The sequence below is a fragment of the Candoia aspera genome, chromosome 2 (assembly GCF_035149785.1).
Source record: "Candoia aspera isolate rCanAsp1 chromosome 2, rCanAsp1.hap2, whole genome shotgun sequence".
NCBI classification, from domain to species: Eukaryota; Metazoa; Chordata; class Lepidosauria; order Squamata; family Boidae; genus Candoia; species Candoia aspera.
In genome coordinates, this window is record NC_086154.1 from 74,652,302 (window position 1) to 74,796,480 (window position 144,179).

General features: G+C 39.0%; 3 protein-coding genes across 4 annotated transcripts; 2 read left to right on the top strand and 1 right to left on the bottom strand.

Annotated features, from left to right (window-relative positions):
* The first annotated feature begins 17,436 nt into the window (after positions 1 to 17,436).
* GFPT2 (glutamine-fructose-6-phosphate transaminase 2) lies at positions 17,437 to 43,494 on the top strand. Its single transcript, XM_063292253.1, has 19 exons — positions 17,437 to 17,565; positions 23,331 to 23,438; positions 25,970 to 26,068; positions 27,011 to 27,136; positions 28,203 to 28,261; positions 28,890 to 29,024; positions 29,664 to 29,725; positions 30,326 to 30,405; positions 30,756 to 30,873; positions 31,582 to 31,745; positions 32,853 to 32,948; positions 33,057 to 33,154; positions 34,950 to 35,070; positions 36,488 to 36,645; positions 36,998 to 37,112; positions 37,926 to 38,053; positions 38,484 to 38,651; positions 42,234 to 42,395; positions 43,009 to 43,494. The coding sequence occupies exons 1-19, from the start codon at positions 17,559 to 17,561 to the stop codon at positions 43,051 to 43,053; spliced, it is 2,049 nt and encodes a 682-aa protein (XP_063148323.1). The 5' UTR covers positions 17,437 to 17,558; the 3' UTR covers positions 43,054 to 43,494.
* A 7,678-nt stretch (positions 43,495 to 51,172) lies between these two features.
* Positions 51,173 to 108,129, top strand: MAPK9 (mitogen-activated protein kinase 9). 2 transcript variants are annotated; one of them, XM_063292254.1, is made up of 12 exons: positions 51,173 to 51,249; positions 72,134 to 72,304; positions 73,615 to 73,744; positions 76,337 to 76,395; positions 78,292 to 78,430; positions 82,367 to 82,532; positions 85,787 to 85,858; positions 93,650 to 93,832; positions 104,283 to 104,407; positions 104,962 to 105,025; positions 105,701 to 105,772; positions 107,658 to 108,129. In XM_063292254.1, the coding sequence occupies exons 2-12, from the start codon at positions 72,183 to 72,185 to the stop codon at positions 107,798 to 107,800; spliced, it is 1,275 nt and encodes a 424-aa protein (XP_063148324.1). In that variant the 5' UTR covers positions 51,173 to 51,249; positions 72,134 to 72,182; the 3' UTR covers positions 107,801 to 108,129. The 2 variants fall into 2 exon arrangements, with proteins under 2 accessions (XP_063148324.1, XP_063148325.1); XM_063292255.1 differs by having other exon boundaries at positions 107,653 to 107,787.
* A 12,729-nt stretch (positions 108,130 to 120,858) lies between these two features.
* LOC134492283 (rho GTPase-activating protein 24-like) lies at positions 120,859 to 122,391 on the bottom strand. The gene is made up of 2 exons (XM_063296460.1): positions 121,989 to 122,391; positions 120,859 to 121,227 (listed from the first exon to the last, which is right to left on the bottom strand). Exons 1-2 carry the CDS (start codon positions 122,120 to 122,122, stop codon positions 120,990 to 120,992), a joined length of 372 nt encoding a protein of 123 aa, XP_063152530.1. The 5' UTR covers positions 122,123 to 122,391; the 3' UTR covers positions 120,859 to 120,989.
* Positions 122,392 to 144,179: the final 21,788 nt, after the last annotated feature.

The following is a 144,179-nucleotide window of genomic DNA, read 5'->3' on the forward strand; positions in this document are numbered from 1 at the left end:
TTTTTCCATGGCATACTTAGTATATTCAGTAACATATTATTTGCAGAAATTAAAAAAGGCATGTTCTTCTGGATATAAATCTAGATAGATGTATATAATGGAATATTTATATTAAAATGTTGGACCTGCATGAGGGTCAAAATATATGGAAATCTCCTAGGTTTATATAACTAGCATAACTAGTGATATTAACTGGGAAATGGAATCCATGAAATCTGCAGATTTTTCACTTTTCGTCCTTGAAAATGTTTCTGTTTATGAAAATATTTTATTTTTGCTTGCCAAGAAATACTTGTTTTGCATGTTCAAAAATGCTTATAATGATACAATAAATGTACACTATACTGTCTGTAGCATGAAGGTATTCAGATAAAATATTATACGGCTGATGAAGTATATAGAGCATGCTAATATGTGCCCATGAAGGTTGAAAAACAATGCTATCTCATCAAATGGCAGGTTATTTATTATTATATTTATTAATTCGATTTAGATCCAGCTTTTCTTCCAAGAGTTCTAGGCAATTTACTGGTAATGACAAAGCTTCCAATTGCATAATTTATATAGGGATGGTTTCAGGCTAGGTCCACTGAAATAAATTAAATTTAAGTTAGTAATTTCTAACTTGCACTATTGATTTAAGGGCACTTCTTCATGCACTACTATGTTTGAATCCAAACACTAATACTACTTCTAAGGAGAGTTGTTTTAAATATAATTGATCGTACTGATCGAAAGTTATACATTTCACATCCTTTTACTATTTACTATTCTATCCTATTTTTATTAGCATTAATGCTAACTCATAAATTGTTTAATGTCTTTAATTGGTTTAATTGATATACATTCAGGGAAAAAATGCAGTCACCACAATTAACTTGTACATGTGAAGAAGAAATATTTCTTACACATTCCCATTTATTTAGATCACTTCTGATGCTGCATTAGTCACTTTATTTTATACATTATAAACTGAATAAACATACAGTAATCACAGTTGTGTCCATCTTATTTTACTCATGCAGCTGGACTCCATTTGCAACATAGCCTTTAGAGAATACAGCTGTATGAGCAGTTCAGGAGTCTGGAGTTCATTAGTAGATTTTTTTTTTTAATCCTTAAGCTTAGCTACAAGAAATTAGAGCAAATGGTGCTGGAATCTGCACGTGTGGAGGAAGTTCACAGTTTTCACTTACTGAAAATGAATAGGCAGAAAAATAGTTTATCGGGTAAGTTTTTCTTCTATGAATGTTAATACTGTATTTTCAGAGAAGAAGACTTAGAAATCTCCTGATATAATAATTCAAGGTAAGAATTCAAGCCCGTGTGGGGCCAGGCATAACAACATCAGCATTACAGGGTTTCAGAACATTCTGATATGAGGAAGAATCATTCAGATATTACTATAGTATTACTGTGTTCCAGTGGGATTGTTCCGGAAACACAGCTTCCTCGACAAATTTTCAAGTGTGTTGCTTGATATTTGAACTGAGTTTTCAACGGAAATGTCCAATAAACGCATCACTACTTGTTTTGAAGTAACCTGTATTACCAGGCTACCATACCAGAATCATGTAATATAGGGGCCATTTATGCCATTGAGTTCAACCCTTCCTCCATGCGGTAATATGGCCACCCAGCTCACCGAGCAACTCTGGGTGACTTACAGTTCATAGCAATGTTTCTCAACCTCAGCAACTTTAAGATGCGTGGACTTCAACTCCCAGAATTCCCCAGCCAGCTGGCTGGGGGATTTGGGGAGTTGAAGTCCACGCATCTTAAAAGTTGCTGAGGTTGAGAAACACTGGTTTATAGAAACATGAAAACAAGGAATTAAAAATAGAATAAAAATAAAAAATGATATAATAAACATTCTGGACAGAAAAATGAATAAATAGGATAATGAATAATAGAAATCACAATAAGGAAAAGAATTAACCAAGGCCAACCCACAGATATCTCAATCAAGGTCCTTCATTCTAGTGGGGCCCATCCCATGCTCTGACCCAAGCCCCTGGGGAAGAACCAGATTTTATAAGTCTTCACAAAAGGACAGAAGGGTCAAGACCTTACAAAACTCTGGGGAATAATGTTCCACAGGGCAGACACTAAGACCGAGAAGGCAGACAGAGAATCTTTGGATTAAGTAAGAGACTTTGGTCTGTGGATGTTTTTCATTCATCAGGATAATTTGCTGTTAAGGATTACAAATCTTTTTCAAAGTAAACTGGAGTGGGGCAGCAGGCTGCAAACATAAGGGAGAGAACATACAAAGAAGTATTTGGTGTTATGGCTGTTATGCTGCCAGTGGAAAAAGACGCAGTTGTCAGAATTCGTATCTTAAAAACAAGCAGACTGGCAACCAGGCCTTCTGTTATTTTTTTTAAAAATAAGAAAATGGCCCCAAATGGCTTTTCTGTTATTTGTTTTTCTTGGATTTAGGGAAGGGTTTTATTTTGGAAGGGATCTTGCTTTTATTTTCTTTAGCACTATGCTCAAGAAAATTTGGCATTCAGAACTGACCACTCTAAAGAAACTGATTTAATGAGATGTGGGAGAAGCAATTCTGGCATGTAAAATTATAGCTGGGCTTGATGTTGATAGGAATTCTATTGGAGAGAACATGGATTGGGAAATGGCTCCCTGAAGTATCCCTCAGTTGCATAATACCAGTCTGTCAGTGAGGGTTGCACAATGTCCTCAGAACAAGGGCTCAACTGATATCAGAGAGAATCCTTAATAATTTACATGTTCATTTAATGCTGAGATAAAGCAGTGCTTTTGTGTGTCAGCATGAATTCCTTTGTTTTACTGCCACCTTGTTCACTTGGAAGTTATTTTTGGAGGAGGTACAGCATTTTTCATCAAAAGAATATTTGATATTTTGTTAATGAATAAATACACTGAATAATTTTCAGAGGAATGCAAGGATTAGGAAAAAAAGGAAAAAATAGTATGTTATGCCCTTCCCCTTCATGTTTTACACCACTGGAAAAAGTACAAGCCAAATCTATCAGCATTACATCAGATGCCTAGATGCGTGTCAAATGCACACCTACGACTTGAAACTGGCATGGTTAGGGTTGAGTCTAGAGTGTGTCTAGCCTCTCTAATCCATTGGCTAAAGTTTAAACTATACCCTAAAGGCCTTGCACCTCTTATTTTTCAAGACAATTTTCAATCTTCATGGATCAAGGCTATTAATTCAAATCTTTTAAAGCTAGGATACTCTCCAGCTACTCTTCTCAAGGTGGACTTTAATCGTGCAAAGCTAGAGTTAAAGGATAAAGGATATAGAGAGGCAAGCAGACATAGGGAAGGTTCCACTTTTCCTGTCTCCTGTGCATAAAAAATATATTGTTTGTGCCACTAGCTATCTTGAGCAACTCAATATTCCCACCCATCAGAGAGCCTTTTCCTTAACTCGCTGCCACGCTCTCCCTTCTGCAGTATTGGAGGGCAAATATTAAAAAATTCCATTGGCTGCAAGACTTTGTCTATGTGACTCAGGGGAGGTCGAAACTATAGACCATATCCTTCTGCACTGTGCCTTCTGCAAAGACATTCGTATTAAATTCATTACACCGCTGATTACTAAACATCCTGGACGTACAGACCCTGAGTATATGCAAATGCTGCTTATAGATGAAACTTCTACAGTTACAGCGCAGGTAACAAGGTTCTGCACTGCAGCAATGAAGATTCGACACCCCAAGAGAGGACAATCTTTGTAATGTCTTGTATACTGTCCTAACTTAGAGCGAAGTACCACGCTGAGACAGTGAGCAGGTCTCTCGTGTTTATTGAAGGCTCTAGTAGTAAGAAATCCTGCCAAACTGAAAGAGCGTGGGAAACCCACACAGATAAACCCAAAACTCAAGGCTCTGAGTTTCTCTGAAGGACAGTTCAAAGCCTCTAAACTATGCATGCGTTTTCCCCCCTGGATAGGGGCCCCCTCCTGCTCACCATCAGTACTGATGACATATACAATAGTAAACTCTGTATAATCTTATCTACATATACAACATAGTCGCAATGTAGTTTTTTATGTTTTATATCTCTTATCTAATATACTCTTAAAATTTTACTCTTAAATAGTTAAAATAGGCTACACCCTAGACTTTATATATAGAGTTAGATAGATAATTAGTGTATTTTAACTGATTTTAATATATATTTTTATTGTATGTTGTTAATACTTTAAGTGTGACTATGTTTATCTTACAGAATAACACCATTGTATTGGTCTATGACCATAATAAAGATTGATGATGATGATGAGTATGTTATGTTATTTGTAAAACACAATTCATATGCTTATTAACTATTTGTATATGTGTTTCAGAATTCTGTGGACAAAGAAAAAAAAAGATTGGTAAGCTCAATTGGTGAGTATTATGGGTTCATGTATGTATAAAGACCTTATATACAAAACAGTAAAATCAACAGACATAAGTCTGTGCCATCGTTAGCTTTTGAGTTGGCAGAGTTTGTTTGACCAAGCCTTGGATTCATAAATTGGTTAAGACAAGATTAACAGTGGTTTCTCTATTTATACTGAGATAACTTCTACAAAGAAGAATATCAAGAAGGCTGTGGAGAGTGATCTGATGAGGACCTTCAGATTTTATAGGAATCCAAGTTGCATTCCAGGTTTATTTATTTATTTCGTATGGCATAGCAGAATACAGCATTATTGCATAAAAGGTCACAGAGCGATATATAAAATGTGTATAAAATATAAAACATTGGCACAGTAGATTATTTTAAAAACATGCAATACGAATAATGAGTAAAATTATAAATAGAATTAAGTTATGTATGAGCAGTTACTAGAGTGGCTAAGCTTATGGCCAAATATCTAGATCGTTTAGCCATTGGACAGCAGTGCCCTTAAGATGATGTAGTTCTTGCAGGGAGCCAGGGAACCTTCTGAGGGGGCATTCCATTGATGTAACATTTGCGGGACATTCCTGCAGTCACAGTTAGGATTGCTAATTGTTAGAGGTGCAACATAGGACTAGCCTCCTCGTGGTGCACCCTGGGCAACGTGACTTGTCACAGCCAAATAGTCTACACATCTGGCTGCTGGACCTTACAAGCAAGAAAAAGCAGCATGAACATCAAAACATTCCTGGTGTTCTACCTGTTAATCTCATCTGATCCAAAAAAATCTTTTTGATCTCCTTATTCCTGCCCCTTGAAGGCTGCCTTTATTCAATGTAAAGCAAGGAAGGCAAATTGACAGTTGGCAATGGAGGTTTCTATAAAGCAGCCAGGTTGCAACCTATCCTTCAGTGATACTTTCTGTTATCCTTCCCAGAATGTATGTATGTTTGTTTGTTTGTTTATTAAATTTATATCATCACCCATCTCACCCCATGTTAGTGGATGGAATGTATCCAGGTGGGAGAGTAACTTCCTAATATATTGCTCAGTGATTCCTGTGTGTGTTTTTCATATGTTTGATTTGGACATTACATATTAGTTGATGAAGCTGAGAAGTAAATGAGCCTATACTTACCTATTCTATCTGTTCCCTTCCATCTTCTTAGTGTCCTAATGAAACCTCAGATTTCCTGGATTAATTAACCATACTCTCTCAATACAGTGGAGCTTGAAATCTAGAATCCTAGGTTAAGAACAAACTAGAATCTGAAATTGCTTTAATCCAGGTTTTAGGTAACCATAGTCTTAGAATTGTTAGTTACTTTAGTATTATGCCTGTTGCATATTTTATTAATTGACCTTATATATTTAATTTTTAAACATGTATTATTGCCTGTAAGGTGTTTTAAGGGCCACTGAATAGCAGAAAAACTTGATGTGAAATTATTATTATTATTATTATTATTATTATTATTATTATTATTATTATTATATCAACCACAACTTCTGATCTACAAGATTTTTAGCAACATGTTGATTAGATACACATTTTAAATCTGAGTTTTCAAAAGTTATATACCTCTCAATTCAATAATATCCAGTAACTCTAGAAATCTTAAATTCAGTGCTAACCTATTGTTCTTTAAGGCTTAGTGTAAAAACTAGACAAAGTTTGGCTTAAACATTCCAAATTTAACTATACACAGTTTCATACAGAGCTGCAGGTTACATTTCTCTTTAAGCAAAAGCTTTTATTGAAAATGTTCTGATAAAAATGTAAATCAAACAACATTGGTCGCTGTAATGAATAGAATAATTTTGGGGTGGAGGAAAAGCAAGATATCAAACAAGCAAATAAATAAGCATTTAACCAGGCTGTCATTATTTTAATACAGAAATGAAAAGACTGTCACTGAAACAAAGATTCTAATTCATGCATAATGTAGTAAAATTGCATGGATTAACTGCACGAAGATAATTTAAATTCAAGTACAAAAATCAGTTCAAAATATAATGAGCATAATCCAGTCAAAGTCAACCATGTTTATGTTCCATGCGTTCAATGGGAGAAATACATAGCTGTTTAACTTCCTTCTTTAAGATGAACAGGGCCTAAAATGTGCTCAATTCAAGCCGCTGTATCTTGGAGCTGCTTTTTTATCACATATGTTGTGCTCTGCTTCTGCTTTGTGTTAATTTCTGTAGTGTGAGAACATATATAATAATAATAGCATTTCCATTCTGAATATAAGTGAGTACAGGTAGACCTCGCTTAATGACTGCCCTGTTTAGCAACCATTTGAAGTTACGACAGTGCTGAAAAAGTAACTTTACAGGCAGTCCTTGCATTTACGACTGTCACAGCATCCCTGCAGTCACATGATCACCATTTGGGCACTTCACAACTGGCAGTCATTAACAATTATCTCAGTGTCCCTTCAGTCACGTGATTGCCATTTGCATGCTTCACAACTGGCTTCTGACAGAGTTAATGGAGAGGCTGGCAATTGCAAGTTATGGTCACATAATATCTCGCTTAATGACCCGCAGTGACTTGCTTAACAACAGAATGGGAAGCGATGATGTAAATCTGTCAGAGTCACATGATATTTTGCTTAGTGGCTCTGGTGCTTAGCGACTGAGTTGCTGGTCCCAATTGTGGTCACTAAGTGAGGACTACTTGTAGTTGTGAAAGCAAATGATGTGATCTGTATACATAGATGCTTTTACACGTGAAGAGCAGACCTTATAGATAATGGTTGATGAACAGCAGTCTGTGGGGATGGAATGATCAGAGCATATCCTCAAACGTGAGCTTTTTTTAGGACATTTAAAAAAAACAATTTTAGAAAAAAAAAAGATTATAAAAGCATTTTGTTTTTCACAATTCTCAAAGCGGGCAGTTAATAGACAAACAACAAGCTTGGCTTCTGATGGGAATGGCGAACTGCATGGCTGTGCCCGCTGGTTCAACGGGTAATGCTGACAACGTGGTAACTTTTTACGGGCTGAGGAAGGTTTTCCTGAAGCCCAGAAACATTCTCCGGATCAAGGAGAATACCTGGAATCACCCCATCTGTCCTCCAGATGGCTGCTTGCAGCCAGAAGATCGCAAACAGTGTTTCGCACTCAATTGGTAAGAGCAGCCGGGAGGCTGGGATGTCATCATTTCCAAGCCTGTAGCCTTAAAGAGACACTAAGACTGGCCACCCCATTTCTAAATCACCAATTTGTATTTTTTTTTAAGTATATGTACCCCAAGAGAGGCTTTCTACAGCAAGGAGAAGTTGGTTCTCTTGGTGCTTAGCATTACTTTTGGTATTACTTTTTTTTTTTTAAGTCTTCTAAGTTTTAGATTTCATTTTCCTTGCAAAGGAAATTCCAAAGAGCGACAGTAAACAATTGTCTTCCTGTTATTATGTTCATATTAAATTTGAAGATATTAGCATTTTCCTACATGTTGAATCAGCTGATTTGAACCTTCAGCTTTCTGTTTTCACTTTCCCTTGAGAACAGTCTGCTATTTCACTCTTACTTTATGTAAACACACTTTGGAACTCTTCCATATCTTTGACTTTCGCTGGTTAAGCTCCTAGGGGGCGCCATAATCTACTGTGTGAGACATGGAGGATTTCAAACAGATTTTTTCTGACCTTCATCAGGATTTTAAACAGATTTCTTCTGACTTCTATCAAACTTTTATGCAAGATATCCAGGACATTGTGGAAAATATTAGATCTAAAATGTGCCATCAGGTTGGGGATGTGGTGGATGAAATTGAGGACTTTAAGAGCGATAGAAAGGTTTTTTTTAAGACTGAGATTGGGATTTTTATCGAGATGCTCGATGAAGATTGGATAATGGAGTTGGAGAAATCTAAGGGAGAGAGTGATCTGCAAGTCATAAGTAAAATTGATCCCCTGGTGGAATCCCATGAAAAGAACCTGGAATCTTTGAGGGGGCAGTTGGGCTGTTTGATTCTTCCAAGAGGAAAGCTCTGTGCACATTGTGGGGATATGTAACTGCTCTGATTTATTTTGAAGTGGGATACGGGTTGAGGAATGTTCAGCTGGTTTGCTTTAAGGATTTGATTGATGCTATTTGCCTTTAAAGATTTGGATTTACTGTTTTGAATTGGCTTTGTTTTTTGGGTTTATTAAGATTAAAATTATTAAAACTGTTATATTAGGGTTAAAGAATGTTTATTTGGTTTGCTTTAAGGATTTGATTGATGTTATTTCCTTTTAAAGATATGGAATTACTGTTATTAATTGTCTTTGTTTTTGGGGGTTTATTAAGGTTGGGATTATTAAAATTCTTGTACTATTAAGTGTAACAGCAGACAATTTAAGTGCTTTTTAATTTGATTCTTATTATAGTAGATAGAAATGTACAGAATAGTGGTAGGAAGGGAATAATTAAATATGTTTTATCTTTTGGAGGGGAGAAAGATGTTTAGGAGGTTTATATTAAAAAAAAATTATTTTAATATAAGGGGGAGGAGTAACTGTACTTAGTGATCTTTATTATGTGATAAAGTGGAATGACCTATAGAAATAATGTGGTGTTTTTATTTAATACAGAGTAAGAGATTGATTATGGAAATTTTGTATATCCTTATTGTTAAAAGTCAGAAGCCACATCTTTTGTAAATTTTTAAAAAAATTCTCTTGTGTTTCTGCAATTTTTTAGTTTTTTTTCCTTTCTTTGTAGTTTTTGTTTTGTTTTGTTTTGTAGTTTTTATTCTTTACTTGGAACTGAATAAAATTTACTGTTAAAAAAAAGACGAACAACAAGCTTGACATTTTGGAAGGGCAGCCGTCGGAGCAACTGCTTGCTCATGTTCCCATTACCTCCACCCTCTTCTGTCATCTGCCCTTCCCATTCCCTAGTGTATATTGACCCAATTAAATGGCAGAAACTTGTGAGGGAAAGTGCTAAGGAATATCTGTGCATCATCTTTAGCCTCCAAAGCAGATGCTGATGTTCTGGCTACAGTGTTTGAAGGGAGAGGGAAAAGGTTTAATTATCACACTTGTTTACTCCTAGAGAGATTAGCTAATATATGAACCTTCCCCCCCTCTCCCCCCAAGCAAACATTTAGGCGATCATTCCATCAGTAATGTGATGGAAGTTCTGGCCAAATTGGTCTGGGCTGGAAAGAACCTATTCTTGACTCATCCCATATTTCATAAAAGAAACAGCATGTAATCCATGATAGAAGGGTATCTAGTATAGTATTCAGTGTTGTCAGTGATAAAAGGTTATTGCTGGCAATTTGTACTATTACCTAACCTTTCCTAATAAATGTTGTTTTCTGCAAATTGTGTCTTTAGCTGTTGACACCCATTACTGTTTGTTTTGCCTCTTTTGCTCAATGGAAATTATTGGTCCCATTAACATATCCTGCGCAGTACTTACAAGAGTGTAATTATATATAAGAAAATGTGTGAATCCTTTAAAGTGAGGTCACTGGAAAAGAACTTAGCACATACATGACTGACTGGCACCTTTGAGCACTGCACTTTGGCAGATCATTCTTAAATCCTGTTTTATCTTAATTCGTTTTCAACATGTGATAATCAGGTAGACCAACTGGGTATCTCCCCATGCCTATCTGCTGCCATAGTCTTCCCCAATTAATAATCCTGCAGTTGTGTTAGACACTAAGTCCCACAATTCCTAGCCAGCACAAACATCAATTGTGTTGCTTAGGGATGATGGAAGCTGAGGTTTAGCAGATCATGGCACTTTTTCTTTTTGCCTTTGTGAATTATCATAAAATCATATTGGCTTAACTGTTTTTAGGATGACCAACAGTGTTGGCATCAATTTCATGATTGTTGTACAAAGTCACTTGGCTGCAGCCCTAAAAGATCCTGTGCATCTAACAGCTTGAATTTTAGGCAAGTCATCAGAATGTTATTCTGAGGTCAGTAAGAACCATGTGTCCATGTGTTTCCTTAGTGTATTCCAGTCAGATTACAGGTAGTTCTCAGATAATGATCACTTGTACAGCGACCAAAGTTACGATAGTGCTGAATGAGTGGTACTTACAACCAGTCCTCAAAGTTCTGGCCATCCCAGCACACCTGTGGTCATGTGAGTGTCATCTGGGCACTTGGCAGCCGGCTTGCAATTACAACGGCTGCAATGTCCCATGGTCATGTGATTGCCATTTTCAACCTTCTCTGCCGGCTTCCCCCAAGCAAATTCAATGGGGAAGCTGGCAGGGAAGGTCACAAGTCAATCCGGTAAGTCTCCTGCTCCCAGTAGCAGCCACCCCAAGCCTTGTGGTGCTTGTGCTTCACCAGCCCCTCACACACCCTTGCATACCTTCCCCAGCCCCGCAGCAATCGCCCCAAGCCTCAGTGCATTTGGGCTCCACTGCACCAGACCCTTGTGTTCCCTCATGTGCTTTTTCCCGCTCTGCAGTGGCTACTTACCTGTCTGCCAGCCTGCTTGCAAGCCACCTTGGACTTCCCCACTGACTTTGGTTGTTGGAAGTCAGCAGGAAGTTGCAAGGACTGCTGAGATTGCTGTTGCTAAGCGATGCAGTCATGTGATATTGAGCTTTACGACTGCATCACTTAGCGATGGAAATTCCGGTCCCAATTACCATTGTTAACCACAGACTACCTGTATAGTAGTTTTCCATTGCAACCGCTAGCATGCAATTTTATTTAGTTTACCTAAGTAGTACTGTATATATATCTCAAATTGCTAGAGTATTGTATACATATATATTTCCAAGTTACTGTTAAAGTGCTCTACATATTACTATTAGCAATATTCCAATATGAAAAAAAAATTGCCTCATGGCCTATAAATTCAACATTTTTAACTCTGCTTTTGAAAAAAAAAGGTTTTTTTTAAGGAATAAATGTAAAGGTGAAATCATAGAGTAAAAAACATCTTTTTCAATGAATAGTTAAGACGGCAGGCCATTACTACCACTAATAAAGCAGGAGTTGAATGTGATTCACAGGACTTCCCCATGAAAGGAAGAAAAAAATTGTCTGTGACCAGCTGACAAAAGGGAGAGTGTTATGTTGTTATGTTACGTTACGTTACGTTATATTGTTGTTATTCCTGAATGAATTGAATATGGGAACAATAATACATGTCCTGCTTACTTTCTAAGATCACTGGTGCAAAATCTAGCAACTACACATTCAGCTGTTGCATGATATCATGAACTCATCTGATTGTCAATTGTTCTTTTGAGATAGCTGAAGACTTGGCCGAGACACTATCTGACCTGTTATAAAGTTGCTTATACCTTAAGATCTTCAGGAGAGGCACTCTTGCTTTCAGAGGCCTGCTTATTTTGGTAGGCAAAAAAGGACCTTTCTTATATTGTTCCCAAGAAAAAGCATTAATACATTTATTTCCAGGTTAGCTTTTAGAATTTTTTAATAGTAAGGTTTTTATGTGAATGTTTTATGTGTATAATTACTATATTATCATACTTATGATTTAAATGTGTTTTAATTTTATCCTTTATTTATTTGAATGCTGTTTTTCAGGCAAAGATAAATGATAAACCAAAATTAGTATGATTCTTAAGCTCTCTTCAAAACCTTTTATCTATTGTTACTTGCTACACCAACAGTAGGACAGTTTTTTTAGAGCAAGGGCACTAAAATTCCTGTTTATTAAAAAAGATTTATTGTATTGCTTCTGCAAAATACAGAGACATTTTGTTTTTTGCTAATGAAATCACCATTCTAGTCCTTTCTTTTAGAACACTTTGAAAACTAAATGATTAATATTTATTTTAACATGGAAGTTGTTGTGTATGTTCTATTACCTATTTATCAAAAGCAATCTTACTTAAGTACATAATTAAGCAAATAAACTATTTGCATGGCAATTCCTTAATCCAATATAACTTTTACACAAAGTTTTAAAGTTTTAAATAAGGAAAGGTAATGTTTAAATCATTACATACTTTAAAAAGAGATCATGCTTAGTTGGGTCAGTTTTTATTTTACCTAACCAATAAAACTACCAAATGTTGTCATTAAGCCTTTAACAATATGTAATTAATGTTTTGTAGTGGAAAGTTCTTAAAAGTAAGAACATTACTTACATCTACATTATACATTTTAAGTAATTTTGATTTTATCAACATGAATGCAAAGAAAGAAGAACTCTTAAAAAGGCGGGGACTTAGGGAAAGTTCTCTTCAAGTTATGAAACAGAAGGACAAGGAAATACTTCCCATTGCATCCTATATTATAGGTTAAAACCTATTATGCTAAATCTGCTTCAGATTATTACCTGATTAGCACCACCATCCCTAGGAATAATAGAATGGTTAAGAAAGAACAGATAAGAAATCTGAATCCAATCAGTTCTATACAGATCAAACTCCTCTCTTTAAAAGTGCCAACCATAAGTTTTTTGGAAGTTTACAGAGGGTGTGATGTGATAGTCATGACCTGCTATTTTCTTCCCTCATTCAGGCTTTGTCTCTGATCATGAGAATGCCATTCCTCTTGTACTAGCTCATAGCAATTGATAGTCCTTTTAAAAAATCATTCAAGCACCAAATACACTTTACTTTCATCATATACTACTTTTAACACATTCAGTGATCAATTTTCAATTCATATTTGTGTAAAGCATTCCAGAACTGAAGCCAATTCATTTTATCATACATTTTCTCAAATTTATTTGCTTGTTTATTTATATTTCAAACTTCTATCACTGCCCACCTCTCCTGAAAAGGAGGCATTTTACTCTCACATTCATACAGTTCATTGACTCTTAAAAAGCAAAGCGCTGGTGAGTGCATCCCCTGCCAGGCATAAAACTACTTTGAGAACCAGTTTTCACAAGGTCACAGGCAAAAAGTTTGATACCAGTTAAGTCCATTCTCCAAACAAGGGACAGGTAGAAACTGTCCCTCCCACCCAAAAGAGTGATTTCAAGCCTTTTGTGCCATGCACATGGGAAAAAAAAAATAAGCACAAGTTGAATCTTGATTTCATTATAAATAGGGCTTATTTTTTATACATAGTTGCTAGATTTTTTTCATAATAGCTTCATTAGCTTTGTTATCATAAACCTCCCTGTAAGAGAATTCCACCCTTGAATACCTGCTTGTGCCTGCTTTTAATTCTAGTGTTACTGAGAAAAGCCTGGTAGCTTCCAACATTTGGTCACAGTCACCTTTTTTACACTTTCAATCAGAATTCAACCTAATAGCTTTCCGGGCATATAACCCACCTTCACTTTTTATGCTTGTCTCATTGTATAGAGGAAAAGTAATGTTTATTCAGCTGTCAGGTCCAGATGCAGTCTTCACATACATTTTAAATAAATTGCACAGCCACCCATAAGCATATCACAGGCTATATTTTAACAGTTCTCCAGTAACATCATCTATAGTGCATGCTCACAATTTTTCAACATTATAACATAATTTATTACTTTTCATCTATTTTTTCTTGGATACCAGCATTTATAGCATTCATTTCAAATCTACTTTTCAACATATCACTATCATTCCCATATCAATCTCCAAAATGCTCATTTCAGCATTCCCCTACTTCACTTTCGTGCCAAATAATTTTATGACTTTTATTTTTCATTTCTATTTGCTCTTCTGGAAGCTCCTTGGTTAACCCTCTTCACCTACTTCCACAAAAACTTTTTATTTCCATCATAAGAATTCATTTTCTCTCCCTCTTTTAATCTTAACTGTTCCTTGGTCTCTTTGACTACATTCTTTGCAACTGTCTTTTTCCTTTCTATGCCTATGATACAGTATCTCAGTCTTTCTTTCTGCAGCAATCATTCTTTTGAAAGCATTAGATCTGGCAGAAAAGGCATGCTGCAAGTACCATCTGCCAGGGATTTACATCTGGTAGGTCCCAGGAGGCGAGCCTTCTTTGCCATGGCACCTGCCCTATGGAACATTCCCCCCCTCTCCCTGAAGTCAGGTTAAGCTGCATCTCAGTTAATATTCCTGAAGTCCCTCAAGACCTGAGCTGGCTACCCAAGAATCCAGCTTCTGCTGGGATCAAACTCAGGTCATGGGGAGAGTTTCGGTTGCAATACTGCTGCCTACCACTCTGCGCCACAGAAGGCTCAATCATGAGGCTATCAAGTGGGTATCCAACAAAAGAGGTATGTTGTGGGTCCCGTTGGCCAGGGAGTTTTGTCAGGCAAGACCTAGGAAGTGTCAGCCTTACCAGGTGGACCAGATAGGAAACAAGGCCAGATAAGCTAATTCTACTTTATTGTAAAGCTACATTAACAGAATCTTGCAAGTCTGAAAGTACAAGTCTCCTGTCACCTTTACAGCCTGAGAACTTAGGGAGGGTCCTACTTGAGCCTCATTTTCTACCCATTATGCAGCTGTGGGCTATGCTTCCTCTTATCTGCCCATTTCCTAGGCAGCATCTCTTCACCCAGTCTCCCAAGGTCATTCCCATATAACATTACAGGAAGAAATCCTTTTCTGCCATGGCCTTGGCCCTGTGGAATATCATTCCTCCCTCTTCAAGTCTTTTGGGCACCATTTCGTTTTCCAGATTTGCTGGCATAGTTTGGTTAGAAACTTTACTAATTCAGTTTGTGTTGCTTGCCATGTTTCTGTAGACATCAATTTTTGTAGCTTTCCAACATGGTAATGATTGGAGTGCTGATTTCTAACTTCATTTTCTAGTACTAGAGATTCTCCTGAAAATTTGTTCTCCAGCTTTATTTCTGTTTCCTAGGCCATACGGTCCAACTACATTTTCCTCCGTACTATTTTTAACTTAGGCATCTCAGTCTTCATTCACAAGCAGTACATCTTGTTTGCATGTTTTGCTGGTTCTAGATTGACCATAAAGCTCACCAACCTCCTCTTTTTCTGCATCAGTGGCTGGAGCATAAACCTGGATAACTGTCACATTTAAAGATTGTCCGCAAAGTGTATTTATCTCATTTAGTCATTGACTGCATTGTACCCAACCACTGGCTTTGCTATATCCTTCCTGACTATGAAAGAGATGGTGTTCCTTCTTTGTTGTTTCATATCCTGAACAGTAAACAATATGATTTTCTGACTGAAAGTGTCCAATCCAGCCCCTTTCAATTTGCTGATGCCTAAGATGATTCTCTATCATCCATTAACTTATTAATTCAAATTATATGCCTGCCATCTTACACGAGTGACTATGCAGTGAATAGATAAAAACATCAATACAATGATAGTTAACAATGCAAACAAAAATATAATTAAATAAATAATTTATTTAGAGGAGTCCAAGTGGAAGGCCATCCCTTTGAGCTAGCAAATTGGCTTTTGAGAATTAGGAAAGCAATATTGCTGATATGTAACATTAATATTAAAAGTGAAAATTCTCATGTGTTTGCAAATTATGCTGATGCAAGAATTTGGTAATTTAGAAATACTATAAATAAAATATGCCTGTAGAAATGCTGCTTTTGGTCTGTAGGAAATTTGATCCAGGCCAGATGCAGGTACTCACAGAACGGCCTTGATTAAAATCAGCATGAAGATAGGTTTTCTGATCCTACAATGGAGATCCTTTGAACGTGAAAGCCAGCTGGGTGACTTCGGGCTAGTCACCACTCTCTCTTAGCCCAACTCACCTCACAGGGTCGTTGTTGTGAGGAAAATAGAAGGAGGAAGGAGTGTTAGGTTCGCTGCCTTATTTATAAAAATAATAAAGGGATAGGAAATAAAACAAAATAAATAAATAAATAAATAAATTGCTCTAAAAAGAAAAGTTTCCAAATGCAATGGATAAATTATTTCCTCCATAATTAGAAATTCTGTAGGTCTTTCTCTCAGGTATAGTTTGTGTAGACTGAATGTTCCAGCAGTCAGGAAAATGGGAGCAGCAGACCTGGCCACCAAGTTGTCTGGGCAGTACATATCCAAGAAGAGCTCCAGGGGGCAGCAAAAAGGATCACAGGAATCCTTGTGACACCTGAAAAGCCAACCAGTTTCTCAAGCATTAAATAGAGACCCAAGATTTCTGATCACATATCTGGACAGTACTCCATGCATTTGATCATGTAGCTGTAGTCCACAAAAGTTACACAACCGTAACTGTCGTCTTTTCTAAATCTTAAATCTTCTAAGTCTTTTCTAAAGCTTTAGTCTTTTCTCGATGCCAGAAGCTCATGGATTTTCCCATCAGCCTATGAAAAAGGAGGGCCATAGCTTTGCATACAGAGGTTCCAGGTGCCATTTCTGGCATTGGCAAGTTGGGTTGGGAAACAATGCTGCTTGAAACCCTGGTAGAAGTTTATTATTTATTATTTTTTTTAATCCATTAATATACGTGTGGGCTGGATCAATGGTCTGACTTGATTTTTAAAAAGTTTCTCCATTCCAGTGTTTCTCATCCTTGGCAGCTTTAAGATGTGTGGACTTCAACTACTAGAATTCCCCAGCCAGCATGCTGGCTGGGGAATTCTGGGAGTTGAAGTCCACACATCTTAAAGTTGCCAAAGTTGAGAAACACTGCTCTATTCTTTCTCACTTGCCCTTTAGGGTTGTTTTGATAAAGCAATAGCACGGGAACCCTTGAAGAAAGACGGTTTTCCTTTCCAGCGTAGTACCATCCTGCTGCATTGGACTTCAGTAAAATCCCCCGCCTGGCATGGCCAAAAGTATTGTGGGAGTTGAAGTATCTGTATGAAGCTGATCGATTCATCGGGGTGGAGATGAAGGAGGCACGGTATCAGCTGTTACGCTTCAGCCGCTAATTAGACAGGAGGAACCTACGGCCCTTTAGATATTGCAAAACTCCACCTCCCGTTGGCCACGCTGGCTGAGGCTGCTGGGAGTTGTTCGGCAACATCTGGAGGCTTCCCGGACCCCCCATCCCAGGACGCAGGCGGTTCCTCCCGGGGGCGAAAAAGACGCCTCCCTTTCTTCGACCCTCCAGCGCCCCCTCATCTCGGTTCTACCTCGTGAGTCAGGGTGACGGCTAGAGCCAGGAAGGAGCTGAGAACAGCCTTCCCCTCCATCTCCCCGCGCTCGTGCTTTCAGCCAATGAACCACCCAGGGGGGCTGGTCCAAGTCACGTTATAAAGAGGCAGGCGGAGGAGAAAGAGGAGGTGACAGGGGGCTGTGCGGGGTTCCCGTCTTCCCAGCGACAGAAAGGGGCTGCGCGCGCGGTCGGGCATCAACCATGTGCGGTGAGTGAGCGGGCGGGCGGGCGGAGCTGGCTCATTGCCAGCTTCTTCGCGCACTTAGAGCGGCAGAAGGGCTGCACATCTGGGCCAAGGCAGGGGGTGCAGTTGTTCGGAACGATTGGAGGCGGGGGGGGGGAGAAGAATGTCTGCCATGTAAAAGCTCAGCCGTTCCAACTGAGTAGTAAGATCAACCTGTACCCACACTGCCGTCTTTTGCCCGGTGGTCGGAAAGGAAATGGAAGCTGAACGCCTCCCCCCCCCCCCGACATCCCCTCCCCATAAAAAGGCACAGAAGGAGAGGTGCTTATAAATGCTTCCATCTCTACAGTATTCCTTTCCCATTCCCCTCCTCTTTTTCCTTCCCTTCCCTTCCTTTTCTTTTCTTTATTTCTTTCCACTGCTGTGCCCCTCCTTCCTGTGGATGGTTATTGGAATAGGACGACCCAGCCATGTGCTTGCTTAGCTTTCCTCCTCCAGCATCTTCTAGTTTTTGATGGACTCCAGTAGTTTTAGCCAAACTCAAGTCCTGCCCCATAGTTCCTTGGGTTGATGCATCTTCTCAAGGGTAGATACATTGTGAGAGCAGGAGAGCAGTTGAGGCAAGAACATGCTGTGAAATGTGTCTGCAAGGTAATGCATGCTGTAGAAAATCTAACTTCTGTTTATTGCCAGGCCCAATCTTTAATGGGAGTGAAGGCTGACAAATGAAACTGCTCCTCCAGGGTTATTTACAGTCTGTTAAACTTTCATTCAGGGTTCATTTTATTTTCCTTCTCAAAGTTCCATATTCGGTGAATACTTATTTTTTAAAAAATGCTTTTACTGAGTCATCAGCAGAGTGTTCATTTAAAATTATTTTTGCCTACAACAAGAAAGTAAAACTATAGTGAGATTTTAGCTTCAGGAATTATTTTAGCAGAGCGAAATCCTGCTTGTTGGGACAGTTCAAGTGTTTCACTTTCCTTCCTGGACTGCAGTGTATTGATGGCAAATAGGTCCTTGGACTAAGATGACTTTTGCACATCATTGCTCAAACTGCATTTCATCTGACACAACCGTATTAGTCCTTTTCAAATGGGAAAAGGGTGTTTGAACTATACATGCACAGGGCGGTAGTTCCAGTAAGTGCAGATAAAGCCTTCTATACATGCATTTCTGTTCATTTCTTAAGCTGAGATGGGGGGGTGGAATTTCCCAATTCCTTGCAATGTCTGTTCATTAAATGCATTTTTAAGCACCTGAAGAGGACAACTCCTATGACTGTAGCATAATATAGGGAACAAAGAGAATGGTGCCCATAAATATAATAAAATAATGAAATTTAGTAAAATGGGTTGTTTGACAGTGGGTAGGTATGGATTATATAACTGAGCCCATAAATAAGGTTTTGGATTGAGAAAATCAAATGAAACTTTTAGATTTGTATATTGGAACAGGAAATCAGCTTCCTTCCAGACAGTTAAGCCATGTATTTTCTTTGCAAGATGAGTAAGAAATGGCTTTGAACTCTAAAAGATTATTTTGTTCCAGACTAACTGACCCATCTAAATTGCTCAAAATGAGTTTATTGTGCTTAAGCTGATCAGGAATGTCTTGTGTTATCCTTGGTTACCAATTCAAGATCTATAAACAAACATACTAGAAGTCATGTTATCTAAAGTGAGACATCTGTGCTTTGACTCAGAAATAGAGATGTTCCATTGCTCAACAAATTGCTAACCAAGACATTTTACAGCTGAGTCAGAATAGTATGTCAAGAGTATGGTGTGATTTCAAAGCAGTTTCCCATTATTGATGTTGAAGAAAAGTTTGATGAGGTAAAATAATATATAAATCAGAACTCTGTTACAAAAATGTTGCTGGAAATGGGGAAGGGAAGATTCCTACTTTTGGATGAAAATCTCTTTAAAATATCTTCACCCAAACAGAGGCTATGTAAGAAATGTAAATTATGTGTGATGTTTCACCTTTTTATATGTTGTTATACATAGCAATCTAGTCGCATATAATTAGTATCATAAATACGAAGCCAGACTGACCTTATTTGTGTCAATCCTTTACTCCAAATGTGGAAATATCAGTGAGTTTAGTAACTTTACCAGTGAGGTCAGAGGAAAGCTGAGGTTTCTAAGTCAGTACATTGTTTTAAAGGGAGGGATTCCTAGAACTTTTGTGCTTGGTTAGACAAAAGGGCCATAAAGTCTAGTGTTGGTGCAGTCTTCTTCAACCAGGGGACCTTAGATGTTTTGGGGCTACCACTTCCAGAATTCCACAATCAACAGAGTCCCCAGATGTGGGGTTGTACTATATTCTATTATCCCCAGGTACCACAACCAATGGGCATAGCTGATTGGAATCCAACAGTATCTAGGGTTACAAAGTTGGCCACTATTAAATTATTTATTAAATGTATGTCCTGAACTTCCTCCAAGAGTTCAAGGTACTGTACATAGCCCTTCATCTTCAGTGAACAAGCCTAATGCTCCATTTCCAACCTTGTAGATCTTTGAAGTTTATGAGCATGGCATGCTATCCAGTATAAGGTTCCTTTCTGGCTATTTATGGTTGCGATAGATTTTTTTTAAGATGTCTCTCAACTGTTTTAAAGGGTAATTTTCAGCCAAGTGCCTAAAGGTGATCAATAGGTGCATTTCACATTTGGAGATTGAGGAATTTGCCTAATTAACTGCAAGGGAATACAGGATCACTGTTTTCAGAATGGAGAAGGGACCTCAATTCATTTACAACTGGAATTTTTCGTAAAAGGAACAAGGAAGCAAAATAGTTACGAGGAAGCATAAATATAGGCAAAGATGAGTCTGCTCAGCATATTGTCTTCATCATAGAGGATAGATTTCTTGGTGGGGAGGTGACCTTTAACATACAATGCATAATTTTTCCCTAACATGGCAACCCCTGGATTTGTTTGGATTAAAACTCCCAGGATTCCTAGCCAGCATAGACAATGGCTGAGGAATTCTGAGAGCTACAGCCCAAACATCTCTGAAAGGCAACTTGTTTGAAGAAGCTTCAGTGCATACTTAAGCAACAAAGGGAAGGGAAGGAGTGCTGAGCTCTCTTGTTGTTCCTGAAATATAAAAGGATCCTATCTTGATTCTGGTAAAATAAGCATCAACATTTTTGTGGAATTTCCCCACTCAGGGATCTTTATCAACTAGTTGCATTCCTGAAATAGGAAGCAAGAACTCCGAAGTCTTGTTAGGATATTAAAGGAGGAATCTCAAAACAAAGGTTAGCTTGTAGAACTTCTAGCTAACTCTCTGCTTGAACTTTTTTTTTTTTAAATGTCACAGCAGAGGTGTTTTCCCTCATTCATTTTTGGTGACTAAGAGCCTTTCCTGTGTGAAATTATTTCTGTGCAATCATTTTAAGACAACTCTCTCCATTTTGCTTTTATCAAACCCAGTGATTAGGTCTTCTGTAAGTAGAAGTACTTAATGCCCTTTCTTATCTCTTGGATAATGAAAACAACAACAGGCTGAAGAGAAAAGATTACAAGGTCAAAGGGGAAGTTAACAAAAAAGGTTATCCTCTGGATAATGATTGTACTACACATTATTGATGTTTGTGTATTTGCCATAGCTAGTTTCTGCCACAATAAAATGATGCCTATTTACACCGCCACAAAGCTTTTAATAATTTTTCTGTAGTCTGAACATTAATGAAAAACTGTACACTTTTTAGAAGTGTCTAAATTTAAGTGCTTTTTAATGGTAATGTTATCACTTATAAAAAGTAATAGCATTTAAAAGATGCGTAAAACTAGACAAGAAATTTAAAACATGTATCAATCTCCAAATGGAATCTCAAGATTTAATAAAAACTTTTAGGGAAGAAATAGGGTATTGTCAATCATGGTTAATGTTTGTGACTTGCATTACGATAGGGAAACGTCTTATTTCTTTTGCTGTACTGACCTTTGTTCATTGTGAATTTAGATTTTGGGCTGTTGAGGTTTGATTTTTATCTCTCGTAACTTCAGGATGATTTATTGTACAATGAAAGCTATTTCTAAACCAGCCTGAGCAGCACTTAAACAAGAGAGGCCCATCTGTTTATGGAAGGAAGAAAATGAGGAGGGGGATGCTATTAGTCACACCTACTATCGAACCATGGAGTTAAGAACATATAAGTCCAGTGGTCTGAACTTGTGTTGGATTGTGGCCTTTATATTTTGAAAGTGAACAATCAATACATTTAATGGAAGGCACAAGGCGATGTATATGTTGAAACTAAACTTTCTTTCCTACAGCCTAAATAACTGTAATATATTCCTTTGCAGTCTAGACTGCTGCTATCATTTTCAATGAAAAGTCTCCAGCAGCCTCTGAGTCTCCTTGTATGCTTAAATAGGAGCATTGCTAGAGTTCAGTATAAACAAGGAATCTTTACCAAGCTCAGCACACTGGCTTCATTGTGGATAGATCCCTCAAAAAGGCCTTTTCTGTAGAGACCAAAGCATAAAAACACTGGCTCAGCTCAGGACCCTGACAACAGATCATATATATATATATAAATAAATGTGTGTGTGTGTGTCTGTCGTTGTGTCTGTGTGTGTGTGTGTCTTTTGAGGTTATAAAATATTGATTTACAAAAATTGAGGACTTGTGAAAATATTTGAAGTATTTTAAATATTGCTCTGGAAAAATAGAAAAGAAGTTGAGCTGAGTCCATGGGAAAATTGTTAACGGCCCTAACCCCGGGGGATTTTCATGCTGGGCTGGGGCAACTTTTCTGTTGTGATTCATGCCAGCGAGCAGGATCTGGTAAGCCTTACTAGAAATCTCCCCACAGATCCGTGAAATACTAGCTCTAGTTAGGAGTTATCCAGATCAGTTCTTGGTTAAATTCTGACTAAGACTTGTGATCTACTTTTTGGAAGGTGGAGAATAGCTGCTTAACTGTGGTTCCAAAAATATACAACTTTATGGTGCTAGATAATACATATTTTGTCATGCCATATGTAGCTCAAGGCCTGATTAATAAAAGTTTCATGCATCCTTATTTTAAATGAGACATCGGCCAAATCAGAAATATGCATTCAATCAAAGTGGATTGGTCAAATATAATCAAATAATTGTCAAAATGTAAAGTGTTAATTTTATCAGGCAATAATAATTTAATTATTCTTTTTGCTAATTAAAGTAGATACAACAATAAAATAGCTGCTAGAAATAAACTGTAAAGCTATCTTCTTTGCAACAAATGCCACCATGGTGAAATAACTGACAAGGTTTTATTTCAATTGGCAAACTTGGTTTCATGGAATATTTGGCAATTTGTGTGAATGTTCCTTTGTGTCAGTTTTTGACTCCTAGCAACAGCCTGGACTAGTCGCCGCAGTTTTCCTGACAAGGTTTTTTGGAAGTGGTTTGCCATTGCCTGCTTCCCAGGGCTGAGAGAGAGTGACAGGCACAAGGTCACCCAGCTGGCTTTGTGCCTAAGGTGGGACTAGAACTCATGGTCTAGCCCAGTGCCTTAACCACTACACCAAACTGGCTCTCCTTAGGATTGATAATTAACAAGTGTACTAATCCTAGACCTATCTCGGTTTTATTGTATCTTGACCTGAGGAAGAAACCCACAGTACTGATTAGAATTGGTATGTTAATCTTTTGAGTAATTAATTTGGGTTGTATTATTTTAAAGTGGGATAATTAAGCAAGAAGGAAATCATATTAACTTACAAGTGGCAAAAATATTGGCATATTGATATTTCATTTTTTTCACTATCCTCTCTCCAACAGGTATCTTTGCTTATTTGAACTACAGAGTACCTCGGACAAGGAAAGAAATATTTGAAACACTGATAAAAGGACTACAAAGACTAGAATACAGAGGATATGACTCTGCTGGTGTGTAAGATATCTTGCAGTGGACACTGACAATTGTTGTCTTACGTTGTTTCTATAGTTTTTCCAAAAGCATTTTAGCAGCAGTCTCTGAATAGAATTAGACATTGATTGGGTTCCCATATCATAATTAACCCAGCCACTGTGGCTTAGATACTGTAGCTTGTGGTTTAATGTTATGTGTGAACTCATTGTGGCTTATTTAACAAACAGTGTTAAAAACAAGTCATGTGTTAGTCCAATGTGTGAAGCCTGTAACTGTAAGGAAGGTGGAAGAGTTCTGTCTTTTCTATAAGAAGAATTCCATCCTCGTTTAATATTGTTTTAATAGTTGAGCAAGTGAAAGCTTGCAAGTTTGTGTCACACTGAGCCAGATTTCTGAAGAATTCTTAACAGTGAATGGCAGAGCACTTTCACTTTTCTCTTCCTGTAGCAGCTTATTACTCAAGAATCAGACTTGTAATATGCAAATCAGTGTCAGATTCATTTTGTTGAGATGTATCCTGTTCTTGCACAATTTTTAAAAAATATACTGCTGAACCAAGGACATGAGTTACAGACAAACTTACAAGATGATCTGATATAGAGTTTTATTTTTTTGTAACAACTTTAACCTATAGGGTCACTTATAACAGGTCAGGTCAAACTTATATACAGGTCAGGAAGCCACAGTATGGACAGAACATGGTGAAACAGACTGGCTCCAGGTTGGCAAAGGAGTGCGACAAGGCTGCATACTCTCCCCATATTTATTCAACCTCTTTTTTTATTTGTAAGCCACCCAGAGTCACTTTTATAGTGAGATGGGCGGTGAATAAATTTAAGAAATCAATCAATAAATGGAATATAAAGGAATATTGGAAGAAGTTAGATTGGAAGAAGTTGAGCATGGTTTTAAAATTGGAGGAAGAAACATCAATAACCTGTGCTATGTTGATGACACTACCCTGATAACTGAAAATGCAAAGGATCTGCAAGCCCTAGTACTAAAAGTCAAGGAGCGCAGTGAAAAAATGGACTAAAATTAAATATAAAGAAGAACAAACTAATGACAACAGGTAGAATAACCAGCTGTAGAATTGACAATGAAGATATCACAGTGGTGGATAGCTTCTGCCTTTTAGGATCAACTGTCAACAGTAAAGGAACAAGTAGTCAAGAAATGCTCCACAGACTAGCACCTGGTAGGGTAGCCATGAAGGCCTTGGAAAAGACATTTAAATGCCATGATGTGTCTATAACTACAAAGATCAGAATCATGTAAGCCATGGTATTTCCTGTGACATTCTATGAAAGCGAAAGTTGGACTTTAAAGAAGCAAGATAGGAAGGGTATTGACACCTTTGAACTTTGTTGTTGGAGAACACCATGGACAGCCAAGAAAACAAACTGATGGATTATCAAACAAATCAACCCACTTGAGGCACAAATGACCAGGCTCAATTTATCCTATTCCAGACACATCATGTGAAGACCCAGCTGTCTGAAAAGGCTCTAATGCTAGGAAAGGTGAAAGGAAAGGAAAGAAGAGGACGACCAGCAGCGAGATGGACAGACTCAGTTACAGTGGCGATGAGTTGGGAGACTTGAAAGAACAGTTTAGGGATAGATCGTCATGGAGAAAATCTATTTATGTGGTCGCTAAGAATCGAAAACAACTTGATGGCATGTAATCAGTAGGAGGTATTTTTAATCTGTCCTATTTGCATAGTTTATTTATTCAGATATATTGTCAGGTCCAGCCCAAGAACAACAAAGAATCAATCCAGCCAAACTTCGGTTCTTTATTTGCTCACACTTACCAGACTAAAGGGACGCGGTGGCGCTGCGGGTTAAACCGCTGAGCTGTCGATCGGAAGGTCGGCAGTTCGAAACCGCGCGGCGGGGTGAGCTCCCGTTGCTCGTCCCAGCTCCTGCTCACCTAGCAGTTCGAAAACATGCAAATGTGAGTAGATCAATAGGTACCGCTTCGGCGGGAAGGTAACGGCGTTCCGAGTCGTCATGCTGGCCACATGACCCGGAAGTGTCTATGACAACGCCGGCTCCAAGGCTTAGAAACGGAGATGAGCACCGCCCCCTAGAGTCGGACTCAACTGGACTTTACGTCAAGGGAAACCTTTACCTTTACCAGACTAAAGCAACTCTACCTAGTCTAAGGGGAAATAACCTGGCAAAGCTCTAGGGCGGGGCTATTCTGAACCTCTTAGCTTTCCCACATTCGCTTCTTGGACTGTGTCTCCTCTTATCTTGTCCTCCTCTTGGAATGTGCTCCCTCCTTCCTGAGAACCAGCAGCATTACTGAAATCTACCAGATGTATAGAGGAAAAACAGGCTATGGAAATTTTAAAGCATTTCATTAGCAAAACATTTAATACTTTTATAGCTATCACTTAATAAAAGACCTTTCAGGACAAATCTTTTCATTAAAATATAAATCAAAATATCTTCTGAAAAAATCCTAACATTCTGTTTAAACAAATGTGTATGCTAAATAATCTGGAATACTATACAATAAGATATATACTGTATTGCAGGTATTGCAATTGATGGGAATGATAATAAAGATAAAGAACGGTACATCAAATTAGTGAAAAAAAAAGGAAAAGTAAAGGCTCTTAATGAGGAATTGCAAAGTAAGTATAACAAAACATCTGCATTTTGGTACATTTATGGCAATCTTTACCATAAGCATGTATACTTAGAAATAGCTTTTCAGTGGGACTAAGAACCTTGCTGTATTTATTGATCAATCAATAGCCAATTGATGTGGTTACAGTGACACTTCCTTAAACAAGAATTTGATCTATCCTATTTTATTCTCAAACACTTTCTGAACATTTTACTACCTTCCCTTTATAAATCTCATCCATAGGTATATAATGATAGTTATGATACAACATGAGACTGAATAATAATCAGTATGAATTATATGTATATGCAGTAGTATGTCCCACAAGCCAAGCCTTTCCCTAATATTTCAATATCATGCTGAGTCTAAACCTCTGAGAGGAGTAAGAATATCATAGCAAAGACAGATGGGAATATATCTTTTGCTCTGAAGTTAAATCTACCAATTATTACAGGAAGCTGAGAATTATATAAACCCTATATTTATTTGAGATCTAATTAACTGTAACAGAAGTCACACCTAACGTCATAGGAAAAACAAATGCAAGTTATGATGCGTTTCATTAGCAAAACATTAACTCTTTTATAGCTATAATTTAATAAAAGCTCTTTCAAACAAATTCTTTCATTAAAATATAAATAAATCAAATTGTTATTGCTGATTTGCCATGCTGAGTCTAGACATTTTCATCTGGATTTTGAATTTGCTCTGTATTGGAAGTGCTGTATTTTGTATTGTGAGAATAATCGTTTCTCTGTGTGTGTGTTTCTGTATGTGTTTCTATATGATTTCTTCATGGAATCGGTTTGCACTAGTATTTGAGATGTCATTAGAACACACCCTTATAATGTAAAAGAACATCAGCCACAAAACATTGTTGAACAGTTTGAAATTTAGAATTGCCTATCATTTATAATACAAATTATTATATATTCATCCTGTACAGAGCAAGAAGGCTTGGATTTAAAGACAGATTTTGAGACACATTTTGGCATCGCTCACACTCGCTGGGCTACTCATGGAGTACCCAATGCTGTCAACAGTCACCCCCAACGATCAGATAAAAGTAATGGTAGGTAACTTCTGGAGAAAAAAAAAACAGAAATCCTTAGATATAACTTTTGAAACCAGTGAGCCACCATCAACTATTTGTATATGTTAAATGAGATACGTGATTGCATCATATTTTTCTTCTAAGCCCCAGCAGAAAGCAATTTTGCAGCTGTAATATTCCTGACACATGAAAGTAAAGGACCTGAATCTGCTGGCATTAGGATACCCTTTCTTAACAGATCAAGATATTCTCAATGCCCTCTGATTTTTACAACCAAAACTTTACCGGTTTTGGTTATTCTATGTGACAGCCATTGTGTCCTGACTCAGGCCACACACCCATAATTGCACAGAGAGGTGGTTGCAAACTTTACTGAGAAGTTTTTGAAGTAAATAAACAAGCGGCAAAGGAAATGTGAGTGCAAACACGCACACACCCACACTTGAGAAGTCAGGTCCCCAAAAGTCCTGCAAGCTTGCCTTGAGAGAGTTCCACATCCTTGGTCAAGAGAAGTCCAAGGGTCCAAACATCGTAGAAGGGTTGTCAGTCGGTCCAGGTCCAGAGTCAAAGTCACGAGGTTTCAAGTGGGGAGTCAAGGCACAAGGAGTCTGGGCAAACGAATGTTGTTGCCAGCGGAGAGGCCTGAGCTCACTGCTCTTCTTAAACAGAAGCAGCCCAGGTGTGGCTCATCTGGAAGGGCAGCTCCTTTCTTGCGAGGAGCCTTGCAGGGTGCCTTTGCTCTGCTCTCCTCTCTGCGTGGCGAGCCCTTGCACTGGGAGGGGGTGGCAGCTCAGACTCCTCATCTTCCAAGACCAGCTGTGCCTCCTGGTTATCAGGTGGCGCAGCCTCCTCTGCCTGCAGCTGCTCAGGCAGTGGTTCACGGCGACTCCGGAACTGGCTGCTCATTGTCGGTCTCCTCGTCAGAGTCCGAGCTGGCTGTGAAAGAACAGAAAACTAGAATTGTATGAAGCTCTTTATTAGTGCTGTTTTAAAAAATGTACAGCTTCAACCCGCTTCTTGAACAAAGGGCTCATGGTTTGCTCTTACCTACCTACTTATTTATTTCCTTATATATTCCTTTCAGAATTTGTTGCTATCCATAATGGAATCATTACAAATTACAAAGACCTGCGGAAGTTTTTGGTAAGCTAATAGTAATCTAATGCATACAGCAAAATTGTCATTCCAAACCGTGTGGCATGATTTACTTTTATGTGTACAGGCAAAGCTTTAGTTCTTTAGACAGATCTGCTCCTGCCTGCCATTAGATTTAATTCCAGATAATGAGTTCCAGATCCAATCCCCCCACCCCCCATAAAGGCAGTGTTTTTTCTACAGCTTTTCCCTTTCCCTTTTCTATGTGATTCCCATGTCAGAGAGCGTGGGGTAGTGCAGATATAAGTTAGAGTAGCATTTCTCAACCTTAGCCATTTTAAGACTGTGTACTTCAACTCCCAGAATTCCCCAGCCAACATCTTAAAATGGCTAAGGTTGAGAAACACTGAGCTAGAGAATAACACAATGTAGTTTCTGGCAGGAATTAGTCCTGTGACTCTGTTGTTATGAGGCAACTTTAGTTCATGCTGTTTCAGTAGCATGTTTAAATAAAGTTCTAATAAATAAAATCTAGTTTGAGAATATGACTGTGCTAGGGAATGGGAATTATAGCAGAAGTGATCGAGGCATTAGATGTCACTTGACGCTGTTGTATACAAATGAAAACAGCCTGTGGTAAGAAACTCAGATCTAACATTTCATTTAAACCATCTAGGAGAGCAAAGGTTATGAATTTGAATCTGAAACAGATACCGAAACTATTCCAAAGTTGATCAAATATGTGTATGATAACAAAGAAACTGAAGACATGAGTTTTTCTGTCTTGGTTGAGAGAGTCATTCAGCAGCTGGTGAGTGGGAGATTCTCTTTGTTTCCTAGCATCAGTCATGTTTACATTATATTGAATTATGCTTCCTGTACAGAGTTTACCAAATGAAGTTGTTGGGTGCATTTTAAAAAGAGATGATCCTTTTCAAAATGCCTTGGTATATTTTCTTTTTCATAAAATCATCTTGTTACTTGTCCAGAGTATACAATAGGTGACAAATGAGACTCAAACCCTGATGAAATCCAGATGCATTCCTAGCATCTGTAGTTGTTTTCCTTTAGAACTATCAATCTGATATCAAGGGTCAGGCTGCAGCCTGCTAATAATCACCTAACAGACCTGAATATTTGGATTCTGCAGCTGGACATGGACTAAAAATGCACATCTTCCCATTGGTAATCAGGAAGCTAATTTATTCATCATTAGAAATATATCTTATGAAGTTCAGTGGGGTTCATCCCTCTATATGCATGCACAACATTGCTGGCAGTGGATGAAATGTATTCTCTTACTTTTTCATTTTGATTTACTCCTTTATTGGGGATCATTAAAGATATGAAAGGAGCTTTTGACTGATATGTTATCTGACTCATACTTTAGATGGTGTTGATACACATCCCATCCATTCCTTTCTTAATGTTTTTTTTTCCTCTTGCACAGGAGGGAGCTTTTGCACTGGTTTTCAAAAGTATCCATTATCCCGGGGAAGCTGTTGCTACCAGGTTGGTAAATATAGCTACACTGACCTGTCCCACCCAGTCAGGCACAGAGGGCATGTTACGGACCCTGTCCATGAGGGATTGCCAATTGGCAGGGTCCAGGAAGAGGGCCTTCTCTGCTGTGGCACCCACCCTCTGGAACAAGCCACCCCTTGGGGTAAGACAGGCCCCCACTCTCCTGGCTTTTCGAAAGGGTGTAAGAACATGGTTATGCCACCTGGCCCAGGATGGGAGGGGCAGCAGCTATTCATGGGGGTGGTTGGCCCCATGAGGGTGCCAGGATAGGATCTTATTTCCCATTTTGAATTTTGTATTTTCTATTCGATATTTTGATTTGTATTTATATGCTTTTATATTTATTTTTATTCTTTGTAAGCTGCCCAGAATCGTTGTGTATGAGATGGGCGGCAGAGAAATTTAATAAATAAATGCATACATACATACGTAAGTAAGTTGGGCTGTGATGTTTGATAAATAGATAGTTGGCCTATCAGCACAAAACTTACAAATAAGACTTAGAACTTTCTTTGAAGCAAAAATATCTCTGAATTTATTTCTTAAAATGAATATAACTACTTTCATGGTTGTTTTATCATCTGTCAGGAGAGGGAGTCCTCTACTCATTGGAGTTCGTAGCGAATCTAAGCTCTCCACTGAACAAATTCCCATTTTATATCGAACATGTAAGTTACCATCCCTGTATTTTGGGGGGTGCAGGGGAGACAGAACTGATATTAGCCAGAATTATTTCTTCTAAGTCCATTAAGTACAAATCCAGGGTACTACAAATATTAACTATATTTATTAAAGAAACCTTTACTTGAAAATTCTGACAAAACTGTATATTTATATATTGGAGTTAAAATGGTGTGCATGTATGTTCTCACCTTATTTTCTTAGTAATTGTTAATGAGGTAGCAATTCTTTCAAAATACGAGAAGTTCAATAATTTGATTTCAACTCTGATGTGGATTCGGTTTGGATACTCATTGATAGTTTAAGGATGTGACATGCTTGTGCTTTTCATTGATAGGTAATATAGAAAATGTAAAGAATATGTGCAAAACACAAATGAAAAGACTGGACAGTTCAACCTGCCTTCATGCTGTAGGCGATAAAGCAGTTGAATTTTTCTTTGCTTCGGATGCAAGGTAACAGACATAAGTTTGTGTAGTTTTAGCAAAAACAGCTCTTAACAAAGCACGTGAGCGCAAGTGAAACAGTGAAATAGCCACAGATTCTGTGGGGCTCAACAGCTGCTTCAGAATTTTTCCCCAGCTGCTTTGTTGACAGTCTCAAAGGATGTGTTGTCCGTGTTTGCAAATGCAGAAAGCTGGAGAAAGCCTACAGAGCAGCGGTTCTGGGAGATAAGGGCTATTTAATTATTTGAGGAGGGGTGCTTTGCTCAAGCCAGTTGAGTTTGCCAAGCACCCCTTTATAATGCTTTGTACAGCCCTAGGTACTGATTCTTGGTTAGTCAGTAGTGCAAAATAGTTCTGGAAAAACTGGTGAACTGCTGCTGGCTCCAGTCCAAGGAGAAATAGCCTTTGGTTCTAACTCTAAATGGTAATTCATAAAAGTGTGTTCAGTATAGTCATATGTAGTACAGTCTGTGTCTGGGATGGGGGAATGATGGTATCAAAGGATATAAACTGTTCCTAGTAGCTCTGTGCAGATTCCAGATTCTTTAGAGTGCACAGATGTTCTGTGACCTGACATACATGTACTGCAGTCAGGAACTGGATGATGCATAATTCATGCTTCTGGCTATTCGTAGCCCTTATATACTCCCACAGAACAAAGCTTTGTTGCACTTAAAAGTCCACACCTTATCTGTATTTGTTTTGGGTTTTTTGCAGTGCCATAATTGAGCACACCAACAGAGTTATTTTTCTAGAAGATGATGACATTGCAGCAGTGGCTGATGGGAAGCTTTCCATTCATCGGCTAAAACGTTCTGCTACTGATGACCCATCTCGAGCCATTCAGACTTTGCAAATGGAGCTGCAACAGATCATGAAAGGTAAACCCAGCTGAACAACTTACCTGGCATCAACTGAATCTTTTTCCATGGGAATTCAGATGCAGACTTAGCCACAGGAAAGATGGTATTGATTGAGAAGAAGTATTGAAAGTGCTAGCTCTGACCTATAAAGTCCTATATAACATCTAGCATTTACAACATAATTCTGCCCAGCCTGTCTGAACCTCTGGAACAGGTCTGCTGAGGGTTTCATCCACATGAGAAGGAGGGTGTGAGAAGTAAGAAGGCTGGACTTTTCAGAGATAGCCCCAACTGTAGAATTCACTGCTTCTGGAAATACACTTTTCTCATTTTGGAAGGCCTTGAATACCATTAATTTTTCACGGACCTTCATCCATAGTGAGTTTTTCTAGGAGACCATCTAGTTATTGTTTTGTTTTAATATGGGTTGTGTAGCTATTAAGGTTTGTGTGTACCATCTGGAGTCTGTTGGGATTGAATTGTATATAAATATAAATAAACATTGAAACCATTTATACCCTACCTGTGCATTGGAAATCTACAAGATCACAAATATAATCTATGTATTTGAATTCAAATAATTGATCATAATTTGCCAATAAAACATGTAATAAATGCTGATATAGATAATGAAGGTATTTGGCAGACATGTTTAAGGAGCAGGTTCTATTTATCTGCAAAGCTGTATTACATCAAACATTTTTTTATACTTACAAGTACAATCCCATGTCTAAATATAAACAATATCATTTTGAAATTCCATAAAATGAGGTAAACAATAATGGTAGTATGTTTTTAAAAAGGCTTTCACTTATCCTGACCTGATCTAAAGATCCCATTATTAATGAAAAACTCTTTAACTGGCTCTGAAAACTAAATGTTGGTAAAAATCTAATCCCTGGAAGTGCCGCCTTTATTTGGTGATAGTATAGCCAAAAAAGCCCCAAGAAGGTCTCTTGTCATGGTCAGGCCAGATGGGAATAGGCATTCCTTTGAATAACCAAATGTAAGCAATTTAGATTGTGGCTGAAAATGCCATTCTGTCCCTGGTTATTTTGTTGTAAATACCATCCTTGATTAAATAGTAACATTAACAGGCCATTTTTATTTATATGATGACAACAGGGAACTTCAGTGCCTTCATGCAGAAGGAAATATTTGAACAACCAGAATCTGTTTTCAATACTATGAGAGGAAGAGTGAACTTTGAGACCAACAAAGGTAAATTTGAGGAAAATTCTAATCTCCCTTAATGTTACCATTAATGTCTAATAGGAACTTCCACAGAACTAAAATTTTCTTATTGCTTCTGTTTTGTGGAAATAATAGTTCTTTTAGGTGGCTTGAAGGATCACTTGAAAGAAATCAGAAGATGCAGACGATTAATAATTATTGGATGTGGAACCAGTTATCATGCTGCTGTGGCTGTAAGTTTAAAATACTTTAAAATATGAAAAATGTCTGAGAAAATTCTTCATAGTATGGCTATAGGAGTTTTCTATACTTTAAAGAGCAAGCTTTTGGAGAGGTATTGGGCATAGAACTATGAACCTCTTTGATTATATGCCATCAAGTTGGTGTTGATTCTTAGCAACCATACAGGTAGATTTTCTCCAGAATGATTTGTCCCCAACTTGGTCCTTCAAGTCTTCCAATGGTACATCCATCACCACTGTAATTGAATCCATCCATCTTGCTATTGGTTGTCCTCTTTCTTTTTCATTCCATCTTTCCCAGCATTATAAACTTCTCAAGAGAGCTATGTCTTTGCATAATGCATCCCAAGTATGATAATTTGAGCTTGGCCATTTGTGCCTTGAGTGAGAACTCTGGGATGATTTGTTTGATTATCCTTTTGTTTGTTTTCTTGGCTGTCCATGGAATTCTCAGGAGTCTTCTCCAACATCAAAGTTCAAAAGTGTCAATATTCTCTCTATCTTGCTTCTTCAAAGTGCAAATATTGCTTCCATAAACTGTCACAAGCCTGCATGATTCTGATCTTTGTAGGTATAGACACATCTTTTCCAAGACCTTCAAGGCTACTCTGCCAAATGCTAGTCTGTGGCATATTTCTTGATTGATGGTTCCTTTACCGTTAATAAGTTGATTCTAAAAGGCAGAAACTATCCATCACTTCAGTACAGATAGTCCTCAACTTAGGACAGCAATTGGGAAAGCACGACTGCATTGCTTAGTGATGGCAATCCCTGCAGTCCTGGTTGCTGTTGTTAACTAAATCCCATGGTCGTTAGGTGAGGCAACTTCCTGCTGGCTTCCCACAACCAAAGTCAATGGGGAGGCTGGCAAGAAGTTGCAAGTCCCAGGCCAGCAGGCAGGGAAGTGGCTGCTGCCAGGTGGGGGAGGAAATGAGGGGGTGCACAGGGGTACGCAAGAGGTGCAGCAAGGGTTAGGGAGGGTGCACAAGAGGCACGCTTCGGGGAGGGTGCGCGGGGTGCACGAGTGGCCGGGGAGGGTGCACAGGTGCGGGAGACTTACCCCAGTGACTTGCGAACTTCTCTGCCAGCTTCCCCATTGACTTTCTGGGGAACCCGGCAGGGAGGTTTGCAAATGACAGGGTGCTGCAACTGCTTGTAAGTGAGAACCGGTTGCCAAGTGCCCAGATCATGATTGCTTGACTGTAGGGGTGCTGGGACAGCCAGAACTCTGAGGACCAGTCATAACAACCATTCGATCAGCACCCTCGTAATTTCGAACAGTCACTGACCAAATGGTTGTAGGTCAAGGATTACCTGTATCTTTATTGTCAATTCTAAGGCTGGTTGCTGTATTAGTTGTCATTGGTTTGGTCTTCTTTATGTTTAACCAGAATTGGATTTTGTCACTGGTCCTTGACTTTCATTACCAGAACAGTTGATTTGAATTTTCAGCTGATTTGAATTTTCAGGGTAGTGTCATCAGCCTAGTACACATTATTGATCTGACTTCCTCCAAGTTTAAAATCACATTCATCTTCTTCTAGTCCAGCTTCCCTCAATACATATTCAGCACATAGGTTGAATAAATAAGGGGAGTGCATAGCCTTATCTCATTTTGCCAAGCTAGAATCCGTCTGTTTTGCCTTGACCCTCTTAGTGCAATTTAAAGCAGTAGTTTGCATTATTCCTACAAAACAGTTGAATTTTGCTTTACTTGGCTAATAAGCTGATCTCACCTAATGTCAAAAGAGTTAAAGCTGGCTGCGTTGTCTTTATGTTGATACAGACACGTCAAGTATTGGAAGAACTGACTGAGCTCCCTGTCATGGTGGAACTGGCTAGTGATTTTCTGGATCGGAATACCCCTGTATTTCGAGATGATGTGTGCTTTTTCATCAGCCAATCAGGTAAATTGCCTTATATTTGGGGAATACTGAGAATTCAGACAAACATGCCATTTTGGTTATATATCATTACCTTAGTTTATATTGAGATTCCTGAATGTAAGCTTTAATTGTCTTTTCATTGGTATTCCAACTGGGAGAAGAAGATCTTGTTACTATAATCCATGTGTTGATATTTATTATTGGTGTAATGGGCTTTCCACTGAGTGTCTCAGAAACTGCATCTGGCAGTTTTCAAAAGTAAGCTTTTCAGAAATGAGGTTGCCTATGCCTGTGTTTAAAAGAAAGTATTACTCCTATTTCTGGGGCCAAGATTCTGATTTTGCACTTCAAAACACAAGTCTTGGTTCTGGCTCGAGGAATGCTCTATTTCTGTTTTAATTGTGTCATTATATCGTAAGATCCGAGTTTGCCATTGGTTAGGAAGTTAAAGGGATCACTGATGCTGGTGGGGAGAGCTGAAGAAGAGAAGTTCTGCACTTTATGACCCCAGCTGGGCACGGTGCCTGCCTTTCTGCCTTCCAGGCTGGAGTAAATGCCTGTTTCTTCTAACGTGTTCTGTATTATTTTACACTGAATTTTCCGTTCGAAGGTGTTTTCCATATTTTTGTAATTGATGGTTAATTTAGTAATCAGTGTAATGTCATTGTTATTAATTTAATGGATATTCTTTCTCAGTTTGAGAATTTCAGAAGGATAGTTCAAACCAGTATGGAAAGAAGCATATAAGGAAGCCAGAATATAAAATCCAAACCAAAAAATTTGGTTATGTGCATTTAAAGTACCACTAACAAACACTGGTGCACATCAAATGACTAGTAGCACATTTCAGTAATTTATCAAGGCTTCATGAAGGCAAAGATCTAAGTAAAACTTCTACAACAAAGAAAGATCTCTTCCTTTCTCTTTAATAGTAAGGATCTCAGGAAGCATTAGAAAAAAGGACTAATCTTGAGGGACATCCTAAAGACAACCCCTTTTTTTTTTATGATATGCTTTGGCAAACTGGAGTCCATCTCATCAGATGACAAAAGTATAGATACACAGATACTCAAATAGCAATAACACAAAAAAGGTGTACATTTGAAATCATTTCAGCTTTTGTAACTTTTACAATTAACGTAAGACCCTATCACAAAACACAAAGTGGCTGATATTGCGGGGGGTGGTCATGGTGGTGGAGAGATACCATTCTTTACCTCCTACCAAAGTAAACAGATGGATGGCAGTCATTTTTAGAGAATTTGAGGATAATTCTTACTTCCTATTTAAAACAGCCAAAACAAGCAAAACAAAATTTTGGCAGGTTCACAAAGTAGGGAAGTTATTCATCATCATAATGAATAGGGCAGGTCAAACAATTCTGAATTCTATTGTCATTCTAATCTAAGTATAATGTCATTGTCTTAATGTGTTAAAGGAGAAACTGCTGATACATTGATGGCTTTACGGTATTGTAAGAATCGTCGAGCTTTGACAGTTGGCATTACAAACACAGTGGGAAGTTCAATATCCAGGGATACGGATTGTGGTGTTCATATCAATGCAGGACCTGAAATTGGTGTTGCAAGCACAAAGGTAACTCTCATTTTCTGTAATTGACCTTTTTCTCTTTTGGAGAAAATACCATACCATAGCTCTGGTATTGCCTGGAGCAGCAGTAAAGTACCTTCCTTGCTGAGAAAGCATTGTGTTGCAGCAAACTGCCATACTGTTTGTGCCAACCTGTAGCGACTATCCAGGATTTCAAAGCAGCCCTTCTCAGCACTACATATGGATATCAGTGGCTGAGCCAGGATCTGACACACACAGGCATGGGCTGTGCTATGGAGCTGTAGTCCTTGTTGTTTCACCAAAGCAGATGTTAATTTAGATAGTCTTAGGATCACACACTACACAACCAAATTAATGACTTTTTTTTAATTTTCAGGCTTATACCAGCCAGTTCATCTCTCTTGTGATGTTTGGTCTGATGATGTCTGAAGACAGGATATCCTTGCAAAAAAGAAGACAGGAGATCATAAATAGTCTAAAGTCATTACCTGGTACTGTTCAAATGAATGGGGAATCAAAGTTTGTTGTGAAAAGAATAAATTTAAATACTGTCTTGAACTTGTAAATCAATTTTCACTTTTGTAATTTTGAAAAGTATTCCACTATAGGATTCTTGTTGTTTGCTTGCACTTTAGTTTCTCTGTTGGGAAAAAGATAAGATAATGGCAAAAAAGTTTGCTTTTTCAATCAAAATGTTTTTTTGTTTTCATTAATGTAACTTAGTATCTTCTAGATGTGCTGCATTTCAATTCCTGTAATTCCCAATCATCATAGTTGATCATGCTGGTTATGGACTATGGGATTTGAAGTCTAATATACTTCAAAATGGCATCAGGTTGGGGAAGGCTGGAAAAAATACTCAAAATTGTTTAATTTACTTTCCTTAAATTATCAGAATTTTGAGGTATTCAAATTTTATAGTATTAGCAGAATTTTGTACAGAATTCAAAACTTTCAAAAACTAACACAAATAATTTTAAAAACTTGCTTGGTAATAACATTAAGTAAGAGCTAATCTTATTTAACATTCCAGTTGAAACCCAAACTATCTAAGGAAACTTTGAGTCCATAGAGAAGGTTAAAAGTAGTTCAGGGGTCTAGCATAAAGAATAGCTGAAGCTTGTATCCCTGTAAAATTTCATGAAATGATGCTAGGAGCTAGCAAAGGCTCAAGTAGTATGCTTTATAAAGCAAAGGAATCAATTTATGTAGCCTGGCTAAATCTGCAGTTTTAGTGTTTTTGAAATACAGATTTGATAGTATTGCAAGAATGAAATTAATTCTCAGTTTTAATTTGTTGGCAGAGATGATTAAAGAAGTACTGTCTTTGGATGAGAAAATACATGATCTGGCACTTGAACTATATAAACAACGATCACTTTTGGTTATGGGTCGAGGATACAACTACGCTACTTGCTTGGAAGGAGCACTGGTATGAATTTTACCTTGATTTTTCCAAAAGTATGATTTAAGTGTTATAGGTATAGGTAAAACGTATTTGTAACTGCTGCTTTGGAGAAAGTAAAAAGATGGATATTTCCAAGTTCCCTTCAGATCAGGAATTATTTGTTCACCAATACATCTACACCTCCAAATTATACAAAACTAGTAATTTAATGGATGGTTATTAATTGGGATTGTTCATCTTAGACTCAACACACATTTGATGTTAGTTTGCATTTAAGGATGGGAATTGTATATGCACCTAGGCAACTCCAAAGATCATATCAATGATCACTAATTAAACTTTGGGCATACAAAGTTTCTTGACTTCAGTGTCATTTATCTGTGCTTAGTCGTTATGAACAACATAATCAATGCATTTTTATCTTATACTTTGACTTCTTCCATTTGCTCTGCAGAAAATCAAAGAGATTACATACATGCATTCTGAAGGTATCCTGGCTGGGGAACTGAAGCACGGGCCATTGGCTCTTATAGATAAACAAATGCCTGTTATTATGATAATTATGAAGGATCCCTGCTTTACCAAGTGCCAGAATGCTCTGCAACAAGTCACTGCCCGACAGGTAAACTCTGTAATTTGCATTTCATCTTTATGATTAATCTGTACATTTCTTGCAAGAAGAACATACAAGAAAGTAGAGTATTTATTAATGAAATATATGTCATGCTTTTCTACTATACTTGTTCATGCAAGACGGCTAGCTGTATAATATTGATAAAATTATAATTAAATCATTAGAATTCATTTAATAAAAACTCCACTAACAGTATTAATTGGAAAGTACTTACCATATTTCAGCAGCAAGTAAGATGCAGGATCAAAAGCCTGTCTAAGTAGAAATTCTTTTGCTTGCCTTTCACAGATTTTAAAAGAATCATTCTAGCTTTATTAAAATTCCTAAGAAGTCTACTGAGACTTATAAAGCTTGCTACATGAGAAGTCATGCTAAGCAAAGACCAAAATAATATTAAACTGACTGAACATGCATGAACAAGATGGTCTGGGGAATATCCATAGAATGAATTCTGAAACAAAGCCCATCATTTAAGCTCAAAAGGTTATTTGAAGAATGAAAATTTGTAAACCTTAATGTTTCAATCAAATAGTACTGGAATGTAAATCCTGGTAATTCTCAGAAAGGACTTTAAATTTTAAATACATTTTTATTACTCAAGGCCTGAAATATACATATAGTTGGCAATAGGGGACAATAAACACTGCATAAATATAAATATTATAAACATCTGAGATAATAGTGTACAAAAATTCCTCATATAGTAAAACCCTGGTTTAGCAGTCTTTGGATTTAAAAGCCAAAATTTGCTGGATCTGCATTTTGTCTAAATTTCAGGCTATGACAAACTTGACTCCAAAAGCAGACAAAGTACATTTTTGTTGAATTAATCCAGACAATGCCCATAGAGGGTTTATGAATTCAAAGTTTGCTACTTCAGGTATAGAATTAATCCTACCAAGCCTTCTTATGCATGTTAATTTCATAAAAATTATTTGAGCCACTAAAACTGTGAACCCTAATGTGCAAAATATTAATAATGTAATAATATAGTAAGAACGGTATAAATATGTCACACTGTTGTGATCTGGAAGATTACCAACTGAAACAGATTCTTCTGAGTCGGGTAAACGGCTTAGAGCTGCTTAGATGAGAGAGCGGGAGAAAGAAATACATTTTTGTAAAAACTTCTAATTGGTAAGGAGCTGTTATATTCACCTGCTTATCATGTATTTTGATGGTATGTTTTTGTCATGAGTAAGGATGGCGAGCAGGGGGCTCCCACCCAGACTGTCAAGCGCATGCGTAGCACTGAGGAATTGGTCAGCCATTCAAAGAGACACAGATCGGGACCGCCTTAACCTTTGGGGTTTATATGTCTGGGTTTTCCCACGCTTCTTCAGTTTGTTAGGATTCCTGTTATGTACTAGCAATAAACATTAGAGACCAGTTCCTTGTCTCAGCATGGTTCCTGGCTGTTAGGACAGTTTTACTGAGAATTTATATTTTTACAACAGAAATATAAAGTATCTAATGAGTCCCTTCACCACCCCTTCTAGTACAAAAACAAGATGAACCCCTGTGAAAACAATTCTTTTTTTTGTTTGTTTGCAATTGTTTCAATCATCTATATCTAATTAGCTAGAAATTGAGAATTTCAGTGCTGTTGGCTAGACCAAAAAGTTAAAAAAAAATTCTCAAAAGGCAATTGCAAACTGTTTCTATATTGTTGCCAAGAAACTATGTGGATGTTTTCGTGAACTTACCAGGAATAGAATTTTACTCCAAGGAGATTTTACCTCTTAAAAGCTTCCTAAAAGCCAAATTTTAAGTTAATAGCTGACAAAGAAACAAGAGAACTGAAGTAGAGCTAGTCTGATCTCTTTTCACAGGGAGTTACAGAGTTTGGGACTAACCAAAGAGCTCCTCCTTGTTTCCTTGACTTGTATGCCTCTGCTAGTGGACATAATGAAACTGCTCTTCCAAGGATTTCAAAGCTGGGACAGTTAATGGCAAAACGCAGACTTCAGATAGCCTGATCTCAGGTTATATAGAGCTTTATAGGTCATAATTAGCATTTGGAATTCCATAAAACATACTAATAAGCAATGAAGCTATTTTAACACACTCCCCACAACCATCCCTGGTTTCATTATTTTGGAACAGTTGAAGTTTCCAAATATTTTTCAAAGGCAGTCCCAATTAAGGCATTTTGCAGTAGTCTCACTAGGGTGTAACTAATATATACTATCTAACTCAAGCTGAGTTCACACATTGTATTTAGACAGCTTGGTTTCTCTTTGATCAGTGGCTTAGCATTATGCATGAATACAACCAACTGCAGCATAGTTAACAAGCCATGATTAAAATAAACCATGTGTGGGCCTACCCAATATATCTGCCTTTTGATTACCAAGGGTAGTTTTTAATTATCCAAATTAAACTTCAATCCATTCTAGTAGCAGAGTGGCTACAATGAAACAATATACTATATCTGAAAGTATATGCATATGAACACCTATACGCTGAAATTCCACATTTGAGGACTGCACTGAAAACATGAAGTCCTTTTTATTCATAGTAGTTGTGTGACAGTGAGAATGAAGAATCTGAATCATTGTCTTATTTTATCAGTTGCCAGTTGCTGAGAGTCTATAGCTGACCAACCTGGATTCTCTACAACTTCATCCATTCCAACAACATTGAGAATTATAATTGAAAAAAACTTGTCTAGACTCTTCAATATATGTCGCAGAAATTAATATAATTATATTATAATTATATTATAATTATAATAGTAATAATAGTAATGTAGTCCTTGGCTTACGTCCATTCGTTCAAAGTTACAGCAGCACTGAAAAAATGGATGTACGATCAGTCTTCAAAGTTCTGGCCATTGCAGCACCCCCGCAGTCATGTGATCACGATCCAGGTGCTTGGGTGCCTGGCTCGCAATTATGACATTGCAAGGAGCTGCGGTCAGATGATCGTCATTTGGGACCGCTCCTGCCAGCTTCCCATAAGCAAAGTCAATGGGGAAGCCAGTAGGAAAAGTCTCAAGTCACTCCAGTAAATTGCTTCTGCCTGCAGCACATATCCCTACCCTCAACTCACGCTGGGCCTTCCAAGCCCTCCCCAGCCTCCCCCATCCCCTTGCAGCACCCCTGTCCTCCTTATCTGGGATTACTGCTGCTTCCCACTTTACAGCCCACACATCTTGAGGTTACAATGGCAACTGGGACAGCCAGGATTGCTGTCACTAAGCAATGCAGCCATGCGAAGTCAACACTTTACAACCACATCGCTTAGCGATGGCAATCCCGGTCCCAATTGCCATCATAACCTGAGGACTACCTGTAGTAATATATAGGATTACTACAGCTATATCATTTACTTGTAATGATGCTGAAGCATTTTGACTGGTAAGATGTTGCATTTTAGATTTAAGCCATAAGTGAAAAGAACCCATCTGCATTCTTTTAGTTTAAATCCAGTGGCATTCACAATCTAGTTCTATTAATATTCTTGCTACATGTTGGAAAAATATCTGCAAAATACAGTAAATACATGTATAATCAATGATTGATTAATCAATTAATATTAATTCATACTATTTGACTTGTTTCTTAGGGCCGCCCTATTATTTTATGTTCTAGAGAAGATACTGAGAGCTCCAAATTTGCTTACAAAACAATTGAGTTGCCACAGACAGTAGATTGTCTACAGGGAGTTTTGAGCGTGATCCCTCTACAGCTGCTTTCGTTCCACCTGGCTGTTCTCAGAGGATATGATGTAAGTTACTTCCATATTTAGTCATTCAAATTAAAACATTTCTGCAAGTACACTTGGATACTTCCTGATTTCTTCAGATTGGTAACAAGAATGAGTGATAGGATTTAAACAAATTGTTACAAATAATTGTGTTCTATTGTGATTGAGAAATGATTAGTGTTTATTTATCTTTTAAACTGAACCAGAAACTACTAAAGATGGAACTAACTTTTGCTTGGTGTGTATTTCCTATTATCTAAAATATAGGAATAAGTGCCAAGCAGTGATTTAGTGACAGGCACAAGATACAATTGCACTTGCAGAATCACCACTGTGTGCAGGTTGAATAGACCTCAACTGTCATTTTGTTAGCATGTAAAGGGATACCAAACAGAATGAATAGATGAAAAAGGAAGCAGGCCTGGGATGATGGTACAAATGAAACAGAGAAGTGGGGTCAGGCAGAAGTCAAGGAAAGCCAGCTGCATAAGGGTGTTGGTGGTTTGGGATACATTTACATACAGCAATTTGGGAAGGCATACAGCCATCAGGATATTTTATTTTCCTTTATTTTCCTTCTCAAGTGGGATAATTTCTATCATGGTATGATGAAATCCTTTTTTTCTTTTTCCAGGTGGATTTCCCAAGAAATTTGGCTAAATCTGTGACTGTAGAATAAGTATTGTTTCATAAAACATAGCCTGATAATGTCATAATGCTAAGTTTAGGCTTTGTTTAGCCTAACTTTGGCTGGTTTCAGTGGATAAACTCACCACAGGTAACAAATCATGGCTTTTTCTTGGCAGTTTGAAGCCATGATTTGAAACTGATTTTCAAATCCTGATTTATTTTAATCAACTTGTTATGTCTAAACTTGGATTCCTGGTTTGTTTTTGAAATTTGTCTCAGTGCAATTTAAGAGCAGTTTAAAAGGGTACCATTCATCAGAATAAACTTTTCTTTTCTTTTCCCTTAATTTTCCTGTTAGCAGTCTTCTTTCCAAAGTGAGTTCTCTGCACATACGGCAGAGACCAAGCAACTCATTTTCCAAAAGCATAACATCCCTTTCTCAGAAGGAAAACTAAGGAAGTTCAGAAAAATATCAATAGGGAAAGCACACCTTACATAAAAATCCCAAACTCCATCTAAAACCTAACATAGAATTTTTTTAAAACCTTGCAAATCTAGAAGAAAAGCATGTACAATCCTTCTTCCCAGAAAATGTAAAGCATACACAACAACCCCACTGTCCACAAGAACATAGGCAAAATGCACATATTATTAAAGAGACCGATAAACATGCAGACACATTCAGAAATACATGCACAACCTCCCCCATGACAGTGTGTGTGTGTACACACCCACCACTAATAAAACTACAGCCAGCCCCATCTCTTATGTGATAGGATGCTTAGGGAACGGTAGAGAAAGAAATGAAAAATTCACAGAACAAGCCATGGTTACTTTTTGTCTGTGAGACCAACTCTGGTTTGTTTAAACTGTGGTTAAAACAAATTTTAACATGTGCACACAGTGTTATGAATCATCTAGAGTGTCTTTTTTTAGGTTTTAAACTAGCATTCTGATTATTTGGACTCTTCACTGCAAAGCATAACTTTTTTTTACTTTGGGTTTTTAACGTGGGAATAGTGAACCAATAACCAGTATATTCCTAACTAGGAAATATTTGGAAAGATGTCCTTACATTAAAAAAAAACTGCTTAATGTGCCTTTAAATATTTGTCACATGCCTTACTAAGTGCTCTTGCTTATAGCATTACTGAAATAATCAAATTGCCAAAGAATGGAAGAAAACTGTTGTGTTTACATATGCTTAATGAATAGTGTTTTTTTTATAACTGTGCAATATATGTATATAGCTTTTTTTCTGAGTTACTGTGAATAAATCAACACTACAAGCAGCCTGATGTTCTACATGTTTACTCAAACTAAGTCCTTATGAAATTGGAAGGATTTACTCTTGGGTACGTATACATAGAATGGCAGCCTTACTTTTAAATACAAAGTATTTATATATACACAAATGTATAGCATTTAAGTTATTTTAGCATATGGGTTAGCTCTACTAGTGGGTAATGCCTAGGAGTTAATCCTAGGCTCATTAATCTTGTATTAATTGGTTACATTTACACATCTCACTAAGGCAGAATAAATGATGGATTCACTCTCACCTGACCTTTCCTGCCACCAGGAGCAGCTCAAACAACCACAGAATCCCATTCTCTGGTTTGGTTAACGTAACTCTAAACCGGGAATTCTCACTTGTTCTGCCTGCTTACAAGCCAGAGTTGGAAGCTATGGGAGAGTCAAGCAGAAGTGATTAATGAGCGTGAAGGAATCTGGTTTAAGCATAATCTGTGAATGCAGTCAGTTTGCATACAATAATGTATACGGATTATTTTACTTTGGGCAGTTGTACTTTTAACTGAAATTCTATTGCATTTATCTGTCTTTTATATTTCTGTACTGTTGTTAATGAAAACTCAAACATCATTTAAACTTGATTCTATTTTTGTTGAACTGCGTCTTTAGATAAAATACATTATACATGCCTCAGACTATCTTCATTTTCTTGAAGTGTTATTTAACCCTATAAGGCTACTGCATATTTTGTGACTATGTTTCTACTTAATTATCATACAACCAAAATCCTATGCAATTAAAGAAATCATTGATTACAAAAATGTCTTGATTTTTCCCCTGATTCTTTACTAGAACTGTTATGTTCTACAATATGTCTACAATATTCTATAATGCTTTGGTGGAATTAAGTACTGTAACTCCTGATAGGACTATGCAGAATGGATCATGTTTGATTTTTGAAGTCTGGAGTCAGCGGCAAGTTGTAGGCAGGGTTTTTAATTTGGGGAAATCGTTAAAGAGAATGCAAACCCCAAGCCCCATTGGGATTCTAGTTAGGATGTGCAAGAAGTGTCCTGTTTCTCAGGGTCTTTGAAGGATATAGGCCTTCAAGTACTCATATATGCTCTCGTAGAATGGATGCATGTGGTGGTGGGGCTTGCTATAGTCTGGTCAGGCACAAAACTCCCATTTATCAGAAGTTGAATTGATTATTTTGATTCCTTCTGTTAGCCTCAGCTTGCTAGGATGCTTTATTACCCTACCTTCTGTTTTCTATCTGGTCTTGTAAACACAGTTCTAAACAGTAACATGTAAAAATGCGTAGGAGCCTGTTTGAGGCTGAAGCACTTTTCTAAATATAGATGATGCCAGAGACTGGTATTTTTGTTTCTTTCAAATTAGCTTCCCACTTTAGGACAATGAACTTAACAGGGGTTAAACATGAGTCTGGTAGCACCTTTTCCTTTTTTTTTTTTAAATAAGAATTTTATTACGTTTCAAGTAAAGATAAAAACTACAGAAAAACAAAAAACTAGAAAAAAAAAACTAAAGAAGTGTAGAAACACAAGAGAAAATTTTTCAAAATTACCAAAAGAGGTGACTTCTGACTTTTAACAGCAAGGATATACAAAAAATTCCCATAATCAATCCCTTACTCTATATTAAACCAAAATCACATTATTTCTATAAATCATTCCATTGGCACGTTATAAAAATCGCTAAATACAGTTGCTCCCTCCCCTTTTAATATATAAAAAAAGGGGACTTCCAGTGGGGACATGGCGGACTGAACAGCTGTGCCCATGGGTTCATTGGGCAGAACTGACAATGCAGCAGTTTTTTCCTGCTCAGGCAGGTTTCTCCTGAAGCCCAGGAGTGTTTTTCTGGAAAAAGGAAAACACCTGGAATCACCCCGTCTGTCCTCTGGACAGCTGCTTGCAGCCAGAAGATTGCAAACAGCGTTCGCGTTTGACTTGTAATGGCTAGCCAGGAGGCTGGGACGTCACCATTTCCAAGCCGCGCTGTAGCCTTAAAGGGACACTAAGACCGGCCACCCCATTTCTAAATCACCCAATTTATATTTCTTTTAAGTACACATACCCTAAGAGAGGCTTTCTACAGCAAGGAGAAGCGGGTTCTCTTGGCACTTATCGTTATTTTTGGTATCCATTTTTTTAAAAAATTCTTTTTAAGCTTTGGAATTTGTTTTCCATCCAAATATTGAGGATTGAGAGTAAATAATTGTCTCACTGTTACTATTTTTGTACTAAATTTGAAGATACTAGCATTTTCCTACACGTTGAATTGGCTGTTTTGAACTTTCAGTTTTCTGCTCCTACTTTCCTTGGGGAACTGTCTGCATATCTCACTTTTGCTTTCGGAATTCTTTCATATCTTCGACTTTCGCTGGTTAAGCTCCTAGAGGCTGCCATAATCTACTGCTTGAGACATGGAGGGTTTTAAACAGACTTTCTCTGACTTCCAACAAAATTTTAAACAGATCTTTTCTGATTCCTACCAAGTTTTTATGCAAGGCATTCAGGACATTGTGGAAAATATGGGGTCTGAAATATGTCATCTGGTTGGGGATGTCATAGATGAAACTGAGGAATTTAACAGTGCCAGAAATGTCTCTTCTAAGAGTGAGATCGGGACTTCTGTTGAAATGTTAGATGAAGATCAGATAGTTGAGTTGGAGAAATTAAAGGGAGAGAGCGAGTTGCAAGCCATAAATGAAATTGATCTTCTGATGGAACGCCATGAAAAAGAAGGGGTTATTATGTATGGGAGGTCTCCTGAAGAGAAGTTGGAGTTTTTGAGGGGGGGCGGTTGGGCTGTTCGATTTTTTAAAGAAAAAGCTCTGTGCGCATTGTGGGGATATGTAAATGCTCTGGTTTATTTTGAAGTGGGATGAGGGTTTAAGAATACTTATCTGGATTGCTTTTAGGGTTTGACTGATTTATCTTTAACAATTTGGATTAAGATTATTAAGGTATAATAAAAAATAATAACTGTCTGGTTTTGGGTTTAGTGTGATTAAGATTATTAAAATTGTTGTATTATCAAGTACAATGGCAGACAATTTGTATGTTTTTTTAGTTTGATCTTTATTATAGTAGACTGGAATGTATAGAATAGTAGAAAGGATATAATTAAATAAATGTCATCTTTGGGGGAGAGTTGATTAGGAGGGGTGTGTGTGTGTGTGTTTATATTTATTTATCTTCTGGTAGCACCTTTTCCAACTAACAAATTTTATTAAAAAGCATAAACTTTGGTGAGTTGTAACTCCATCAAATGCATGGAGTGGTTGAACTGATATAAAATTTATCACTAATTAGATTTATATTCCACCTTTATTTTGTGCGGTTCAAAGCAGCGTACAACTCCGATTTTCCCAAAAATAACCCTTTGAGGTAGGTTGGGCTGAGAGAGAATAACTGGCTCAAAGTCACCCAGCCAGGTTCCATGCCTAAGGGAGGATTAGAACTCACTGCCTCCCAGTTTCTAGTCCGGCACCTTCATCGCTACACCAAACTGGCTCTCTTGTTTTAAAAAAGTATGAGCTGGGAACATGGGGGTAGAGAAAGGGTGATGAAACAGATGCAGGTTGCACACTAGAGAGATTACAACTACCTCATCAATTAGCTTGTATAATCTGTTAAAAGCCCATTGTGTCTGTTAAGACCTGAGAGAGCCTGAAGCCTTTTGATCTGAGTCACTAGCCTCTTGCTCTATAATGCTGGCTGGTTTTATTCTTAAATACCCACCTTGAAATCTGTGTCCTGAGATGTCAGGTCTTAACTAAATGATGAGGTACTTGTAATCTGTCTCACTTGTAATTTGCATAATCACCCTTTTCCCCCATTCCCTTATGCCTGATAACCTTTTAAAACCCTACATCAGTCAACCACTGCATTAATCTGATGAAGTGAGCTAAAACTCATAGAAACTTAATAAAAAGTGTTAGTCAGAAAAGATGCTACCAGGTGCCCCTAATTTTTGGCTACCATAGACTAACATAGCTCTCTGCAGTATCTAATGGGGACTAAGGGAAGTATCCCTGAATATACTGGCACCCATTGGTATCAGGTTGCAAATCCCTACTATCTTCATCATTTAAAAGAAAAGAAAAAAAAAGCATAAGAATTTGATAGATTTCCATATTTAGCTCTGGGTCAAGGATGACCCACATGCTTGCTTTTGAAAAGATGGCTCTTCATAGCCAGTAGGAATTCATCTTAAAAATAAAATTAAAAAAAAAACACCTTGGCAGGCACCAAGAACTTCAAGTCTTTTATCCACAAAAAGAAGGTAAGTTGCTTTTTAAAAAATTAACTCATATGTGGAGGTAAAGCAATTGGGGTGGGGGGGGTGGACACTGAAAATCCAGGTGTTAAAAAAGTACACTTGTAAAGGTGGGGGCGGAGGGGCATGTAAGCACTTACTATAAGTAGCAAATGCAAGGATTTTCTTATTCTGTTCCCTGAGGCAACTCTTATTGTACAAGAATATCTCACAAACATTTCCTTCCATTCTCTCCTTGCTAACAAAAATGATACCCCGGCCTCAAGAACTGCCTACTTCCAGATATTCAGACCAACCCTTCCCTATTATTTTTTGAAGAGCCATTAAAACAGCTCATGAAGATCTTTCTGTCCAAATGCTATCTTAATCAGCGCCTTCTTGTTGTGATTATGTTACTGTAGGGTTCTACTTTAAGGCTGTTAATTGTAAGCCACATGGAACCTTTGGAATTGGAGAGAGAAAGGGAAAGAAGGAAGACTAATGTTTAAAATACTGTACAGCAGGGCAGTGTAGATGATCTGTATCCGTATGACCCTCAGAATTTTCGGTTTGTTTTCTTTGCCACCAATATGTAGTTTCTATTCATTTCAATGGATCTACCAAAAGATACTTTTGTTCTCAGTAGTTGTTTTATGAAAATTTAGGTAGCTATAATTTTTTATGAAGAATATAAGGTTGAACTCACATTTCAAAAGCCATACAAAACAGTGCCACTTCGATACTGGAAAAATAGTATCCATAGTTAAATCAGTTCCTGTTCCTTTGCCCAACTCTGCAGCTCAGGTTGGAAAAGAAGGGAAGGAGGCTCCCACTGGAAGAATCTTCTGGAGTTTTACCTCCCATCTGCTAAAGCCTGCATCTTCTTGGGACAACTGGGAAGAGTGCCTATTCCTCTCTCTCTTAAGCATCCTGTTTCGGGGTGATGCAATAACTAGCCTAATTCTTCATACCAGCTAGCAAGAGAGGGCATGTGATCAGGCAGAGATGGTGACTGCTATTCAAATGAGCAACCATACCGTGCTTGTTCATTTTCGCTTTCACTTGTTCCTTCCCTCTCTACCTCATGTGTCAGGGAAGGTGACTGAGAAGACCACCTTTTATTCCCTCTTCCCCACATCACACATCTTTTTGTAGGCACAATTGTTTCCACTGCCTTGTCTATATGGAAGGAGAGGGTCTGAGCTGAAAGAGGGCATTTCAAGAGGGACATAATCATTACCTAATTTTTGTTCACTGGGGAGTGAGAAAGCAGATGAGCAAGAGAGTGCGATGGCTGTTACTTCTAAGACCTATGCTTTGCTACTCCACATAGAGAAGGCAGGATGGTACAAGCCAGCATTATGGTCTTATTCCTTCCTGCTATGGTGGGCAAGAGAAAGAAAGTACAAGTAGCCATTGCCTTCCTTGCCAGAATACTGTGTGCGCCCACTGCCAGGTAGCCAAATATAGAGATGGCACTATCAGAGGGAAACGGGAGGGGGGGGGGGCTTCAACTAAAAGTGCAGGGGAAGGCCACCCTCTACTGTCCATCCTGCTTCATTAAATCTGATGCTTTTATATTTTTTTTCCTGTTAAAGGTAGTATTAAGCATCATTTTCCAAAAAGGGATAAACTTCTCCTGGAGTTACGTTCTTAGTTTGTATTTTCTACAAAAATGGTAGGGCAGTAAACTGTTGCTGCAACCCAGAGCTTTTGTTGTTTTATGAGTCAGTCAGCCTCAGTTTTGCATTCATGATTTTGAATATTTGGGTTTGGTGCAATAGATTGCTGCCAAAGGTTGAAGCATAAACATGAGAATCCGATTGAAGGCAGTTGCATGAGCTAAATCCTCCTCCGGGGTTATTGTATGTAAGATGAGTGGCAGATAAGTTTTTAAAATATAAAAAGAATATATTGGTCTAATGGATGACACTTCAGTCACACTTGGGTACTTCCTAAAAAGAGGTATATATGCCAATTTTTTTTATGACACATCCTGTGTATGCCTAGATACCATACTACGTCACAACATACCCAATCGCATTTTAGCCTAGAATATTACCTTAACCTAGCCTGAATGAGCAATTTATATTGCATGCTCACAGAAAAGTGGGTTGAGAACACTACATGTAAAGAGGATTGTTTACAGTGGTTGTTTCTGGCTATCCTGTTTGCAATCCTACCTCATGCCATAATTAAATTAAACTAAATTAGTGCTTTAAAAACAGCAATTTATTCTTGTACTCATGTTTATACGCGTCAATACCGTTTCTGGTGTTGTGAAGAGAGAGCAATTGCGGGGGGCTAAATCAGGAATAAAAACCGATCCCAGAAGCTGGCGTTAGTCACGATATACTTTCAAATTGCAGCACCAAATCAGAAAATTCGTCTCAGCTGAAGTCACTCACAAAGCACGCGGGCTTTGAGCCCCCAAGACACAGATAACTTTACTCCCAGGAACCCCCACCCTCTGAGAGTAAAGCGCCTGTCGCGCCTACCCTATATAGTGGTCTTCAGGACTCTCCTCCGAAAGCTGGTTGGCAGAAACCTGACGAATGTCCGCGGTGATTGGGTGGGACGGGTGCTCATCAGCATGCCTAGGTCTGGTGCGGCCTGTGAGGTGCGGAGGGAGGCCATTGCGGCTTGAGAGTGTCTGAGAGCTCGGTAAGGGGGCGAAGCGCCTCGCCCGGGGGCTCCAGAGGAGGTGAGGCGGGCGTGGAGGGGCGAGACTGTCAGTGGGGCGGGCAGGCGGGGCGGTCGAGGGGGTTGGCGATGGGAGCGGCGCCCCTCTAGGGCTTTCAGGCCCCTCCCCCACACGGCGGTCTGCCTCGAAAGTTTCCCCGGCATCGCGTCGCCTCTTCGGCCTCCTGGCTGGGCGCGGACACCGCGGAGGCTCCGCTTGGGGCCCCAGACAGCTTCCTGTTCTCGCGCTCCCCCGCCCTGTTGCCGCGGCGCGCCTCTTCTGCGCTCGGGTGCCTAGAAAGGGGGCCCTCACTCGCCCTTGCAGAGAGCCCACCGCGCATGAAGCAAACCCTGGGCTCTGTCCGTGGGGATAAAGCCTGGCCTGGCGCCTTGGAGGACCCGCGGCCGGTTGTAGTCAGGCAGCGCCAGGCTGGCTGGACCTGAGCTCTGACTCGGTACGAATGGCAGATGTTACGCCCGTTCGGTCTACATCACTCCCTCTCCCCTGGTGCTGTGTCCTTTTGCTATTGGTGAGGAAGAGACTGGGAATGCAGCTCGTTCGAGGTGTTGGTGGCTACTGGTGCCCTTTCTGGGCAACTGGGGTAATTGATTGCAGGGTAGAGTGAGGCATTACAGGGGGTTGAACAACTTTCAGGGGCAAATAATTTCAAAATTGTGAGTACAAAGCAGGGAAAAGCGCTCTTTCGCACCCATTTTTTTTCCTATTTCAGCCTCACAAAACAGGACCTTGTACAGAAAAGGCACATTAAGGCAGATGACTTCCAAGTCTTGAGTTAAGGATAGGGTTGTCCATATCCCTATCAAGAAACCATCCTTTTGAATTCAGATGTTTCTCCTCTGCCAACACTTGTTGCAGAGAAGAATGCAAACTGGTGGCTGAACTACATGAGAAGGCAAACATATTTCAAAATCATCATCTTTTCTATTTTGAACCCATCATGGATGAGAGACAATTGCACAGTAAATAGAATCTCACCTTCTTTCCTTTTTACTTTCAACAGAGAGTAGAAATGAACAGGGGTGAGGGACTTCTTGGCAGGAAACCTTCCCCAGGGTATCATCTCCCTCCAAGGTGAGATTTTTTTAGTTGTTTTCCCAACATTTTGTTGCTTCTAAGAGTTAAGAAATATGCAAGCCAGAGCAACAATAACTCCTTCCCCTGCTTTTAATGATGCAGCTTTGGATATAGCAGGAAAAGGAGGGCTGGGCTCAGTGATTCCCACAGAGAAAGCCAGACCAGTTGTCATTGCACTGTCTACCTAGACAACAAAGAGGGAAATCTCTGAAGGATGGTGTCATTTGCTATCTATATATTCAGAGGTGCTATTCTGAATGATGTTGGGAGGATTAGACCTAATCACTACAAGGGTCCATATCACCACGGGAAAGTGGGTTAAGGAGCAAGCTAAGCTGACAGCTCCTCCTCCAAATAAAGTTGTCTTTTGCTAATTCCTTTTCTCTCTTATTTGCTTGCTCTTTCTTCTCCTTTTACTCTCAGTGGCCCTTTTAAGCTTCTGCATATATTGCCCAAAAAGAGAGGCTAAGCTGGCAGGAGAGAAATTAGCAGCAACTATAATTTACATAGCCTTTCCTGTCCAGAGAATGTCAGGAAATTGGTAGATTGCATGCCTCTGACAAGCTACTCACCCTCTGAGAAAATTCAGTTTACTGAGCTGTAGCCCTACCGTTTGGCTACCCAGAAGCGTTAAGAATCCAGGTTTACATGACAGAGAATGGTGCTCCTGCTAGAATCCTGTTGCTCTATCAGTTAGCAAGAGGGGTAGTGAATGAGGGAACAGAATATGCTGCTACTGCTCTTATCTGAAACTCTGCTACAGGGCCCTGAGAATACAAGCAAGAGGGATTGGTAGAATAAGGTATTTCTTTCTTCTAACATGCTTCCCTTAACCCTGACTCTTTCTCAGAATTATACCATAAAGAGGGGAAACATGTGTTAAAGCAGTGCTTCCTAAACCTGGGTAAATTACCCAAAATTGGGTAAAAGTGGTTTTTGTTTTGGTAATGATGAACCCATTAAATTGGCAAAGTATTTTACCTACATTGGGTAAAAAGGACTTTCTGATAAGTGGTTTTGGGTAATAAAGGAAAAAGTTTGGGAAGCAGTGTGTTAAAGAAAGAATAGTCACTACTTCTATACAATCCCTCAGCTCTTCTGTGTATAATATGCTGCTTCTGCATTCTATGATGGGCAGTGCAACAAGAAGAATTTGTTTATTATATCTGATTCCAAGAGCAACCTGGATTTTATGGAGGATTCACTTGATTGGACCCAATCTTATTTGAAGATCAGAATAGTATTTATGTTAGTAATGTGAGAGCCTCGTGTGGCGCAGAGTGGTAGGCGGCAGCATTGCAACCGAAACTCCCCCACAACCCGATTTCTATCCCAGAGGAAGCTGGATTCTCGGGTAGCCGGCTCAGGTCGACTCAGCCTTCCATCCTTCCAAGGCCGGTAAAATGAGTACCCAGCCTGCTGGGGAAGGTGACGACTGGGGAAGGCAATGGCAAACCACCCTGCTATAGTCTGCCAAGAAAACGTCGCGAAAGCGGCGTCCCCCCAAAGGGTCAGACATGACTTGGTGCTTGCACAGGGAACCTTTCACCTTTCACACAATGTGAGTATAGTTGATTTTCTCTCTCTTGCTCTCCTTAAGGTAAATGCTGGAGGTCCCATAATGTACCTTCCTCTCCAAAGCTCTTTAAAATTTGAACCTCCCTTTACCTCTTACAAAAATTACAGTGGGGGAAAAAAATCCCACTGTTGACATTGGAGAGCTTTTCCCCTTTTAATTCTTTGGAAAGTTTGCTAGTAATTTCTGAAATGAAACTGTCTTTGTGGGCTTAATTCTTCCCAGCCCATAACAATATACTCTGTGTTTAAAAGAAAAAGGAATATGAGCTACATACACTATATAATAGTTTAATTTGCTCTTCCAAGGAAGAACACAGTTGAGTGATGGCAATTCTGTACTTTTTGCTTCGCCCATCACCAGTATAGGCCATTCACCACTTCAGTACAGAAATGAATGACGTTGTCTTTCTCCCAACCCATTGCAGATACCTTCTGCACTGAGTTTTCAGATTCAATTCAAAACTACTCTTTTCTGACCTGAGCTGTCTTAAGTCCTTCAGGTCAAATGGTCTCTGGTGCTTCATTCCATTTTAGGAGCAGCCCCAGCTCCACTTGACTGCAGTGCCTGGCATGCCCCTTCCTCTCCAGTACCTGGTTGCTGCCCTGGTCAGCCTTTTTATCTAGACTACTGTGTTTACCTTCAGCAAAGGATCATCACCTTGTTGAGGTGAGCTTGAGCACCTCAATGATGCCATGAGCTAAACCGTGAAGGGCCACCCAAGACGGGAAGGTCATGACAGAGAGGTCAGACTAAGTGCGATCCCTGGGGAAGGTAATGGCAACCCACCCCAGTATTCTTGCCGTGAAAACTAAATGCATCAGTACAACCAGAGATATGTCGGTATACCATCGGAAGATGAGACCCCTAGGTCGGAAGATGGTCAAAATGCTACTGGGGAGGAACAGAGGATGAGTTCAGCTAGCCCCAGACGTGATGACGCAGCTAGCTCAAAGCCAAAAGGACGGCTAGCAGCCGACGGTGCTGGCGGTGAACGGCGAATCCGATGTTCTAAGGATCAACACACCATCGGAACCTGGAATGTAAGATCTATGAGCCAGGGCAAATTGGATGTGGTTATTGGTGAGATGTCAAGATTAAAGATAGACATTTTGGGCGTCAGTGAACTGAAATAGACTGGAATGGGCCACTTCACATCAAATGACCACCAGATCTACTACTGTGGACAAGAGGACCAGAGAAGAAATGGAGTAGCCTTCATAATTAATCGTAAAGTGGCTAAAGCAGTGCTTGGATACAATCCAAAAAACGATAGAATGATCTCAATTCAAATTCAGGGCAAGCCATCTAACATCAGTGATCCAAATATCCGCCCCATCCACAGATGCTGAAGAAGTTGAAGTAGAGCAGTTCTATGAGGGTCTGCAGCACCTACTGGACAACATGCCTAAAAGAGATGTTATTTTCATCACGGGAGACTGGAATGCTAAGGTGGGCAGTCAAATGACACCTGGAATTACAGGTAAGCATGGCCTGGGAGAACAAGACCAAGCAGGACATAGGCTGATAGAATTTTGCCAAGACAACTCACTCTGCATAACAAACACTCTCTTCCAACAACCTAAGAGACAGCTTTATATATGGACTTCACCAGATGGACAACACCGAAATCAGATTGACTACATCCTTTGCAGCCAAAGGTGGTGGACATCTATCCAGTCGGTAAAAACAAGACCTGGAGCTGACTGTAGTTCACATCACGAACTTCTTGCACAATTTAGGATCAGACTCAAGAGATTAGGGAAGACCCACAGATCAGCTAGATATGAGCTCACTAATATTCCTAAGGAATATGCAGTGGAGGTGAAGAATAGATTTAAGGGACTGGACTTAGTAGACAGGGTCCCGGAAGAACTATGGACAGAAGTTTGCAACATTGTTCAGGAGGCGGCAACAAAATATATCCCAAAGAAAGAGAAAGCCAAGAAGGCAAAATGGCTGTCTGCTGAGACACTAGAAGTAGCCCAAGAAAGAAGGAAAGCAAAAGGCAACAGTGATAGGGGGAGATATGCCCAATTAAATGGAAAATTCCAGAGGTTAGCCGGAAGAGATAAGGAATTATTTTTAAACAAGCAATGCGTGGAAGTGGAAGAAGACAATAGAATAGGAAGGACAAGAGACCTCTTCCAGAAAATTAGAAACATCGGAGGTAAATTCCAGGCCAAAATGGGTATGATCAAAAACAAAGATGGCAAGGACCTAATAGAAGAAGAAGAGATCAAGAAAAGGTGGCAAGAATATACGGAAGACCTGTATAGGAAGGATAACAATATCAGGAATAGCTCTGACGGTATGGTCAGTGAGCTAGATCCAGACATCCTGAAGAGTGAGGTTGAATGGGCCTTAAGAAGCATTGCTAATAACAAGGCAGCAGGAGATGATGGCATCCCAGCTGAACTGTTCAAAATCTTGCGAGATGATGCTGTCAAGGTAATGCATGCTATATGCCAGCAAATTTGGAAAACACAAGAATGACCATCAGATTGGAAAAAATCAACTTATATCCCCATACCAAAAAAGAGAAACACTAAAGAATGTTCGAACTATCGAACAGTGGCACTCATTTCACATGCCAGTAAGGTAATGCTCAAGATCCTGCAAGGTAGACTTCAGCAACTTTTGGAGCGAGAATTGCCAGATGTACAAGCTGGGTTTAGAAAAGGCAGAGGAACTAGGGACCAAATTGCCAATATCCGCTGGATAATGGAAAAAGCCAGGGAGTTTCAGAAAAGCATCTGTTTGTTTTATTGACTATTCTAAAGCCTTTGACTGTGTGGACCATAGCAAATTGTGGCAAGTTCTTAGTGGTATGGGGATACCAAGTCATCTTGTCTGCCTCCTGAAGAAGCTGTATAACGACCAAGTAGCAACAGTAAGAACAGACCACGGAACAACGGACTGGTTTAAGATTGGGAAAGGAGTACGGCAGGGCTGTATACTCCCACCCTACCTATTCAACTTGTACGCAGAACACATCGTGCGACATGCTGGGCTTGAGGAATCCAAGGCTGGAGTTAAAATCGCTGGAAGAAACATTAAGAATCTCAGATATGCAGATGATACCACTTTGATGGCTGAAAGCGAAGAGGAACTGAGGAGCCTTATGATGAAGGTGAAAGAAGAAAGTGCAAAAGCTGGCTTGTAGCTAAACCTCAAAAAAACCAAGATTATGGCAAGCAGCTTGATTGATAACTGGCAAATAGAGGGAGAAAATGTAGACGCAGTGAAAGACTTTGTATTTCTAGGTGCGAAGATTACTGCAGATGCTGACTGCAGTCAGGAAATCAGAAGACGCTTAATCCTTGGGAGAAGAGCAATGACAAATCTCGATAAAATAGTTAAGAGCAGAAACATCACACTGACAACAAAGGTCCGCATAGTTAAAGCAACTATGGTGTTCCCCGTAGTAACATATGGCTGCGAGAGCTGGACCATAAGGAAGGCTGAGAGAAGGAAGATCGATGTTTTTGAACTCTGGTGTTAGAGGAAAATTCTGAGAGTGCCTTGGACTGCAAGAAGATCAAACCAGTCCATCCTCCAGGAAATAAAGCCAGACTGCTCACTGGAGGGAATGATATTAAAGGCAAAACTGAAATACCCTGGCCACATAATGAGAAGACAGGACACCCTGGAGAAGATGCTGATGCTAGGGAGAGTAGAAGGCAAAAGGAAGAGGGGCCGACCAAGGGCAAGGTGGATGGATGATATTCTAGAGGTAATGGATTTGTCCCTGGGGGAGCTGGGGGTGTTGACGACTGACAGGAAGCTCTGGCGCGGGCTGGTCCATGAAGTCACGAAGAGTCGGAAGCGACTCAACGAATAAACGGCTGTGTTTACTCTCTCTGTGTGTATATGCAGAGTATACCAAAAGTCTGGGCCCATAGATAATTTATTATATAAATTATATTATTATTTATTACATTTATATACTGCCCAACTCCCAGCAACTCTGGGCAGTATACAAATCGTTAAAAATATTTTAAAACAAGGAAACAACAGAAAACAAAAACAAAGATTGGAGAGAAAAGAGACCCACATGGGAACAAAGAAAAGGGGCTTTAATCACCCTTACCAAAGGTTTGAATGGTTTGCTATTTTCTTTTAAACACTTCCTTACTCATTTGACATATGATGTTTGAACATTCCTAAGTACAGTAATGTTTTCTCTGAAAAAATATTTAATAAAACACACTGTGTTTGGCCTATGGGGTCTGACTTTTGATATATCCTGTGTATGTATCCAAAGATGGTCCATTTAGTCAATCAACTATCATCAACTCTACAAGTTAATGTTCCATTCAGTGTTTACATTTCCCCATGGACACACTTTCAGTTTCTTTGTAGGCTGGGCAAAGCATACATCCCTAGCTTTCCCACCCCAGCCCACAGAACTGCAAATTTTCCTTTATTTGTTATTAACATATTTAAGCTGCAACCAAGGGATGAGCTGCTTTACTTTTGTGAAGGTGAACTATCAGTTCTTCCTTGCTACAAAGTTTTCATGGACCTACATGAGGAAGATAGGAATGAAAGAACAACTTCTCTATTGCTTTGATTATAGGTAGTCCTCACTTAATGACTACCCTGTATAGCAACCATTTGAAATTATGACAGCACTGGAAAAGTAACTTTACAACTGGTCCTCACATTTATGACTGCTGCAGCATCCTCACAGTCACGTGATTGAGATTTGGGTGCTTTGTGACCAGCGAGCATTTATGACCTTCTCATCGTCCCACAATCACATGACAGCAGTAAAATCACAAGTCATGGTCGTGTGATGTCTCACTTAACGACTGCATCACTTAGCAACAGTTGCTGGTCCCAGTTGTGGTCAATAAGCGAGGACTACCTTTACTGAATTCTCAGAACTATGATGATACCATAAGTGAAAAAGAAAAAAAAATGTGTTAGTGTCATAGGAGATAATTGGGAGGGAGGAGTAAAGTTATTCACGTGTGTTAATTTCTGGGAAATCAAAAGAAGGGCTAGTGAGGAGGGAACAGTTCCTAAAAGGAAGAGGCAGACACTGGTAGACTGGCCCACACAGGAACCAACTAGTGAGGTTTGCCTTCCCTGCATGGATGGGAAGGGCAAGAAGCTGGGGAACAACCAAGCAAGTCTTGCAGTGGGTGTAGTCCAGGCAGAGCAGCAGGCTGGCCTGTTGCCAACTCACATTTTCTGATACTGGTTTGGAATTTCTGATATCATTGAAGAAACATCAGGGAACATCATGCGAGGCAAGCAACTTAGGCTGCAGTGCTGAATTGCACTGAGTTGAAGGAATGCATTGGGAGGGGACAGTAGTTCAGTGGTTGAGTACATTGACTGCATTTGGACCATCCTTAGTTAAATTTCTAGTATCTCAGGTAAGACTGGAAAAGCACCTTCCTTAAACCCCTAGAAAGTTGCTGTCAGTTGATGTGGTCAGTATTGGAGTTAATTGGACCAGTAATCTGACTCAATATAAAGCACCTTTCTAATACATTCAAAACCCTCTGTGCTGCTTAGCTCAGGTGGCCAGAGATCCTTTTTTCACTAAGCAGATGTCTGAGCCAAATCCTTCCTCCCTGCAGTACCCAGAGAGAAGGAAGCCAAATCCTTCCCCCCTCCCAAGGAAGAAAGAAAGAATAAATAGCTGGTGCTGCCCTCTCTTGTTTGCACACTTCTTTCCCATATTCAGTAGCAAAGTGTTGTGAGGGGAGGAACTGGAGGCATCCTGCTTGCTTGTTTTCTTCCAGCATCAGCTGTGGGACAGAGAAAAGGAAGAACACAAGTGAGTTTCCTTTCTAATAAAAGGGGCAATATTAAATATCCTTTTCAAATACCTGTGTATTCAGTGTCTTCTGTAGTTTGCACAGAGGAGAGAGGAAGTGCTTATATTTTCCTGCTTTATAAAGAGCCCTTTCAGAATCAAATGGCAAGTTGATTGTTCAAGTAGTTTTCAAAAACATGAATGGTGTGAAACATTGGGAACATAAAAAGAAGAAAAAGTATGTTGAGGGTCTTTGGGCTTGCAGTACAGACATGTCACAATTATTTTGATTTTTCCAGAGTACTATTTTTTAAAAATGAGAAAAAAGCAAAGTAAGCTGATACACTTTTATGCCTCCAGTTATATATCCCTCCTAAAGGGAGCAAGGGCTTTCCACCATATAAACACACACATACCCCTCCCCCCATATATAACAAAAGCAACTGGTGTCTTCAGTCTTTTCTTGAATTAAAAATACATTAATGTACTTCGTCTTAAGTGCTGTTTTGTATTAAATATTTTCTTAATGAACAAAATTTATGCTATAGAATAGTGACAAGAATCTGGATCAGTGACAGAATCCTCCACATGTTCATTTAGGAAAGCTCATTGATTTTGACAGTCTTAACTTTCAGGAAAATTTCCTTTGTGTAGTCATTATCCCATCTCACTTCTGTGTCCATTTTAAAATACTTATCAGTAGAAAATGAATAGGAATTAACCATTGAAGCTGTATTTATTAATGCAATAGCATATCTATTGCTCTCCCTGGCAATACTTGAGGTCGCTCTTGTGTGAGCTTTATAGCTGTATTTCAGATTAGTAGTGAATATTGTTGATATGTTAAATAGTTCAGTTGGAAGTAGGATTAATTTAACAGGGATTTTTGTCTTCTATTTTTTTTATTTGTTAGAGTCATTGATTTATTTAAGCTATTTGTCAGGCTGCCCCTCATTTGATGATTCTGGGTGGTGTACAACAATAAAAATCAGAAAAGAACAAAAGTAAAAAAAAATACTATACAAAATCAAAATAAACAAATGCAACTTATAATCGACATATAATCAAGACTGGCATTAATAACACATGCTCTTGTCATAGAACAGACTCATTGCAAGGGGAAAGCCAGGTCTTTACAGCTCTACAGAAGGCTAAGAGGATCATTAGAAGCTCATTCCAAAGGGCAGAGAATGCCCAGTTAGGTGTTGTATCAGAGAAGATACTTGAAGCATCCCTGCCCTCTGCGATCTTGTGGAATGGGCCATTAATACGTCAGTTGCTACATTTGAAGTTTATTAATAGTTTTTCTTCTATTCTTAGTCACTGTTAGGAATCATAAATCTAATATTTATGCAACGTGAAAATTGTTCTGAGAAATTTGATTTGTTCAAGGCTAACCAATGTTGGATAGTTGAACTGAGACTGGAAATTAAATTCAAGTGTTTGGATCTTTCAGAGGCCCAAGATAAATAACAAGGGTGATTGTTTCTTGAGTATCTACTTATAAAAAGTTCTGTTTTTTTCTAAATAGATGGTTTAAACATTCAGCTTATTCATTTGTACATATGCCAAAGAATATTTGTAATTGTATGATTGATTTGTTTGTTTTTGATGAAAGTTTGAGAGAATTAGTGATACAAGATACAAGAGTTCTGAATGTGGAACAGACCATTTTTGGGGGGCAGTGTCAAGAGTGAATTTGGGAAAAAAGAGCCATGGAAAAAAGGAAAAAGTTCAAAACTTTTAAAAGTAGAATCAAAATAGAAAGCTGCAGTTCTGCACAACCTGAAAAGATTAATATGTACTGCATAATATGAATATAAAGAAAATAATAGTTGCACAGAATATAATCAAACAGGGTAAGAAATGTTTAAAATTAAAAGAAGCAGAGAAAATACAGAGTGATTTTGATAGAAATAAAACATCATTTTGAAAGTGGGTGAAGTTGGCTAGACAAGAAGCCTCCAGCAGAGAATGGAAATGATGAAATGATTTGGGATGAAACTCAGTGAGGGAATGCTGGAAGGATGCTTTGAGATTTATATGGGAATGAGATGATATATTGAAGAGTAGAATTGAAATTATATAAATGCTAGTGTCCAGGTGAAAATTGGTGAAAGGGAAGTTGTAAATGCTGAAAGAATGTTGAAAAAAGGCAATGCTGCAGATGTAGACGGAGTAATTGGAAAATGTTAAAATATTGATGTGGCTTGTTTAATGTATGTGTGACAACTGTGTTTGTTCCTAACAATTAGAAGAATGCCATAATTGACTGTTTATGCAAACAGTAAGATGACAAATGTGAATGCATAAACTACAGGAGTATTAGCTTGTTAAATATATATTGAAAGGCATACTTGAAAGTTTAGTAGAGTTGACAATAAACAAAATTTGAGAAGTGCAGTTTGACTCTCTGCTGGGGAGAGGATGTGCAGACCAGAGTTTTGCTCTTAGAAGCTCATTGAATGAATGAATGAATGAATGAATGAATGAATGAATGTTATTGTTGTACCACAGATCTTAAAATATTAAGGCATGAACATCTTAAAATATAATAACTAATATGAACAATTTAAAAAATAAGCCTACAGCTACAGCATAGTCCTGCATCTACTAAAATTAACCATTTTCTTTTTAATTTTAACAGTAAGATTAAAATAGTTATTTAATTACTAATATAAGAATATAGACTGCTAATAAAGGTTAATGTTCTTTGCATTAGAGGCAGCAAATGTGTCAATATTGTGGCCTTGCATTTTTGTTCTGGTTGTTCCATAAAAGAAACAATATAGAACATAATATTCATTGAAAAATGTATAGATATGAGAAAGTGTATTGTATATTTGTTGATGTAGGAAAAGTGTATGATAATAATTGGCTTCAGATATGCAATGTGAATGCAGTTTGGAGGTTGGTTGTTGAATGCAATAAGACGGATATATGATGGAAGTAAAGCATGTGATGAAATGGAATAAAATGCATAGTAAGTAGTTCATTGAGTAAGGAAGGTTGTTTAATGTATTTATTGATAAATAGATAAATGCTTTAGAGGTATGTTTGTTGGAGATGCGAATGTGTGTGGACTTCTGCATGTAGATACCATCATGGTATTAGTTGAACCTGAATGATTTGCAGTACAGCCACTCCTCATTTGGTGACTACCTTGGTTAGTGACCATTCGCAAATATGATAGTAATAAATGGTAATGAAAAAATTCATTTTCTAACCAGTGCTTCATTTACAGTCACATTTTGTGGCCAGACAACAAAAGCCTTCAGTGTGAAACTGAATAAGGTCTTGTCAGTTTCAGGTAGCAGGGCCAGGGTTCTAATCAACTATTAAGGTCACAGAGCTGAGTTTGTTAACTTGGGCCTAGTGGTTTTTAGGGAAGTGCTGCACTGTGGAGAAAAGCAGCTCAGGAAGAGATAGCTTGTTTAAGTAATGTCTCTACCCTGCAAGGAGGCAAAAAAAGGAAACTGTCAGATACAGAACACTGTGCAAGAGAGAGAGAACTTTATCTGAATGAGATGACAGCAGCAGCCAATGATTTTTGCAGCATCTCTCTCTTTCTCTCAATCACATGTTCACTTAGTGACCAGGAATATGGATTTCAGGTTGAGGTTAATAGGCTGCCCCAACATGGCAGAAATTGGATAAATAAGGGTACTTGGGAGTCAGCAAAATGCCTACAAAATCTAACTTTCCTCAAACTGAGGGTAGCATTTTTCAAAGCCAGGTATAACATCTTACCATCTGCACTGCTGCGAAGCAGATACTCCAAAATCTCATTAACCGAGTGTACCTGCCCCATGTGGTGACGAGATTGAAACCATTTTGCATGTATTATTACATTGTAAATTCTACAGGGATATATTCTGCCCTTAATATCTAAATTTCCAGGAAGACCAGACAATTTCTGTGCGAACTTCTGTTTCTAGAAGATTCAGAACCCTTTATCACGTGTGCAATAGCCAAATTCTCTGTTGCTGCAGTGAAAATAAAGCATAACTGATCACAGAAATAACCACTTCTGTTTCATTTGTCACTTTAGGTTTAATACATGCTAGCTATCTTGCTTTAGGTGATACATATTTTTATTTCATAGATTGTAATATTTTAGATTTACACATGCACAGGTAATTAACACACCATTTTAGTAGTGTATGTTACAGTTTTGTTATGCTAGTATTTTATATCATCTATTTTATTTCACTTTGTTATATTTTTTCAAATTTTGTGGGTCATTGACTGAATAAACAGTATTTCAATTTCAATTAACTAAGTGACCATTTCACTGAACAGAATGCAGTTGCTAAATGAGGAGAGGGTGTATACATTAGAATGTATGGTAATATGAGGAATATGGATCTGAAAATTATTGTATTGAAGACCGTGATCGGTATCTTTGACAGAGAAAATGGAGTGAATGTTTATTATAATATATATATATATATATATATATATATATATATATATATATATATATATATGAAAAACTAGAGCACATAGATGAATTTGTGTACCTTCATATAAAATGGAAACTAAAGATGGGGATAGGGCTGCAGATACAATTTATATATACAAATGCTGATATAAAAACAAAAGCTCCAGAGGCTCCTGCAGGAAACAGATTATCTGGACCTTTTTCAGTCGGGTTTCAGGCCCGGATATGGGATGGAAACAGCTTTGGTTGTACTTTTGGATGATCTCTGGTGGAAGTGGGATGGAGGGAGTGCATCCCTCCTGGCTTTTCTTGACCTCTCAGCGGCTTTTGATACCATCGACCATGGTATCCTTTTGGGTCGGCTCAGAGAGTTGGGGGTGCGTGGCGTAGTTTTACGCTGGTTCACCTCCTTCCTTCAGGGCTGGTCCCAATCGGTGGTGATAGGAGATGAGAGATCCGACTCTCGACCCCTCTTGTGCGGGGTCCCGCAGGGTTCAGTTCTCTTCCCTCTCCTATTTAACATCTACATGAAACCGCTGGGTGAGCTCACCCGTTGCCATGGAATGAGGTATCAATATGCTGATGATACCCAATTATACATCTCCATCCCAGGTGACTTAAGTGAGGCTGTGATCACCCTCTCATGGTGCCTGGGGGCTGTAGGGGTGTGGATGGGGAACAACAGGCTTCAGCTGAACCCTGATAAGGAGTGGCTGTGGGTTGGGGGCTCCCGGGCATCCGGGAATTTACCATCTTTGGCTCTGGATGGTGTTGCACTGCCCCAGATAGATCTAGTGCGGAACCTGGGAATTCTTCTGGACTCACAACTCCTGCTTGAAGAGAAGGTAACAGCTGTGGCAAGGGGAGCCTTTGCCCAACTTCGTGTTGTGTGCTAGTTACTCCCCTTCCTGGATCGGGAAGCCCTCCAGTCAGTCACTCATGCCCTAGTCATCTCCAGTATAGACTATTGCAACGCGCTGTACATGGGGCTATCCTTGAAGAGCATCTGGAAGCTACAGCTGGTTCAGAATGCGGCCACGCGAGCAGTTTTAGGAGCCCCAAAGATGGCGTATATAACATCTTAGCGGTGCAAGATGCATTGGGTGCCAGTTTGCTTCCGGGTCCAATTCAAGGTGTTGGTTATCACCTTTAAAGCCCTACATGGCATGGGTCCAGGTTACCCGAGGGACTGCCTCACCCCCATTTCATTGACCCGTCCCACCTGGTCAGGCAGAGGGGGCATGTTACGAACCCTGTCCATGAGAGATTGTTGATTGACAAGGTCCAGGAAGAGGGCCTTCTCTGCTGTGACCACCTCCCTGTGGAATAAGTTATCCCCAGAGGCGAGGCAGGCCCCCAATCTCCCGGCCTTCCGAAAGGGAGTCAAGACTTGGCTGTGCCACCTTGCTTGGGTGGGAGGGGGGGATAGTCAGTCATGGGGGTGGTTGGCAGCTTGATGAGGCCCTGGGAAATTTAACTGAGACTTTTGTTTCACCATCTTGGATTTTATATTTTATATTTAAATTTAAAATTTTTAATCTGTGTTTATGATATTTTAATCTTTTATTAACTTAATTTGATTGTAAACCGTCCAGAGTTGCTTGTTGAGATGGGCAGTGAAGAAATGTGATGTATACTGTCTTTTTATTTTAAGACAGTACACAAAAAATGTGTTTTTGCCCATTCTATGTTGGGTATGTCAGAGTAGTTGGGTATGTTAGGAGAAATAAAAGGCTGAGTTGAATGCAGTAGAGTACTTAAAATTTGTGTGATAAAGCTTACATTACCACACAGATTTTAAGTATTCTTGTGAACTAAATACAAAACCGAGTAATGGGTACAAAAGAAGTATATTGAGGTGGATTGATTATATAGAGAGAAGGAATGAGGATCAAATTGTAAAACAAAAATACAAAGGAAAAGTGAATGGCTTAAGGGGAAGAAGACTGAGAAAATCATGATTGTATGGTGTTGATGGTGAGAAGCTTAAAAAGGCAATGTATGAAGTTCTATATGAATATAGTAGAAGCAAGGATGATTTGCAAGGTTAGAAAAACTTGGAGAAATAGGATGAATTGTGTTGGTGTAAACTTTAGAGTACCTTTTCTCTTATTTAATAGTTCTTGCCTTTAATTTCTTTTGCTGATTACTTCTGGTTCTTTTTCTGTGTTTTCCATATTCCCAAATGGGCATACTATGATGTGTATGTATGTGTGCATCTTTTCTCACATTCTTTTACTTCTTACATATTATATACAGATTGAAAGATTTCAGTCTTTTAAATAGGCTTAGGAAGAGTTCTGCCCAGCATGCACCAGGCAGTATGTTTCCCTGAAATATATAAGTAGAAAAGTTGTCTTTATTAGGTAAACTTATAAACCATTATATAAAGATTTCCATTATGTTTCATAAAATACTCAGTAAAATAAACTTCTAAAGGTCTTTTGTCTTCACAACAGATTTGTGACATTAGTTATTTGATGCATTTGCAGTGGTACTTCACTGTTGATTTACTCCTGGATGCTGTCCAGTCATTGTTTGATTCATGCATGACCAGCTGTAGTTTGGTATTAGTCACTATTGGAAGATGTTGCTTTAATGTTTCTTTTCCCTAGGCTATTTGACAAAAATAGTATGAATTGCATACTATTATACCATGTTAATAGTAAGATTTGGTACTTGATCTAATATCATTACAAACTGTACTTTGGAATTGTCAAAATGTATTAAAATGTATTTCATATAATGTTTTAGAGTGGGAAAAATGGAATCACAAACTTTCTGAGGTTGATATAGATTTAGTTGTGAGTAAAATTCAAATTCAAGTCAGTAATATTCAAAAGCTAGTTGTCCATGTTCAGTTATACCAAAAAAGCTTATACAGAAAGCTAGTTGATGGAAAATGGGGGGAATGAGGAAGGAATACAAACAGAATATGCAAAAGAGTATCTTGGCACCTGTTTCGTTGCATAGAAAACATTACACATGATATGTTCTTGATATTGACAGATGGAGCATGCGGGGGGTTGGGGGAAAATCACATTTAAAAATAGCTGTTTATTTGTTCACACATTTATTCCCATGTTGTCAGTTTTCCTCTTGGTTCTTTCAGAGCTGCCTATCTCAGCTTTGGATACTTGGAAATTACTTTACAGTCCTGAGTTCTTGAAGTCTTGATCATCATACAATTTCAGACCTAATACTCAAAATAGCAGGAAAAAGTGGTAAGCATATGCCTAGTTAGTACACACTTTCAGAGAGCAGGAAGAATTCACATAATCAACTACTTTTAGGTTCTAAAACATCCTCTCTACCAAGAAAATTAGGGCTGGGTTCATCCATTCTGAACCCTAATTTATAGATGTGCACATGATGAGTTACATATTCATCTCAGTGAACTGTTTCATGCTGCAAAGCTGATAACGATTCTTTTTGTCAAGGCAAGAAAGGAGTGCCCTTTACCTTGAAGGAATGCTTCATAGCACCTTAAAGCTTCTCTGTGGTCTCTTTCCTCTGTCACCTGCAAAGCCAAAAGAGGTATCTGTGAAGTACATCATAGAAACCTTTTCATCTTTGGACAGTGCTGGAGGCTGCTAAAAGGAAAGTGTTTCTTTGCAATCTACCTACCCTTTGCATTCTCCAATATGTTCAAAAGCAGGAGCCTGTAACACCAGATCCAGAAGACGCTTCTGTGCAGTTGCTGTATGTTTGTAGAAATCTTTTCTGGCTTTTGCAAGTGCTGGAGAGTACCTCTACCCATGTGCATAGAAGAACATTGATGGCCTGCAAAACAGTTGTCCCAATACAATGGGTGTTGCTTTTGCAAAGTTACATCAAAGGAGCTCTTCTCTTTCCTCACCTGGCAAGCACCCACACCAGTATTGTCTTCACTACAGAACAAAAATTTGGGCCGTGGCTAGCAACATTTTAAAAAAGCATCCATCCCTTGTGATTCAGTGGCTTTTTACTGAAAGTTGCTTCTGAACTTGAGTTTAGATTGGGAATGGGCAGCTTGCGAAGTCTATAATAACACCTTCAGCAATGGAAAGGAAGCACAAAGCTGTAAATCATAGACATTTCTAAAATGGCATTTACTAGTGTGTGGGATTTCTGCACCTATGGATAATACAGCCCTGACACAAACTTGCTTGCACTTGTAACTTCCAGTTATAACATTGTACTATCAAAATTTGGTGTCAAAATGGCTGAATTTTTGGTTTTGGGGGCTTTCCCAAATTCAAAAAAATAGAAATTTGGAAATATTAATAGTCTTTAATTATATGAAATGTTGCTGTATTGTTGATTTTCTCATTCTTTGGCTTGTATGCTGCTTAGAGTTGAAAAACCGAATCTGCATAACAACATCTCTAATAAATAAAGCAATAGAACCCTGAGAAGATGACTGAAAAAAAATAAATCCCACTTCTTCCCATGATACCATCAGACCATTGGATGGCTTTATGTGGTACCTCTGTAAGGTTGGGAGATTGAATTGTATATGTAAGTCTTCAAATATTGCCTACCCTGATCTAGATTATCATCTAGATGATACAGTGCAAACGTTGTCAACAGAGAGACACACAAGTCTCCTCTTGCTCAATTGTATGAATATATCCGAACCTTACTTATTTATGAGGGAAACATCTTTATATCCAGTTGTGTCCGTCCATCAAGTATACAGACATTGCTGGCAGATCATTTTTCTCAAACCTGTCTCTTGCATTCTGTGGAACAAATTTGAGATGTGCAAGAGAACAAGAGGAATTCAACTCCTTATGAGTCCATACAGTGGAAATATATAGATTTTTTTGCATGCAGTTTTTCATGCAAATATATTCATCAACTGGGAGGCAAACACAATGTCACATTTAGAGATCGTTAACACATTTGTAGAACAGGGTGCTGGTATGGCATTAATATTTACTGGCAGTTTTATTTGCTCTAAATGCTTTGACAGTGGATCTGAGCTTTAATTGTTCCTTTAAATTCTATTATTGCTACATATTGTTTATAAAGCACAGAATAGGAACTGTTAAGTTAATGAGATATTGCTGTTTAGAGAATTGCTTTTACTTATTTTTTGCTAAAGTTTACTGTAACTTAGGATGAATATGCTTTCAGACAAAACCAATAACTCCACAAGCTTTATTTAGGAGCCATAGCAAGAGGTTCTCTAGCATTACCATTATCTGGGCTAGAAAAATCTGTGGAGTACTTGGCGCTCTCTGAGCCTTGTTGTTTTCTTGCAGACGTTTCATTGCCAGACTAGGCAACATCTTCAGTGTGGCTTCTCCCATTTGCATGCTTTCTGGAGTGTTTGACGCCCATATGTGGTACCAATCGAAGCGAATATTTGTAGCTCAGGGTTGAACTGTGGAGTCCTTGGTGCTCTCTGAGCCTGGTTGTTTTCTTGCAGACGTTTCATTGCCAGACTAGGCAACATCTTCAGTGCAAGTTTTAAATGAAGAATCCTAAAAAGTCATTGGTGATCAAATCTTTTTCTCTTTTGCATATCAAAATAATTATCAAAATAATTACAGCTGTAGATTTGTTTTGGTGGAAAAAGCATAACATTTAGAGTGAAAAGCTGTACTGTATTTCTTTTGCATAATGTTTTTTAGCAACTGGAAGTCAAGATACAGATGTATGTTTGTTTGTATAACTGAGAAGTAAAATAAGTTCTGTACCTTACTGTTTTAGTGCTAGTTCTACCTTTTTCATCTTTGCTTCTTTTCTCTTTCCATACACAAGCTCTTATATTTTCTGCATTGTTAAAAAACAGACCATATGGTATTTCGTTAAGCATTCTTCATTGTCTGTTCCTTTTTAATAATGTCACTATTCAACTAAAAAAATCTTAAGCTTTTTTAAGGAAACACTTAAGTGATTTTCAAGGTTATAAAAATACTATATCTGGCCCATTGTTGTGTTATATGTTTGTTACAGTATAATAGAACAGAATAGAATTTAAGGCAGTGACAATACTTTGTGCCTGCATTAAACAGCCTTTGTCATTTCTTGCAGGCTACTGCTGAAGTTACAAGATGCTGTTCTATATTTGAGCCAGTGTCTTACTGTAATTTGACCTAGGGAGCAAGGCATCCATCCACGTAGCCTTCTTGCCCTGGCATAAAGATGCCCTACTTACTGTTTGCCTAGAGCATGTTGTCATGACCACATCTGTTTCATTGTCAGGGTACTCTAAGGCAGCCTGGAGATAGGTTTAGATGTTTAGATGTTGTGGTGTGGCAGTGGTGTTTTACATATTATACCAGAACAAGCCATTCCATGCTGAAAATCTAGGGTGCATGGAGGGGGTGACTTGAGATGACATGGTTCAGATCTGCAATCTCGTGGCTCCAGTTGGTCCAACAGGTGTGCTGGGAGACTGCTGCCTTCTGTCCCGTCACTGGGCTCTGTCTCTGTTCTGCAGTACTGTTTTGACTGTGAGGCAAACCCATATAGTGCTTTATTACAGACTCCAAGCGGTTTGCTGTAATATAATATAATCTTTCATAAACTCTGGAGTGAGGGAAGAGCTTGGGCACTATAAGGTAGTCTAAGAACTACAGAAGGTTCATCTATGCTATCAAGAAGAAAACCTAAGGGCATAAGGTCTATTATATAGTTAGATTTGAAATGAGAAGTTTGCTGGTATTCTTCTTCCCAAATTTACTTTTCACTGAGACAGAGCCAGTACAGAAGGTACCTTTCACTCTGAGATGGACAAGTTAACATCAACATACTTGCCTTCAGTTGCCAGCCAACTAGATGTATAGTTAATGATGTGATCAGTTATTCATCTAGCTTTATGAATCAATTCCTGTGAGATCTATGTGTGATCATCATTAATATAACATAGTCATCATCTGCCAAAAGTTTTCATATATTTCAGAAAATGGATATAACTATGTAGAGAGTAATTGCAAATTCTTAGAGAAGGACTATAATCTCTTTGGTTTAGGATATTTATATTTTAAATGGCTGTGTGTATATCCAACCAGATCTAGAACAATACCAATATATAACTAAATATTCAAATACTTTCCAATCTTGTATAAAAAGGTACAATATAATTTATCATTTTACACACACACACACAATATCAGAAGCATCTACTGATTATAATAACTAGTATGGTATGATAGATTTGTTGTGATATCAAATAACTAGAATGTTCTGGGGCCGAGTAACATTATGCATAATAGGTAATTTGCTATATCCTGGCAAATCAGCAGTAACAATTATGCTAAAATTCTACTTGGATACTCTCACATTAATCAACCTTTCAGATGGTCATCCAAATTCACATGGTATTTGTCGCATCTCTGTTTCCTTTTCGAAGCAACGGCACCAAATTGTTGTGGCCAAAACTTGGCTCACTTAAAGCAATCAAATCACTTTGAAGATACAACATAATTTTATTTGCATGCAAACAAGCCATGATACAGTATATACTGGACCCCCAGCAAAGCTTATGATACTTTGCTGAGTTGCCATGAGCAAAACCAGAACCAGAGCTTGTATTCCTTTGGCCCACTACATTGCAAGGCAAAGGAAGGCAAAGGCAGAACAAAGAAAAAGGCAGACGCAGTGGAAATCACAGCGTGACATTGGAATATTTTAGATAAACCTATCCATGTAACATTATTATTTATCCCTCCCTTCTAGGTCAGCATGCTAGACATACCGACTTTGAGATATGGACAGTGAATAGAAATAATTTAGTTTACTGGGCCACCAGTTCCTGACTGAGTCTTCTCCCTGTTGCCACTGGGGGTCAATTCAGCTTGTTGTGAATGTTTACTTACAAGGGCACTTTAAGCATTTCATGGTGGGGAGGGGTGGAACATCTCATAGGTTTGGTAGTGAATGCAGTTCACATGTGTAGGAGGGGTGGTACCTATTACTACCACATTAAAGAAAAGGGTTTTAGTTGAGCCCATGTACCTATAAAAGTTTTACTTGGAGATTTTTAAAGGCATTTCATATTTTAAAAATTCTTTTCACACAGATCCTGAAAACTGCCAAATCCTGAGAGAAAAACTACATGACACTACACCATGAGCGAGAATAAATGTGATAGTCAGTTTTACAGTGTTCAAGTTGCGGATTCAACGTTCACCGTACTAAAACGCTACCAGCAATTGAAACCTATTGGGTCTGGGGCTCAAGGCATTGTTTGGTGAGTAGGCAAATAAACGGCACCACCTATCTTTTCTTGGCTAATCCCAAATAAATTAAGGGTTATTTGTATGGGAAACCACCAGGGAATCCCAGGGCTGTAGACTAAGTTACTGAAAAAATATCCTGGAAGTTGGCAATGGCAAACCACTTATATATATTGCTACCAAGCAAACTGCTACAGTATGTTCATGAAGTCCCAGGAATCAGGCTTGACTCAAGAGTCTTCATCTTTTATTTGTAGCAAACGCTAATATAAACATCTGCTAAAGTACAGCTCACCTCTAGGAATAATAAAACAGTAAAATGTAGAATTGCCAAAGTATAAAATGCCTCCTACATAAGAGTACTGTTAGGTGGTTTGTGGATGGGTCTTCCCAGTGCCAACACTGCCCCCCCCATGGCAGTCATCCAGCCTAAAGGGATATAGGGAAAATATGGTTGATGTTTTTGAGGCTACCAAAATAAACATGCAAATTGCTCAAAATACTGTATTTCAGTATCTCAGCCAAAACCAGCATGGCTATCCTAACTCTTGGCCTTCACTTTAAAGAACTAAGCCAGACAACTTAAGTAGATCAGCAAGGACAGGTGTTTGAGTATATTAAAGATGATAGCAAACAGCAAAGTAGATGAATTTAGATATAGGGAACAGGTAAGGGAAGGGTTAGAATGTAGACAGAGGTACAGCCCTAGCATTGGGGCAGTGTTACATCCTTGGCAATTACACAGTGGCATAATCAGAGATTTGCAATTGTATGTTTGTGTCAGTGTTGTTATCCATGGGTGTGGAAATTCATGGACTAACAAACAGCATTCAAAATCTGATATTACTGCCTTGTGTTTCAATTCTATTGTTGAAGGGTTGTTATAGGGACATGGTTTTTCTGGGGCTGGATGTTCAGGACTCCTATCCCATCTGGTATTGTTTCTAACCCTTTGCCAGAAAGTTCTTGCTGTGCTTCTAAAATCCATAGGGGTAGTCATTGCTTCATTCTGGAGCTCCACACAATCATTGTACAGCAACTGTACTGAAGCTTGTTTCTCTCCCCACCCCTGTGGAACTTCCTTTGCATGCATACTGGAAGCTAATCTTATCTTTCCTCACTCCCATACTCATTCGCTCAGTTTAGCAGTACAGTATGCTGGCATGATCACAGTTGTTGGGAAACCAGGAGTTTTACTTGCACTGCTTGGAGCTGGATGCTGGCTGGGCAAATGCTGTTTGTCTCAAGTTCTCATCGCTTTCAGTCTATGCTAGATTTGTTTTCAAAGAACCTGACTTAGAATGTTGTTGTTTCAATGTTTCAGTGCTGCATTTGATACTGTCCTTGGAATAAATGTTGCTGTAAAAAAGCTGAGTCGCCCTTTTCAGAATCAAACACATGCAAAGCGAGCTTACAGAGAACTAGTGCTGCTAAAGTGTGTGAATCACAAAAATGTGAGTAACTTTAATATAGCATATATTGAAAATATGTACTGTATATTGAAACCAAATGACTACCAAATAATGATATGGATGTTGGCTGAGTAGATAGTCTGGGAATGTGTTAGAGAAATACAGGTAGCCCTCAACCTACGACCACAATTGAGACCAGAATTTCCATTGCTAAGCAAAATAGTTGAAAAGCGCGACATCATGCAACCACATCACTTAGTGATGGCAATCCTGGCAATCCACGTTGCCATTGTTAAACGAATTCCACCGGTTGTTAGCTCCAGCCCTCGGTAAGGTAAGGGACTGGGACTGTCTCCTCTGCAACTCCCCTCACCTGCCTATCTTTCCCACCATCTTTGCCCTTTTGGCGACATTGCACCCTGCCTTGCAGGGCGATAAGGAGACCCAGAACTGCGCAGCTCGGGCTATTTGCCACACTGCAGCTCAGAAGCATCTTGGCACACCGCAGCTCTGGGGCTGCAAAACACCCTGAGCTGCAGCCCAGCCCTGCCCAGAAGCATGTGACAGAGGGGCTTCCTGGTGTGCTGTGAGTCTGGATCTGCAAAAAGCCCATGAGATGCAGCACAAAGCCCAGCCCCAGCCTAGCCCAGCAGCGCAGTGCAAAGCCACCACACCCCAGGAAGCCCCAGCCACCCCAGCCCAGTCCCAGCTGCAGTTTCCCTCACCACCCTGCACTCTGAGGCCCCTGCCACCCCAGCTGACCTTCCTCGTCTTCTTGCTCCTGCTGCTGAGGTGTGCCAGCAGTGGCCCTTCGCAAGGCAGCTGCTGGCCACATGAGGCCATCTTCCCCAGGTCTTGCAAAAAACCCACCATGTACGACCTTGGGAAGAAAGCCTTGTGTGGCCAGCAGCTGCCTCACGAAGGGCCAGGCTGAGCATGCTTGGTCAGCAGTGGGAGCAAGAAGACAGCGAAGGTCAGCTAGGGCAGCAGGGGCCATGGAGTGCAGGGGGCCAAAAGGGCATAGATGGGGGAGATAGGTGGGTGGGGGGAGTTGAAGTGTCCCTGTGGTCGTAAGTGTGGGTGGGCTGCTAAGTGCCTGAATTTTGATCACGTGACTACGGTGCTGCAGTAGCTGTAACTTCAAGGACCGGTTGTAAATCCCTTCTTTCAGCAGCACTGTAACTTCACTGAATGAATGGTCACCATAATAGTCACTGAACAAATGGTCGTAAGTCGAGGACTACCTGTATTTACCTGTGCTTAATTTCATTTATTTTAATGTTTTTAACATCATACAGCTTTCTGTGCTTACTGTACCTTTCTAAAGATTGCTGACACTGATATGTGAAATTATACAAGTAAGCTTTCATATGTGGCCAGTAAAATTAAAAGCTGGAGTCAGTCACTCTCTCTCAGCCCTAGGAAGGAGGCAATGACAAACACTTCTGAAATCTTGTCAAGAAACTGCAGGGACTTGTCCAGGCGGTTGCCAGGAGTCAACACTAAGTTGAAGGCACACACACACAAAAAAAGGACAGGAAAGTTTAATGATGAATAATAATAGTGGATTTGAGTGATAATAGAATATCTGTTCTATTATCTGTAAACATTCACATGTTCGTTACAGTTTCAGAGTAAATGTGTCTGTCTTTTTTCCATAGCAGTCTAAGATAATGTGATACCATGGAGCAAATCTTAGTAATTTGCATTAAAACGTTTCACCAACATTAATGCAATATGAAGATTATAGGAATTGCTTCTATAATCTAAAGTGAGAAATGTGTAGAGTTTATTATCCTGAAAATAATCTTATTTACATTAGTTTTTAAGTTTCACCTTGTAATAAAACTATTCTGAAAGCTATTTGAAAGAGTTTTTAAAAATTCTTTAATATGTACTTCAATAGGAAAATTGCAAACTATAATTATATGTTCACTGCAGCCATACAAAACTACATATAAGAAACAGATAATATTGTTGAAACACAGAAAATGTATTATTATCCATTTATCATTATATTATACACGGGACGTGGTGGCGCTGCGGGTTAAACCGCTGAGCTGCCGATCGGAAGGTCGGCGGTTCGAAACCGCGCGGCGGGGTGAGCTCCCGCTGCTCGTCCCAGCTCCTGCTCACCTAGCAGTTCGAAAACATGCAAATGTGAGTAGATCAATAGGTACCACTTCGGCGGGAAGATAACGGCGTTCCGAGTCGTCATGCTGGCCACATGACCCGGAAATGTCTATGACAACGCCGGCTCCAAGGCTTAGAAACGGAGATGAGCACCGCCCCCTAGAGTCGGACACGACTGGACTTTACGTCAAGGGAAACCTTTACCTTTACTATCATTATATTAGAAGCTAACAAAAAGGTTCAGATTTTTCATAGTCTGTTTACTTATCTATCATATATATTAATTTTGTCAAACATTGCTGAAAGTAGAATGAAGCTGGTAGGCTTGCATCATAAATTTGCAAGCAATATTTCAGAATCTATGTGTATTCTTTGATCTTAGCACTCCTAAAATGCTTCATATAAACAGTTACTGAGTGGTCTCATTTAAAAACTATCATTATCATGCAGTTTGTGGTTGTACTAATTTTGATTATTTTCCTCTGACTTCTGGTTTTACAGATAATTAGTCTATTAAATGTATTTACACCACAGAAATCATTAGAAGAATTTCAAGATGTGTAAGTTTATTTTTTAGTTTATTGAGTTTTTTTCATAAATATACACTTTGACCAATAGTTAGCTGAACATATGATGCTTCCTAATGTATCCTTAATAGTCTTCCAGTAAATATGAAAATTGTCTGTCTGTCTATCTAAATTGTTCAGCCTTGTTTTAATGTTTATTCAAACAAACATAATTAAAGACATACAAATTAAGAATTGCTTTGTTTAGGTATAAATAAATCAGTTGGAAGTTTTCCTAAAACTTAAATATCTTAATATTTTTCTGAAGACTGAAGAAATTGTACTAAATCTACTAAAATGTTTGTTTATACACTACAGGTCAGCTTTTATGTTAAGCACAGATCTATTTATTTGTTAAAGAGCTTTCATTTTAATTCATTAAAAAATTTCCTTCAACACAATCTGGGCAAAATGAAATATTTTAGTGTTTCCATATATTTCAGATTTTTTCACAGTCTGTGTAAATTTCAGCTAAGAATAATGTAAAACAACTTATTTTCCCATTAAAATGTATATTGGAGACAGATTTTTGGTACAATAACCTGTGTGGTACAATAGTTTACATTCTTGTTTTAGCTATACACTACTTAGTTATGGCCAACTTCTGCCTTTTTAAAAAAAAATATGTATTTTTTTCTACTGTTGTAATCCAAAGAACTCCCAGTTATTAATAAAAAATAACCCACAATAAAAATACAAAATATAACAAAACCTAACTAAACATTCATCTGTGGCAACAAACAGACAGCACCTCCCCAATTATTCTCTGAGCATTCTCCATAAAAGACCTGTCCTGTTTCAGAAATGCTAATAGGGTAGGTGTCATTCCAATCTTTGGAGGGAGGCTAGTCCCCAGAATAGGGAATATTACTGAAAAATATTTTTTGGGTCCCCATCATCACCTCAAGAAAGTTGATTGAGCCATTGAGATATTGTGCATTTCTACTATGCTACCCGTGATTTTCAAGATGCTTTTGTAGTGCAATTTGTTTTCTTGTTTCATTAAATTTTAAGTCAGTGTGGTATGGTTAAGGTATTGGATGGGCATTGGGAAGATCCAGCCTCAAGCTTCCTGGGTGACATTGGCCAGTTATTCTTTCTTGACCCAACCTACTTAATAGGGTTGTTGCTGTGGAGAAAAATTGGATGAGGAAGTGCTCTATGTTCTGCCTTGAGCTCCTGTAGGAAAGGCAGGATAGAAATCTAACAAATCAGTACACTTTAATAAAATATTTCATTATTAATTATAAATGTAAGTAATTTTCTTTGTTATATTTTTACTGAGAGCTTTCCAATTGATTTTAACATAGAAAGGCATATCTCTGACTGTTAAATTGCTGACTCTGCTTAGTTGAAATGATTCCTGCATAAGCATACAGGTAGTCCTCACTTAATGACTGCCCTCTTTAGCGACCATTTGAAGTTACCACAGCACTGAAAAAGTAACTCTACGACCAGTCCTCACACTTAACAACCATCACAACATCCCTGCAGACACATGATTGAGATTTGGGCACTTCACAACCGGTGATGTCACAGCATCCTACAATCACGTGATTGCTATTTGCATGCTTCACAGCCGGCTTCCAACAAGGAGAGCCATTGGAGAAGCCAGCAGTAAAATTGCAAGTTGTGGTCACATGAAATCTGACTTAATGACTGAATTGGAAGTGATGTAAGTCCATCACAGTCCTGTAATATTTTGCTTAGCAACAGAGTTGCCAGTCCCAATTATGGTTGTTAAGTGAGGACTATCTGTACTAGAGTTGTCAGCCTGTGTTATCCCACTTACTGCACTTGAGTTATTTTACACAGAAGATAACACACTGATGGATTGAACTGTGTATTCATGAAAAAGAATATATGTTAATTTTTAAAAAAATGTTTCAGGTATTTGGTTATGGAATTGATGGATGCTAACTTATGCCAAGTTATTCATATGGAGCTGGATCATGAAAGAATGTCCTACCTTTTATACCAGATGTTATGTGGGATCAAACATCTTCATTCAGCTGGTATCATCCACAGAGTAGGTAGTGCTGTTATAATCACACTATTAATTGACTTTTATTAAGTTCTTTTTACTTAGAGATTTTACATAGTGTGAATATATCTTCTGTAAATCTTTTTCTAGTTTATTTTATGTCGCCATGCAAAAAGCATCGAAGTGTACACAGTGACATTAATTTCCATAGATTAATTAGATGCACCATTACTGAGAATCTTATCTGCTACTGTTTTGTCCAAATGCATAATTCAGTAAGATCCCTTTAGAGCTACCGTATAATATTTCTTTGATGCTTTTGATATCAAGGTGAAGGATGCATAGGTGTTTTGCACAATTCATTCCACTTTATTCCATTGCACTTCAACCAAAAATAACAGCTTACAGTAGTGATGTTAAAATACCTAATATAATAAGGGTCAACTATTTGCTTCTGGAGGAGAGGATGCATTGTTTTCTCCTTCAAGGCAAGCAGCCCTACCCTGTGTCCCAAGGACCCATTGTTACATTTATCCAGCCTCCTGTTGTATATCTGGAGGCTTTCATCAACCAGGGAAGATGGAGATCCAGTCCACAAGTGGTGGAGCTGGTGTTGCCAAGAACACTGCCCAGTTCTTTGGGATTATCCTTTGCCATATAATCTCCCAAGACATCACCTCTGTCATCTCTAGAATATTTGCCCAGCCAACATCCAGCTCTGAGAAATGCCTAGCAAATTCATCCAGAGGCATAATAATTAATATTCTGCCCTATCTTTCCTTAAAAGGGCCCAGCTCACCCCGAACAGGCCTGCTGGATGGCAGTCCATGTACACAGTAAGCACAGAGAGTAGCATTGGCATTTCACCATTATTACCAACATGATGTAGGATCAGACCTGAACATTTAAACACGTTCAGACAAATTTACAGTTCATTTTTCTCCAATATCACTCTAGGCATCACCTCTGCTGTTTAATCTCCCAGAGGTCCTCAATATGCCAAGGAGCACCCCTGGATTGACACACAGGGATTAGGCCACTAAGGTACAATCCTATAAAAAGTTTCAAATAGAGCTGACCGCAGCACCTCAGGAAATTCCCCAGCCATGCTGATCCACTATACTCCTTAGGCACATTCTATCTGAGGAGGTTAATGACACTGTTCAGCTCCATAGAAATCAAGAGTGTGCTATGGCTATGATAAGGAATGGTTATTAATGTTCTCCACCTTCAAGTCACATCATGCGTTCTCTAAGACAAAAAGAAGATCTAACAAGGTGTCTCTGACATGAGTTGGAATCTTGATGATCTGGGACATGCCGCATCCCTCTGCCTTTGGTCCCTCCCCAGACCAACTGAAGGACAGACTAACTGAAGACCCCTAGCATCATAAGCCTTCTAAGTGATGAGGTCCAGCTGTGCAGCATATAGAGTGGTACGGCAGCAACAGTACAAGCTTGTCCCTCAAGTCCAGCCTCAGAAGCAAGGCCTCACCTCTAGTTATTTGCAAAACAGTGTCTCTGGTTGCATAGCAAGCTACTGAATGAAAATTGCCACTCTTCTTCTCATGACATGGGAATTCCTGAAACCCAGATGGGCACTTTTCTGAGAAGGGAACACCCCACTCACCCATCTAGATGTCAATGAGACAGGCTAGGTCTGCCCTTTCATCTATGATCAAAACATGATTGAGAAAAGATTTGTTACAGGCAGACCTGGTATTTAGCAGCAGCAGCTGGAATCCAGCGCTCTCAAAAGCTGCTAACCGGGCTCTTGAGGTGAGAACAGAAGAAGTGGTGATTGGTCTCAAATTTTCAGTCCTCCTTCCCTGTGTGCAGCCTTGCTCCTTGACTCCCACATATCTCTTATTGCTACCACGATCCTTCTCGTCTTTTTCTCTACCTTCTTTCACCAGCCCTTGCCCACACTTGAAGGGCTTTTTAGTATATACATTCTCTAGTCCTCATCCTCCATAAACACACATCTTCTTAAGTGGCTGTTAGTAACTCTTGTTACTAGTCACTTGGCAACCATCATGAATCCTCATCAGTGGACCCATACACAATCTCTGTAACCTGTGACTTCTCACCTCGTAGAAGCCATTCCATTCTCCTCTCCACTTCTCACCCAGAGACAGGCGCTACCCCTCCTTCTCTACCAGTTCCACATTTCTAACTCTTCCCAGTCTCCATACAAAACTTTTTGTCTTTTTTGTGTGCATGTGCATTAACAACATCCTTAAACCACCAAGCCTCTGGAACCAGCTACCTGTGCATTTCCACATCTCTCCCACTGCCAGTTCTTAAATTGTGGAACATTTTCCCCATGAAGCGATTCTGGGAACGGCCATCTTTCCAGTGTCTTGTCTTTGCAAGATCACTACAGTTGACTAGATGGAGGCTCTGAAGGATGCACCTAGCCACAGGGCAGCTAGCATAATTAATTCTGAAGCGCCTGACCGTGCTTCTGCTGTCTCTTTACCTGTGTGGCACAAAACTGCTGGGCACAACCCGTGCCATCCCCACTCCTGATCACCATGCTTTCATGATCCATCAATGGCTTTAGTCAGTCAGACTCTTCAGCTGTGCTCTCCCAGCCACTTCTTTGTTCACCATATGCCCTATGATTTTCCTTTCTTAATGTCCACTTTCTCATCCAAAGTCTTCTCCACAATCCAGTCTTCACAAAAAGACCATAACAATCCTTTCTCATCTAAAACAAATGTCCCAAACTCCATCAGAGACAAGGCTCTGTTGTCACTCACTTTTAATTCAGTTTCACTTCTCAAAGTTCATATGTTTTACCTTCAGGTTTTAGGCTCCTCATCCTTGTTTCTTTTTTAAACACGAAGTAAGAAAAATAATGTGGCGCAAGGAAATAGATTATCCTATAAGTGCTATAGGTGTCTGAATATCTTTTGCTATGGTCACATTTTTCAGATAGTTAGAAATAGCTTTTATTACCACATTTGGATAGAGCAAGAGCTAGAGATGTCCTTTTCTGTAGCAGATTAATTTCATTCTAAAGACTCTCTACAACCTTAAGAGACAAATACAGTATTACTTCAACAGCATGACACCAAGACTGCTCTCCCTGGAAGTTGTGATCATGCTGGTTCCTGAAAGGAAGTTGTTCTTCATTTTTTCCTAGTTCCTCATTCAAAAGTAGCACCTAGTGGAAATATTTGAAAACTAAAGATGATATTTTTAGATACCTGCATTTAGACTAATAATGCTTTTTGTGTTAATATTATGCAATCCATGCCTTGCTTACAGAATTGAACAAGTGGCCAAATTTTGTTGTCTTTGATTTGTTAAACCCCTCTCTGTATTTTCTCACTTTTTTACTTTACTTTTTTTTCTTGCCAGAAAAGGGAAATCTACTAAGTAGAAAAAAGATGGTGCCTTTTGATTATAGTTGTAGGAGGCATCTCACTGGAAACATCCAAGTCTTAAGATGAAATTTTGGAGAGTTTTTTTTTTTCCAAATTAGCTCCTATCCAATACTGCATGTTCTTACCTTTTACCTATCATTTTGTTCAGAGTTACACTCTGGATGTTCCACTCTTTTTTACATTTATTTTTAAAATGTATTAATGTGTCCACTTGAGAGTCCCACAGTGTAGGCCATGCTATCAGTATTATTAGTAAACAATAAACATCAGATAAATTTACAAAGAAGTGTAAGCATTTTTCCAGGTGTCAAAAATAGGCAACTGTTAAGGCAAAATGGGATCAAAGTTTCAGTTCCAAATAGCTTTCTAAATAGGGGTAATTGAGGACAGGGTTCACTCGAATTCTCAATCAGCTGGGAAGCATCAGTGACATTTTTCAGCAGCTGTTCAGTGTGCTTAACTGATCCAAAGGTTTTGCTTGTTATGTATGTCAAACAAGTAATTTGAAATAATGTTATAACCTATGCTGACTTTTAAGGATCATACTATTTTTTCAGCATTTAATTGAATGCATTTTTTTTCTTTAGGATTTAAAACCCAGCAATATAGTAGTAAAATCAGATTGTACTCTCAAAATCCTTGACTTTGGACTTGCAAGAACAGCATGCACTAATTTCATGATGACCCCATATGTAGTAACGCGATATTATAGAGCACCAGAGGTTATTCTTGGCATGGGATACAAAGAGAATGGTAAGTTGCAGGATGAAAATGACATATTTGGAGTACTTGATCAGTGGTTAGATTTCTCTGTTTTTTTCACTGTCTTATTGTAAGCCTACCGTAACCAACTCTTTCAAATTGTAACTATGTAGTTTTCTTGCACTGTGAGGTAATTGCCTGGGTCAGTGGCTAGGTTCGTTCAGAGAGATGGAGATGGAGCAAGTGATAGAACATTGATGCTAAGTAGCCCCTGGGAGTGAAGAGTTGCTCATACTTTGGCCTAGAATAGGAGGTAGTTTTAGAAGCAGAAGATAATATTTTGGCCAGTCAGCAGTTTCACACTTGACCCAGCTGCTCCCTTACGCAACATCAGTCCTCAGCACTTTCTGGGAAGTAGCTGCTCGTTGATTACAGTAGAAGTGGGACTCCCATCCTTGATTATCGTATACATGACAATTGACAAGGCTACTTTCTGCAGTATCTTCATCAGTACAGAATGAAAACTAATGCTGGAACTGATTTTCTGAATTGCTAAATGGTAGTTGAAATTTTAATGATAAAGCCAATTATCTGTGGTAACATTTGTTTTCCGTGTAAGCTTATTTTTTAGACTAGGGTACAGGGTTTATCAGGAAAAAAAAACCTGGAAACACATAGCCTGTGTTCCTTGGTTTTCTAAAGCACTCTGGAAAGTGAAGTATCAGAAGAGATGCTTAGAGTGCTGCTGGAGAAAGATGAAGAATGAATCCAACCAAACACTTGTAATGAGCCCACGCTCAGGCCTGCACAGTGGTGATAAGGGTGGCAAAATGTAATTATTTTGCTGCCCTTACTGCATCTTTAGAATGCTGCCCAGTGGCCCTTTTTAAGATAACCTGATCTCTCATGGGGGCCACAGGACAGAAAGAAGGGTTGCTGTGAGAAATATTCTAAGTATCTGATGGATAAAGCTGCTCATATTCATTCAGAATTGTATTCTGGCAGGACAAATCCTAGGGAGTTGACTTGTGAGAGATACTGCCCTTTTGTCTAGGAGGAGCTTGAGCCTGTGTATGTCAAGGAAATGGACAAAGTCCTTGGGAATGTCAGTGCTTCCACCTGGTTGGATAATGGCTCCTGGAGGTGAGCAACCACTGGGTTGTCCTTGAGTGATGGGATTATCCCTTCTATCTTAAAGGAGGCAGTGGTGTGCTGGAGTGTTGAACAATTTTCAGCTGGTTTCCAGCCATCCCTTTTTGGGAAAGGTTGTGGAGAAGGTAGTGGTTTAAGAATGCCAGAGGGTCCTGGAGGAAGCAAGCAGATTATCTAAATCCTTTTCAGTCAGGGCTAGATCTGGGTACAGCATTGAGATGACATTGATCATGCTTGTGGATGATCTCTAGCAGAATAGGAATAGGGTTGGTGTGATTCCCCTAGTCCTGCTTGTGGTATTCAGTATCATCAATCATGGTCTCTGGGGGATGGGAGTGGAGTCACTGTTTTGAAATGGTTCTTCTCTTTCCTTCAGACCTAATTCTTGTCAGTGTTGATAGGTAGGAAGAAATCCAGCCCAAGACCCTTGCTTTGTGGGATCCCAGAGGGCTTGATGCCCTCCCCAGTTTTATTGAATATCTACATAAGGCTGTTGGGTGAAGTCTTTGTTGGCATGGGGTCAGATATCATCAATATGCTTTACATCTCAACCCCGAGGCAAATAAGTGATGTTTTGAAGATCCTGTCCTGGTGCCTGAGAGCTCTAAGGGTCTGGATGGGGAGGAAAAAGCTAAGGATCAGCCCTGGCAAACTAAGTAGCTTTGGTTTCAAGGACCTGCAGGTCACAATGATTTACCATCTTTATTTCTTGATGGTGTGACACTGTCTCAGGTGGAACTGGTATGTAACTTGAGGGTTCTCCTGGACTTTCAGGTCCTGCTCAAGGAGTCCTGGCCAGGAGGGCCTTTGCACTGCTCCCCGGTGATAGCTTTTGGTGGGTAATATTTTTGAGTTATTCTCCTCCCCAGTGTGTACCATGTATTATTTTCTATTTTCTTCTTGTCTTGCCTTTATTTATTTATGTATTTATGCATACAATTTATTAAGCCACCCATCTCACAACAGTGACTTATGTAGTTTTTAGCTGTTATTTATCTCTAAGCCACCTAGAGTCATCCTTGCTTGAGGCAGCATGTAAGTTGACAAATAAATAAGTAAAGTTGGTGCTTTTGTTTAAAAAATCAAATAGATAATTATGAAGGAGATTATACTGATCTGTGTAGAAATAGGCTTAATACAAAGAAAACTAGATGGATCAAGTCATTGAAATCAGAGGAATATTAATAATTACTAACTTGGTCCCCTGAATTTCAGTGGACATAAATATAACTGTTTGGATTATAGTTGTGAAATACAGTCTATGATAATTTTTTACTGTATATATCCATGTATAAGCCCATCTGCAGATAAGCCGACCCTCAAATTTTTAATCAAAATACCATGAAAAATGTGCCACCAGTGGATAAGCCAACCCTTGAAATTTTCACATGCTTTAATTTTCACAATTGGCTTATCCACAGGTGGTGCATTTTTCATGGTATTTTAGTTAAAAATTTGAGGGTCAGCTTATCCACATTTGGACTTATCCAAGAGTATATACAGGTTATATGGATATATGGATACTTTTAAAAATTATTACCATATACACTTGCAGAAAAGACCATCCATGAGTAAGCCGAACCCAATTTTTTGGGTGTATTTTGGCACCTAAAATTCTCGGCTTATCCATGAGTATATACAGTACATTAGAATTATTGTCAGTGACTCCTTCAGGTTGCAATTATTGTATGAAAATATATGTACAGAGTTTTTAAAAAATGTTTAATTTTTATCCCCATTACACTTAACATTTAATAGTGGATATCTGGTCTGTTGGGTGCATAATGGCAGAAATGGTCCTCCATAAGGTCCTGTTTCCTGGAAGAGATTGTATCCTTTGCAGCTCTTTCAGGGAGTTCAAATGCAAATTATTCAAAGTCATACTGACATGTATGTACGTATGTATATGGATGCATGTGTTTGTGTGTACTGTATATAAATAAACATGCCATAGTAGTATGATATTTGCTTTTAATGATGATCTTCTGGTGTTATAAATTTGTAGTTAGATCATTATCCTTGTCCATATTGTTCAAAAACATGTTAGCTGTTTTGTTTTATGCATTGTTGTGTTTTAAATGTAAAAATGTTTTTTCGTTTTCTGCTTTAGTTCATAACACTTCATAATTTTATCATTTCACTTTTACTTTCAGTTGATATCTGGTCAGTTGGTTGCATCATGGGAGAATTGGTGAAAGGTTGTGTGATATTCCAAGGCACTGATCGTATCCTTCCCTAATAATCTTTGAATCCTAATTCACATTTACGAACAAGTTATTTGATTTATGGGTGTAAAAGATGATAATCCCATATACGCAGTGGAACAGTTCTTTCTTGTATGGATCAAATTTGTGAAATTTGTGATATTAACAAAACAGTTAAACTTTTATTCTCACATTGATCGCATTTAACTTTACATTTTGAACATTAATTGTTAGTTACAGGAATTTCATATTTTTGCGGTCTTAATGCTACAAATTTGTTTAACTGAAAATTCTGCAAACTATTGCTCAAAATTGAAACTGTTTGCTTTTTTTTCATTTCTCTGCACAGTGGAAATGGACTCAACTATGGTTTTGTCTTGTCAGTTCTTATCCTGTTATATACCAAGAGAAGGCATGAAGGTTAGAAAAATATAATTAGGAATGCTTAATTTTAGGTATTTTAATGGTTGATCATGTGTTAACCTAATAACACAATAAAGGAGAGGAAGTTTGATTTTCATTTTTTTGAATTTCTCCCGTGTATTCTTTTGTTCTCTAAAGCCTTATGATCAACCTAACACAATTCTTCATGAATGCTGTGTCTCCTGTGGATTGCATGTTAAAGCTGATTTTCATATTTGCTGTCTTCATATATGTGTCTTTCATGCTTAGCAAAACTCTTTGCAATAATATATCTTATTTATGAGAATCCCACCAATCTAGCACCCATGTCGTTATTCATTACCTTTTATTACTGATTAATAGTTGCATTGAATTGAACATTAATTACAGAAGCAATTGCAATTTCTTCAGAAGTGTTACTTCTATTTATGATTGAGCAGGAACAGATGGAAAGCAGTGGTCTTCACATGTTAATGTTTTAGGTCAGGAGTGGGCAACATCTGAAGGTAGAAGCTATAACTTAATCTTTTTGACCTCCTGGAGGGCTGCAGACCTAGTGATTCAGTGAGATCATTAAAGAAATGTGACTGATTTTTTTTTTTGCCTTGTAATATTTTGGGGGAAAGCACATTGCCCTGGGAAGCATATTGCTACAATTCTCACCCCTTAAATTCAGAAGAATAGATCCAAAATTATGCTCTTTCCCCTTCCTATTACATGGTGGAATCTGCAGTTAATCTTTAACTTGACTATTAGTTAATCTGATGTTCTTCAAAAGTATTAAGATTTGAATTCCCAGAAAGTAAGCCATGAGATTTGTCACATCAAGGGTCAAAATATAAAAAGCTTAAAAAGATTGTCTTGATAACTTCACATCTCCAGCATGAGCAGACACAGATTTTTAAATACCAAAGTTACTTTTGGAGTATGTAACAATTCCCTCCCAAATTTATGTTGGAAATTCTTATCTTTATAGTATGAGCCTTCTGTACTGTGTTTTTTTGTTTTTTGTTTTGTTTCTTTATACGTCTTGCTCTGCAGCCATGCTTCTTCAATATACTTTCTAAGTACTCAGTATTGGAAAAAAGGACAGAATTATGTTGTTGGGTTGATGTAGTAATTTCCTTACCTGTCCTATTGATTCCTTGCAGCTTAAAGAAAGAAAAAAGAGTCTAAAACTGGGAATCTGGTGAAGTCAGACATATGAAATAGTTAATTCTGAACTACTGCTTAATCTTGAGGGAGGGGGTTGTTTATTTGTTTTGAACTCATGATGACAAATATGATGTATGTTTTGCAAAATATAAATAGGATCTGATTATATATTAGTGATGAGTATATATATATATAGATACTCATCACTAATTATATGAGTGATGAGTATCTATGACCATATTAACCATTGTACAGAGTGTTGTTCTGTACTCTAAAATGAAGAGTAGAGCCAAGAAAATGAAGATACACACACAAACACACCCACTCTTTTTGCTCCAGATTGTTGGCATTCTTTGATAAAATACATATACCTATACATATTGGAAACTCTTTATTTGCAATTTAGCATCTGATTGTTTTGATATTTACTGGGGAGGAACAGAGGATGAGTTCAACTAGCCCCAGACGTGATGACGCAGCTAGCTCAAAGCCAAAAGGATGGCTAGCAGCCGACGGTGCTGGTGGTGAACAGCGAATCCGATGTTCTAAGGATCAATACACCATTGGAACCTGGTATGTAAGATCTATGAGCCAGGGCAAATTGGATGTGGTTATTGGTGAGATGTCAAGATTAAAGATAGACATTTTGGGCATCAGTGAACTGAAATGGACTGGAATGGGCCACTTCACATCAAATGACCACCAGATCTACTACTGTGGACAAGAGGACCAGAGAAGAAATGGAGTAGCCTTCATAATTAATCGTAAAGTGGCTAAAGCAGTGCTTGGATACAATCCAAAAAATGATAGAATGATCTCAATTCAAATTCAGGGCAAGCCATCTAACATCACAGTGATCCAAATATACGCCCCAACCACAAATGCTGAAGAAGCTGAAGTAGAGCAGTTCTATGAGGATCTGCAGCACCTACTGGACAATAGACCTAAAAGAGATGTTATTTTCATCACAGGAGACTGGAATGCTAAGGTGGGCAGTCAAATGACACCTGGAATTACAGGTAAGCATGGCCTGGGAGAACAAGACCAAGCAGGACATAGGCCGATAGAATTTTGCCAAGACACCTCACTCTGCATAACAAACACTCTCTTCCAACAACCTAAGAGACGGCTTTATACATGGACTTCACCAGATGGACAACACCGAAATCAGATTGACTACATCCTTTGCAGCCAAAGGTGGCGGACATCTATACAGTCGGTAAAAACAAGACCTGGAGCTGACTGTAGTTCAGATCACGAACTACTTCTTGCACAATTTAGGATCAGACTCAAGAGATTAGGGAAGACCCACAGATCAGCTAGATATGAGCTCACTAATATTCCTAAGGAATCTGCAGCGGAGTGAAGAATAGATTTAAGGGACTGGACTTAGTAGATAGGGTCCCGGAAGAACTATGGACAGAAGTTCGCAACATTGTTCAGGAGGCAGCAACAAAATATATCCCAAAGAAAGAGAAAACCAAGAAGGCAAAATGGCTGTCTGCCGAGACACTAGAAGTAGCCCAAGAAAGAAGGAAAGCAAAAGGCAACAGTGATAGGGGGAGATATGCCCAATTAAATGCAAAATTCCAGAGGCTGGCCAGAAGAGATAAGGAATTATTTTTAAACAAGCAATGCGCAGAAGTGGAAGAAGACAATAGAATAGGAAGGACAAGAGACCTCTTCCAGAAAATTAGAAACATTGTAGGTAAATTCCAGGCCAAAATGGGTATGATCAAAAACAAAGATGGCAAGGACCTAACAGAAGAAGAAGAGATCAAGAAAAGGTGGCAAGAATATACAGAAGACCTGTATAGGAAGGATAACAATATCGGGGATAGCTTTGACGGTGTGGTCAGTGAGCTAGAGCCAGACATCCTGAAGAGTGAGGTTGAATGGGCCTTAAGAAGCATTGCTAATAACAAGGCAGCAGGAGACGACGGCATCCCAGCTGAACTGTTCAAAATCTTGCAAGATGATGCTGTCAAGGTAATGCATGCTATATGCCAGCAAATTTGGAAAACACAAGAATGGCCATCAGATTGGAAAAAATCACCTTATATCCCCATACCAAAAAAGGGAAACACTAAAGAAGGTTCAAACTATCGAACAGTGGCACTCATTTCACATGCCAGTAAGGTAATGCTCAAGATCCTGCAAGGTAGACTTCAGCAATCCATGGAGCGAGAATTGCCAGATGTACAAGCTGGGTTTAGAAAAGGCAGAGGAACTAGGGACCAAATTGCCAATATCCGCTGGATAATGGAAGAAGCCAGGGAGTTTCAGAAAAACATCTATTTCTGTTTTATTGACTATTCTAAAGCCTTTGTGTGGACCATAACAAATTGTGGCAAGTTCTTAGTGGTATGGGGATACCAAGTCATCTTGTCTGCCTCCTGAAGAATCTGTATAACGACCAAGTAGCAACAGTAAGAACAGACCACGGAACAACGGACTGGTTTAAGATTGGGAAAGGAGTATGGCAGGGCTGTATACTCTCACCCTACCTATTCAACTTGTATGCAGAACACATCATGCAACATGCTGGGCTTGAGGAATTCAAGGCTGGAGTTAAAATCGCTGGAGGAAACATTAACAATCTCAGATATGCAGATGATACCACTTTGATGGCTGAAAGCGAAGAGGAACTGAGGAGCCTTATGATGAAGGTGAAAGAAGAAAGTGCAAAAGCTGGCTTGCAGCTAAACCTCAAAAACAAGATTATGGCAACCAGCTTGACTGATAACTGGCAAATAGAGGGAGAAAATGTAGAAGCAGTGAAAGACTTTGTATTTCTAGGTGCGAAGATTACTGCAGATGCTGACTGCAGTCAGGAAATCAGAAAACGCTTAATCCTTGGGAGAAGAGCAATGACAAATCTCAATAAAATAGTTAAGAGCAGAGACATCACACTAACAACAAAGGTCCGCATAGTTAAAGCAAGTATGGTGTTCCCCGTAGTAACATATGGCTGCGAGAGCTGGACCATAAGGAAGGCTGAGAGAAGGAAGATCGATGTTTTTGAACTCTGGTGTTGGAGGAAAATTCTGAGAGTGCCTTGGACTGCAAGAAGATCAAACCAGTCCATCCTCCAGGTAATAAAGCCAGACTGCTCACTGGAGGGAATGATATTAAAGGCAAAACTGAAATACTTTGGCCACATAATGAGAAGACAGGACACCCTGGAGAAGATGCTGATGCTAGGGAGAGTAGAAGGCAAAAGGAAGAGGGGCCGACCAAGGGCAAGGTGGATGGATGATATTCTAGAGGTGACGGACTTGTCCCTGGGGGAGCTGGGGGTGTTGACGACCGACAGGAAGCTCTGGCGTGGGCTGGTCCATGAAGTCACGAAGAGTCGGAAGCGACTAAACGAATAAACAACAAGTACTGAAACTCCATCTGAATGTAATTGATTAGGGAAGAAAACAGATTATATATTATTTTAAAAAATAAGAAAATATAATTTCAAGTGGAGAATCCTTCAGGAAGATGTTGGATTTTGGGAGGTATAACTCTATTCCAAGTTAGCTTTATCTTAACTATGGAATTAAAAGTTTCATAATGCAGTCTTGAGGAAACAGTTTCCTATTTCTCTTGTGGAGATAAAAGTTAATTAGGCTACTGGAATAGGCTTTCAGGAATTACTATGAACCTCATGTTTCACCAAGGCATTTATTTATTTATTTATTTCTCATATTTATTTACTGCCCATCTCATGTATGACTCTGGGCGTTTTAGGTTTGGTTTTGCTTTCTCTTGCAGGGCTTCCTGATGAACCAGTGAGAACAGTTGCATAACAATTGTTTGGTTAATTTGTTAAGTTGTCACCTAACAAATATGTCCTGCTGTCTGAACGTGTTTCTTATAATTTGCTGGATCTGTTGAAACCTAATAGTATTTCTAGAAAATGATATAATCATTTTAACCTGGATTCATTCTGGCATGAAATCTTATATTGGAGTCCCTACAGTAGACTACTCACTTAAACAGTGAAGGAGCTTTGGGCAAAAATGTGAGCTGGCAACAAAAAATCCAAAATTTCATCAGGTTCCAGAAGAAACATAGAAAATATTTTTAGATCTTATTTTACATTCCCAGCATGCTTCACAGAGTTTTGATGGTCAGCAACTGAACTGCCAAAGCATTTTCTAGCTATTTTAAATTTATTTCCTTTTTTTCCCCATTCCCCATGTGTTAAAGAAGGGAACCTAGCACTGAGTCTTCTGTGTAATACAATAATTCAGCTGACAATCTCACTCTTACGCAAATTGTCACATGGTTAGGGCAGCTAGAGGCAGACAGAATGTATGTATATTAAATATATTAACCACCAGGAGGCAATATGTAACTGGTTTCATTCTTACTGGGAATCTTCAGATGTATGTAGCCAGATCTTATTCTATAGATAGTACATTAAGAGCTTCAGGGAAGGTGGATCATATGTACCATTCTGGCAAATTCTATATATCTCTTCCTGCAGCACTGCTGAGCACCAGGACCTGGATAGCTCCTGAAACTAATGCTTTGTATATAGTCATCTGAAGTGCAGTGTGCTGTGAGTTCAGATCCCAGTAGAGGGTTTGAACCAGCTTATGTCTGATTGCTTACTTATCACATTTCCCAGTAAGGATGAAACTGGTCACAGTGTTGCCTCCTGGTGATCACTGTGACTGAAAACACCGCACAGGACATAGAAAGTTTGGAAATAGAGAATTTTTTGAGAGAAAAACAAAGAAATTGGAAGTCATGTAAAACCTCATAGATGGGCATGACATAATCTCTCTCCCCCCCTCTCCCTCTCAGAGCTTAAGGGAAGATGGATGGACCATATCTACCATTCTGATAGTATATGAAATACAAGTATCAGAACAGTCAGCATCATTAGTAAAGCTTTTCAGGGGGAGATGGGCGGTGATAGAAGTTGGAATAATAAATAAGTAAAACTAGCACAAAAGCACTGAAAGCCCCGATATTGCTTTTTATAAAAAAAGACATGGCATATTGTAGTTTTCAAGTACCTGTCTACATCCTCTTACTACTTTTCTCTTCCTTTTGGAAAATATGTATATCTCAATATGTTTTTTCCAAAACAGTAAAAAGAAACTATACATGAAAGCCTTTGTGCTCTCCTTGTCCCTTGGGCTGTTCTGCTTAATGAAGAGGCTATATAATGGAGTAGGTAAACCTTTAGGATAGGTGGGTACATTTGGAATTTTGGAACAGACTGTGGACACTCACACAAAATAGCTTTTGTCGTAGGCAAGCCCAGTCCTGAAACATCCATTTTTTAGAAATTAAAAAAAGTGCTGGGGGCTATCCCTTTTTTATACCTTATATTTAATTTTGTTTCAATTAAAATCATGTTTTAAAAGTAGAACAGGGAAAGTGATGGGTGCCAAGGGAGGTGTCTGTGAGTGCATAAGTGCCCATAGTTAGCAAAGGCTTTATGCTCCAGTCTCTTCACCGCACTTCTGAAAGGTTCTGTTATTATGAATCAGAGAGATTTTTCCCATAAGGATTTAACAGAGAACTACTTACAGGGCAGTCATCATAAATAATTAACCTCCTTATTCAGTCATTCAAAGCATTATGCTGTATTCTGTGAATAAATGCAGTTATGTTAGAAATATTTGTAAATGTATTTGAACGTTGACAGAGGATATAAATAACCTGATTTTCTTTAACTATTTGATTTTCAGGTGCTTTTTAAATATATTGTAGACTTTAGAGCCTTACTGTTCTTACTTATGATTTCAGTTCCTCTTACTTTAGGTAGGAATGATTTTCTAGTCTGGTTCAGTTGTAGTCATAAACATACCTACCAAGGACTATGCACCACTGAATGCAGTAAGGTTTACTTCTGAGAAAAAAGCCTTGAATTGTATTGTCAGGTAACTGTAAATAATAAGACTGTCAGAAGTTGATTTCCTTGCCCTAGATTGGCCTTCCAGCCCTTCTTTCCGAGTTCTAGGTATCAGGAGAAACTATTGAATAGCATGGGTTGAGAGTGAAGCAGGAGCTGAGAACAACCTAGTTCATGTACCCTATGAATTTTGGGAGCCTTATCCACAGTCAATCTGAGAACTTGGTTCACCCAAATTAATGATCTTGAGATTTTGTTTTCTCACATTTTCTATGAGAACCTGTTTTATGAAATAAAGATATTGTTTAAAATAGTACTCTGTTTTTCCAGAGTTCCAGTTTCATACAATATATAGTTGGCAAAAAATATTTTCCTAAATGAAATTTTTGCAGATATTGATCAATGGAATAAAGTTATTGAACAGTTAGGTACACCATCAGCAGACTTCATGAAAAAACTACAGCCTACTGTGCGGAATTATGTAGAAAACAGGCCGAAATATCCAGGTATCAAATTTGAAGAACTCTTCCCAGACTGGATATTTCCATCAGAGTCTGATCGTGATAAACTAAAAAGTAAGTTTATGTGTATATGTTTCAGTGAAGATCTAGGTTTTTTGTTTTGTTTTGTTACATTCTCGTTTTTGTAGAAATGTGTATTCTTCAAGTAACAAGGCAGAATCTACCATACTAAATTGGTTTATAATGGATATTATTGATTTCTTGTTTCATTTCATTTTTCCAATTGAATCAGCCTGAGCTTCCAGTGAATTAAGTTAATGTCTGAAATTTCAAATTTCAAACTACAGGATCAAACTTTGAAATTGAGCAATTCAAATGATAGTTTAACTGTTGAATAAAAGTATTAGAACCTCTTTATATCACTTGTTCTAGTTGATACATATTCTTGCTGTTGTCTCTAATTTAAGAAATTGAAGATACCTATTTTTAATTGACTGCTTATATTTACAAGTAGTGCTTACATCAGTTTCATTATCTGACATTGTGAATATCCTGTTGGCAGAGTGCTAGAAAGCATTTGGCCCAGGAGAGATCAGAAAAGTCACACACCAGGCATTTCTATAAAAATAATTTTATTTACAGAAAGCAAACATATTTAAAGACTGTTTGCTGAGAGGAGAGATTTCTCTCAGCTGCATATTTTCTGCAAGCCTACACAGAAGGGAAACTGATACTAAAACAAGTTCAGGCAAGTTCCTCCCTTAGGCAATGCAACCATTAACATGTGAAAAGGGGACAATTAAATTCAACCTCTTCACCCGGCCAAAATGATTAGTTACCACAGTAACCTTAATCTGTAGTAGAAACCATATTAACACTCCCCTTTTTATACTACAGAATAAGATGCAAACCAATTTGCTTTGACAACTCTGTATGTCTTTCCATTCACAACATTTTAACATTATCTGCCCTTTGGTTTAACAGAAAGCTACCATCCTTCTTCCTGTGTATTTCTAAACCTAGGTAATTTGTTACAGTTCCAAGGCTTTTTAATGTGAAATGGCTTTTCATGCAGGCTTCAAAATCAAGCCTTTGTTTTTCTGTTGATGTGAACAGCAGCAAATCATCAACATTAATGCACAGATACATACAGCCTTGTTTGTCTTTCTTCATATATACACATGGATCTGCTTTTCCTTTTTCAAAACCAAAATTCTGCAGTTTTTCATCTAATTTTTGGTTCCAGGATTTAGCAGCTTGTTTTAACCCATAGATTGACTTCTGCAGTTCACAGACCAGATTCTCCCCTTTTTCAAAGCCAGGGGGTTGCTGCATGTATAACTTGTGGTCTAAATCACCATAGAGAAATGCAGTTTGAATGTCATAGTGGTAAACTGACATTCCTTTGAGTGCAGCAATTTTTAACAGTAATCTAATTGATCCACCTTTAGTAACTGGTGCAAAAGTCTTGTCAAAGTCTAAATCTTTCCTTTGAGTGAACCCTTTTGCAACCAAACTTGCTTTATATTTTTGGATTTTGCAATCAGCATCCCCTTTCAGTTTGAAAACCCACCTACAACCTAGACAGCGTTCATTGGGAGGTAGCTTTACCAGTTTCCATGTTTTATTTTCTTTCAAGGATGCTAACTCCTGTTGCATGGCAGAATGCCAATTTTGTGCAATCTCAGGTGGTAAAGCATTCACTTGTTCTAAAGACTCAGGTTCTGTGAATATGTGAAAAGCCTTTCCTGTTTCAGCTTGAAAACGTGATGGAGGAACGCCTTTATTACTTCTCTGAGATCTGCAAGGTAATACAGGGCTTAAATTTTGACTCCTATCACTTTTTTGAGAAGCACCTGTCTCATCAGACAGATCTTCAGTTTGCTTTTCTGGTTTAATGTCCTCATCAGGCAAAAGATCACCATCAGCAAGTCCTTGCTGTTCTCTTGTGGTGGTCAGATCAACTGGAGAGCTAGAGTTTAATCTCCCCCAGTTTTGTTCAGCAAAAGAAGCGCTTTTGCTAATTATCAATTTCTCTCCCATTATGAACCTGTAGCTCCTTTGGCTTTGTTCATAGCCAACAAAGATGGCTTTCTTTGTTGTGGGGCCTCCTTTCCTTCTCTGCTGTTTTGGTATATGAACCCAAGCAGTGCTACCAAACACTCTAAGATGGTTTACCTTTGGTTTCACACCATAAAACAAATGGAATGGAGTGTCCTGAATCACAGAGTTATACAATCTGTTTTGTACATAACAGGCAGTAGATATGGCCTCTCCCCAATACTTAAAAGATAAATGTGAATCTTTAAGCATGCATTCCATCGCATTTTGCAAGGTTCTGCCCTTTCTTTCAGCAACACCATTTTGCTGAGGGATGTAAGGGTTAGAAAGAATTTGTTCTATCCCCTTTTCTGCTAGGAACCTTTTGAATTTGTGAGAAAGGTACTCTCCTCCTCTATCACATTGGAGTGCAGATACAGGCCTAGGGAATTTTCCATTTGCCCATGTCACAAAACCTTTAAATTTCTCAAATGCCTCATCTTTATGTTTTAAGATGTAGATAAATGTGTATCTTGAGAAATCATCAGTGATGGTCATTGCATACCTTGCTTGTCCAAGACTTGGAGCAAAAGGGCCAATAATGTCAGAGTGTACAATTTCCAAAGGTCTAGTTGTAACTCTGTCACTGTGCTTACTCACAGGAGCTTTTAGTGTTTTGCATTCTTTGCAAACTACACAATCTAAGTATTTGTCACAGGGTTTTATCTTTAGGTCAGCACACAGCTGTGGCATTTGTGCTATATACTTGAAATTAGCATGACCAAATCTCCTGTGCATCAGGTGTACACATTGGTCATGATTTGGAGTGTTGCCAACTGCAGCCTTGCAGCTTGGCTTCCTTGCGGTTTGCACAATGTACAAGGAGTCTTTTAATATACCAGTAGCACACAATTTTCCATTTTTATGTATCTCACAACCATTTTTCTTAAATGTTATGGCATACCCTGTTGCAGCTAATTGTGCCACAGATAAAAGGTTTGATTGTAAATTTGGCACATACAACACACTTTTTACAGTTTCTCCCAAGCAGGATAAATACAAGTCACCTTGTCCCATAATTTTGGTCACAGACCCGTCAGCCAAAGATACACTTTGTCTTTCAGTTTTAGACAGTGACACAAAAGAGCTTTTACAATTACATAAATGACAATTGGCCCCAGAATCTAACACCCATACATCAGAATTACCCTTCTCAGCAACCTGTGCAATTTGGGTTGTCTGAAGAGCCTTCTTCTGTGTTGCCCTTGTGTTCTTCTGCTCTGTCTTTCTACCCTTGGGTCTCATGGCACAGTCTCTTTGCAAATGTCCAGCTGAACCACAAGTGAAGCATCGCTGGCTTGCTAGCACTGTGGCCTCAGCTTCCTTTCCCTTCTTTTCTGGTACTGCAGCTTTCCAGAAGAGATGGGGGATCTTTCTTCTCTCTTCTCCCAGTCAGCGAGTAAGCGCTGTGTAACATACGATGGGGTGAGGTCTGCTTCAGGCATAGCCTCCAGGGTACAAATCAGAGTGTCCCACATTTCATTCAGTGAGTACAGGAGGATATAGGATTTTGTGAGAGGTGTAAATTCCATTTCTCTCTCCTGCAACTCAACAAACAGCTGCTGAATATAATGCAGGTGCTCAGGAAGGCTATCTCCTTCTGCAAGGTAGGCTTTGTACAGCTTTTTTGTCAGGTAACTTTACTCCCTGCTGTTGCCTTTACATACAAGTCTCTCAAGGTGTCCCAAAGTTGCTTTGCAGACTGCATACCTCGCACATGGACTAGCTGATTGTCCTCAACTCCCAGGATAATGGTGGCTCTAGCCCTCTCCTGTCTCTGTCATGTTCGCCATTTCAATGTACTTAGTACATCGTAACGTTTCGCATGTCATTAAGCTGATGCGTGTTTCATCTTTGAAGGGAGGACACTTCTTGCTAGAAGAATGCTTATCTCTTGGCTGCGGGCTCGGAATGTATTTGGGTTATCTCATGTGTTCAAGGTTGCTTTCCCAGGCTAGCAGGGATGACGGTTAACAGCACCTGGGATGGGTGGTCGGGAGGCGGGGTTACGTTTGCAGCGAGGGTTTTTAGTTTGTATTTGGCGCGCTTTCTGTCATTCTCAGCTTTCTCTGTATTTGTCTCAAGTATCCTAATAAATCAGATTTCATTTAGCCACTTCTTGTGAGTCTGAGTATTTGGACTGGACAACCATTACATAAAGCTGAGAATCTCAAAATTTGAAATTCCGCTGGCCCCTTTCCAGGAAAAGACAAGTTTGTCCGACCCTGTGAGGGAGAGTGCTGGCGATGATCGATCCTGACATACTGCTAGTGGAAAGTGAGGAGTCGAGTGAAGGGGAACCGGACTCTACCGTGATGCGCCCCGATCGGCCTCCCCAGCTGGGTGAGCTCTCAGCAATTCGAGAGGAGGCGAGTTCAGGGTCGGAAGGCGAAGCAGCGGGCATGAAAACCGCGCCGGAGACCACCGTAACCACCCCGGGCAAATTGGTCACCTGGGATGAAACCCAGGGGGACGTTTCGGTGGTGGGGGGCCCCTCCTGGAGGCAGAGGTACCCGCTATCCCCTACAGTAATCCAAGTGCAGCCGAAAAGGGACTCTCCCACTCCGGACCGTATCCGAGTGCTGGAGTCGAAAATGGACTCGTTAGAACTTATCCTGAAACAGATGAGTCTGGACCTGAGTTCGCTGAAGGAAACGCGGGAGGGGTCAAGCCAGCGGCATTCGACCCCTTCGTCCCATGGGCAGTCCCCTGAGAGGAGAAGGGCAGCACGACCCAGAGAAGGGGACCAGGCTGTCCGAGTGGAATTAGCGTCGCCGCCCGTCCTTGAGCGGCGGCAGGCAAGAGAGGTTGGACCCACCGAAAGCTCAGTGGGGGGGCGCAGCCCGTCGGCAGGCGGAATGAGAGACTTCCCGGTCAAGTTCGATGGGGACCCGACAAAACTCTCGTTCTTCCTAACCAATGCCAAGGCATACATGGAGGAGTGGGGGTCGCTTTTTCGTTCAGAAAAAGCGAAAATTATTACCATTGCTACCAAACTAAAAGGGAGGGCGGCAGACTGGTATGTACAGATGTGCCAGTCGGAAGCGCCCGAACTGGAAAAATTCACCGAGTTCCTCTGGGCTCTACGGCAGCACTTAGAGGATCCCTTAGCGAAAGAGCGGGCGAAGCGTGCCCTGAGGGAACTCAAGCAGGGATTGAGATCGGTGGCTGATTATGCGCTGGAGTTTAAGGCGCTAGCGGGGAAGGTGGACGACTGGTCTCAAGCAACCATCATCGAGCTGTTTAAAGATGGCCTGAATACAGAAGTGCTACGCTGGTCCTTAGGAAGGGATGACCCGTATAGTTTGTACGAGTGGATCCAGCTCGCTGGGAGGGCTGAACACGCACATAAGGTGTTCGCCCAGAGGAGAACCGCGAAATCGGGGTGAGATGGGAAACCTAGTCGCCCGCTGGGCACCGGGGGAAGAACCGGTCAAAGATCCTGGGAAGAGGAGAAGGAGAGGCGGTATGCGAAGGGACAGTGCCTGCGATGCGGTAAAGAGGGACATCGTGCGGTGGCGTGCCCAAGGGCGAAAGGTGAGGAACGACAGGGGAAGTCGACGGCGAAGTCTCCTTCACTGCCAAGGAAGATGAAAGCAGCAGTGGCCGAGAGTGCGGTGGACAGCGTACCGTTCTACGAAGATGAGGGGGAACCGGAATTCTTGCAGCCGGCGGGAAACGCCAGCCACCTGCTTTAAAGGGTGCCGCAGGGCAGGTGGCTGGCGTATTCAGGTGGAAGAAGGGCGCGAACCTACGTCGGTGAGTGGCAGTTATCGCGTTCTCACGGTGAAGTTAAAGTTGGGCTCCCGATCTAAGACAATAGAAGTGTGGGCCATGATTGACTCGGGGTGTTCCCGGTGTTTGATGCACCCCGATGTGGTAGCAGCCCTGGAGCTACCCACCTTTCCATTGCAACGACCCATTGCTTTTACGCAATTGGATGGGTCCATGGCTGGTGGCAAACCGGTCACGCATTTCACTGGGCTAGTGGCCTTACAAATGGGTAGCCATCGGGAAGGGTTGTCGTTTGTGGTGGCTCCGGTGGGGGGTCCCCTAGTGGTTTTGGGAGTACCCTGGTTGGTCCAGCAAAATCCTCAAATAAACTGGGTTTATCGAACTGTCACCTTTAAGGACGGATTTTATCAAGCACCGGAGGGAAGGGAATCCTCAGAGGAGGTGGTGGGGGTAGCGGCAGCTGCGACTCCGCATTACCTGGCCCCTCCTCTGGAGGGCCTGCCGGTGGACTACCAGATGTTTGCTGATGTGTTTGGAGAGAAAGAAGCGGATCAACTGTCCCCTCATCGGAAAACGGACTGTGCCATTGAACTGGTGCCTAACACCCAATTACCTAAGCCCCAAATCTACTCAATGACGCAAAAGGAATTAACTTTGCTTCGTGAATTTGTGGACAAAAACTTGGCTCGTGGGTTCATCGAACCAGCCAACTCCCCGGTGGGGGCACCGGTCCTCTTCCGCCCAAAGAAGGATGGGACATTAAGACTCTGTACCGATTTCCGGGGGCTAAATGCAGTCTCAATATCCAATAAATATCCCTTACCTTTGATAAAAGATATGTTGTCACATCTGGCCAAAGGGAAAAACTTCTCCAAACTTGATTTGAGAGAAGCCTATTACCGTGTAAGGATCAAAGAGGGGGATGAGTGGAAAACGGCATTCAATTGCCCATTGGGGGCGTTTCAGTATAAGGTTTTGCCTTTTGGTTTGGCTGGGGCCCCTGGGGTGTTTATGCAATTGATCCATGAGGTACTCCATGAACATCTGTTTAAAGGGGTACTGGTGTATCTGGATGATGTATTGATTTATACTGAAACTATGGAAGAACATGTATCTTTGGTTAAACAGGAGCTTCGCAAGCTCAGAAAAGCTGAGTTGTATGCCAAACTGTCTAAATGTGCCTTCCACCAAACACAAATTGATTATTTGGGGTATAGGATCTCAGATAGGGGCATTGAAATGGATCCTGCCAAGATCCAGGTTATTGTAGACTGGGAAAGACCCTGCACCTGCAGGCAACTTCAAAGTTTCCTGGGGTTCAGCAATTACTACAGATTGTTCATAAGGGGGTTCGCTGAAATTGCCTTGCCACTAACTGAATTACTTCAAACAAAAGGACTGGGGGATACTCGGAGAGTAAAAAATCCAGGTGCCCTGCTACGGTGGACGCCGGCTTGCCAGGCAGCGTTCGATTAAAAGCGTCCTTTACCCAAGAGCCAATCTTGCAACACCCTGACCCCTCCAAACCTTTTGTGGTTCAGGCCGATGCATCTGATTATTCCATTGGGGCATTGTCGATGCAGGCTGATGGGACAGGGTGCTTAGAACCATGTGCCTACCTGTCCCGCAAATTCTCTGAGACTGAGAGATGTTGGCATGTATGGGAGAAGGAGGCTTTCGCAGTGAAGGCAGCTTTAGAGTCTTGGCGGCACTTGCTGGAGGGGGCTAATCACCCGTTCAAGGTGTGGACTGACCATAAGAACCTAGAAGCCCTCAGCACCCCCCGCAAGCTGAGCCCTAAACAAGTACGTTGGGCTCAGTTCTTCAATCGCTTTAATTTTCAATTGAAGTTTATCCCGGGGAAAAAGAATTTCTTGGCGGACGCCTTGTCCCGGCAACCTCAGGACTCCTGCGCAGCTCCAGAAGTGGTCAGCACTCTCTGGACAACGCCACAACTGGGAATGCAAGCTGTGACGCGCAGCCAAACCCATGTGCAGCAGCCAGCCGCCGGGAATTCGGGGCCGCCCAGCACTTTGTCAATTCCCTCTCAGTTGCAACAAAAGTTTCTAAAAGAACTAAAGACTGATACTTGGTTGCTGGCCAATAGAGACAATGTTACCTTTGACCGGGGTTTCGCTTGGAAATCTAACCGTCTCTACGTCCCTGAGAATTTGCGAAAAGACGTTTTGCTCCGTTCACATGATGACAAGGTTGCGGGACATTTTGGTTTTGTCAAAACCTTGCACCTCGTCCGGCGGCAGTTTTGGTGGCCCACCTTGCGCAAAGATGTAAAGGAGTATGTCACCTCTTGCCCTGTGTGTGCTATGTCAAAGCGTAAAGTCAGTAAACCTCAGGGACTCTTGCAACCAGTGGCCAGTCCAACTTGTCCTTGGGATGAGGTGTCTATGGATTTTATTGTGGAGTTACCTCCTAGCCAGCGCAAAACAGTGATTTGGGTTGTCAAAGACTATTTTTCTAAACAAGCCCACTTTATTCCGTGTGTATCAATTCCGCCCGCCAGTTGGCCCGCCTTTTCCTTGTACACGTGTACAGGCTACACGGATGTCCTTCTCATTTGATTTCGGACAGGGGCACACAGTTCACCTCTCAATTCTGGCGGGCGTTCCTCAAACTGTTAGGGACTAAGCAAGCCCTATCCACGGCGTGGCATCCGCAGACGGACGGAGCCACGGAGGCGCTCAACTCCACGTTGGAGCAATATCTGCGGGCTTTTGTGAATTATCAACAAGACAACTGGGTTGACCTCCTCCCTTTTGCTGAGGTGGCCTACAACAATGCGGTTCACCAAAGCACCGGCCAAACCCCTTTTCGTGTTGTCCATGGCAGGGACTTTGTCCCCATCCCTGATCTGCCGCAGCCCTCTGTCGGACTGGCCTTGCCGGCCGATTGGTCAACGCAACTAGCGGAATCCTGGCCGATCATCCAGAAGGCATTGGCTGATGCACAGTCGGATTACAAACACTATGCTGATCTGAAGCGTGCACCCCACCCTGCCTTTCAAGTGGGGGACATGGTATATCTCTCTACTAAGTTTATCAAGTCTTCCCAACCTTCAAAGAAATTGGCACCTAAGTTCGTGGGTCCTTTCCCCATTATCGCTCAGATCAACCCTGTGACTTTTAAACTTGATTTGCCGCATAACCTGAAACGCTTACACCCTGTTTTTCATTGCAGTTTGCTCAAACCAGTTACCCGTTCTGACAGATGGCATGATCAACCTCCGACTCCGGCCCCCATCATGATTGATGGACAACAACACTTTGAAGTTAAAGAAATTTTAGACTCTAGACGCACTCGCAATACACTACAATATTTAGTTTGCTGGAAGCATTTCCCTCATCCTGAGTGGGTAGCTGCACATGACGTGGCTTCTCCTATCCTTGTTACACGCTTCCATTCCACATACCCAGCAAAACCGGGTCCCTGTCATGTTCGCCGTTTCAATGTGCTTAGTACATCGTAACGTTTCGCATGTCATTAAGCTGATGCGTGTTTCATCTTTGAAGGGAGGACACTTCTTGCTAGAAGAATGCTTATCTCTTGGCTGCGGGCTCGGAATGTATTTGGGTTATCTCATGTGTTCAAGGTTGCTTTCCCAGGCTAGCAGGGATGACGGTTAACAGCACCTGGGATGGGTGGTGTTGATGCTGCTGGTCGGGAGGCGGGGTTACGTTTGCAGCGAGGGTTTTTAGTTTGTATTTGGCGCGCTTTCTGTCATTCTCAGCTTTCTCTGTATTTGTCTCAAGTATCCTAATAAATCAGATTTCATTTAGCCACTTCTTGTGAGTCTGAGTATTTGGACTGGACAACCATTACAGTCTCAGCCATTCAGCACTGGGATTTGGGGGGGGGGTTTGCTCACCAATGGGCAGCCAGAGATTCTCTCTGCGAAGATACATCTCCATCTTCAGGGTCCAATTCAAATAGTTGGTCTCTGATAGGCGCTCCAGAGGCATCGCTGAGGGCTGGGAGGTAGCCATGGCTTCTTCCTTCTTTTGCAAGTCACCTCAGCTGGCTTCTTTGTCCTGTAGACCAGCAGTTGCTGGAAAATCTCCAGGCAGCTCCAAAGAAAATCTTCACAGGTCTTTGCTACCTGCCTTTAAATTGTGCATGAGGTGTGGAGCTGATCTCTCTATTCTCTCTGGGTTTTACTGGGTTTACTGGGCTGCTTACTGGGCCCATAACATGTTGGCAGAGTGCTAGAAAGCCTTTGGCCCAGGAGAGATCAGAAAAGTCACACACCAGGCATTTCTATAAAAATAATTTTATTTACAGAAAAACATATTTAAAGGCTGTTTGCTGAGAGGAGAGATTTCTCTCAGCTGCATATTCTCTGCAAGCCTACACAGAAGGGAAACTGAAACTAAAACAAGTTCAGGCAAATTCCTCCCTTAGGCAATGCAACCATTAACACGTGAAAAAGGGACAATTAAATTCAATCTCTTAACCTGGCCAAAATGATTAGTTACCACAGTAACCTTAATCTGTAGTAGAAAACATATTAACATATCCCGAGATCTGATATTACTTGTTGCCTGATATCAACAAACAAAAGAATAAATGTTCCTTAATTATGAAATGTCTTTAACATGAATGAATGAATGATTGAAATTATATATATATGTATATATGTATGTATGTATGTATGTATGCATGCATACATGCATTAATTACTAGGAACATTTTTTTTCCTATTTCTGTTTTCTAGCAAGTCAAGCTAGAGATTTACTGTCAAAAATGCTAGTAGTAGATCCAGATAAACGAATTTCAGTAGATGAAGCTTTGCGACATCCGTATATCACAGTTTGGTATGACCCAGCTGAAGCGGAAGCAGTAAGTGTATCTTAAAGTCTTTATTATTTTTATGTATATAGCACTCAGTAACAAAGATCGCCTGGAGTAATTTGCTTCTTTTTCATGAATTTAACATTTTAGTATAATTTACAAAACATTTAAGCTGAAGATAACATTAATACTGAAGATTTAAAATTCACTAAAAGGTTTTAAGATTGGAAAGGCGAATAAGAATAGCTGACTCCTGCATTTCACCCTTGAAAATGTTATCTAAGTCACTTTGCATTTGGTAAGGGTTCTTGGCATAGGGTATTAATAGATAATCTTCAGGTCTCTATAAGAAAAAATATTAAGATTAATTCCAACACTTGAACTGTACTTGGAAACTTACTACAATCCAGTGCAGTTGACAACATACGGGGATATCACCACCACCGCCACCACGATTGCTGCTGCTGCTGCTGCTTGCTGTGCTGGAGAGTGCGCTAAAATATTATTCCCAGCTACATAAGCGATGGTTTAATCTTTAGTCCTAATATTTGCAGTTGTGTTCATCAAAAAATAGTTAAGTAGGATTGTTTCTTTCTTTGTAGCCACCACCCCAAATCTATGATGCACAATTGGAAGAAAGGGAACATGCCATTGAAGAATGGAAAGGTAAGTAAAACTTACAATATTTTAAGGAGCTTTGATAAAACATTTTGTAGGATGTTCCATAACTAAGTAGAATAGTTATAAAATGAATATACTCTTTTGCATGCCTGTGTAAATCATAGCGTCCGCACCTACTAAACAAATCTATATTCTGTTAGATCGATTTTGATATTTTCATATGTTCTACTTAAGATTGGGTTGTTGGGTTGTTGTAATTTAGATGTCATAAAATCAACAATAAAAACATTTTCATCAGCAGTAAAATTTAGGACTAAATGTTTAAGGCTTACTCTGATTTTACTGTGTTGCTTTTTCTCTTGGAAATACTGAAAAGTATTCTCAGCAGTGTTTATAAAATGAATTAAAAATAACTATTATGTACTGTCACATTTTCTTAAGGGATTATTCAGAGTAAATCTCATTAATTTTAGTGGGACTAACTCCTGGATAAGTGGATACAGGTCTTCAGCCTTAGTATTGTATTTCTTTATATATATGTAAAAAAGCAACTCATCATTTAGCCTCTGTTATATATGTATAATTATGGTATTTTGTCATTAGAACAATGAAGATCCTGTCATAGACTATTTTAAACATTTTAAGATTGTGAAAGGCAATGAAAGCAACAGTTGTTTAATTGTGTCTTACCTCCATATTCATCCTCATCTTTATACGCAGAGTTAATATATAAGGAAGTAATGGATTGGGAAGAAAGAAATAAGAATGGTTTGGTAAAAGAACAGCCTTCAGGTTAGTCATTGATGTAATAGATTATTTTTTCCTTTTAGACATTTTCTGTATGGTAGATTATTTTATCCATGGTTGCTAACAAAGGACATGTACCAAATAAGTTATGTATTTTGAAGTGGGTAATATACACAAATGACCAGAAACAAGATAAAAAGCATATGGGCAACTAGCAACAGCTTTTTGATTATGAAAAAGAGGCTGTAAAGGGTTAGAGACTTTTATTATTTCTCCTTTGAAACAATTTGACTTGGTGCATGTTTGGTGGCTGGGAATCCTGGGTTGTACAGAAATATTTTTCTCAGGGGTGGGAACAGGTTCATTGCTCTTTATGGGGGAGCAACAAGTGGCTCTCTGTTTACAGCTGTAATGTCTCTTAACTATATGACACAGATGAATAAAAACACTGCCTGATTTGCACTCCAAGGAATACAGTGGGGAAGATTGCAAGGATGTTCTACATTTCTGACACTAAAAATGTAAATTTTATAGAGGTACTATCAATTACTGAGTCGGAGGTAGAGGCCTCTGCAAAGCAGCAATCTGTTTGTCCTTCTAGCGCTTATCTAGCCCCATGCCATGGATATTGATGACATGAATGAGCCTTGGACTGGCAGAGAATGAATGCAATGATTGACTGATAGGTTTGATGGTAAATTATGTATCACTAGAAAAAAAATAACATTATTTGCCAGTTAATATAAACATGTTTTCTCATGCACAAACCTGATATGTAAGGATGATCGCCTATACAAATTAAAAGCAATGATAGACTTGTTTGGCCCATGAGAGAAAAACTAGAATTACCTTTTTTAGGTCTTACCAAATTGCCCCTAAAGTGTATGCAGTTTGAATTCTTCATCAGCCAGGAATAGCATAAAAATCCAGAGAGTGTGAAAGGAGCAGGAAAGTCTAAAAATTAGGCTAGATTCTTTATCCAGGAGTTCTCAATTCATAGTCTCAACACTGAATTAAAATTATTGGCTACTAAAAGGTGTTATGGGTCTACCTAGCATTCAGGGGCAAATTAAAATAGTAGTTCCCATCAGTTTTGGAAACTCAGAGTCTATTAGTAGCCAAGCAATTCCTTGTCCGGAGTAAATCACAGGCCTCTGGCCTGACAGGCAGGATTACAGAGAGTATTATCTATTCATGATGCTAAATGTGATTTTCTTGCAACATTGCAGATAACTACAGCTCTTTGTTTCTCTTGTGAAAGTTAAGTATAGAGAATGGAGGCTTTTAATATGAAACTAGACGTTACATTCCTTGTAGAATAATGTTATTACTCTTATAGAACTGAAATCTGTTCTTTCCTCATGTCATTCACATCACACAATCCACCTCTTCTAGTTTTATTTATTGTAAATAAGTACTGTATATCCAGGGATTGGATGGGATGAAGCTGCTAATCAGAGAATGGCACCCCCCTGGAAATTATATTTCTAGGAGGAAGAAATGAGGAGAGAGAGTTTGGGAAAATGCAGGTGGAAGGACATGTCTGAGTGAGGCTCAGAGTCCAAGCCTGTGAATACTGCCCCTTCTCAGGAAGATAGAATTAGGAATAATTTCAAGGGCAGTAAAGGCTAGTTTTGACAGGATATGGATAATTTGCAGAAATAAGTGAACCTGTTTTAATATCCATTTTTTAATCTTTCGCAAAGATTATTTAATAAAAGTACATTTGTTTCTACGTTGACCATGAATCTTCCCTACATTCTGCCCAGTTTTGTTACTTTAGAGATTAATTTAGAGGGGAATTTTTTCAAATTGGCACTGTATTTTTATGCATATGTTTTTAAATGCACATCTTTATGCCACATAAAACGCCTATACTTTCAACCATGTCTTGCCTCAGATTTTCTTATGCTTGGTTTACTTAGCACAGATGCAGCAGTGAATAGCAATACCAGCCCTTCTCAGTCATCATCAGTCAACGACATTTCATCCATGTCAACAGAACAAACATTGGCTTCAGACACGGACAGCAGCCTTGATGCTTTGACAGGAACACTTGAAGGATGTCGGTGATCAGCTTTGAAGATTAAGATTAGCAAAGAATCTTTGCTTCTGTTGGGCCTAAATTGCTTGTAAGTTCATGGAGCCAAGTAGAAAACTTCATGTTCCGCATGTTCCTCTAAAATAATGCCTGTGATTTTACTCAGTTGCAGTAAAACTGTCTGCTTAATATTGTAGAGTGAAAGCAACTTTGTATCTCAAGGCAAATGAATATAAGCATTAATATAACCTATTCTGTTTTGACCTATATCAGGTGAGCAGTTAAAATAACACTTAAGATCAAATGAATTCATGGGCATTCTCTCAGATTTTTTAAAACACATTTATAGGAGACAGACAGACAGACAGACATTATAAATCTTGTTGAATGTATATTCTGTTTCTTAGCTATTTGATCACAGTCATATGCCATTCTTAATATATCTTGCTGGTATTCTTGGTACTGTATAATATAGATACAGTTTTTTTCTGTATAGCACTCTTTTCTTGAGGCCTTTTTCTCTCCACCACCAAATAATATTGTATTCCTTCTCATAGAAGAAGCAAACGTGTGAATTTTTGCTTCCCTTTTTACATCTAAATGTAATTGTTTTTCTGAATGTGTTCTTCCAGCGCTTTCCTTTGAAGGGTAGGTAGGATAAGTAAAGGTAGGTCTTAACACTTGTCAGAGTTAGGGTATGTTTTTAAAATAGTGACTTTGGCAAGTTAAATAGTTTCTAAACACTTGTAAAAACTAGGTCTCCATTGCCTTCTCCTGGTATTTCCATCGAGAATCTGATGGTGAAGTCATTTTGGAGCTTACTTTGAGCCTCTTAATAGATATACCTATAGTTGCTTTTGTGTGTTTTATAGTGTGTTTTGAAGGGACCACTATATAGCTCATAATTACTTCTAAAAATTCACATCTGGAAAAAATTGAAATGCAAGTGAAAGGAACTATTTTTAGAACTAAACCACACAAGGAAGGATTACAGGTAGTCCTCGCTTAACAACCCTAATTAGGGCTGGAATTTCCATTGCTAAGTGAAGTGGTCGTTAGGCGAAACATCACGTGACTGCACCACTTAGTGACAGCAGTTCTGATAGTCTTGGTTGTGGTGGTTAGGCCAGGGCATCACACTTCTGCCCTGCTGCACTCCACTTTAAATCCCCCACCTGCCTATCTCCCCCACATCTGTACCCTTTTGGCCGCCTTGCACTCCACCACCACCTACCGCTGCCACCGCCAGCTGACTTTCACCAGCTTCTTCCTCCCACTGCTGGCAAGACACACTATGGTTGTAAATGCAGGCAGACTGCTCAAATTTTGATTACATGGCTGCAGGGGAGCTGCAGCAGGCGTAATGTCGAGGACCAGCTATAACTACCATTCATTCAGTGCTGTTGTAATTTTGAATGATTGCTGAATGAATGGTCATTAAGTGAGGATTACCTGTAGTTATAAAAGTAATATACAGAATATGTAAGGTTGTTTTTTTTAAACAAATACCCAGTCTTGAGTGCGTTTGCTCTGGCCCAAGTTCTTCCTAGCTCTGAGCATGAGCAAAGTTTATTTAACAGGAAAATATTTATGTGACTGTGAGGTGGACTAGCAGATGAGCACTGTGTTTTAGGGAAGGTATGATGGATGGAACAATGTTGTGAATCAAAGCCAGGTATTACAGATATTGCAGATTTCCAGACTGGGGAAGGGGCAATTTCCTTAGAAGACATTGGGAAAGGCATATTGCATATTGCCACCTTCTTCCTCTGGCACCAGCACTTTACTAGCAGCACAATCTTATGACTGGGAATAAGCCCTATTAAGTTTAATAGTGTAAGTATGATACACAATTGCAGCATAAATTCAGTGTTTTTAGTGAGAACGTTCTTTAGCAATAGGCGCTTCAAAACACACTTTCAGAATGGGCTCTACACTCCTGATTTCTCCTGTTAGAATTGTTATCAGGTCTTACCGCTATTTCAGATATTCCTGCAATTTTATCACTTGGTAGTTGCAACTGAACGTATTAATTGCCTTCCTTAAACATTCTGCTTCAGATATGAGATCACATGAAATGTCTGACAGCTTACATTACATGCTAGCAGTTAACAGAAAAGTCTGTGTTCAGATTTATCCTTAAATGAATAGATTCTTTTTTAATCAAGCTTGTTTACTTGTTTTCAACAGATCTTAATTCCAAGGGCATATGTTTAGGAAAGGAAAAACTTAATTTTTTTCCCCAATGGATATCCTAAAATGTTTTTTTGGAATGTTTTTTCCTCATGTATGGGAATTTGCTTTTTTCTGCTTGTAGTTTTTTCACCACAACTACTGTCACAGCTAAGTGTGACTTTTCTGTGGAGCATGAGAGATTACAGTATAAGAAAGGGCTAGGACTGAAAAGCTGCAGTGCACCTGAACATCATATAAGATACAATATATATTATCTATATAGAATAGGTTATATGATGTATAAGTAGACACATAATCTATTATTTGCACTGTTAAGACACTTCAGAAAAGAATATTAATGAGTAAAATTAAAAACATGTCTGATTGCTAATTAAAATAAACATGGGAAGCAAAACAAAGAGACTGAAGGGAAGGAATGAAGGACAAAGGAGTTTAACCATAATCCCTAAAGCATAATTCATAAAGTTGTTCAAAATAGTTCCACCAACTATTTTGAAATACCATCCTATAAATACCCCTTCCTTTTTCACAAAACCCATTCAATTTACCTGTATGAAATTTGGGAGGAGCATTTCTTTCTGTAAATGCTATCAGTGTTGAAATGCAATATTGTGTCCCAAAATAGTAAAGTTTTCCCCATGCCAGTGTTCTGTCACATTTAGCACATGCCATCTCCTTGTGAAAAGATAGGTTTCCTCTAGAATTCATCCCATTCTTCCAGACAGCCATAAAGCTACGGTTATATTTTTCTTACGCTATACTGGGGAGATTAAAGTTTTTGAAATTCACTGTGGATCTGGATCCCAGTAAGTACTGTATTTAACCAAAAGGAAGATGAAGTTAGCTTGACAAAAAATAAATGTATATTAATTGAATTAATTACTACTAATGAAAACTCATTGCCTGTAAAATTAGGAACCTCATTCACAACATTAATTGATCCCCACCTGCATATAGCTATATTCACTCTTACATAAAAACCCCCATCGCATACAGAAACATTCAAGTACACAGATGTATTTGTTCCCTTCCTTCTTTCCAGCAGAAGCCAACAAAGAATATGTAATAGAACCGTATGGATATAGAATAAGATGAGAGGATGCCTGCACTAGGAATGGAAAGAAAGAGAAAGGGTGGGAGAAAACTGGATAGAGATTAGGTGGTGGGAAGAAGTTGCTAGATAGAGAAGGAAAGAAAAGAAAAAAGAAAAGAAAAGGGAACCTGATTATGGTTAAAATGTTTAAATTGAAGCTAATCTTCAAAGAGAGAGCCAGTTTGGTGTCGTGGTTAAGGCATCAGGCTAGAAACCAGGAGATCATGAGTTCTAATCCTGCCTTAGGCACAAAGCCAGCTGGGTGGCCTTGAGCCAGTCAATCTCTCTCAGCCCTAGGAAGCAGGCAAGGGCAAGTCATTTCTGAAAAACCTTGCCAAGAAAACTGCAGGGACTGGTCCAGGCAGTCACCAGGAGTCAACACTGACTAGAAGGCATATACACACACAATCGTCAAGGGTGTTCAGGCTTTGTGGCATGATACCCTCAGCTATTTGTACTTCATGCTAATTCCTTTGTTTTCTTAGCTTTTTCTATTATCAGCAAATGTAAAATGCCACGCCATCATTCATAGGTAATTATTTGGGGTTAGAGGATATATTAATAGTTTCAGTTCTCTGTAGGATCAGAATTTCTCTGCAGCCTTTCCCATTCCACACTGGGGTTGGAGTGGGTAGAGGTGACACATTCACATACCTTTTCAACTGTTAGGGTCTTACAATGCCTGACAACATATGTTTTGCTCTGTGTTCCTGTAGAAGAACTTTCCACTAAAAAGAACTTTATCCAATATGAAATTATGAAATTGTTACAAGAATTATGTAACTCTAAATAAATCAAAATAATGTCAGGTGACATGATCTAACTCTTTAAGAGTTTGCATTGTACTTCTAGAAATACTATGAAAATAATCCTGTGTTTGGACTATTTTTGTAAATATGGGCATTCACTCATATATAGGAACACTGAATATTTTAAAAAAATGTTCTTTGCCTCTGCAATATATTGTACAGCAGTAGTAGAAAATGGCATTTACATACTCAACTCTTGACATAAGAGGAAACTATTATTCTTAAGCATTGATATAGGAACATCCCATATAGGATATTTTCATTTTGGAGAAGAAAAGGGTTTGGAGTTGCAATACCCAGTGTTTTTAGTGAGATGGTATGAATGCAGAGGAATTCAAAGTTTGTACTGTAATAGCTTGAGGCCAGTTTAGATTAGATAGATTAATTCACTCTCAAATATCTGTGCTTTCCATCTTGAAAAATCTCCACCCTTGATTTTTCTTTGTTTTAAAATTATTATTCCTTTGTTTTAAAAAAATGGTAACCTGTTAAGCTGTTTCTGAATTCTGAATGCATAAGAATAGTGAATATCTTGGCTACCACTAAACTGAGAAGTATCATAGGCTAAATCCTTATTTCAAGAGGGTATGCTAAAGAAAAAGTAAAGAGATAAGTGGATTATAGTCTAATAGGGAACAATGTATGTATACTCATATTTTATGGCTTTTTTATTCTATGTATCTGAGGAGATAGGAAAATGTGGTTGTATGTGTATGTAGTTCCACTGGGACAACCAGTGAAGTGAAGTGGAAATGCATGCATGCATACAGAGAGACAGCTAGAGGCAGCTTTTATAGCAGCCATGCAAACATTAATACTATAGTTGAAATACTTTGGTCATGTTTTGCAAAAATCTTGATGTTGGTATTAATAATAATAAATAGCACTGTCCCATTAAATCTCTCTCTCTCTCTCTCTCTCTCTCTCACACACACACACACACACACAACATTTAAGTGACAAATGTTTTAACCTCACTTGCCTAGATTTTTCTCTTCCAAATCCATCCATAAAGTTAGGTTTCCACCAAGCCAAAGTTCCTGTTTTCTCACCATTTAACCTTTCCTTCTCTACCAGTACATCTTTTTCAAAAGGTGATTCTGGTATAGAAAGCATGATTATAACCTGTTTGGAGGCCATAGTAAATGAAGGTGGATTCAAACTTTTTTGCCACTATAGATAATCTCCTTTTTAAAAATCAGTTGATAGAGTTCTTTTGAGCAATGTGTATGACATTAATTCATTAAGAAAGGCATGAACAAGTGTGAGAGGGATGGAACAATGAATGGAACACATGATTCGATGGCCAGTTTCCCTGTCTTAACTATTGGTAATGTTTGGCTAGCATTATATCTGCACCAGTCTAAGTATGGCTCAGTTCTAACATTTATTCACCGAGTTAAAAAGATATAACTAGTCAATGTTTAAGTATAAGGACAGAGTTCTAAGTCTGAAGCATACATTTGCACAACAGGTCATCTTTCTATAAAAGAATGTAAGTATGATATAAAATGGATTGTTTTCCATGCTATTTTTAAACATTTAACAGTGAACACTATATTTCAGTAGAGTCATTTCTTACTAATTTAGTTCAAATAATATATAATTATTGAATACTTTCTGTCACCTGTAGTTTGGTGTGTTTCAATCAGTTAAGCGTCACTTCTAAAAGCTAATTGTGTCTTTGTAAATGTGTAAGTTTGTCTTTCCGTAAAAATCCTGTCATGAACTTGTCTACTATAGCATGCTCTGACATTACTGTGAAATGTTTTAATAGGCATAATGAGTGTATTTCCTGTACTTAACTGCTCACCTGAAAAAAAGGAGAATGAAGCAAATTGGCTAGTAAATGTTCAGTTTCTGTACTCTACATATTATTTTAAATATACTGAGTAGCTGAATGGCATTGCAGAGATAGAATGGTTTTAAAAGTTATTTTTGTATGTGCCCTTTTCATTTGTTCAGAAACGTTAGAGTCTGGATTGCTTGTGGAAAGTGCTTTAAGGAAATGAGTTTACACAAACTGCATAGTTATGATGAAGTTATATAAAGAGGGGCATGTGTCTGTGCAGATCATTTTTTTAAAAGCCAAGAGGTACATTTCATGACACAGCGACAAAGGAAGCAGAAGGAGCGTTTTATTGGGCAGATGGATGAAATGACCTTTTGTTAATACTGCAACACAGTTTAAAAGTGAAAGCAGACGTCAGTAGTGCTTCCTGCTGCTTCCCATAATGTGTGCCAAAGGCTTTAAAAAAGTTGAATAATGCTGTTTTAGTTTAGATTAAGTTATCAAAAATTTAGACGATAGTAATTAAATCTAATTATAAGGGAATATTTATGCATCCACATGTTTACTTTTCAGATGACTTCAGTGTCTGCATTATGGTTCAGTGTTGGTTTGAAAACTGTAACACCTGCACCTCCACTGCTCCATTCTGTCTAAAACCTTTTCTGCAGCATGGTTTGCTGAGGTCTTTTTGTTGCTGTTACAGGTTTACATGATTTTGTATAAAAACATGTGAATTTAGAGAGAAGGGCTTAGATCATATTCTTCATTTAGGCCTGGATGTGCCCAGTGTGCCTTGACTCTCTTTTTCCTTTGAATGGCAGATCACAGGCCATATCACAAATTTGTTTTTGAAACTCTGTTAGCTTCAGAAGATGCTTGCCATCTGCTGGAGTTGAGGAATTATTTTGAAAGCTCCTTTGATGTATGGAATTAAGTATAAGGTTCTTTAGATTACGGCTAAGGTAATAAGATGTAATGGTATTGATCTGTATCTTTGGGCCATTATTTAGCACCCCATGAATTAGAGAAAAATATGTATATTCAGGCTACAAGTACGTGCTAGTCTGCACTACAACTTGCCAAGTTAATGATGTCTCTAAACTGGGTTCCAAAACAAAGTTGGTGACCTTTATAGTTTGAGAATTGCTTGCTGGATAAATTCCTTACAAATGGCCAAATACTTTCTTCCAAGTGCAGATACGTTTTGCAGTAATGTGGTTTATGTGTAATAGTTGGACCGCAAAACCCAGAGGTGAAGAAATGTGTATTGAGAACCTTGATTAAACTTTATAAATCTAATATCAACAGTGCCTGTAAAGCTGGTTGAAGTTGTGATGTATGGAACTAATCAGGTCATATACATTTAGTAATTGTGTTGGAGCTGAATTTCTTCCTGGTGATGAATGTACTTGGAGGACTTAATTGAAGCTCATGTATGTTTCCAGGTGTAGAACTTGAGCCCCAAGTTAATTCCTCTCAGAAGACTCCCTGGTTTTTTTTATATCTTTCTTCCATCATGTATACTTCTGAGATCATATTTTATACGTTGGGACGTGAAAAATAGCCATTTTAAAAAATAATTTAATGCTGTTATGTAACAAATCCCATGTTATATGCACTGTGCATGTAAGAATTTTTTGTGTTGAACAATTGCAAGCCATCTACTTTTAATACATGTACAAAACAAAACATTCTCATTTTTGAATTATAAAATTATATTTTATTTTTACAATTGTAATTCTGATTGTGAATTCCACTGCCATTAACTCATTGTGGATATTGTAGATAGGTCTGGGTCCTATATTTCAATACTTATAAAATTTTAAAAAATAAAATAATACCTTGGAAGTAGTAAATTTTAATTAATCCCCAATTTTAATTGGTTCTAAAATTAAGAAATGAATTGTTTCCAAAGTTGAGAAATAAATATTTAAAATGCATTTAAGATTTACATTGTGTATTTAAAATCTTAATGTTTATGTTGTCATGCTGCTGTTCAATTTGTCTTTTAAAAAGCCTGCATATTTGCACTCCAGTAATTTTTTAAAAAAATTTAAGCATGTTAATTCTTCTCAATATAATCATGTGTCCTGTCTTTATTGGTAAATCATTTATACCATTTTGCATATTAAAATTGGGATTGATGCAGTCTGGCACAAGCGTAGCACCGGCTCACAGAGATATCTATGCTTAAAAGTAATATTTTCCTTATTTCCAGGGTTCATATATGGCTGCTTATACAGGTGGTCCTTGTTTAACAACCACTTGTTCAGTGACTGCTCGAACTTACGATGGCACTGAACGAGTGGTAGTTACGACCAGTCCTTGTCCTTATGGTCATCGCAGTGTCCCCAGGGTCACATGATCGTGATCTGGACACTCAGCACCTGTCTTGCATTTACGATGTTGTGGCATCCCATGGTTAGGTAAAGGTAAAGGTTTCCCTTGACGTAAAGTCCAGTCGTGTCCGACTCTAGGGGGCGGTGCTCATCTCCGTTTCAAAGCCTTGGAGCCGGCGTTGTCCATAGGACACTTCCGGGTCATGTGGCCAGCATGACTCACGGAACGCCGTTACCTTCCCGCCGAAGCGGTACCAATTAATCTACTCACATTTGCATGTTTTCGAACTGCTTGGTGTGCAGAAGCTGGGACGAGCAACGGGAGCTCACCCCGCCGCGCGGTTTCGAACCGCCGACCTTCCGATCGACAGCTCAGCGGTTTAACCCGCAGCGCCTCCCATGGTTATGTGATTGCAATTTGTGACCTTCCCTGCTGGCTTCCCAGAAGCAAAGTCAGTGGGGAAGCCAGCAGGAAGTCAGAAGTTGCGGTCACGTGAGGTCCTAGCTTAAGTAAATTATCCTGGCATATTTATTTTCCTGTAACTTTAGTTAGAAAATTACTGTTTACAGTTTTTCACCATGGCTTCAGAGTTGTGGCCTGGTAATGAGAAGTTTGGAGTGCTGTAGAGCAACACTAGAGCCAGAGTTGGGGTTCCCGGAGTTGAAGGTCTCTCTCGGCTCCAGAACCAGCCTGAGATGGAACGAGGCTACTGGAACTGCTCTGGAAAGGGCAAACCTGGAGCATTGTCAGCCCTAAGATGAGGCATGTAATCTTGGAACAAATGTTTTCTTTGTTGGAGTGAAATAGAGAGGCTTGGTAGGAAACGGGAGACACGCTTCTCCCTTATAAGTAGCTGGACGCGCAGACTGTCCATATGTACCTGCTCATGCTGCAGAAGGGTAAACAGAAACAGTCTAAACTACAGTCTGTACTGCATTAAATTTGGGGGAGACCTTTTCAAGGATTGGTAGGAAATTTAAGGCAGTGTATGAGCTTTTAAAAAAGTGTTTTTGAAAGATTTGGATATGTAAGAATGAAAACTATGCTATAACGTTAAGGGAAGGTATTTTTTTTCTAAAATTTAAGGTAAGTTTAAAAATCCATCAGTTTAAAGTTCTATGGAGTGAAGTACTCCTTTAATCATTCCCAAATCAATTTGCACTTAACTCAAATCTTCCTTAAATTGATTTCAAAGAGACCTAAGTACATCTTTCTGGGTTAGATTAGAAGACTACCAGTATTAGCAATTAGTTCATTTCTTAGATTTTTTAAAAATTGACTTTAGCGATTTGTCATAAATTAGTTTGTTTATTGTTCGTTATAACAGTAAAAACAAGTTTTATTGTTTATAATATAAACATTATTTATAGTGCACTATAACACTATAAGTATATTATTTATAGTGTACTTTGTGTGTGTGTGCAGACACACACGCAAACACACACACACGCAACCTATGTCAAGAAAAGATCCTGATCCTCCTAACAATGCTGCTCTCTCAGTCAACAAATGTTGTGGTTGTAGGACTTCACTGCTGCACTGTGTGCCCTAGACTGAAACAAAAAGGAGAGCTTCTTTCTCTTTTTAAGGTGAAGTGTATACACGACCATATTTCTTTGCTCTTGCAGGGCACGTTAGGAGCCATGGCTCTTTCATAATAAGCCTTATAGTGAGATACTGTAATTTTATATAGAAACAGGTAAATAAAACGTGCACAATATTTTAATGCTTAGGTGACTATTTTTGACAAATGGCGTAGCAATATCATTAGCACTTTCGTATATATATTTTTCATAGGTATTGTTTTATGTTCAGTCCTTTTCCAAAGTTTTTCCTTTTGTCCAGAAATAATATATAACATACATTGTTTTTTAAAGGCCAAATTTAACAGGTCATTCTTAAGGTCATACATTTTGATTTTTTGTCAATGAAGTATTTAAATAAAGGGAATGCACAAAGCCCTGCAAAATTCACTGTAGAGTTTAAGAGAAATGTTTGAACATTTTTATTTTCTTCTAAACCAATGTAAAATAATGGGAAGTGTCCAAGGTTTGGTTGGCTTTTCTAGAATATCTTTAGTGATTTCCAAAGTTTGATTAATCTTAGACTGCTTGTGCCAATCCTTTGGAACATTTGCACTGGCATGCTAAATTCAGGAGCTGGATCTCTGTGGATATACTTTAATTACCCAATGGTATTGCAGGTTTGAGAAAAACCAACCCTATGCAAATCAAACTGAAGTGTTCCCCCCCCCCCCCCCATCACTGAAATGAAACCTTGGCTGTACTCATTAATGAAGGTTGAAAGCTTCGATTTTCCTGGCTCATTTCCAGTTTTTGTTACTCCTAACAAAAGTAACGACTTGTTGGCTTATGGGTAGTGCATTGTACTAACCCAATCAAAAGTATGTTCAATAACACTCATTATTTTAAATGGAGCTTACACAGAAAGTCCCATTACATTATGCCTAGAACCTAAGTAGGCAAACTATTTAGCATTTGCATTAGCAAATGGTCTGAAGTTGTCCCCTCCTGCCAGCACTGATGTAATCTTTTCATATACTTTTTCCCCACAAGCCTCTAGTTTATATAATTCATTCTTAGTAAAAATGGATGTTGCAATATATGTACCAGTATTCAAAAATTACATTTTAGTTACTTGTGCAATAAGGAAATAATCTGTGGGAAGTAGAAACTAATTGTATTGTGATAAATTCAAAAGGATTAAACACCACCCCTAGCAAAACTCAACTTTTGACAAGAATGTCAAGGTGTTAGCTGGTAATACATTTTAAGATGGATTTCCACCCCCCAATAATCTTGTCACAAAGAATATTAAAGCCATTGTAAAAATTAAATGTTGATGAAATACTCATACAATCTCTGGCTCACTGGTCCTTGTCTCTTGAAATAAATATCCTATATTTTTGCAGTGGGTGGGGATAGTACAATTATTTTCCATTATTTTATTTCAATTTCTACCCCTTATTCCATCTCTAAGGTGATTAAGGCGGACTAAGACATTCTGTTAGTGAATGCTTTGGAAATGATTTGAAAAAGGTGCTTCAGAACCTGCAAAAACAGCACTCTAAAGCATTCCTATGCTTTTTCAGGCTTCTGCACAAGCCTGAGAAAAGGCTCTGCTGCTTTAATGAGTCTGCTGCAGCTCATTAAAACAGCGACATCATTTTTCAACATCTCATGGAAGCTTGAAAAACTGACTGCTTTAAAGAGGTACTGCAGCCACATGTTCCAAAGCATCTCCTGAATAATTTTCAAGGCGCACATGCCCTACAAAATATAAATCAGTTACATGCAGCACTACATGCAGTAGTGCATTTTGCTCTACTTAAAGCTGCTATATAGTCTTTAAGAGTACCTCATATAAAGCACACTGCAGTAGTCTACTTCCGTAAGTGAAGTATGGATAATGGCTAGCAGATCCAGCAGGCTCAGGAACAGCAGACACAGTAGAGTTAATTATACACATGCACTTCTTGCTATTGGCCAGCTAGCAAACCAAAGTCCGGCCTAGGTTAACAAGCATCTAGCATGGTCATTAATTAGGGAAATATTTTTAAATTTAAAATATTTGTATTTTATCATGACATGCATCTCCATGATTTAGAGAAATGGGCTGTTTGATCTGCAAAATGCATTTGCAGGCTCCAAAGTTAAGTACGTTGTCGGCCTGGACCTACAGAAAAAAGCTTCAAGAAATATTTTTGGTGATTGTGATTAAAATTAAACATCTGTGTTTACAATATATAAAGGAAAGTAGAGAACATTTCTTTTTCTTCCTGTTTCTGTTGCTGTGCCAAGATATCCCATCTACAGAACACTGAACAGAAAGCTGATGGACTTATTACAAAATGGGAAATGTTTCATTCTTCTGGAAAATAGGCTCATAGAAAATTTCCACATGAACACACAATGACTCCTACAAGTGAGCCTCAATGTCTTGAACCTTGACATTTCCTGAGACATTTACCAAGATTCAAAATATGTAACCCAGTAGATGCCATAATTGTACAATGCATGGTGGGAGGGGGGGATATTCCCTTTTACACAGAAAAAGGAGCCAAACTGTCCAGCCTCTTTGCAGCAAAATTGTAGCTCCAAAAGATGTGGAAATCCTGTGTATCAGCTAAATCATAGCAGAAACTTGAAGACTCCATTCCTTAAAGCATATGAAATAACTTTCAGTATTAGTATAAAGGAAAATATGTATGTAGACCTCTTTCTGAATCTAACAGTCCTCTGGCTGCTGCTGCTGCTTCAGCCACCTTTGTTTCCTTTTTTTAATGTTATTTTGATTGGGTGGTGGGGGCTAACTGTATCTTCTTCCTGGATCATTTTCTTTAAATATTCATTCTCTTTTTCCCTGTTGGTGACTCATTGTAATTGCTTGGCTCTAGACTATACCCCAAGGCATGGAATTAGCCAATAAAAGTATAGAATATAAGGGTTTGTTGCCCTGGGCTGGCATCCACTGTTACTGCATAGAATCACAGAGGTGCTTTTATCTTTTGAACAGGAATTAGTCCCACATAATTACAGTCTGTCAGTAATTTTAAAGATATATTAGAATCTCAAGGTGATAAATTTGATAAATAAATAAATATTTGTATTCATTGCAGGAACCCAGAAATGGATTTCCCAGTTCAAAGTAACTCTCAAGTCTTTCAATTTTTTCTATTTCTCTGGCAGTGGATTCAAGAATGGGACTTGCTACGGAAATTCTTTTTCCTATTCTTAACTGATGCATTCTCCAGATTTTTCCTCCTGTACTTACATCATTCCAGTCCTGATTTTAAAAATGTACTTCTCTAACCATTCAAATAAATTACTAAACACTTAGCATTTTAAAAGATACAAAGAGGAACTTTATTTGTATTACTATGAAGATATCAGGACTTTTAGCTTTAAGTGCTTGGATAATGAGAACATGTACTTTTTTTTTCTTCAGATGAAGTTAGGATCAGATAGTATCTAAAAACTTTGAGTAATTTGCTCTGGCATCTTTTTTTCACTTGTCAGTTTTCCAAAAGTACCAAAAAACTCTTCCATTTCTCTCTGAAGAGCTTCATTTCGCCTTTCTGCGTCTTTGCATGCCCTCTCTGCATTGCATATTCTAATTTCCACTAAATGATGCCACTTCCGTTGCTGATCCAGTTTTGAATGCAGATCCCTAACCTCTAAGTCCAGTTCTTTGTTCTGTTGCTCCAGGCTGTTGGCATAAAAACAGACAGTGTGGTTTTACAGTGGTTCTTTCCCTGGCTTTATCCTGAGTTATGTTCATTTGGAAAACAATGTACTTGGAAGGTTTTCTTCTAGACTCTCAATAATATAAATCGAGAGTCACAGGCTAAAGAAGGATGCTCAGGCCTCTTCAACATAACTTGATCTGAAAAGTAACATCTCAGTCTATAATCACATTCATCTTTGTCTCCTGTATCCCTGTCATGTGCTGAAATCACGATTTTCACATGTTCACAGGAAGAAAATGAATCTATCGCTAGTAACCCAAACACTGTACTACTAAGTAGAAAACTTGTAGTTCAATAAAGTGGCAGTAAAAACAAAACTGCCCCTGTGAAATGTGAATCAGGATGATCACTCAATACATGCAAATTATACTGCGATTTATTTTTCCTGTTGCAGTTCACTGTTTACTGTGCAAAGTGCAACCACATTAACTGGTCTTTTAAAATGCATTGCTAGAAGTGTATAAAGTATGAGACAGATAATTATTTTCATTATTGGTAGATTTTAATCTGATTTATTATTACTCATTCCAACCAGCCCTTAAATTTTTCCATACACCGATACTTCTGCTGTGTTTCCCACAACAGTAACACACAAAACATCCAAAAACATTTTATTGTGTGCCACCCAGAGTTGCTTTGTGCAAGATGGGCGGCCATATAAATTTGACAAATAAATAAGCCAACCCCCAGTTGTTGACATATTGTGGACTTGAATATTTACCTTAAGATAATAGCTTCATACTCTGCCCTGTCTTGGGCCATCTGCTTCTTTAGATTGGCGAAGTGGCATCTCAAGGAGCTTTGACAAGTGCAAATGTCTTTGCATGAAGTAAGGCATTCACTACAGTTGCTCATCTGGCCTCGTTCCAAGGTGTCTTCAATCCCTCAGATATTTGTTGTCGCCTTATTAGCCCCTGGAAATTCTTCTGTGTGCTTATGCCTGGTTAAAAATACCAAAACCTCAGTTTTAATCCAAGCATTGTATTATCGAGGTAGTTATTTGAAGAGATCTCAGCAATGTTGTTTAAAATCTTTAAGCTTGTTTGAGAAAGTGCAACCAGCTTTCTTCTAGGTGAGAAGTGGTTTTTGATTTTGCCTGTTTTCTAGTTCCACACTGGACATGGAGGTCTCTGCAGCTGTCTGAAGCTTCTCAGATGCTTGGAAATAATCCACTTTTATGGGATCCTGGATCTTGTTTCATTCCAGACTCTGTTCTCGATATGGAATGGGAAACGCCTCAAGTTGCCATGCTTCATGTGTCCTCTTGCAGAAAGAGCTTATTTCTCCTCTTACTACCCTCCCTGTTTTCTCATTTGCAGTGTGACTGACATGGGTGGGGGGAACTCTAGCCAATGAATTGCTAGTTACTTGCTTCTGTTCAAATTTCTGCCGAGACACATTTGGCTGTGAAGCAGCAACAGCACAGCTGGAGTGTCCAAGTTCCCCTGTGTCTTTTGGATAGACAATAGAAATATATTCAGTCTGCTGTAGACTCACCGGTATAGCAACCTAAATAAATGGGGGGGAAAGGCTGGTAATGCCAGTACCAATGGGTGATATCAAGACATCATTCCAACCTGGTGCCATCATGATATGCTTCCACTACAACTCTCATCATGGTAGGTGAGATTATAAGAGTTGTTACGCAATACAATTAAAGGTCATTAGCTTAGGGAAGCAAGATAAGATGTGATGAAGTTTGTTTCTTGTTATTCCTATTGAGTTGTTGGCAATGCTGAAGAATCAAGTCACATAACTCATACGTTTAACACCGAAACAAGGAATAAGTAAGAATGAAAATAAAACACTTTGATATGTGCTTTCTCAAATTCAAGAAATACCTGTTTCTGTTACCCGCCTGCCTGCCAACAAATGTTCGGTGTTTTGCTCATTTAGGCAAATAGCTTTTCTTGAAGAAAGAGTTCCATATATTTTCTTATAAGTATAGAACTTACAGAATATTTATGGCAAACCATTCGCTATTGAATATTCCTTCCTTTCCCACCTGAAGAAAGCTGGAGAATCTTACACCAGCCCTTCAGGAATATCAGACTGGAGAAATGTGAGTGCTCTCCTAAATGTTTTATTCTTCAGCAAATACTTTCCAACTTCACATAAACTTCACTTTTGCTGATTCATGTCTGTGCACACGCACAAACACGTATACATAAATGTAACCATATTAATACATTGGTACATCATTCAGCTTGTTTGGATATTGCACTTTTTCTGTGCCTGAAAGATGCAAAGAGGGTGAAGTGGAAATGTACTTCTGAAATGAGTACTGTGTCCTGAAGCCATACTCCATATGTCCATGATTTGTTCCAGCAGTGAGACTGTTCTTTTATTGTCTTCTCCTTGTTGTCTATGTACAATGACAGCTGAATTTCATTAACTGAATCTTGAAACTGATCATGATAAATAATATAAATGTGCATCTGTCTTAAATTTGTAATATGTCATTTTTTGAACCAAGCAGAACAGGAGTCCTGGCCACTGCAATATTTGGGGTATTGGAAAATAGAACCATGTTGTCCACATAAAGGACAAAAGTGAGCATCCTCGAGAGCTAACTTGTACATAAAATTACTATACTGAAAGAACTCTGTTATATTTTGCAGTTAATTTTATGGAACTTAAATGATGAGGTTCTTGTACTTTCAATATTTCTTGAGGTGTCATGTGCAGTTTACTGAAGTTTTCAGTTACTTAATTTCCCTGTCCCCTATCCTCTACTGACTGACAAAACCATGTAGTATAGAAAAAGGCACCTGTCTAGGTTGTGTGTAAGGTGCTGTCTTTTATTTGTTAGTGAAATGCAGGAAGAGATATATGATTTTAAAATGATATTAAGGCTTGTCAGCATCTTTGATATCTGCAAAGGTGGTGGGATAGATTTGGATGGTCCACCACAGATTCATCATGGATCTACTTGGTTTTCAGGAGATGTTTGGGGATTTGCCAAGCAGTCTGACAGGCAGACCTCACATGCACCCCATTGAGCTCTTGAATGGAGAGATGATGAGGGCATTGCCCGCAAGTGGCCTTTTTCTGTTCACCAAACCTGAAGACCCTTGGTTTACTGAGGAGCTCACTGAGATGATGGAACAAAGGTGAGTGATAGAATACTAATGGTTGAAGACAAGGAGTGAATATGACTGAATACAAGAATGAGTTCAGGTTCATGCCTATACTGTAGTGTGGTACAAAGAATTGTCTGCTCTTAATTAATTGATGGAATATTGTCTGACTGCCCTCTTTAAGGTGGCCCATTCCATTTTGGGTAAGGGTGGGTGAATTGATCTCCTTTCAGGCCACTGTAATATGGGTGCTAGACATTTTGCTTTTAAAAACTAACTGGAAATTTTAGTTGGTACAGAATGTGACAGCCCACTTCTGAAATCTTGCCAAGAAAACTACAGGGACAAGAATCTGACATGATCAAATGGATATATCCATTTTATACACATCAAACCAATACAACAAATAAAGGCTATAAAAACAATATAAAAACCATATAAAATCATAAATTCATAGCCAAGGTAATCATCTACATACATAAGAGTCAATATCTTTGCTCCCTAAATAATCTTGACATATCCATCAATCATCTATCTATCTATATATCATCTATCTATCATCTATCTGTCTGTCAGTCTATCATATTTATATAGTTGCCTATATCACCTAAAAGTGACTCTGGGTGGTGTGCAACACTTAATTAAAAACAATAAATACATTAAAAAGTTACATTTAAAAAATAGCTATAAAAAGGCACATAAAATAAGGGATGGTATAAGGGAGCCCATAAGGCACCATAAGGGAGCCATTGCAAGATCTCCATACCCTGGGCCCGCCAGGCCTGATCACAGAGCCAGGTCTTGAGGGGCCTGTGGAATGTTGAGAGAGATGGGGCTAACCTCACGTCTGGGGGGAGAAGAGTCCACAAGGGGGGCACCATGTGTGAAACAGAATGGATGCATAATGTATTTTTATGTACAGTATTATGGATTAGGAATGGTCTCTGGTAGCCCCATTAGATAACTAATAAATTCATTTTGAAGAAACCCTATTTTCTGATTTCTTTAAAAATAGGGTTTTTAAAGAAATCAGGATACTGATAGCCACAGGCTGGATCTGTACTGGATTTGGCATCCTCAAACCCAGAGACATTAGCTTTGGCACATCACCCTTATCGGCTGATTGCAAAGGATTATGTCTTATGAATTAAAGTAAATTATTGGGGGGAAAGGGCTTGGGAGGAATTCAGCTCATCAACTTATGAATCAACTAAAAATCCGTGCACATGTGCACAGACAAGATACACTGGTACATTATCAGGTCATGATCCCCACCCCAGATATTTGAAATATGAAATTAATGTGCAGCACAATATATTTCCTCCCTTGTTCTTGCTGATGAAGGCAAATAGACTGAACCTGAATGTGAACAGCGGCAGTAGCCAAGAACTTTAGATCAGTGAACTCTCAGCTGGAGAGAATGAGTATGTTACAAAGTCAAACAGAAGGCTGGGTTTTCACTTCTCCCAATCTTTCTAGGATCATCAAGGTTGTGTTTTGAGGGGAGGAGGATTCTGTCTGGCTTTGGGGTTCTGATCTTCACCTCAAGGAAATGGAATAGCAGCTAGCTATCAAAATATAATTAGACTGGAAAATAATCATCTCCTTCAAAAGCACTACTGGGTTCCATTAATATCAATAGGTGGGCTCCTGGCAAGAATGGGGTAAGCATATTTTTTGAGCCAGGGGCATGTTTGGAAATTTGAGCGCTTGTGGAAAGCATCCTCAAAAATATCCATCATGGGTAATTTGCCAATTAAAAAACTCTAAATAATAATTCTGTTAAGGAAAAGCAGGTTGCCGATTAAATGTACACATTTGGGAGGGGGGTGGAATGCAATAGCCTTGGACTCGCATATGAAGGTGCCTTCAAACAAACTGGGGTTCAGTGATTGAAATAATGATTTGGATTGAACTGTAATCCCATAGATCATTTTATCATCTTGGGTTCCCTCATACATTTCTGTTTATTGACTTAAGTTTATTGATTGAAATGGGCACACCAAAGGGGGGAAAAATACATCAACATAAAACAGAATAAGAGAATCAGAAGTGGGGGGGGGCATTAGTCTACTGAGTGCAATGCCCTGCTCAGTGCATGAATCCAGATGAAAGCATCCCTAGCAGATGGCCATCTAGCCTCTATCATGTCCAGCCCATCGCTTTACTTAGAAACTGGTTCCACAGATGAACTGCTCTTACTGTTAGGATATTTCTCCTAATATTCCATGATTATGATCTGCCTTCCTGTAACTTAAATGCATTATTCCATGACCTGCAATTTTGGAATGAGAGGGAACAAGTTTTGACCTCCTTTGGTGTGACATTCTTTCAGATATTTGAAGAATGCTATCATATCCCTCTCAATTCTTCTCAAGACTAAATATGTCCACTTCATTCAATCTCTGGGGAAACATAGGAATTCAGTAGAGCACATAATAAAAAACTTGTTCCCTCTCTTGTAGTCCATGGAACATGAAATCTACTGCAAAATGAATCAGGGTTACATCTTTGCAATTTATGGCTAGAAGAACCTGGAAAGGCCGTATCCATAGAGAAGCATGAAATAGGCAGGTGCAAAGAATGAAGTGACTTTCATGGCCATGCTCTTCCACTGAAAGCCCAGAATAACCAATTTGTCAGCCATTTCAATTTGTTTAAACCTTGAAATCAAAAGGTGTCATCACTGTATGATTAGAGAGTGGCCGCTAGGTGTCACTACTGGAGTTTATTTTCAACAAGCTGAAACTGAGGAAGAAGAAATCTATTCAATACTGCTCTCTTTTTTGATCTTTTACATATTATTATTATTATTTGGTCTCTTCTGTCTTAAATGCTTCAAAGCTTGATCCATAACACCTCTAGTTGTGTACGTATAAACAAAAATGTCACGCCCCTGCCATGGGGGAAGAAAGGTAAAATCTCAAGACCGAAGAGAAGGGCTCCATTTAGCTGAATGAACAGGAGGAATCTCCATTGGCAGAGGTGTCTGCAGAGGAGGTCAAAGAAGTCAAGATGGTGGCCACAGCTGCACAAAAGTGGGCAAGGCTTTGATTGCCCCAGCCAGAGGCGGTTGAATCAGTGCAAAACAGTTTGTAGTGTATAAACTCAAGCATACTATTATACAAGGCAAGGCACCTTAAAACATTAAAGCCAGAGTCTAAAATTACAGGTAGTTCTTGTTTAATGACCACTCGTTCAGTGACCATTTGAGTTTTGACAGCACTGAACGAGTGGTAGTTACAATGTGTCCTTGAAGTTCCGGCTGTTCCAGCAGCCCTGCGGTCACATGATTGTGATCTGGGTGCTTGGCAGCCGGCTCGCACTTAGGACAGTTACATTGTCCTGTGGTCAAGTGATCACCATTTGCAACCTTTCCTGCCAGCTTCCCACAAGCCAAGTCAATGGGGAAACTGGCAGGGAAGGTCACAAGTCGCTCCAGTAAGTCGCTCACACCCTCCCTGCCCAGCAACAGCCAAACTGTCCCTGCTGCGCTCGCGCCACGCCTTGTGGCCCATCCACACACCCTCCTCTGCCCGGCAGCAGCCACTTTGCTGCTTGCCAGCTTGCTTGCAAACCGCCTGGGACTTGCTTAATGACCCACAAACCTTGCTTAACAACGGCAATGGGGACTGCCAGGATTGCCAGCACTAAGCGATGTGGTCATGTGATATCACACTTTACAACCACATTGCTTAGCAATGGAAATTCTGTTCCTGAGGACTACGTGTAATCAGCTGCAGCATTCAGCAATGGATCAGATCATACCGCTAGGCCCCCCGATAGCTTATTTTTAAAAAAATGCAATCTCACTGTCAACTAAAGAAAAAAGGCATTAAAATGTATTGATTGAGTGCACACTTTGGGCCATTCTACAAGCTTTTAGGGTGGGGTGTGGAGGTCTGGCAATGCAGGCTCTTGCCCTTGCTATATCTTCTTGGCAATTGTTTTTTATTTATTTGATGTATTATTTTACAATATTTGTAAACCCCCCCCCCCATCAAAAAGGCTCTGGGCAGTGCACAACAAGGAAAAAAACCCCAAGATGATTAGTTAGTCATATGAAAACATAATATACAATGCAATCAATAATAATACAATCAAAACAATCAGATGGCTGCCTACAGTCACTTGATGAACTAAGGCTTGTTGGAATAAAAATTTTCAGCCGTTGCATCTGCTTCCTCAAAACAGATGATTCTCTTCAGCGTCAATGTCTGAAAAATAATTGCCAAAATTTACTTCTTCACTTAAGTTCAAGATGCTACCTCTTAGGCTTATTCCCAATTCCCATCAAAATCTGATCCCTAAATCCGGGGTGGGGGAGATCACAGTTCTAAATATCGTTATGCATTTTTCCCTTAATTCCCTTAGTAAATGGCCAGCACCCCATGCTTTTTGCCAGATGCAGTTGTCCTCTTGCCATTTCTAGCAAGGTGCGCATGTTTCTAAGCTACTTCGTTCACAGTAAGCAGGCACTCTATGGACATTTCCCTTCACGCTGTTTGAGAATCAGTTTGGTGCCAGTTCTTCTGCAGCTGTTGTGAAAGACAAAGATTTTAAGAACCAGACAGGGGCTCATTGTAGCTGCCCAGTTTCAGCTCTAAATGGGAAGGAAAGAGAGCATGTCCCTGCAATTGCTGTTTTGGGATCATCACCGAATGATTCATAAGAGTCATTTTTTTTCCTGAAGCTCTGTTGCCTGGTGCATGCTGGTTGGCAAATGAAAAGCTCATCCCAGCTGTATTCATCAAAAGACGTTTTAAAAAATAGTCTGACTGAGAATATGCATATTGTCTTCAACCATCCTAAGTATTTGTTCACTGAATTTACAGTCTAGGGTGAATTCTTTTGGGACATTAGGTTTCATAAGTGAGTATGAAAAACATATAGATGATAAAATATAAGCATGGCTGTATTTTGATCCAGCTATGAAATGCTATCCCATTTCCACTCTTTTAGAAATATTTTAGTCTTTGGTTTTTTAAATTAGTTTAATTCTTCACTTGTAGATCTTATTGTTTGTGGATTTGTTTTATCTAGCTATTTGTTGTAAGCTGCCCTGACAAAGTACTTTGGGGGTAATGGAGCCAAAGTGTGTGTGTGTGTGTGTGTGTGTATAAGCCATTTATTGTCTTAATCAGGCATAAAGGAAAGTTATTAAATGTTGTTGGTACAGATTACTAATATTTATAGAATTGCTTGGTCCGTCTTTACACGTAATCCTTTCCTTCATTTTTAAATCTTAAGAATTTCTACCCCATGTTCACATTATAAAAAAATGTCAAAAAGTTCTCATCATGGCAATTAAAAACAGCTTCATTCAAAATAAACAACTTTACCAATTCATAAAACTTAAGAGTACATGACTGAAGCCAGGTAAACATTCAAAGGTTAATTAAAAGAAAGAATAACAAAAAGCTGGCGCAGACCTTGGCTGTATGGCAAATTCTGCCAACTATATTTTGAATTGCTTGAACTTTCCAAACCGTCTCTGTGGTTTTTCTGTGCAGTTGAACAGCATTTCATGCTTTGTTCAGAATGCTACCATGTGCCCTACAGACCTTACCTTCCCGTTAAAAAAAAAAGGGAGGGCACCTTGGTTGGGAAAAAAGTTATCCCACTCTAGATTTTATCAAAAGTTTTGTCTCACTCATTTTTCAAAGTTCTTTTAGTAGGAGGAGGCACCTTTTGTGCAACTGAGTTTGCATTTCTTCCTCCACTACAACCACCTCCTCCTCCTCCTCTCCTCAAGCCTGGCAAAAGCCTTATGTTATGACAACAATGGAAAATGTAGTCTTGGGATTTGGGGTCCATTTCTCCCCTTTTTAATAAGTGGATGGGTGAAAGGTGAAAGGTCCCCTGTGCAAGCACTGAGTCATGTCTGACCGTTTGGGGGGACGCCGCTTTCGTGACATTTTCTTGGCAGACTATAGCAGGGTGGTTTGCCATTGCCTTCCCCTGTTGTCACCTTCCCCAGTGAGCTGGGTACTCATTTTACCGGCCTCGGAAGGATGGAAGGCTGAGCTGACCTGAGCCGGCTACCCGAGAATCCAGCTTCCGCTGGGATCGAACTCGGGCCGTGGGGAGAGTTTTGGTTGCAATACTGCCGCCTACCACTCTGCGCCACACGAGGCTCTGGGAGATGGATAGTATGTCTTATATGTAGTGGAGGCCTATCAAAGTCTTAACCCATCTCTGTCCTTTCATTTCCTGCCAGAATTAGCGGGACATGCTTGGCAGTTTGCTGCTAGACTTCAGTGGCTTGGTCTTGAGCGGAAACTTACTTGAAGAGACCTGAACCTATGGATTTTCAGAATGAACATATATGTGGCTCCTTTTGTGACATTTAGTGAAGACGTTCTTGTCCATTGTAAGAGCTTAAATATTCAGGTATTCAGGACCAAAGATGCAGCTCTAAGAGCACCACTTGCTTACGGTTTTCTTTATGGTGCGCTGTGTGGGTCTAATGCAGTATTCTGGACAGAACCAGTTGAAATCCACACTGCCCAAACTGGGAAAGATTGGTGGCCTATTTTAATTTTCTCATTTAGTTGTTTATATTTCTAACCTGCATGGTCAATTGTAACCAAACTAATGTTTAAACTAGTATTTTAATTCTTTCTGCAAGCAAAGTTACATGCCAATTATGCCACAACTGTATTCAGTCTTGCCTCCAGGATGCAAGTGTCTCCATGGGAATCACCTGTTTATTTAAAAGATTTTATGGCCGCCCATCTGAAACACAATTCTGGGAGCCTCACGACACAACCTATGCAACCCCATCCACTTCGTGCTGTGGTTACACACTCTTTGCTGCAGGGAGGACCAACAGAGGTAGAGTGGACCACCAAAGGAGAAGTGAGCCCTGATGTGAAGTAGGTAGTAGGTAGTGGCCTCATCTAATGGCCAACCAAAATGGCCTTTGGCTCCTCCTATTTTTGGATGAAATTTAATGGACCGCTCTTTCTGAAAGATAGGTGCATGCTTTTAATAGAAATTCTGCACTTTTAAAGTTAATGTTCTTTCTTTTCATTGGTTTGTTTTCTGTACTAAGAAATTAGCTGTGTGAGTTAAAGGACTGCTGAGGGGAACTCAGGAAATGTTTTCCTAAACCCGAAGTAAAGAAAAGAAGTGACCGAAATAATCACGTCCACAAACAACATTTTCTTAGATTCCACTAGTGTTCTATTTTTACTAGACTATCAGTAGCTGTTCCATCCAATACAGTATATAGCACTGGATGTGCAAACGGTCATCTTCCATATGAAACACAGATCACAGTACAAAACTGCTGCTTGGACTGTCTCTGGATATGCTTAATACTCAAAATCAAATAGTTTAGCTACCGACGTTTTCAGTAAGCATGAAATTTAAAGCAACTGCTTCCCGAACAGATGGAGCTGCGTGAGGATTTTATGATGATGCAAAAAATCTGCTTACTCTGAGCTTTCAGAGCCTTAAAACAGGAAGCAAGTCCTGCATCTCCAGCTTCTTACATGAGCAGAGAAAATTGGTTGTCACTGAACAGGATTTACAGCCCAGAAGACAGATAAACTTCCTTTCACGGGCTAGTCTCATTAGATGAACATGTTTGTAGCGCATGGCAAATAATGCAATAATTGTAATTAGTCAATTCTTCTCACCTCTCCAGAACAGTTATATCTATTCAATGAGGAGGATCATGTTAAGATACAAACATGCAGAGCATACAAATTTGCAGATGTGTGTGCTTTGGAATTGGTTGCTTAAGTCTTTCTCACTGCTATTCTCTACTTGAATTCCAAAATATTTTTTTAGCAGCAAGAGAATAAAATATCATGACTCTCTCCCAAGACACAGGTTAAATAGCAAGCATTGAACAGAGTTTATCTTAAATACCTAGTTAACATATTTTAAGATAGGCACTCTCAAAAGGCAAGTCTAATTCATGTTTGGTCCATTCATATTGGTTAGAATTCACCTTCAGGAACCTATTTATTTATTTAGCATATTTATCTGCGTTATTTTTAGTTCTAGGCTTAATAAATGTGCATAATGGCATGAATAAAGATTAGAGGCACTTGTTCACTTCTCTGCAAATAACTAGAAAAAAAAAAGAACAGTGAATAAGAATTGAATGTTGATTTACAGTAAATGCATGAGTGGATATAACAGAAAGAAGTACACAACACCCCAAAAAGCACCTAGGAGATTGGCGATATATAGGATCAGGGTGTCACTACCATCTATAGGAGTTCCATCTTCCTTTTTGGCATCTTTTGGATGCTGGGCTGGACAAACAGGAATTTAGAAGTTTTGTACTTTGTGTTTGAAATTCAGGGCAGGTCCACTGCTCATCCTGCCGCCCAGTAGCTTTCCTGCCTCACATGATTAAGGCTGTCTCAGATTTAGTGTTGAAGATTCCAAGGTGATTGCCCTGGAGGACTTCAACATCTGCTGCTTTATCTATAAGAAATGCAGGGTTTCATGGTTGCCATGACAACAAGTTCCAGACTACTAAAGAAATGTGGGCTGGTTCCAGATGACATAAACAGCAAAAGGCTAGTGGCAAACTGTCTTTTCCTGGATTGGATGATCAAGAGAAAGGAAGTCATCTCCATCTCGTTACTCTTGAAAGCAATCTTGTCAGTGATTATCTTGGATGGCTGGATGAACGCAGAAACAAGCAAACAAACAAACAAACAAACCAGATTTGTTCCAGAGAACTCAAAAGTTCTCATGGTGGATGGTTTTTCTTCCCTATCAGTGGAGTTAACCAGGTAAGGGTTGACTTTTGTGACCTTTGTGGTTTAAAATACCTTTAATCAACTAGCACTCCAACTGAATAGAAATGATTTGACTATACAGTACTGAATCATGCTACAGCAACTTCTTACTTGGTTTTGCAGTTCATTGGAATTGAACCTGTCATTAAAAATGATTCAGAAACTTCAGTTCATCCAAATGTATTTGGACCACATTATGATTGTGCTTTGTCAACTGCACTGAGTTGCAATTCATTTCTGGACCCAGTTTAAAGCATTGGTTTTAGTCTTTATAGTTATGAATGACATAGCACCAGGTTTCCCAAAATGCTGTCTTCTCCCTTTTTGAATTATCCAACATTAAGATCTTCCAAGTACATCTCCAGGTGGCTTTGCCAAATATAGTGAAGAGAGTTGTCACTTAGAAGAGCCTTTTGGGTGATGAACAGACTCCTGTTTTTGTTTTTTTAAGATGTTATATTAGCTACAGATCAGTAGGAGGCACTCTTGAGGCCTCTAGCAGGAGGCCCAGACCAATAAAAACCATCAAATTCTCTAGTATGAAAGCATATTGAAAAAAGGAGGAGGAGAAGGAAGAGGAGGAATCATCATACCTGAATGGCTTCTATAATCTACCTGCTCTGGTTATTATGAGATGTCTAAGATAGATATAAACAAATCATAAATGAACTAACCAGTTCAATAAATGCTTATCCTCACATGGTACGTTTGTTATTTCTGGAAACTGTAAAAAAATTAATAGAAACATAAAGAAAGACATTAGCCAAATATAAGGAAAGCTACAGTAACTCAAACAAAATTAAGCAGATAATACATTTAAAAAGGAAAAACAAAATACATAACGAAATAAATTTTAAAAATGTAAAAATTTTAAAACCAAGCTTTTTTTTTTTAGAGCAGCAAATTAAATCTCAGTGAGTAATACTGATTGGACATTCCATTACATCAATAAAAAGCCAATTTTTATTTTCAATCTAAGGTTTTAAATTAGCGATAGTGCATTATTTTAATCAGAGTAAAATAACCTTTTTCGCCATAGACTGAATGACAGTAAGTTGATTCAAGTGTTATTACTTTGCTTCAGAAATCCAGAGAAAAGATTTACCAGCAATTTTCAGGCTGGGATTATCATGAAAATTAGGATTAAATCTAAATTGCCTTCAAAATTTTATCCAAATAAGTTTTGCAAACTTTGATGTAGGAAAAACAGTGGACTGCTATCAAAAGCACTGACAAGATATTGAATAACATTCTAACTCTGCCCATTATGGCTTTGGGAAGAGATAATTTAAATTCCATGAGGAAATATTTTATCTGTTTATAGGAAATATAAATAAATAGATAAAATATTTATATCCATATAGGAAATAGAAGTATAAATAGAACAGATATAAACAGAATATAAATATAAGCCCATTTATAGAGCTGAAAATTAGAAAACCTGAAACCCCATCCTCATGTGGAAATTGTAATTTAGAGAACCTATGGATTTATCCAATATGTGTATCTTGTCAATCTGTTCATTAATAAAATACTTAGTATTAATACAGAAATCCCTCTGAAAATATAAATCATCGATCTTGAAGAAATATTCATTGTAATAGCATTTATTCATCCCCATATTATTATTACTCTTGAAATATTTACTAATGAAGACATCTTATAGATTTTCGTAGCCAGCTTAGGCCTTCTAAGGGGATTAGATTTTTCCCAGTTAATCAAATAACCTGGTAATTTATCCAAACGTTATACTATATCTTTACAGTATGTCTATAATAAATAGACTAGCCTCCTCGTGGTGCACCCCGGACAACGTGACTTATCACGGCTAAACAGGCTACACATCTGGCTGCTGGACCTCACAAGGATTTCCCAGCAAGAAAAAGCAGCATGAACACCAAACTGCTATGCCATACAGTTAAACAAAAAAACAAAAAAACCCTTACATGTCTATCTCTTTACCATATATTTTTGGTAAAGAATACTGATAATTATAAGGTATAAAATATCATCAACATATAACAGTAACATGCATGTCACTTAATAACCCAAATATCCTTAGACTGTTAAAAGAAACAAGACAATGATTTCAAAGTCAGATTACATGTAAAAGGAAAGAGCAGGCATCTTTGATAAGTTTTATGCAAGCATTTTAGTGCATAAAGTAATAATTCCATTTGGGATAACCCTGGGTGGTAGGTTAGGATATCTCATTTTAATCCAATCAGTAAACTTAGAAAACCACATTTAGCCAAGACAAGTTCTAAAAATTTAAACTGCACCATTGTTAGAGAATCCCCTGACTCTAAGGCTGAAAAGGAGAAACAAGCAGACTCTCAGCCTGCAGTTCAAGATGCAACAGACCATCAGCTTTTTAGATTTGTATTTTGTCGGTCTTATATTCTGCATTATGTGTCTTAATTATATCTTGAGCAATTACTAATTAATAAAAAAAGCAAAAAAAAAATGCAACAGACCATCAGTGACCTCCAAGTGACATGTCTGACTCAGTGCAATTGGTCACTAATTCCAACAGTAAGGAGTCACAGCCTGTCCTTGGGAGAATGCTAAAGAGGGCCAGCAACAGAAGAGGAGGGGATGGTTAAGCATAGCAGGAACTCTGGCTATATAACAACATACTCCAGATCTCTCTTCTGGTTGGAAATAACATTCCTCCTTCCAACCTGCACTCCTGTGGTGTCCTGTTCCAAGTTCCTCCTGCTTCTTGCTCTGCAATCAGACCTTCTGGGGAATTCTCTGGTGTTAGACTTACCAACTGCCTTGATTCCTCTTGATGTTCCTGCCTCTGAATTCTTCAAGCTAGCAGTTTGTCCACTAGTATAATTTATGAGGCAAGCAGTCTTTCCTTCAACTCTCCAAGACCTTGTTTAAATTACTGGCTCTTAGCTCTGTCTTGGCTTCTGATGGAAGATTTATAATTTTGTAATTGCCTGACTTTCTGCTTGCAAGCTAAGGCCTGCATAGGACAACCATATTAAGGACTTTCTCTACATCCAACTATCTTTGAATCTAATTATATGACTAAATATTATAAATATAAATGTGTGTGTGTGTATGTATATGTATTGTATTTGCATTTTATATTGCTATTTTAAAGTTTATATTACCCAGATTGCTAATTTTAATCTCTTTTTGTCTTGTTGTATATGTATCACCTGAGCAAGCCTCTTAGCATATTTTGATTTAATATCGTCTTTTAGCCAAAATTATGTACTTCTCCTAATTATCCTGATATTGTCAATTTAGTTTTGGATATTTTGGATATTTGAATACCAATTTCCTTGTGTTGGTTAATGACCGCAATAAAGTTATTATTAGACTAAATATCAATTATATCCACTAGTACTCTAATATTATCCAAGGGTTGACTTCTTTTTATAAAACCAGACTATTCAGAATTAACTACTCAGGATAATATAAAGACTTTGAGCCAGGATCACAGTCAAAATTTGAGCATTCACATTTTAAAAAGAATTTGGACAATGATTTGAATATTCCAGAGAATCTTTATCAGATTTTAAAATCAGTTATAAAAGGATCAATAAAAGAAGACAGAAAAGCCTTGTACAAAAAGATGCTGTTGTAAACCTCAAACAACACAAGACTGAAAAAGTCAATAAAAACCTTGTACCAATCAATAGAAAAGCCATCTGGAGCAGGAATCTTACCTAAATTCATTAATTTTATAATATCTATTACTTCTCGAAGACATTATGATGCAGCTAAATAAGTAGTTTGATCCTGAGTGATCTTTGGGAGATCTTTTTTAAATTAAAAACATTTCACTTCTGAAGCCTTTAAAGCAGCATTTTAAAGCTGAGTATAAAAAAATGGAAAAATGGCTGATTTATCAAATTGGAATAATTATATATTCACCCTGAGACGGATTCTGAAATTGCTGTGTATCTAGCAAACTGAATTCCGTTAAATAAGTAAGCATGTAGCAATTACAAATGAGAACTTAGTTTACCAGAAACTGTACTATGATCAAGTAAAAAATCCAAAGCTTGACTGAAGTCACCACTCATGATTACCATCAGGCTAAAAAAAAAGGAACAAAACATTTATATAAAATATCTTGGTGTTCTTTAGTTGGACCATAGTGATTAAGGTGCAATCTTGTTATTGGAGTTTCTGATGAGTAAAATAAAGAAGTACCCTTCTGAATCACTTCTTGTTCCTTAACTTTAGACAACTTATTACTATTACTACCCCTCTATCAGACTTTGAGTTTCCACTTGAGTTATGTTTTGACCCAGCCACTTCTAGTAAACATTCTTCTCTTGTGGAAGAACATGTAAGGTAAAGGTAAAGGTTTCCCTTGACGTAAAGTCCAGTCGTGTCCGACTCTAGGGGGCGGTGCTCATCTCCGTTTCTAAGTCTTGGAGCCGGCGTCCCTAAGGACCCGTCCGTGGTCATGTGGCCAGCATGACTCACGGAACGCCGTTACCTTCCCGCCGAAGCGGTACCAATTAATCTACTCACATTTGCATGTTTTCGAACTGCTTGGTGTGCAGGAGCTGGGACGAGCAACGGGAGCTCACCCCGCCGCGCGGTTTCGAACCGCCGACCTTCCGATCGGCAGCTCAGCGGTTTAACCCGCAGCGCCACCGCGTCCCTTGGAAGAACATGAGTTTCTTGTAAAAAAACAATTTCAAGCTTTAAATCACCCAATGTGCCTTTTTCTTGGATCTACTTTAAGGTGTCGCAGACAGGTGCTATGTTTATACTCCCATGTGCTCTTTTTGAGATTAATTCCCAAGTTACACCTAGCCTAACTAAATTGCTTTCTTCCACGTAGAAGGGGAGATCTTGTCATGTAGAGTATGGGATATTCATCATGACATAATGATTGGTGTGTGTCTGTTACGGGAAAGAAGAGGAATCCTTCTATGTAAGCCTATACAGAAGAGGGCAATTTTGGAAAAGCAAATGGATGTATGAATTTTCTGTGAAACTACCCATAGAACACCTAGCCTGCTTTGTGCCTGTAAGATGGGAGCAGAAATCTTTGTTGTGTGAGAATGTATCAGCTGAATCTTACAATCTACTGTCAATATTAAAAATCCTTACATAAATATTTAAATGTCTAAGAAGATTGATATGGAGAAATTCTTCTGATCATACTTGTGTGTGTGTGTATTTCTTTTTAGTCTTTTAGAATGACATATCCAGTTGAAAGAGTGGGGAAGAACAGAGTCCTGTTAATCTCAGCATTTCTGCCAAATTTCAAGTTTGAAAAAAAAAGTTGCTCTATGGAGTAGGTGATTTGTAACTGCCATCTGATAAAGTGAACATATTTATTTGAATCCCAGGTAACTGATGAGCTGTTCTCCCTTATAGCAAGCAACTGCAGTACAACAACAGCATAGATATTTTATACAATTGAAATAAAAACACCCATGGTTATTCAGAGTATGAACTGTAAGGTGGCAGATGTGTCAAACAAATGGAAGATGTATCTGGGGAGGGGAAGGAATGGGACCCCTAACGCTAGTTACTGTATTAATTTAAAGTTTTGTCACAGGAAAACAAGCATGGTGACTCTCCATGTATTTATTTATTTATTTATTTATCAAATTGATCACCGCCCATCTCCCGCACAAGGAGGAGTATTCAGTAGGATATGGAACTACTGTAAATGTCCCTGAGCATCCAGCCAATATGGCCAAGGCAATACTGGTTGCAAATTCTCAGATTCAGATACTTCAATGTTTCATAAAGTTTCAAGGTAGTTAACCATCAGATAAAACATGGACAGGATCATTAAAAAGAAAGCAAACTAACATAGGAAAACAGCAGTAAATAGTAGAATATTGTATCAATTACCAAAGCAAATCAGAAAAAAGCAAATTCAGAAACATCTAAGTGGTCAATCCAGTGTGATTTTAAAAAAAAAAATCTGGGATTATAGCAGGCGTAGTCTAGTATCTGAAAGAAAATAATAAAGGTACCCAGAGAAATAGTTTATATTGTGTAGTCCTTGGTGCTCTCTGAGCTTGGTTGTTTGCTTGGTTGTTTAGTTTATAATTTTGAGTCCAACAATGTATAGCCGCTCAAGATGCCAGCCACAGTTGCTGGTGAAACATCAGAAAATCTGTTCTCTAGACCATGGTCACTAAACCCTGAAGCCCAACACTGCCCAACAGATACCGTCCATGAAAGCCTACACCAGTATAAAGTTCAGGTTCCTGACCATTTCTGTAGCATTAGAGTGCAAAGGCTATTTCCAGCTGTTACCCAAATCTTGTAAACACCAAATTAACAGTCTATGAAATAGTTCCTGTATTTCCATGCTTTTGCATTTCATACACCTTTTGTGAAGGGTAAAGATGCAAGGAAGTTGCTGAACAGGTTGTCCAAGCATGATCATCTTTCCTGCCCTCCAGCTGGCCAACTGCTGGCAGTCTTCCCCAATCCTTTACTGGTTCTTCAGCACATTGTAGCTGAATGCATGCAGACGCTGAACTGACAAAATCCTGACACAGTATCTTCACTTTCTCCTGTCTGCTTGCCAAAGAGAGCCTTTGCCTATGTTGTCTTATGGAAATTTACTCCCCAGGAACTGTGCTAAGTGTATGCCCTTTCCTTAGGCCCAGACCCTGCTTTTCTGCAGGGATGTGTGCAGAGTGTGCTCAAAAAGTCAAGATGGGGCCCCAACAGTGTGATCGAAGCTCCATCTATTTTTTTATACATGCCATATGTGCCCTGTGGACACCCCTGCTCTTCAGCCAGGCATTTTCAATCTGCTATTTTTAATAATGATTTTCACTTTTATGAAAGTGTTTATATTTTATTGTTGGACATCTTGAGTAGGCAGAAATATTACAATACAAATGAACAAACAAGTAACCCTTCCAAGCCCACCCTTCCAATCCACAGAAGGCATGAAACCCTGGTTAGCAATTCTCTCTCCCCTCCACAATCCATCCATTTGCTGCAAGAGCATCCTGCATCTTGAGGAAGCTAGGCTGCCAACCGGTGGAAAGAGATACGGCTTGTGGGGCTAGATGGCTGTCCTATATGCCATGATGTGATATGTCTTTTTCCAACGTTGCATTAACTATAGGAATAGAGTAAATTACCAAAGAACAAGCACATTTTCTGGGCTTCAGAAGAGAAGCACTGTAGCGCAGTAGTTTTGGAATGATTCCCCTCTGAGACATCAGTGGAAGTGTGTGTGCCATGCCAGCTCTGATGCAAGAAACTGTATGGAAAGTGTCAAGAAACTGAACTGACCTCTCCTTTTATTTTTATTTCCATTTGTCAAAGTGTGGCAGGATTCTTTTTGAACTGGAGGTATACTTTGCTTTGCAAGGGTGGCCACTGACACAAAAAAACAAGAGAGTGAAAGCTTTCATGCTTTTTTACTATTTACAGTGAAGCTATGTACAAGTTATTTATAACAGGTTTATTTATTTATTTATTTATTTATTTTCTATCCTATGAATAACTCAAGGTGGTGAACATACAGTACCTAATACTCCTTTCTCCTCCTATTTTCCCCACAACAACAACCCTGTGAGGTGAGTTGGGCTGAGAGAGAGTGACTGGCCCAAGGTCACCCAGCCAGCTTTCATGCTTAAGGCGGGACTAGAACTCTCATACCACACCCGATTGGCTCTTGGGCTGAGAGAGAGTGACTGGCCCAAGGTCACCCAGCCGGCTTTCATGCCTCAGGCGGGACTAGAACTCTCAGTCTCCTGGTTTCTAGCCTGGTGCCTTAACCACTAGACCAAACTGGCTATACAACACAATCCCAGCGTCAGGTTTCCTCCTAAGTCTCCCATCCAGAGACTGTTCCCCTCTAGCTCTACTTCTTCCCCCTTTCACTCCATTCCCCCATCCCACCCCATTTCTGGGGTTACCAAGTAAGAGTGAAAAGAAAGGAATGGGCTGGATTTACTCAGTGTGCTCAGCACAGCTTGATTTTCTCCTGGATCTGCTCAGCTGAACATCTACTATTTCTCCATTGGGAGAAGAACTTCTCTCAGGGTCTTCTGCCCAGTCCTCCCCCAGAGACCAGGGCTTCACCAATGACTGACAAACTCCTACTTCCTCTCTTGGGTCTTGGGTTAAGCCATCACCTGCAGCCAGCCAGGTCCCTTCTTCCCATTCTTGAGTCTTGTGTGCGGCTCTCATCCCTCTAGGTCTTCTCTTCTTCCAGGGAAGCCACTCAGGGACCTTTCTTCTCCCTTCCTGACCAGGAACTCCACACGCTCATGTAACTACACCCCCCAACTTTTCTCTCTGGCCACTCTGTTTTGCACAGTCTTTTTCTCTCCTCTCCTTCACTCTCTCTACACTTTTGGGTCAGACCATCAGCATAACCCCCAGGTACTGAGGAGGAAGGTGTCCCCCCAACTCTAGTCCCCAATACCCATATACCAGGCTGGGCCAATGGGGCTGCTGTCTCTACATCTCCCCACAACAGCCCTGGCTAGCAGCCAGGTCAGCATATCAGCTGCCCTTCAAAGCCAGAACTGGGCTTCTTTTCTCCTTTTTTCTCTCCATTTGCTCATTCACTCCAGCAGAACAGCAGCCAGGCCAGGCCACTAAAAACCACATGCCACATTGTTTTATTTTCATTCAATTTATATGGCCACCCATCTCACTATGCCGATTTTGGGTGGCCAACCACAGTTAAAATCAGTTAAAAACACTACCAACACAACTGACAACTAAAATAGAATACCTAACTGGCAACCAAGGTTGAAAAAAACCCGCACAAACAATCAAACCAAACCAAACCAAACCATTTCACTATCTTTAAGTGACAATCCAACCCCTAAGCCTGAGGACACTCTTGTGGACATTTCAAACAGAGAGAGGCACCAGAAGTAAGGGCAAGGGGCCCGTGTTGCTCTTTGCCTTGGAAAGGAAAATGTATTTATGTATTACATCTACATGGCACCCTTTGAAACAAAAGAGAGGTATGTTGCTCAGAGCCATAAAACTGCTATAGTGGAGGGGAGGGAAAACTTCCATCAGCTCTTCTCTGAATGCACTTCAGCTGGGCATGTGGATAACTAAATACAGTCCAAAATCAAACTTTTTAACAGCAAACAGACTTTGGATCCTGAAAGAATCCAGAAGTGCTGGGAAGAAAGAGTGAATTGAGCTGGAAAGAGAAGAGGGATTTCAACATATAGGTCTTGCAAGAAAAGGTAGGGGAGATACAGGACACCATCCAGCAAACACTTAAGTTCTTCTACAGTTTGCCCATTTAAGTGGAGAAGAAAAAATAATGAAATCAATAGGAGGTAAAAGTTTTTAAGTTAGACTTCATTGTGTCCATAGTGAACCAATTTAGCTAGAGTTAAAAATTGGAGAAAAAAAGAACAGGATGTGAACAATGGTAAACAATAAGATGGGTTGTAATGTGGAGGAAAAAGGATAGAAAAATGTTTCTTCCTTAATAAGTTTAGTTCCATTGTTCTGCTTCCATTCCTGACACTTAAGCTCTTACTCTCCTTGTGCTGGACCTGTTGGGTTAATTAGTTTGGACAGAGACCATTGAACATCTTGTGATTTTTGTTACAGAGAAGCTCTTAGCGATACTGAAAAGAGAGGCTGATATTTCTCATTCAGGGGAAGATTAGGGGCAAGGTTAATAGGTTAATTACTTTTATAGACTTACCAAATACTTAGAATTGTTTTCTTTTATCTGTAATTAGTGTAGCTTCTCCTCTAATCTTGCAGTCTTTGCTGAATAATTCACATCCAGACAATGCGTAGTCTGAGTATCTTTTCAGCAATGATGAAAGACATTGAATGTGTAGGAGAAATGAAATAGTTGATTCCGATTGTGCATCACCTGAGAAAAGGCTGCATTTCCATCACCTTCATGTAGTAGATGTGAGCGTGAAGTTCAAAACTGCTTCATCTTGGCAATTAAAAAACGAGAAGCAACTTTCTTACTGAGAGATGTGCCTACTCTTCTGGGAGGCCTTGAGGCAATGCACCATCTGGAACCAAATTTTATCAATCAGTTGTTTATTTGCTATTAGGATACTGTCTCTCTTTATTTTGTTTTGATTTATGAAGTTGTATTGCACATTGTTATTTTACTATGGACATTTTACTGTGCTTCTATGGTATTGTAAGCCACTGTTAGTATAAAATATTTGGCTGCATACTCATTTAATCAACAAGCAAATAAATGAATAATAAGAGTAGTAATGGTAATATACCTATCCACAATATTTAGTATTGCATTTCATATGTCTCCCAGCCTCATCCTGGTGCCCACCCCCCAGTTAACTTGAGATAGATTATAGGTAGATGAGATGGCTGCTCAAAGCAAATTGGAAGCAACCAACCATTTGCAGAAAATGCTAAGCCAAAAAGCCCTGTTTAAGGAGGGTGCCCTTGCTAGCATGTTACTCCCTGTCACATGTAGCTTTCAGTTGCAAATTCTAGTTTGTGGAATCCCTAAATATTGGCTGCCTCAGATTCAGGTGACTCAGTAAGCCTAAGATTCTGGTTAGAGAGGTTGGAAGGTCCGTAAGGTGACAGCTCTTGTCAGCTGGGCTTTTTGACCTGGCTTTCACACAGACACACAGCCAGGTAAGAAAGGAAGGCTATCTGGGAACTTCCCTGGTTTAGCCATATAAACAGTAGTGGCCAATGGCCCCATTTCCAAAGCTGCATTGGGGTGGAGATATCCGTGTTGGTCGTGTGCCATATGCCTCCAGATTATCCCCTTTCCATGCTATATAACTCACATGATAATTTTTCTGAAGCTCACCCATATGCCTATTCTAAAGGATAGGACATGGCTCCATGCAAACAAAAGATTGTTACTACTACAACTATTTCTTAAACAGATCTGTCTGTGGAATGTATTGCTTATAGTTGTAGATACTGTATTGACCATAGCTTCCAGCCTGAATTTTGGTGAATTATAGACATCTGTAGAAATCAAATATTAGTCTCACAAATAACATATATTTATGTGGTGGGGGTGCCTTGCTGTAGAACATTTTATTAAGGGCAGCACAGAGATTTAGAAATAAGTCTTGCTGAACTCAGTTGGACTGA

Bases quoted from the DNA above. Each gene is read 5' to 3' on its own strand.
- GFPT2 (XM_063292253.1), top strand. The intron at 23,439-25,969 runs GTGTGTAAGATA...ACTGTATTGCAG, and splicing joins CAGAGGATATGACTCTGCTG to GTATTGCAATTGATGGGAAT. The intron at 42,396-43,008 runs GTAAGTTACTTC...TTCTTTTTCCAG, and splicing joins CTGTTCTCAGAGGATATGAT to GTGGATTTCCCAAGAAATTT.
- MAPK9 (XM_063292254.1), top strand. From the start codon at position 72,183: ATGAGCGAGAATAAATGTGATAGTCAGTTTTACAGTGTTCAAGTTGCG. The intron at 78,431-82,366 runs GTAGGTAGTGCT...TTTTTTCTTTAG, and splicing joins CAGCTGGTATCATCCACAGA to GATTTAAAACCCAGCAATAT. The intron at 105,026-105,700 runs GTAAGTAAAACT...CTTTATACGCAG, and splicing joins TGCCATTGAAGAATGGAAAG to AGTTAATATATAAGGAAGTA.
- LOC134492283 (XM_063296460.1), bottom strand. From the start codon at position 122,122: ATGAGCAACTGTAGTGAATGCCTTACTTCATGCAAAGACATTTGCACT. The intron at 121,228-121,988 runs GTAAATATTCAA...TTATGCCAACAG, and splicing joins TATGAAGCTATTATCTTAAG to CCTGGAGCAACAGAACAAAG.